Genomic DNA, 144,179 nt, shown 5'->3' with positions numbered 1-144,179 from the left:
CTTGGGAAGAGAGTGGGGTGGAGAAAGGAGGTACAAAGGTACAGAAAAAAAAGCTTGAGAAACATGAAAAAGGAATAATAAGATATGAAACAGTATCAATTAAACACAAAATACTTTCCTGATCAGGAAAACCAGGGCAGAATCCTGGCTATTAGAGTATCCAGAGAGAGAGAAGAAGCATCCTGGCATCACTGTGTCAGCGATGCCACCATTCCCTGGCACGTGCAGTGTGTGGTGTCTGTGTTAAGGCAGCTGCTCTCTGAACTGGGGCCTGTGCTGAGCCCTGCATCTCACAATGCTTCGAACATTCAACCACTCAGAACTGAGTTTGCTGCATGACAGAAGGAACCACAGATGGGGTAGCTATTAGGCTTTGTGTATTGATAAGTTTCTTTCTCTTCTTGGTCTTATTATTCCACTGCTTCCTGTTGTTTCATATGGCAACACTTCAATATTTATAAGCTATATTGATTGCTTGTATTTTTTCCTGCCATACATCAGAACCCACCACAGCTAGAACATTAATTTGCACTGTCAAAACAAATGCACACATAGAAAAATGAGATATTAATGAAACCAGCACCTCAGGCTGTATGTGCCTATACTCTTTGTTGGAAAATTCATTGTTTAAGTTGCTTGCAATTCTAGTTCTTCTTGTCTACAATTTTATATATTTTTTTGTTACAAAGCAATAGCAGCAAGGATTCTTCCTAATGCCTTTCATACCTCAATGTATTGTGTACATATATTATGAAAAAAATTAATACTGAAAGTACTGTGGGGCAGAGAGGGGTAACTAAACTTATCCTGTTTTAAATTAATTTCAAATATCTAAAGCTTCTAGCCTCTCTGTGTCTTCTCATAAACAGCCTCAAAAATAGCAAGGTGGTTAGGAAAACAATGGGAAAAGGGAACCTTAAAATCAGAAGAGGTGGTTAAGGGACCAAAATTTGTGATGATGAGGTTTTGCAATATGCAGAGTGCACCTGGTTGTCTGAGACTTCTGCTATGTATTCAGGGTAAACATTTTTAAATAAATCAACAAGATTTTCAGGTTTTTGGGAAAGATACAGGACTTGATTCCAGACTGAGATGTTTGTGTCAGGGCCTGATCTTAGCAGATCACCAAAAAATTCATATTCTCACAGTTGAGGTTCATTGCAGCAGTTTTAAGTCCTCAGCTGGAAGTTTACCTTGACATCACCTGCCTAAAGAACTTCCTCTTATTGAGTCAAACTCTTTCTTTACGTCTAATGACCTGTCAGATCCACTGAAAGCTGTTATTGCTTCTAAGGTCCTGCATGTAGAATATATGAAGTGGGCTGCATTTGGTCAATGCAAGTTTGTAATCAAACAGCAGAATAGTACAGTTCACTGCCACTGAGAAGCAAATACTTACTCACCATCCTGTTATACATTCTGGATAGGTAAGCTTAAATGCTTTCTAGAGAACATATTCAAAATGGGATTTTAATAGCCAAACTTTTACCATTGAAATATCTATTTTTCATAAGCCTTGACTTAAAAAGCAAAGTTTCTTAAGTCACCGTTGATTTGCCAGGAGATGACATGCATTTCACTTTGGCAAACAAGCTTCTTGGTTTTAGACATGTAAGTATAGATTTAAAAGGTATAAAGTGACACTAAAAATAAATGTAAAGTAGGGAGCTGACAGCCTTTTCAATCCTGGAGTATTATCTTTCCTGCAGTTTTGCTCTGAAGCACATGTCTTGACAAGGCCCTGGATAGGGCCCCGAGCAACTTGATCTGATGGGTAGCATCCCTGCCCATGGTGGAGCATTTGGAACTAAATGATGTCTAAGGTCCCTTCCAATTCAAATCATTCTGTGATTCTATCACAAAACATAACTGCCCTGAGAGTAGGGACTCAATACTTTTAACATCCTCCCACCACGTGGAGGCTCCAACAAGCAGGTAAGTCCTGTTGTCTGTGGTCCAGGTATGATGAAAGTACACTTGGGAATTGGAATATTCACTGTTGTCTTGCTCATTCTCCATTCCTCAATTAGTAGGTTTATCAGAGGAAAATAAGGAATGAACAAAGGTCCCCCACTGGCAGGTCAATGTTCTGCATAAAAAAGATTCTTCTCTCCAGATGTATTTAAAAGGGTAGAACAAGTCCTGTCCAGCAGTTTTTGAAAGAAAAGGTACCTTTTACATTTAAAATATACCTTGTATTTGTCTTTATAGGACTCTCACAGCAAATATGAAACAAGAGGAGGTACATACACTTCTACAGCACAGAGTAGAATCCCAATGCTTTCAGACATTCATTTCCTATTTTTGGAGTCATCATTAGGTAGTCTAAGTATTTTTCCATCTACTGTGCTGGGACCATCAGATCCTATTCCACAGCATCCAATTGTGCTTGTATGGCCCAAATCTCAGAGTCCAGGGATCTCCAGCATCTGGTTTGTCAGGCTGCATTTCAGCTCCAAACTGAGAGTTCAGCTGACTCCCTGGAATTCACCACCCTGCTGCGGAGCACAGATAGTCAACAGGAGGCAGAGACAGCCAACATCTTATCTCTACCAGAAGCAGATTGGTGTGAATTACTCCTTCCCAGCTCAAAGGTGGCTTGTGCTCATCCTGCTTGAGTTTAGTCCATCTCAGCCTACCAGTACAAAAATTACTTTCTAAGACCATTATTGTCACAGTACATCAAGTCCTAACTGTCACACTTTTTTCAGCCAGCTGGAGAGATAGCATAATCTTTCTAGCCAAAGAGCTAAAGGAGTGAGGAAAAAAGACTAATCTCTCTGCTGAAGAACTACCTTTTTTCCAGTCCTAAAGAGAATTTTCTTTACTATTCCTGCCCTCAATCAGGAGGTCAACATTACCATGACCCTGTGCATGCTGAGCTGTTCTCCTGCAGATTTAAATAAAACACCCCAAAGGAAATTCTGATGCGGAATCACAAGACCACAGGTGATTCTTCCTTTTTAAAGGTAGTATTTAGGTAAGTACTGCAGACTTTAATTGTGGGAAGGTGTGGGAATTGTGAGGTTTTGACATGAAATAGTGTCTATGGATTTAGGTTAACTTCAGTGACATGCCAGCGAAGGATTGAATATGCTAAAAATAGTAAAGAAAACCTCATTTTATAGAAGAATAATAAGAAGAGAATAAATTGGGATGCAATACTGAACTTGAATTTGGAATATGGTTCATTTTTTAAAAATCTGTGCAAAGGTGATAGAGCTGCTGTAGAACAGAAGTCTACCCTTTTGAAAATACAATTAAGTGATCTTAATCTGTCCTCTCAGTTGTAAAATCTTCATTTAAGCAAAGCACATCTAGGCAGCACACACAGTGAAATAAAAGTGTATAGGGAATAAATCTAGGTAGGAACACTGAATGTCTGCTGCATGTTTTGAAACATGGATTTTGTTCATAAATTGGGAAAGTTAATACAAAATTAGCTCCTGTTTTCAGAAAGAGTGCTATTAATTTTCATTGATAAACCTGACCCTATGTGATAACACATTAGTGATGGCTTTGGACTCAAGGATGCCGATTTTATCCACAGCCATCAGAATAAATATCCTACAGTGGAGGCCAGAAACCATAAAGCTGTTTAGTTAAAATATATGCTATTAACTTCTTGTTATTAATAATAATATTGGAAACAAGGGTTCTACTATAAACACTCAGCACTGTGTAAAACAGAAGAGATTATTTTATTGGATGGACTGAGTAGCAATAATGAAGGTGTCACAGAATTATTTGATGAGGATGTTAGCTGACCCTTTTTGAAAATGCCTTGTTTATCTTCTGTTAAAGAGCTCAGTTAGGAAAGGGTTTTCCCTCCAGGAACATGAGGTTAAAATTTGCATAATTATCCTTTTTTTTCAGCGGTTGTAATTATTAATCTTTTATACCTCAGTCACGATAAACAGGAAAAAAAATGGTAAAGCTGTTTGTAATGCAATGATGAACTATGTCCACTACAGGGAATAATGTTTGGTATTGCATCTGACCCTGTGGACCTTGTAGGATCCCAAAGTGGTCACGTACTGCTGAATCAACTAACATGTTAAAAAGCAGGAAAAAAAATGTTCCTTTCAAAAAGAATTTTGATGACAGTCATCACTGTAATTTCTGTCCAGCATGGATTTCTTTCTGGTACACAAAAAGCAGTGCTTTTGAAAGGGCAGTGTTTGAAAGTAAAACCAATGTCCAAGGATTATTTACCTAACTGTAAGCAGAACCAATTAACTCATTGCAGTAGGAAAGCATTGTTTGCTGGAAAAATGGTTTATGAGAGACAGAAAAAAGGACAGAACAAGGAAGCAGTGGAGAAAGAGTTTATAATAAGCGTGAGGAAATGGCAGGTAGAAAAGACAGTTGTTTAACATGCATCTTGGAGGCAGGGATAGGAAGCTGAAATCTTCAAAATTCCAGACGGAAAACATAACCAGAATCTCACTTTCTATCCACTGTTGGCTAAGGAACCTCATCTGCTTGCAATGTGCCATTAAACAGTATTCACAGAGATTTTTGTCTCTAGTTAACAGATGCTTACTGATTTACTTCTGCTAGTGCTGTATACTCTCTCCCTCCCAAAACAACTAAACTGTGAATCTCTAGGCTGATCCAAGGTGACTCCATTCTCTTCTAATATGGGCACTACCAAAAGCCCAAATGAATACTTTGCAGTTCAGAGCCCAAAGTTAATATAAGCTCTTTCCTGTTATTTAAGAAGTTGTGCAAGTTTTACAACTCTTTAATTCTATGTTTGAATCAGAAACCCTTCATTAAGTACCATTAAAAAATAAAATTTATCTACAGCTGAAAGAGCTGAGCCACAAAAACTCAGGACTAAAAATGACATGGGGTCAGCAGTAATTAATAGGTACCTGAGTCAGAAATTACTGTTTAGGAAGCCCTGTGGCAAAAAACCTTACCAACCTTTCATGTCATGAAATGTGCAGATATAATGAAAGCTTTCAAGACACCTGCAGTGCTTGACCTATGACTTGTCCATCCCAAAACAGGCACTACTTGCATAAGTCAGGCTGTACTGTGCCACTGCTGTTAAACTGGGAAAGTGAGGAGAGTTTGTTGAAAAACAGAAAATAATCATCTGCTTGTGCAAGAATTCTTCTCACTCTCTGTGAAGGGCAGAGAGGACTCAGCTGCTAAAAACAGAAGTTATACACCCCCTCATCCTTTGTATTTCCTGTTGCTCAGCTCCCCACGAGGATTTTGTTAGTGAGGCTGCATTTCCATAACTCTTAGTTCAGCCAGTTGACTGTTCTGGAGCCCATTTGAATCATCTACAGGAATGGTAATTGACGGCAAGCAAAGCACTGCACAGATTCTTGAACCAACGGAGACTGGGTCCAGAAAAGCCATACTACTACTTTCTTATCATAGGATCAGAGTGGTTTGAGTTGCTCCTTCTGCAAGGGGACATGGCTTTGTTAGCTTAGAGTTTAGTATCACAGTAATGCAGCTTCTGGTGCTATCCTAACTTCCCTACATAATGTCATTAAACTGTCCCACGTTAGGCTGTTGGTACCTCAGATATTTGTGCACCAGAACACATTTTACAGCCTCCACATACAGAATCTTTTAAAACACTGTGTGAAAAACCTGTATGCCTATTAAAGCATTCTGGGTTTCATTGTGAGGACCAGGCACTCAGAAGATTGATGGTCCAACGCACAGATTTTAGGAACCAAAGTATTTACTGGATTCAGGCCTAGGTAATTAATTGCATGGAAAGTTTAATATTAAACTAGTTTTTTAGCTATTGTATATACTCTTCATTCAAGTGTAAATCATTACCTTCACTGTACCTATTTTACAAAAGCAAAGAAAATATCTTATTCAAGCTTTAAGTGAAAATGCAAATTCAAGAACACCACTAAGAGTTCTTCCCAGCCTTAGGACTTGTTTGCTGCATAATGAACCACCACTTCTAATACAATATTTCATTTAGAAAACATGTAGCCATATTTTCTTATCTAAAATTATAAAATTTTTCATTTAAAATTTAAACCAAAACAAGAAGAGGCTTGACCAAAGTACTGTAGGAATGACAGGAAAGAATGTTAAAACACATTTTAAATGAAGCTTTGTGGACTTTGGGTTTCTTCTTCTGATTTAGTTGATATCTGTGCACCAATTTCACCATGAGAAAGCTACAATTATATATATTAAATATGCTGATTGTAAGACCAGCAAAATTATCTGAGCATTGGTCTTAGTTTCAACATTTTTTTAAAAGAAACCAGTACAGCGTTCATTTGTAAAGATGGCATGAATAGTTATTAAACTGTTAAATAGTTTGAGAAGTTAATTAGTGGAGTATGTAGAAAACTAAACCTCTCTAACAAGGAAAATGGAATAAGAACTTAAATCTCATTGGCACTTTGTTATGTCAGATTGACCAGAACTCTGTCTTGTTTTGTAGATTAGTTAAAACTACTTTTATTCAGAACAGGTGAAACCCTGATTCCATTAAACCAGGTGAGTGCACAAGATGTTTGCAGTGTGTTTCAGGATTTTACCCCTTTAAACTTTTCAATATCCAGAGTTTTTTTAAAAGTTGTATTGTATTTACTGCAAAACGTACTGATTTTTGGGTACGGGAAGCAATCTCATTTCCCACCTCCATGACTGCAACCTGGAATTGTCCAGGTGCCTGGAGAGTTGGTTGGAATATATATTGATTCCTTCACGTGTGGAAAAAGGTAAAAAGCTGGTGCACAGGTCATACCCCAAAGTCTGTAAGATTGTTTTTCAGTACTGCTATGGAACCTGTAAGATCCAGAGTTTTATGAAATAAAATTCTAAGTCAGTCCAAACTGACTTAGACAAACAAAATCCAACAAAAATTAGATGCATAATGAAGACAATATCGTGGAAATATAAAAGAGACAAGATCTTCTCTTGGCTGTGGCCTGAATAAAGACTCTTGCCTAAATTCAGGCTGGCATATGAAATGTTTTTGGGGGTCTGCAGGATGAGGTTCCTTTCAAGGAGTCCCTTAACATCAGGCTGGACAGAATATGTTTATGTAGAGGAAATCTGAGGGTTCATTCAACTACTATAAAACAAGGATTTTCCACTGACAATTTCATATTACCAACAGAGAAATCCAACAGCTTGTAACTGGTGTTTTCACAGCACACTTGCCCAGACATGATGTATCCAAGGAGATCAATCCATGGAGGGAAGCCAGCTTGTGAAGTTAACTGGGAACTTGAGAAACTAGATTCTAAGTTTCTAATTTAGCATTTTGGAAAACTTGATATTTTAACTTGTTAAGTTTCAATGGAATCTTGTTTCATTCCCTACTTTCATGGATCAAGTCACTTTATTCTCTTTTCCTGACCCTTCTCTCCTTTCTTCTCCTATTAAATATACACTTATATTTTGTCTCTAGAGGAAGGAATGATGTCCTGTGCATATGTAAAACAGAATTTATGTTTTCTATCTTTTAAAATAAGGAAGTCTGATTATGAGCAACAAAGTCTATTCACTACAGCAGAAAACTTTTTAAAATCTAAGACACATAAATCCCTCTAAAAATTCATGAGGGTAAAGACCACATCCAAAAGGTCTGAAGTAATAGTTCCTTTTTCCCTGTAGACACCTATAAACATTGCCCTGTATGACAATAAAAATACTTTAGGTAGCATATCTTGTACCAAACCCTGTGAGATTCCTTGAGACCCACAAGAGCACATAGGTCCAGACTAAAAAAAAATGAGCAAACAGGCAGGACAAAAAGCATGATTGAAAATTGATTCCCAGCTGATTTATGTACTTGTTTTCTATCCCAGCGAAGGATGGAGAAGTGAATGCCTTTCAGAAAGGTACTCTCACAGTGAACATGCTTAGAGGGACTCTTCCAGGGTGACTGAGGGCATGGTCTCCAGCTCATAGGGGGTGTGATGGGGTTTCTCCACCACAGGAACAGAAAGCAGAGTAATTAGAGACATCAGAAGTAGTCACTGTGACTGCCTTGTTGTTTTAGTATTGATTGGAGGGTCCTGGGAGAAAATTGCAAGCAAGCTCACAAGTATTGGCTATTCCTCATATAACATTTATAAGAAGTCCCATAAAAGAGGATACCCAAATGGAGAAAACAAGAATTTTAAATACTCTGTGCCAACTAGAAGAGAAATTAGCTGCAAAGATAATTTCAAGAAGAGGAAGTTAATAAACAGTGCATTCATGTTATCAGTCATAGTTAAGAGAGAATAGTGAGACATCACCAAAATACAGTTTTCAGCCTAGTTGTAACACCTCTTGTTTAAGAGTTCATGATCTGAAAGTCACAAGTTCAAAAGGTGTCCCAGAGAATTAAGACTTGGTGGGTCTCATTTTTACATGACTTGGAAGACATCTAAAGGAAAGGAAGAGCTTTATCAGTCAGGGGCATCCTATCTCTCATCTTCTCTATTGTTGTAGTCTTGGATATAACTACAAGAACCCTTTAGGAAAAAAGAAGGTTTTCTGCCCTTCTCACCTCTTCTTTCTTCAAACACTTGTGTAGATCTTAAAATATGAATAAAAACCTATGGGGCTGGTTTTTCAAAATGAAGAGGCTGACTTCCACCTCTTGACTTTGCTAAGTCAGAGTTCAACGAGACCCTTCTGAAGGCAAGTGAATCCTGTGCTCACCTGTGGGTCATGTGTATTACTGTGACCAGAGGCCTGTGCTCAGAACCCATCTCCCAAGAGGTGCTTTGTTCTGATTCTTTCACAACTGCAGAAAGTTAAACCTACCTCGTTTGTTGTACGATAATACTTGGTTTCAACGAGGAGCCACGTTTTGCACTGCCTGATCTGTACAAGTCTTTTCCTTAACCAGCTTTTGATTTGTGTATAAATAAATGTCATTTATGCCACTGATTTTACACCAGCGCTTGAGAGTAGGATGTATCTTCTAGATAAATTCTTCTACATCGTCACTTATAGTGAGATTAAGCCCTTGTTCATCCTGCTGAAGTTAGTGCTGGGGTTCCTCAAGCCTTGGAACCTTTGTATACTTAAAATTGGCCAACTGAGCCAGAACTCAAATTGCCATTGCACAAAACTCGTTAGTCAAATTCAATTCCCATTATTCCATTGAATTGTAGTTTTAACCAGATACTGATTTTGTGATACTGCAAATTAATTTTAACTCAAAGAAGTTGAAAATTTAAATACAAATCTAGGTTAATCTTAGGTTCCCTTCTGCTCAAACAGTAAGACACTGTTTTTCTTGTACTCATGCATTAAGATTAAGAATTTGGAACTCAATTTCCTAAATGAAAACAGGAAGCAGATCTATTAAATTTTACACGACTTCTGAAGAGTCTGCAAATGGAAGAGCAATTCTTAAAATGCTTGATTGCAAGCATCTTTTCCAGTATTTATTTATCTTCTGCAGGTACGTAGGAACATGCATATGAGGGCAACTTAAGATGTTATTAAAATAAGAATTACTCTCTCAAGGTCCTCTCCCTCTGCCACAGAGAAGTCAGCAATTTTTTATCTGGGAACTATGACTTACCTCAGTTACCTAAATGAATATTAATAATTCACAATTAGACTGTTCTCACTTATCAGAATTCCTGTACAATTTGAGGATAATCACAACTCCTGCTTTCCAAGTAATATATGCACAAATATTCATGTCCAAGTCATCCAAGTCTCTCTTCTTTTAAAGCACGTGTCATCTTTTTCTCCATCCTGTTTTATATCACTTAAATGTGATATTGTTATACAAATTATACAATACAAACCGCTATGCATTACAGATGCATAATTATATAAGTATTTTATATGTATCCTATGTATTATAGAAATCATTGCCAAAATGCTAAATGCTACACTCCTAATGATTAAAATTTTCCTGATCCTTCTCCATCTCACATTCAGCTTTCATTTCCAGTAGACTTGCAAGTACTTTCTTTTATTGATTGTAACTTTGTCTAAAAAAGAAACTAAAAAATAGGGACAAGTAACAAAAATGTTGCTACATGGAACAGTTAGTTGATAAACAGACCATTATTACTTTATTTTCCACTTTTGACTGCTAGTATTTTGGATATTCTTAGTATTTCAATGGAATAGGAGAGAAACTTCTTTTCCATGACAGACATCTCTCCCTGCTCTGCACAAAGAACTGACTGATCAACACACCCATTAATTGCCACAACCAGGCACTGCTTCCTAGGTGAAAAATTCCATGCTGGACAATGAAATTTTAGAGCAACTCACTAAAACAGAAAATGCAGTTAAACCCTAATGTTTATAGAAGATCTGACAGACCTGAAGAGAACTTGTGCTGTATCAGGAATCAACAGATAGCTGTACATCATTTACCACCCACAGTTCCTGACAAACATTTATTTATCCTTTAATACTGTATAAATCCTTATCCCTTATGATAAATTCTGTTAAGAGAAGAGAAGATTAACAACATGTGACTGATCAGGAAGAGGAAGGAGTGACAAGGGGGCATTGATCAGGAATTTAGACACTTAGATTATCTGTGAAACTGGTACTTGACCATCATGGATGATGAAGGAATTGAAGGCTACAACTTTCTGGAAACCTTAAAAAACACAGGGTTTCACTAAATCTGAAAATACAGTAGTAAATCTGTAATAGTTCTCTCATTACTTATTTATGCCCACTCTTCTCTAAGACAAAGAAAAGAGGTTTTCTCCCCCTTTACTGTGTATTCTGGCGAAGTTTCATTGAAGTCAGTGAAGGTTTTGGTTGGGTCAGCATAAAATAGCTACATCTCAGTTATGGAGGTAGATCTGGGTTGTGAGAAAGCACTGTTTGCAAATCCCTTTAACTTGATTTCTGGTAGCATTAAGAAATTTGGGTTTGAGAACTGGCACAGACCACTTTTCTCAGTGGAAAAAGAATTTTAAAGACTCCAGAATCTGATTTTGCAGCTCTCATCGCATCAGTATTTCAACAAGCTTCTCAAAGATTGCAAAAACCAAGTCATTATGAGAGACAACTATTGGATAGACGAAATATCTAAGTAAAACTATGTAGAAATTAATTTTGTGTGAATTAAGGTGGCCAAATTTTGCTGGTATTTGCACTCTTGACTGAATATAATATAATACTTGCCCATTCTCAGGGGAAATGGAAATGCTGACATCTGCATTGTCTGCAAATGTAATACAACAAAGCTCATAAATTGATTATGTGTCACTGGAGTCATTAGAGATCACACTTCAGCTGAGGCAGAGCCAGCAACTGTCCTAGTTCCTGATTTCTTAACTTTTTCTTCTGAAACTGTACTGTCCTTTTTCTGTTGTTTTTTTTTTTTTTCCTTTTTCATTTTCCCAAAAAGATGACTCTTCCCATTTCAGTGCAAGTCACCGGGTCAGATATTGTTCACATTGTTCTTTTTTCCATCCAACAACTGCAAAAAATGAAAGAGTTTTTCTGTTATTCCAACCTACTTTTTACCTGATCCAATTCAGTATCGCTTAATGTAGCACTAGCAAGAACCTCATTCCTGTATTAAAAGTAGAATTTTCCATAGTGGAACAATTTTATCCTAGGCCTGTAAGTTTGTGCAGCTTCACTGATGCAGGGAGCTTGGTCCATTATAATATCAGAGAGCTTGGCAGAATACATCAGATTAGAAGCAAAATATACAATGGCGAGGATTTGCCCTCATATAGAGTCTGTCATTTGAGAGCCTCAAGGTTAACCAACAACTTATGGTCTGTTAGTTCCAGGGACTGGTTTGAGATTCAGGATCAGTTTTGAAGTGCACCACAAATTTTTTCCTAGCGGAAAATGCCGAGGAAAGTGGAGGGAGAGTATGCAAACAAGAGAATTTACTGCTTTTTTTATCACCAGGTAAGAGAAGTCTCCTGATCAATACAGATAATTCAATACAAGCTCATTTAAAAAATGAACACAAGAATATTAATCAGCCCAAGGTCCTTGCTCTGCTCCTGAAGCCTGTGGCATAAGCCCAATTTTCATTCAGAGTGATTTAGCTTTCCCTTCAAATACATGGTAACAGCAACCATATTGTTTTTTGGGATCACTGTCTCCTGATGCTTCCCTGAGTATTATCCAGATGCCTTTGCATATTTTAAACTGCCAGAGTGAAAGTGAGATTTTTTTTTGTCTAATTCCAAGGAAAAGATTAAGTGGGGTGAATTAAATATTTTGTTGGCTTGATTTCTTCATTACTGTTCTAATTAATGAGTGCAATAGTCTCCTTGTTTTGTGGGTTAGAATGAGTTAACTCATCATTTGATCAATCACGATTGATGGCTTTGTTGTGGAATTAACTACTGAGAATCCTTTGGGGGATACAGTTACTTTTTTTTTTTTTCTCTTTTTGAAAATATTACATTTTAATCACAGTACTTGAAATTAAACTTTCATATGAGAGAGTAAAAAGCTGGGTGCTCAGATTTCAAAAGGAACTTTTATGTTGGTGGATTTATACTTTAATTTTTGGTTTCTGAATGTGATTAAAGATGCTCATTCTCATCCAATAACCTGAAATCAAGACTGTATGTCACACTAAGTGTTGGAATATAGATCCTCTCTCACCACCTCCAGCTACTGAGAATCTCTGCTGTGATCAGATTACACACACAACCTTGGCTTTAGCCTTGTGTCTTCACCTCTCTCTTCCTGTTATATTTGTCCCACATGGTCTGTATTATCTAATGCCCTACAATATCTGTTACAATAAAACTGAAGGGGAGGAGAGAAAGAGAGAGAAATGTTGGTAGCCCTTGGTATACTGTGGTAACATATAGTCATGTACGACAATATTTAACATAATCCATCCATCAGGAGTCACTGAGGTGTCATCCTTGGAGGAGGACCAAGGTCTAGATAAATTCTCAAGGCGTATTTTATTTCTAAGTGTTTTTATTTCCTGAAAATCAAAATTTTAATAGCTAGATGAATACATGCTTCTGACATCAAATCGTTCTAGCATCATATTCAAAGTATGGCTTCAGTTTGTATTCTCGCACAATTTCATAACTTCATTCAGTGTAGGATTTACCTACACTGAAAAAAGGCAGAGGTTTTTTCCTTACCTCTTTTTTATAGGTAATACTATCTAGTAGTTAGTAAAATTAATTCAATTTTTTTTGCGGTTGCCTAGTAAATTGTCTGTACTTCCTTCAATTTTTCTTACTTAACTTCCTTAACCTCCTGAACACAAGACATGAAATAATCAATATTTTAAAACTGTCATACTGGTGTGGAAGGTGGTATTTTCTTCTTGAAGTACTCTTGGACAGATTATTTGGCAGGCAAAATATAGTGTTTTCTCTTTTGTTTGCTTTTAAAACACATTATTTTCAAAGAAAAACACCCTGTTTAACTTTATATTACTTATAAAGGTGAGGCACATCTACTCTGTAACACAGTTTTCAGTATCACCAAGGAGATCTTGTGGTGAGTCTTCAAGGTAAGTTTACCTGCAGCTGACACAGAAATTCTTGAGGCTCTACATAATTGCCAACTTCAGAGATCAAATAATTAGCCCTTTGCTACATAATAAGGCAATTTACTTCCAAGTGTGAGTTTTGGGTTGTCATCATTGTCACTATACATTGTTCAAGAGGTATCTAGGAAGTCAATAAGAATGCTACAACATCCTGCAGCTGAGCTGATATTTGAGGCAACATGGATTTTTGGGTGGAAGATGACCTGCAGTAAATTCTAAGGTCATCATAGTAAATATTCCTGTTTATAAGGTAGCACAGCTGTGATTGAAACATTTTAATCAAAAGTTTTTTACTGGAATAAATTGAAAGTTGTTTAAAATTTTGAAATCAACATTAAATGTCCATTTCTAATAATGGTAAAAAAATGAAAGGGAAGATAAAAGAATAACAGGATGGTTTGAGAGTACAAAAAAGTAAAGAGAAAGCAAATAACTATTTTCTACTTTTCAAAAGTAGAGGAAAATTACATTTTCAATAAGAAAGAAAAATGGATTATACTTATCATTGGTTTTTAATCATAGGAGTAAATGAAATTATAAGTTTTTCCCCTGTAACTCAAGACTGTTTTTGGTGCTGCTTAAACTCCAATCCTTCTCACTTTCTTCATAGAGAACATAAACAATAAGTTCATTGTAGCACCACAAACATAGAGTTTTGTCATCACTCTCATGAATTACAGTGCTATAATCTGTGAGTTGAATCCTACCGGTTTTCTCTTGCTTTTCTAGAAGAGTCATGATTTACATCCCAGTGAGAGAAAAATTACACAAATCACACAACCAGCAAGAAATCAAAAGGAGAAAAAGATGGATGAAAGGAGAATCAAATTCATAAGATTTATGAACTTAATAGTGCAATTTGCACAATGTCTTTACCTCCTTGTTTTATTATTGCTTTATTTGTCTTTTTGTTCTCCAGTTAATTTTATATTCATTTGTCCCATAGCTGAATTCTGGATTATTAAAATATGAATTGGATCAGGGGACATGCTGTCTGATTCAAATAATATCGGGATACTACATGCTGATTTATACTGAGGCTAAAATCCAAATATTCAAGCATTATCCATCTACAGCATGTTTTAACAGCATAGCCTAAAACTACTAAATGCATTACAGGATTTAAAGGGTGGGGTTTTTTGCTAAAAGAGAACAGCAAATAATGAAGTAAATGATTTAACAAGCAGAGGATCTCTCAGGCTGTATCTTAATGTATCACCGGAGAGGCTCATGAACTTCTGTTCAGAAAGAGAGCCTCTTAAAAATGGTGTATATCAGAGAAATCAGAACTTTGGAAAGAGAATTGAATGTCTAAAACATTTTTTTAAAGTACAGATAAAGGAGATAACCTCTGTTGCTAGTGCAGTGCAATTTATGTGTTAGATTGTGATTAGGAAGCAATGCATTATATTTTTATTATCATGGTAAAATTAGTGCTTCATTCATTTCCCTAACGTAATAAATAAAGAAGATTCAGTAGTGATATGATGAAAATATTTCATTCTTCTCCCACTGCCATAACACATGGCCATGGGGAACCTGCTGGAATCAAGTTGGATTATGTCAGAAAGACTTATTTTTTCAAAAAATTCAGAGCAATCCAAATAGATTTCCATTTACTTAAAATTGCTGATTTCAGAACTGCAGGGAGCATTAAGAGAAGTGTATTTTCTTTTATAAGAGCTCATCTACTTCTTTCTGTGGATCACGAGCCACATCAACACTTGGGTTATAACTAAAGATTAGCTGACGCCACCCAGAGCTCAAAAACTGAACCTCAGGAGATCCAGCAGGATGTGTTATGATGGAAGCTGAGAGAGGAACCTGGTTTTAACCCATAATAACTTCAACTCTTCACTTATTCTCACTCCGAATTATATAAAGAATCGTATTACACTAGATATGTTATCTTAAAGCTTTGTTTACTTTTGGGAAGATCATGTTATTTCTCATAGTTATAGGGTGTGGTGTTTGATATAATTACAGAGTACCTTCTAAAGATGGAGAAATTACAATGGAAATTAGAGTCTTCAGTGAAGAAGGAATAATCCAATTAAGCCAGAAAGGGAGAAATGGGAAATTAAAACATGGGCCAGGTATGCAGCTTTATGCCCTTCAATACCCCCAAAATTACAAAAACAAAATCCCACAAATTGTGAAGCTGTTTATAAGTAATTATGTATCCTTGTCTTTCCCAAGGGAATGGTGAAAATTATATTGCTCATTAGGAAGCAGTCAGAAATTAATTTCTATGGTGTCCAGAGTCCTAAACCCTCACACACACCAGGAAGTGCATTCCAGGATGATTATGGAAATCACCATTGCTTGATTTGCAAAAGTGCACATTGCACAGTGACCTGTAATCATACAGAGCCATATATGTAATATTGCTTAATTTAATTATCCAATAAGTAGGTCACTCAATTGAGTAAATATCTCTCCTTTTGGGATCAGCTACATGAACTGGAATTGGAGGGACAAAAGGAGAAGAAGAAAAAAAAAGGCAAAAAAAAAAGGCATTAAAATTGAACCCTTTGAGTCATTTAAGCCCAAAAAGAACAAAAAGCTAAGGTGCTAGGGAAAAATCTCTATTCTCATTCTACACTTTCCACTCTTTAAAATACAGGTGTTCTGGTGACAGAGGAGTAATTTACAAGTATTTTATAAGTTTATGCAAGTAGTTCTTATGGTTCCAGGGAAATACCTCCAAGGTACTTGTTCATACTTGGCAAATCCAATGTGAGCAACAGCACCAAAACATTCTTCACATTCTGCTGGTGTTGAGACAGGACATTGATCCTGGTGTCTGTCTTAAAGCTACATTTGGTTTAAATAAGGTAGATAATGGTCCACGGAGAGTGGGATAACTCCATGATGTCCCAGTGGAGTTCACCAACACTGTGGCTCAAAGACCTTATCTCACACAGGCAGGTCTTGTTTTGCACTAAGGTGGACACACAACCTAAAAATCAGGATTTCCAAAACCAGAAAATTCTATTCTGTGTTAATGTCATGCTTTCCTTAAGTTAAGAATTTTTGGGGCCGGGAGAAAGATGTACTGCCTCCTTGTTTAGTAAACAGAAACATCACAGATACAGCCTGAATCTACTTTTAGTTCAAGAGAGAAAGTCCCATCAGTCCTAAATAAAATGGGCTTAGAATTTCATTAATATTTCTGCTTTGAAGGGAACATAGGTAATCACAAATAATACAAATAATTGCTCTTTTCAACAACCTTTTTATTGTTATAACTTCCTACCTCAATTAAGATATTAATTATAGACTTAATATTGCAAGTTTTCTTTTGTAATGTAATTAAAAGCTAGATGATTATTGTCTGAGAAAGCTTACATGTAATGTAATTTATTCAAAATTAGACATTGCAGAGCAATCTGTTACCATTTTATTAACCTTTCAGGCATCTAGATGTGTTAAAGTGTTTTGCTGGCATTTCAAAAACCATTTGGGTATCAATAAGAAAGTAGCTAAACTGTGCTAATTGACACTTTGGAAGTGGGTTGATTAGTAACTTGTAGCTGCTTTAAAATATCTCAGTTAAAGCCTAATCATCTCTTCAAGTAGAATGCACTTAAAATATTTTAATGGACATAATTAAAACTTAATTGTTTATGTTATTTTTTCATCATAATTGGCAGAGGAATTAGATATGGAGCTTCATATAACTGTTTAATAGGTGTTCTCGTTATCAGTTGACATTTAAAAAATGTTGCAATCAAGGTTCTTTCAAGTTTTTAAATCTAAATTGAGAAATAGTTCTTTGGAAAAGAAGGAATTAATATAATTGTGTATTATTTTGTGTAGCAGTGGAATTGCTATACTGGATTAGACCTCTGAACTGTCATCTTCCCTGATGTCTACAAGTACCAGATGTTGCAGAAGAATGCATAAATCCTCACATCCCCAGTCAACAGATGTGTAATCTGTCCCCATGAAGGTCTCATTATAATCCCAAAGGATCTGGATTAAACCATTAAGTACAGGGTTCATTTTATTTTCTTTCATAAATCTCTGGCAGTTTTAGCTAGCATAAGTCTGAATATTTCTTCTCCATATAAACACACAGTCTCTGTTAGAGCTTCTCTAATTCTGCTTGTTTCTTTAGTAAAGAGTACTAACTGATGGCAGAGTGCATCATAAAATGGTAAAAATCAAATGTTTGCAAAAAGTCCAACAAAACTCGTATCTGAAATTAAAAATGCAGGTCTCAAATCCAGATTTGCTCTATAATTTGTGTGAGGAACAGGGACACTAGAAAGAAAGGAACTAAAGGGAATTGTGCAGAAGTTCAGATCTGAAAATTCAATTAATTGAATTGAAAAAGACAAAGACCCCCTTTGAATCTGTTTTGCCCGTGATGGTGATCAGTAAGTGACCTCTCCCAGGTCTTAACTCATGAATCCTTCACTGTTTTATTTCTCTCCTTTGCCAGTTGCAGAGGGGAGTGAGAGAGTGGCTTTATCTTCCAGTATTCCAAAAAAACCCCAACAAATAAACTGAAGTGACAAGCACAGGTGACCAATATAAAGGAGGGAGAAAGCAACATACCTCATCAAAAAGACAAGAAAAAACACAGTAAAAAACCTCCATCACATGACCAGAGACTTGGAAAATGTTTTGGATATAACAACTGGGAAACACTGAATCCAGGTGTGAATATAAACTCATTCACTATATGCTTCCTGAGTCTAGAATCCATTATCTATTATGGATTTAAACATATATGTATTTTAAAAGAACTGAGAGGGGATTAAAGAGATTCAAGCTTCTATCTTCTTCCTTTCAGGGAAAAGTTCCTAATTAATGCCCTTCCACTGGTAGTAGATAAAAGGTACAAGAAAATCTTAACCTTGACTGTTAGAGATCTGATCTAGGAAAAAGGATTTCAGGTTTCATTCCCTGACCTATTTGGAAACTACACAGGACAAAAAGAAGGAATGAACCTTTCAGAGCAGGAAACACCACATCCATCTCCACCCTAAGCTTCCTGACCACCTGGGTGTGGAGGAAGGTCACACAAGTGTAAATATCCCTTCTACCTGTGTCCCCCAAATGGTTTGAGGGAGCTTAGGAAAAGATTGTAAAAACCAAGGAAAGCACTGACAGGCAGAAGAGAAGAGAAGTGAGGGTTAAGCTTGATTCTCCTTCTGACCCTGTGAGCCCTTCTGGCCTTTATACACAGTGACCCAGGGCTGACAAAAGGTACAGTTCTGTTGGAATAACTAGACACTTTTTTTTGAGGCATACATGAATATTCATGCCACAGAGATATATAATCTTCAAAGCCATCTTCCTTCTATCCATCCCTCCTGGTTCAATGCACAGTGAGCCCTATATTTAGTCTCCAGCTTCCCAGATTTAGCATTTAGAGCAGCAGCAAAGAGGGAGAAGAGAAATGGGCTGCACTGAAATTGTACAGGGATGTATTACACAGTAATTCATGAACCTGCTGTAGCTAATGCTGTTATCACAAATCTACTGCTATTTACGGTGCTGGGGTATGCACAGAAATGCTCAATTCAGTTTTACATATGTAAATTAAACATATAAAACTGCACATCTTTCCTTATTAGGCTGTGAAATGTTGTGACTCAAATGTGACAAATAAGTTATTCATAGGTACCCGTGGCCATCCATTTTATACTATTCCCTGCAGACCACAAATACCTTTATATCCTAATGAATTCCCTGACTCTCTGGCAGAATAAGCCAAATAGATTTTAAATATTTTAAAGCATTTCTGAATAAGATAGTAGGTAGTCCACTCTAGATCCTATTATATTCCCCAGTGAGTGAAAGACTTTTCCTTTTTTTTTCCTCTGGATTTATTTTGATTGCTCTTTGATACTTAAATAAAGAATTCATTAATTTTAACAGAGATAAAGAGTCATTTGAGTTAGAAACCACCTTGGTGCCTTTCACATTCCATCTTCCTACAATAACACAGAACTGAGACTGCCGAGTGTAAAGAAGTTTTGTATATTTTGTCAGTCAGTAACATGACATTTGAGAAGTCAAAGCTGAGTTGCCTGGCTTAATATAGATTTTACTTGTGACCTAAAGAGGTCCATTAATTTCCTTGTATCTCCTATTAACATGTAGAAATAACAGTCTATGTATATTTCACAGTATCTTTGGATGTATAAAATACATTTTTTAAAAAAAAAGGAAAAAGGGCTCTGACATGCAACCCCTGGAAATGTCCTTGGGGCCTGGGTAAGCTCAGGGGAAGGGAAAAAAATGGGAAACTGATGACACAGATCTGTCCCTCAATTCATGCTGCTCAGAAGAGCTGACAGAAGAGACACCAGGACCCCTCAAAGCTTTATGAAAGCAAACCCTGACTGCTTTTTGTAAGCCCAGCTTTTCCCATGTGTTCTTGTCTTGGGATGATTAGACAAGGGAGGTATAATTAACTGAAAGTTACTAAAAGAAACAGAGAAATGAGATACTCTTGTGCAGTCATCTCAGTCTAGTTGTAGGTATTTGCTTATGGCCACTGTCCCTAAGGGACTATTAAACTTGAAGAATCTTTATTTCAGCTGGGTATGGTCATTCTCTTAATCTTCTGACATGGAAGAAAAAGCCATTTTGCCCCACGAAGAACAAGTTTGAAATGTGTAATTCAGGACTATTAGAAAGTTTTCTCTTCTACAAAGCATTTGAGACATGAGATTGTGCTTCAGTGCTCCTTGCAATATGTTAGGTAGCATATGTTGAAACACATATTAAAATGCAATATGAAGCTAATTTTTTAATGAAATATAGAAATCAGCTTGATAGGACTTACAAGAGCATTGACAAGTATTTTGACAATGTTAAAACAGGATCTTTTAGCTCTTCTCCCCCATCAAATCATAGACTGCCTTGAAACACTCAGATTTTGATGAAACTTATTACCTGACAGTAAACTGTGCTGTGAACTCTGACCAAGACAATGCAGACCCTCAGTGAACCTGTGCCCATTGGCTGTACCACAGACACGATTTCAACATTTGGTGGGGAAATCTAATTAAATACTTTGATAGAGGCTGCCAAATCTAGCAGACAAAGAGATCTGAGGCTGATGCAGCTCTGTGTCCCCAGGTCCAGCTGTAGGGAAGCTGAGCATGAATTCCCAACAGGAACACACACATGCCCACAGGATAAATATCCACTGATGACACTCTTTATCTGCTCTCAACTTTCTTTCTGCATTTTATGTTAGGACACAGGCTTTTGCTTCAAGAGTGAAAATCAAACATCAAAATAAAATAAAGAAATATATGTAGGAAAAAATGTAGTTGTTAATACATCCCTTGAGCTTCTTTTTCATTTACTGATCATAGTTAATAGATTTCTTATGAGCTGCACGTCAGCTGACTTTTATGTAATCACTGAGCTTATCTCACATTGATTGAAATTCAGCTAAATTTTCTTGTACTTTATGAATTCATTGATCCTACACTACCCATCACCAACCTTTTGAAATGCCAGACCTGCTTGTTTTGGCCATCTCTTTCCATTATCCAATTAACAACCCATTTTCATTTGGCAAATTGATTGCAATCCATTTATTTCTGATGGTTCTTGCATTTTGTGGAACAGAGGGGCAGACCTTCAGCTTGTGTAAATGGGCACAGCTCAAGCAGACCTGAGGAATACGCTGATATCAATGGACTTAGACCTCTTTTTAGACAGGATAGAACCAAGGGAAGACAGCTATTTTTTTCACGAAAAATAACAAAGTTACACTAAAAAATCAGAATATATTGCTTTTTTTTCCCCTATATTTTTCTTATACTCCGTTTCCTGGAAATCTTTACTACCTCAGTGAATCCTGAATGTTACTACCATATATACAATCCATATTCCAGTTGGCTTTTGTACCAAATTCTCCTCTTTGTTGCACTGATTTAAATGATAAAATAAAAAAAATGATCAGAATAGTTTAATAAAACATTGGGGGAAAAAATAAAAATGAGTAAATGAGAATAATCGAATGACAAGATGGTGTCTGATGCCTGTTTGAAAACTATTGCTGTTTAAATTAGGCAGGTAGATCAGTCATCATGAGTTTACAGAGTGAAAACCAATAAAATTAAAACTGCAGAATTAAACAATTTTCCATATGATGAAAGACCAAAACAAAAATATTTGTACTTTAATATGTTTTTATAGAAGAAATGTGTTAAAGAAGCAACAGAGCCTCTTCAGGAATCATGAGAGCTCAGGAGAATGAGGGAGGTTCCTGGAGCACGTGCATTTTAAATGTGGTTTGTCTGTAATGATTTATTTGTGGCTTGTCTCTCTCACGTTTGATCTTCATGTCTCTGAGCTTTTTTTTCTGGTGTGCTTGAAGCTTTTTTTGTTCCTTGGATATTCCATGACATATCTGACCTTTAAAATAGTTCATTTATTTTGAAGGTTGCACTATATTTGTCATAATAAGTATGAAGCATTTAACATTTAAAATAAATTTTTAGTTTTGATGCCTGACATTAAAAAAAAAATGAAATTAATAAAACCCTCTGGTTGTGTTTGACACAGTTATTTTTTATTTCTAAATATGCCAAGTCTAGATGATGTAGAAAGAATGCCAGCATGCAGTTCTACTGATTTTAGTGGTGTCTCCAACAGACGTGTTTAAATTTATTTAAACCTTCTCATAAAAGTGTCTGTAGTCTTATGTGTTAATTCAGTTCTTCTGTATACTTCATATGGGACTCATCTCTTTCTGGATCCTGGTAAACTCTGACTTCTACTTCTAAAGCTTCTTTTTGGATCTGAAGAGCACTGAGAAACATGGGATAAAAATATGGTCTACTGCAAAGACCTACAGTCTAAGTATAAAAATGTTAATTCAGCCTGAACTCATTTTTACAGAAGAATACAAGATGGCAATGAAATGTGAGCTGGCAGTGGGAACTGATAATCTCTGCACCTTTTGCAAAGATCTGAAATAATTCTTTTCCTGCAGCCCAGTAACGAGGGAATCAGTTCATTGCAGAAATGAGCCATCACCCTCGACATCATGACACCTCCAAAAATCTCAACACCGATCTCAACAGCTTTACAGCTCAACACATCACTGAAATATTAATTGGCTTTTGAGGCCTTTTCTGAGGTTTCCTTTTCCAGACTGAATTCTAAGACTCATTCCACTCACAAAGATGTTAGTGAAAAGTAGAGGTCTGCCACCCCAAGGGCTCTCAGCTGGGAACCATCACGGAGTCCATCATTCTGGAACAACATAATGGAATAATTCTGATGCTCTTCTATTTCTTAGTTACTAATTGGGCTTGAAATGAGAAATTATAGTTCTTCACGGTCTCATGGAGTTTCCTGATTACAATAAACAAGGAAAGTCTGACTCAGCAGTTTTAGAGAGTGTGTTCAGAGCTGTTTATGACACTATCAACTGACTTCACTGCTCAGTCAACACTAGAGTATGTTTAGAATCAGTTTTAGGGGTTAGAATCAGTTTTAAGTGTTATCCACACCCTGTGCCTAAAACCAAGGAGGGTTTTTTTTCACTGCACATCTTGTCACAACTTTTGACTTGAAAGTGTGCACAGTGATGTATGCAAAGTTCTTGTCAGTAGCCACTTGGACAGCTTCCAAGGGCTGTAGAGGTGAAAATACTATATACTAAGAAACTTTGTCTATTAAGTACATTTCTGGACTAAATCTATACTTTTCATATTTATTAGAGCACTCCAAGGGAATATGTTGTCCCATTTTAAACCAATTCAGTTTTTTATATACTAGTACTGAAGATGTCAGCTTTAATCCATGGAAGCTTTTAATTTATAATGGTTTGCATACTCTGGTGACAACATAATTTTCCAGTTAGTACTGGAAGGTGATCTGAAAATAACAGAAAATTGTAGTCAGCAGCATGAAAAAGAAGGAAGAAAAACTTGATAATTTTGACACTGCAGTAGTGAAATCAATGTTGTAGGGTGAAACATTTTAAAAAATTATGCAATTCATAATTAAGTTATTTCATACTTTGTGTTGATGTCAAACTATAAACCTGGATGGCCCACTCCTCATATCCTGAAATATATTTCCTTTAGGAATTCATTAATACAACTCTCACTTGAATGTCTCTTCCTGTCTAGATGTAGTTACTTGTTAAGATTTTTGAAAACTATACCTTTACCTTTTCAAGTTTTGTATGTGTAAATAAATCCAACTCTGTTTCCTCAGGAGTATTTTTCTACTTCTACTAAGCTAGATGGGTCTTAGTAATATAATTTAATATTCTGTCAAGTTTAATGTAACATACACTCCAAAATCTGAAACTCTTAAATCCAAACCGTAGAATAGAAAATACATTGGAAACCATGAAAAGCAAACTAATACTTTGAGAACAAACAGAGTAAGGGTGTCCTTAGTTTTAAGCATGTTTATAATTTCACTATCAGTCAAGCATAAGAATAGGAAAAGACCTTTCATAAGCAACATCAAACAAACACTGTGTGCTTTGGTCTACTTTAATCCAGCTCTGCAAAATAGCCACATAACAGTAACTCTCTCCAAAAGGAGACAAAAGCAAAGCACTGACTGGATTTCTGAGTATAAAGAGAATTATAAGGCCATGTTATCAACTACGATAACCAAAATTAGAAGACACATGAAGGAATCTAATTGAGATTAGCTCAGCTTGTAAACCAACCTCAGGATCTGTCCAGAGAATGTTCACTAAAGGTCAGTGGCTCCTGGAAACATTAACTCAAAGGCAAAATGAGAGTTAAGAAAGTAACAAATTAAATAGCCAACATCAGGGAATACTTACTCTCAGAGCAATAAACATTTGGGAGAGCTTACTTCGTGACTTTCTTTTTTTTACAAATATTTTAGTGTTAACCAAATTCAGAAACATTTACTCCAGGGAGAACTACATATCGACCTCTACAATGGCTGAGCTCTCCAGGGCCTTTATTCATCTTCTGATATTATTCTTTTCTTATCTGGGTTTCTAAATCACATTTTCAGCCAAATAAAATCCTATCTAATCAAAGAAAACAAATCTCTTACAGATTTAGGTCCCAGTACCTAGTGGCTAAGCAAACAAAATTAATTTCTAGTCATGAAACGCATTTTGGTGTGCAACCACAAAATGGTGCATTCTGTGCACAGTAGTACTATGTTAAAAAAAGATGATATTATCTACCCCTAAACAACTGTTTGTTCACTCCCAGCAATATTATTTTTTGAAATTTCAGCAGTGTATATATTTATGATTGAGAAGGTGAAAAACGTGAGTGAAAATATGAGAGAATTTGAAACTGTAAATAAAAAATAAATGGACATTGCATGAAAAAGAATGCTTTTCAGTGTTACAACTGCATTAATCAGTAATGAAGAATATTTTTATATTAGCATATTTAATAATTCAGGATCTTGGTAACGATTAAGGGAAAGCAAATATTGCATGTGTTGTCATGGGGGGCCGTTCTAAAGCTAGAAAATCAAACTAAGAGCACAAAGTCATATCTTATGATATCATAGACCTTACAGATATTATCAGATCCTTATCTTGTAGGACTGTATCTAATTGGAAGATCTGCAATTGATATTTTTTTCTGAAACTTTCTTTATCCTCTGATCCTTCCATTTTTTCATCTTTGCTCCTTTTTTTTTTTTTTTGTCTGTAATTCTTGTTTTCCCCACAAACTCTGACAGCCACCATAGAAAACAGAGCTACTGTTTTCTGCTTTGCTGCAGGCCTCTGTCAAAGGTATTAAACGGGCTTCACAAGCACTATGTCACTCTCTCTGTGCTGTGGAAATGCATATAATGTTGGAGTTTAGGGAACATGGCACTGGGTTTTTAAAACAATGACCTACGAACATGGAATGTCATTCTAGTATAAGGGAAACACGGGAATTACAGCAAAACTACTGTACCGTGTTACAAATAGGTGCTTTTAAAGGGATTTACAGCTGGCAGAAAGGCTTTCAAATCTCTTCTCTCAGTTCCCTTATCTCCCAGGGTCCCTGAAGAATATACACATTCAAAACAAAGTCATCCTATTCTTGTTTTGAGAATCAGCCTTTTGGAATATTTCCTCTAACATATCCTGCAGGACCTAATTTAGTATCCAGTTCAACTAACAAGAAGATAAAACATCTTTTATTTGCTGATCTTGTTACTGGTCACTAGATCCTTGCCCTAAGAGACAATTATACCTACTGACTTAGGGAAGAGATCACAGCTCATGAATAACATCAGGATGTTAAAAATATGTGACTCATTCCAGTAAAGGAAGTGAGGATAGTGCTTCATGGGAAATTAGTGGTTCTGACAGAAAATAAATGAGATTAAATTTAATAGTACATACTGAAAATGCCCTTGGTAAAGCCTCAATGTTAAGGTGCAAACTCAGAGGTAACAGAGAAGGAGGGGGAACTAGAGACAAAGTGGTCACAGGATGTCTGAAGTCTTTGCTGTCATAAAATTTGAAGGTCTGGTAGGTGAGATACCTTCATCAGTGACAGGAAAGCACTAGTACTGTTTGTACTAGGCATTAGTACTACCTTGTTAGGATAATATACAGTACTAGCTACCTACATTCAAAAATGTAGGAATGGGGAATGAGTAATCTGGGTATTCATAGGACATAAAAACTTCATTTGGATTTATACCTTTAAAATAAAGAGCGAGAAAGAATAAAGTTGTTGGTAAGTTTTGAAGAAAGGAGAATTTGTAAAGCAGAACATCGCGATGAACTCAAATACTGTCTGTGAAGAGATTTAAAATAGACATTAGGTGAGATCAGAAGGGATCTCAAATATCTTTCCCTCAGGGATAATGAAGGCTGGAAAAAAAACCCTCCCCAACTCCCAAACCCTCCCAAAGTTTTAAGTCTATGAATTCCTGTCATCTGTATCAATAAAAAGCTTGAACCACTGATCTATTCTTTTGTGTGCTTGTTGCAGGGTAAAATATTCTGTAAGAAAATTCAGAAACTAATATCAAGCAGGAAAAGTACATTTTTAAATGATGAAAACTTTTGTCTGACCTGTCACGTGTAATGCTGTTTGCTTTGTAGCGAGCCAGCTGTGCATATCATGGATGCAATGCCATAGTTCTAGTAGATTGGAATTTTCTTATTTCATTGAAAAGTGAGAGGCAGATACTGGGAAATACTCATGCCTTAGAAGTAGAGAATTTTGAATTTTGTTTTATTTTAGGGCTTATCCACACCTGTGACTAGGCCATTGAGAAGCATAGACAGCCACAAAGTGACCATATTCCATTACACATAGGTCTGCATTAAGCATTATCCATATCTACAGAGAACGAAAACAGATTTTCTTTAAGGCAGGAAAAGCCCTTCTGAGTATAATTAACCTCATCAAATTGAATTTTTATCTATTTACTTCCACAGGATCTGCCCTGTGTGTATTTCCTGGCTTCTGTGCCTATATTCCACTTGTTCTGTTTTAAAGTAATATTGTTCATTTAAACTTTGTTACAAATTACAGCCCTTCAGGGGGATTAGTCAGGAGTCTTATGCAACGAACCTGTAAAGAAGTGGAGGGAATATCAGCCAGTGATTAATCACATACAGCTCTCGAAAAGAGGTTTTTTTTTTTTCCTTTTATCCACATCTCCTGTGAAGGCTCCAGCCTCCTGAGACAAAGCTGAGTTTATCTGTGGACTGACAATAACAACACACACTGTGGAGCTGAAGAGAAGATAAGCCAAGACTCTTTAGTAAACTGCTGCCAGCAAAACGAATGCCCCAAAGGGCTGGAATTAGCAGTTAACTCTAAGCTGTTTTCTTTAGAAGTACAAAAATAGCCTTTAAAGTTTTCCATGTTAAATCACTGCACTTAGAAAAGAGAGAGAACATTGTTTCAAAACTGGTGATGGAGAAATGTTTTCGGTCGCTGGGTTGTTCTTTCCCACCAACTGCAAGGTTTGTGCCCACAGTTTACTCAACAAATTTTGGAACAGTTCTAAGTTGGTTTTTGGGTTTCTTTAAGCCTCAGCCTTGGGATTCAAAATGAGCCAGTGTATATAGGCCAGGTTGGATGGGGCCCTGAGCAAGCTGGTCTAGTTGGTGGCATCCCTGCCCACGGCAGGGGGTTGGAATGGAATGATCTTTAAGGGCCCTTTCAACCCAAACCATTCTGTGATTTTATGATATACTTCCAGATTAGCACAGCCTCTTAAAACTAATTGGATAATTTTGGTAATCCAAAATTCTCCAAGAGATTCTCTAGGGGACTAAGTGACTAATTTTAAATTCTCACAATCTCAGGCTACATTTCACTATTGGCAGCCCACCATACAAGATCTGCCACTCAAACACCCCACCTGCACAATTGAAGGACTTAACTGATGTCTTTTCAAGCAGCGTGATGGGTCAGGGGTGAAGAAAGTACACACCAACCCCAGATGTTAAAGAAGATACATGAACTCTCTTTTTGGTTCCATAACAGGAACTTTGTTTTTATGAAATTGGTGTCGGAGTTTGGGCTGATCAGGTTCCCAGAGTCTGGAAATTACTTGACAGGAGAGGATACTCACAATGTCACCAAGCTGCTGCTGCAGAGATAAGGTTAAATTGTCACACAGGAACAGGAATGTGACCATATACCTCTGAAGCAGCAATTCACAGATAAATGCATTCCATCTCAAGGATTGCACCACCACATAATTGATGATTTCCATTTATAGCAAGTGGGAGATACTGAGTTTACAATTGTTAATGATCACCATGAAACTGAGGGTTTCAGCCAAATGGTGAATGTTTAGCAGAGTTCACTTGGAAGCCCACATGAAGATGTCAGCATGCCAACTTCAGTATCCAACTGCTTTATTCATAGGAGACATGTTGTTGGCCCAGCTTGCCATTGTAGAGATTCTACAAAATCACAGAATGATTTGGGTTGGAAGAGACCTTAATGACAATCCAGTTGCACCCCGTTGTCATAGGCAGGGACACCTTCCACTGTCCCAGGTTGCTCCAGGACCCATCCAATCTGGCCTTGAACACATCCAGGGATGGGACAGCCACAGCTTCTCTGGGCAACCTGTGCCAGGGCCTCATCACTCTCATAGTGAAGAATTTCTTACTTACTAAGATCTAATTTAAATCTGCACTATTTCAGTTTAAAACCATTATCCCTTGTCCTATGTCTACATGGCCTTGTAAAAAGTCCCTCTCTAGCTCTATTGTAGCCCTTTTAAGTACTGGAAGATGGTGAAAGGTCTCCGTGGAGTCTTCTCAAAGCTGAACATCCTCAGCTCTCTCAGCCTGTCTTCACATACAGCCCACAACATGGACGGGTGCCTGTCCCACTTCTTTCTTATACGTAAGAACACCATAAGGCCAATTCATATATTTAATTCTGATAATAAGGGCTGGACCAGACTAAGTTGTTATGTAGTATCCCATAGGTCAGAGAGCTAATGTTTGTTACTACTCAAACTACTGCAATAACCAATCAACCAGTACTCACTCATATCTTCTGCTCTGTACTTGACAGTAGGTGCTTATTTATGTTGCTTGTTGTCTAGACCATAGAATTAAAGTCCTTTGCAGCAAGCCATTAACAGTCTATCCCCTTCACAGGCAGAAGTCTGAAAGAGGTTGCAAAATGGAATTCTCTGCCTGGTGTCTTTCTCAGCTTCCTGTGCCAGGCAGGACACTTTGTTAGCAGGTGGGATTGGGTCTGGTTCTCACATGCTCTGAAGAAGCAATTGGGCTGCATCCAAGCACATACTTGAAAGTTTGGTGCCTATACAGGAGGTGTAGGAATGACAGAATTTCAGGTTTACTCTGCTGCAGAATGTAGACAGTGTTTCTTTGGGGGTTTGTGGTTTCTTTTTAGTACAGGGTCTCATTACCATGCCATTCTTGTTCCTTTTCTGGCCTCCTTGGAGTGGAGCTGAACAAACTAATTAAAAATGTTCAGGACTCACTATTACTCATTTATAAATTGGGAATGTTCCATTCATTTCTAACACAGGCATGTGCAGAGATTACTTGCTTGTTTTACAAGTGTTATGTAGCATACAGTTCCTTTGTTCCAGAAGTTAAGACCTCAGCTACAGACATATTGCTTTGGATTGAAAATTGGCATGCACTGCTTCCCTCAGAAACATAATTCTTTTGGCAAATTGCCCTTTCATACTTCAACAAGTCCTCCTTCTTGAACATGGATTTTTACTCTCTGCTTTTTTTTTTGCTTAAAAAGCCTTTTTTTAATATTTAATACGCTTGAACATATACTTTGTATCTCATAAAAAGGAAAGCAAGGCCTCTACTTCATTCTTGCTTAATGCATGGTCAAGGGAAAATGATTCTCCTCAGTTTTAGTCATTATCAAACTGTACAATGTTTTGTTCTTTCCATTTCTGATTGAAATATGTGTAGGTAAAACCCCCAGATACACATACATGTTTTATTCCCTCTGTGTCTCTGAATAAAAAAAATTAATATATAGCAAATTTTGTTAAGAGTCAAAATGTGTATGTCATTGGTGGATTGTATGTCAGACTGTTTTTATCCACAGAAGACAACAGACTCCAATAAATACATGGGCAGTAAGTAAATTTATTATTGTTGGGGATTCTTTATTACACAAGCTCAACTCATGGCGGTTCTAAGAGCATTTTGATGCTTTTTCAGCTAAAGAACACTGCATTGGAGAGTTTCTGTACTACACAAAATTGAGTGTTGCTGGTCCATTCCAGTAGTAATCATTCACATTTTAGTTAAAGCAGCTCACTAACATAAACATTCAAACAGCTACCAAGTCTCAGAAATAACATGCTCCCTCTACTTTGCAGGGAAAGAGTCTGGGGTAAGTAATTCTGGGAGATCAGCAGACTTGATGGGTTAAGGTGCCTTCCCATGACCTGTGAAATGAATGAGATGCTGTAGCCCTGCCCTGCTCTTCTGCACGTGAGGGCTGTGTGCAGGTTACAGCCAGAGCTGGAGACCATTTGAGACACCTCTCTACTAAACACCCAGGTTAGATTCATCCATTCATCCTGGGGAAAGTCTAAGCTGTTACTTGAACCCTGGGTCATGCACATGTGGTACAGACCACATGCGTAATATGGGAAATATTTAGTGTTTTGGAACAGACTGTGCCCTCTTGGGCTCCATGTTTCAGTTCCTAAAATCAGTTTCTGTTATCTTCAGCAACAGTAGAATTTTCTCTCCTCGCTGAGATGCTGAGAGGATAAACAAAATCAGGATTCTGGGGTAGACAGAAGTACCCAGGTGAGGTGGTTCGTGGAGCAGCCCAGGACAGAAGGATACAAACTAGGATATTTCCCTTAGCACAGCAGTCAATTCCTTTGCAGCCTTTATTGCACTTGTGGCAGTGTGATATCACAGAAGCATCCATGAACTGGGGAGCAGAAACACATATCAGGAAAGCAAGTAAAGCAAGTAATGGTGTGTCATTGCTTTTCTTTTTCTCCATCAACAAATACTTTTCTGCTCAGAGTCCACAGAATTATAATTACTCCGAGTTACCCAGAAACAGCTTGCAAAGGGTGAAGGGAAAAAATTGATCTAACCCAAAGTCATCTAAAAGTTAGATGTGTAAATCTTAACTGGTTAGCTGATATTTCCTTTGTAACCATTGGATAAAGAAATATAAAGAACCTTCAAAGGGAAATTCACCCAGTCTATGTAAAAGATCCGTGTTAGTATGTGATGGAGCATTAACTGGGAGAACCCTATTTCTAGAGTGCACTCATACTTTTAAACAACAATAGAGATGAAGCTTACCCTGAATTAAAGCTTGATTTCTCCCCCATCATTTTGCTGCCCAAGTGTATTTACACAACAGAATGAACAAATTGCCCTCTTAGCCTGTGTATGCTGCTTGACTTGTCAAAAGATGCTGTTTTCATTTTACACAAGGCTATCTGGTAAAATTTGATAATTTTTCATTGAGTGTGAAATTACTCATATAACTCTAGATTTTCTTGCTTTTCAATGCCATTTTTAACCAAATCACCTTTACATATTTATTAGTTTCCTCAGCTGGTTACAGGAATAAGAGAAGAGAAATCATTGCAGAACTGGGGACTCTTTTCACCAAATCCTTAGAGGAAGTTCATCCCAATCTCACTCTCTTAGTGTCCAAACAGTAAATCACTGTCTAAAGTAAGGGGACATGGAAAAACAGTCAGATATAGGTCTTTGCGTGCAGACATGAAATCTGTGAGAATGTTTAAATATATTTCTTTCAATACAGAAATTATTCAGCTTTCAGCCATCACCCAACAAAGCTGATGTCTTTCTTAAACTATTTCTTTAATTATCTATTCCCATTTATTTTACTTCTATTGCAGGCTGTAACTTCCTCTGCTATAGTTTTGCCACACATAAATTTACTTTTGTGTGCAAGGAGATAAGATCAGCACAGTAAAACATGCTCAGGGACACAAATATATGTCTGCATTATCATATATACTTCTTCCTGTGTGACTGTCTCTAACCAAATAAGACAGCTGTTATACAAGGCAAGAAGCCAGGTTGGGATTTAAAGGCAAAAGGAGACTTAACACTAAAATAATTCATTTAAACCAAAGCCACAACAGCTGTAATCACTAGCAAAACCTGAAGTTCAGTGTTCTTTCACTGAAGCATCACACTCCAGCGCTAGACTATTCAAGTAATGAAAGAAATCAATCTACACTGAGCATTATTTAATTAAAGTTGCTGAAAAGTAGTGTTACAAATGTCTAGAAGCTTTTGCATGTTAATTGTGTAGAAAGTTAATGACGTGTAAACTGCTTTTCAAACCTTATTTTGTTCTTTATATTTCAAACTCCTGTCTATCACCATTCAGAGAGTGACAGAATAGGATTTAAGCAACTGGTGCAGTTTGAGAAAATGTTATAAATGTATGAAACAGACACAAGGTGAGTTAAAGACATACAGTGTACTTGAGGACATGAAGGACCAAAGAAGACCATTGAAATTACACCAGAAATCAAAGTTGCCCCAACATAATAACTCCTCTCTCCTTTCTTCCTCTATGAGAAGAACAAGCATAATACAAAATATCTGTACTTTTAAAAAAATTCCCATAGAACCAAGGTATCAAACATGGAGATGAGTTTAATCAAGTTCTACCTGCTCTTCTTACTATTATTGTCGTTGATACCTCGAGGGGGTAAAAAAGGAAGGGGAAAAAAAAAAAAAAAAAAAAAAGGGAAAACCCCTGGAGTTTAAATGAAGAAATAGCAGTTGAGCATGAAAGGAGTCTGAGTTGAAATGGCTGAGGGAAGTGCCACAGATGCAAGATATATTTTGTAAATAACTTTGATAAGGTAAGATGTTGCACTAATCAGAAAGACATGAAATACTGCCTAGATCACCCCATCTTACTTGCTTTACTGCTTTGTACACCTTGAATTTCTGGTTCTTCAACATATATAGGACTGCTTTTCAGTAATTACTGACAGGTCTCCTGAGTCATGACTCCTCTCTGTAACAGTGGGATTTCAGCTTTAACCATGGCTGGCCCTGGTTAGAAAAGCTAAATGAAAAATAGTCAGATCTAAGGAGCTTGTCAGCAGAAAAACCAGAAAGAGTCGGACAGCCTCTAGCTCAGAACCGTGCTCAGAAATTACTCAAACACCTCATATATGGATTATTAAAATCCAAATCAGACGTGAATGGTTAGTGTGAAGAAATGGGGATGCAATTGATGTAAATTTTACCTGTCACATTTGTTTTGCCTGGTTTAAATTTTTATCTGCAAAATGGCATTATTTGAGATTTCAAAGCTGCTATTTCTTTTAGCCTGTTATTGAACAGATCAGGAGACTACATTTGGTTCACAAAATATTTATGAAAGCCACAACTTAGGATTTCTACTCAAAATGGCCTTTTGGAATCTGATTAGATCCCTGTGGAACTTGAATTAGTGTATAAAGTCAACTTTTCCTGAACTGGGATTAAAATAAGCTCTTATTTTCTGTTTGAGAAAGCTTCTATTAACAGGCAGTAACAGCCTCAGGAGATAAAAAGGAGCTGTCAGTCTCAAAAAACATTGGTCTGAAAGGAGGTTAATCTTGCTAAATCCTAGAATGATAGAGATCTTTCATGGATTCCCAGAGTTCAATACCCACCCAGATAAATAGAAATGGGCATTTCAAAATCTCTCAGAATTAGCCCCAAATATTCTGAAGTTTTAATCCAAAATCCTTTTATTGTTTATTTATTTATGTGGCTTTCTATCTGGAGGGAAACTATGCACATTGACATCATGAAACCAGCCAGTAAGATACAAGTCTATTCAAAATAGATGGTTTAATAAAGCAATAATTGACTTGTGCTTTTGACACAATTAAAACATATTGCCCCTCTGCAAGAAGGGCCAGTTTCAAAGGTTTTCCAGGTTGTGCAGTGAAATCTGCTTTCATTGTGATTTGTCCAGCCAGGTCTTTCATCCTCAGCATTTTCCTAGTTCCACTAGGGAAACACCAGACCCTGGTAGATGCCAATGTTTTAATCTCAGTGTCAGGTATTTTTCAAATAAGGTTTCAGAGGACTTAAACTCTGCTGGGCCCATTGATTTGACATGGTCTTCTTGCCCTGGGAAAGATTTGCAGGCACACCAAAGAGGGCAGGTGTACCAAAGTGTCCCTGCTACCTCAGCATGTGCTTGGTGACACATGAAAGGTGCATGGAGTAGGTGCAGCATAGGCAACATAGGTAGTTTAACATATTCAGGAGGAAAAAAAAACAACAAAAAAAGTGAATGGTTCAGAATGAAAACAGGTATATCAAGGAAATCAAACCAATTCACTGTTGGACATTTTTTTTGTTCGAGTTTTTTTAGGCTTTCTGGATTGGCAAACCATGAAGTTGGAATTGGATGTAGAGATTAGAAGGGAAACTAAACAAATCTAACAGGACTGCCAGGATTGTTAATGCCAAGACTCTTACTCCAGGCAGCTCTGCACATCCTTTGGCAACAATCGATTCCATTTGTGAAATGGGAGAGAGAGAAAAATGAACACTAAAGGACTGAGCCATTCAGTAATTACCAGCTGAGATTCAATTTATGGACCAGCTGAAAGAAGTGAGAGAAGGTCACACCAAATTAAGAGGCCAAAACTCAATGTTCCTGATCTTCTGAACACCTCTGAAGTGCTGTGTTGGGATGAAATTCCCCTTTCTTTTACTTAGACCCATTAATTTCAGTGGTACCTAAGATTTCTCTCTTGGAACAGCCGTTCCTAGTTTTGGTGACAAGAACCATAGGTAATGATGAAAACAGTTTGGCTACAATTAAGAAAACAGTTATAGTATTTCCAAGGAGAATGGAAAGCTACAGATCTGAATCATCCAAATTAACAAGCACTTTGGAACAAAGTTGAAAAAGAGGTTAGCCAAGCCCTTTGCTGCTAGAAAACATGGAGTTTATGGTTGTATATAGCCAGCTGTGTGTGTCTTTAGGCTTTTATTAGGTTGTCTGAAGCCAAGGCTTGATTTGCTGCAAATTTAAATACTAAGAAAGCAGATTTAAGATGAAGATAGTATTTTGTAGCGTTCCTGTTTACACTAGACCAAAAAAAAAAAAAGGCAATAAATTTCTTTAGCTTGCTACAGAGGTAACAGAACATTTATTCTTGGAATGGCAGAAGGTGGGAATGAGGGGGAAGAACAGAAATCAGAGCTGATAGGGAACAGTTCTTGTATGCAAAATTTACTGCAGAATAGGAAGTACTAAAGTGTGTGACTATTACATGCAAAACATGTGCCACATCTACTAAATCAGTGTTTCTCTGTGCCTGGTAAATATGATAACTAACCTCAGTGTTTAGGTATTCTGTCACTTGGACTTGTTAAAATAAACCATTCCTCCTTAGACTGTTTAAGGAAACTATATGGAGACCCTTGCCAAAGCTAAATCCTAGGTCAAACTTATATTTGTTGTTTCAGATGAATTAGTCTTTTTAATTGCCTTCTCTACCCCCCTTAGCTCATCCTGGTGCCCTTTACTTTAAATTGGAATCTGGAATCTTTCCAAAGACTAATAGAAATTTCGCTGAGACAACATCGTGAGCACTTGTTTGCTTATCTAAACAATTTCCCAGCTTCCTCCAAATAGGAAGACTCTTAAAAGGAAGGAATTCAAGAGCTGAACACATTTAGACTAGTGAAAGGCAGTTAAGAGGGTATTAAATCACAGTTTACAAGTACTTATGGGGGATTCAAGGCACTAAGCATCGCATTTTTATATTAAAAAATACATGGAGAATTTAATTTGTCAACTTACCTTCAGTCTGCCTGTGATGAAATACAGGATTAATGTCTACTCAGGCAGTCAGGAAGGGCAGGCCAGGGAAAGCTGCAGGGCTCATCACTATCAATTTTAAAGCTTTTCAGATGTTCACGAAATAAAACCTATAAGCAGATATTTGGATAGATAAAGTAGATAGCAGCAGATAGTGAAACCAGAATACACCTTTTGCCAGGGGAGCATTTTAGATTTAACACATCTAAGTCAATTCAAAAGAAAGAAAACAACTTACCCCAAACTGTTTTACTTTCAGTTTCAGGCCATTGGCACCGCATCGAGAAGCAGAATTTGGTGGCTGAGTTTAATGGGTTTGAAAAGCACCTGTTGTGTCCCTTTGACAATTAAAGACTGTTTTCACATACCATAAGTAAGTAAACAAACAAATCGTGAATAATTGTTCCTTTAAAGACACGGGGCAGCATTTCAGAAATTCTGTGAAGTCAAGAGTCTAAGTCAAATTTAGAAGTGGTGAAAGAGCTGAAAGCTGTGTAATTACGCTTGTGATCCTAAGCTGTTACATAAAACACCTGCTCAAACACCAAAGTAGTGTTCAGAGTGGTGTGTCCCTCCAACCTGCCCACCTTCTCTCATGCTTTGTAATCTCTGCTGCAGGATGGATTTACAGCAGTGTGTTTAACAGCTGCCACGAGAACTTCCTCCCACAAATGTGTCTGCTTTTGAACCCATTTATGTGTCTGACCTTCTGAAAATCCCATGGCTTTGAATTCTGCTGTGTAATCATAAACTGGGTGAAAAAAAGTGCTTAATTCTATTAGTTTCAGACCAGCTTATTTGGTTTTCTGTTTCTAAAAGAGAACAATGGAAGAATTTTCTCCAGACCATTCTTCATTCCTCATTCTTTTTCTCTATGGAGGTCATGATTTTGTGCATCTCTCTCATACTTTCCCTCACTTTTTTCAATTGAAAAGTCTCAAAATACTTGCTGGTTCTTTATAGGGAAAGCTTTTCATGATCTTGCTCTTCACTTTTTTTTTTTGACTCTATCTCGTTTTTGAGGTGGAGACATGAATTTTTATACAGGGACAGTATTCCTTTTAAATTGGCCTTAATGTTTTTCTTGTTTTATTCTCTACTGTTTTTAACAGCACTGGTCTATTTGCCTTTATAAAAGCTCTTTATTACTGAGTAGAATTTCTGAAGAAACTGGGGACAGTGACTCTTCAATCCTTTCCAGGTTGGAAAAAGCTAATTGAAAGATTGCCTCCCTTTATGTACAATGAGAATTTATCTCCTGTGTGCATTACTTTGCATTTAAAAATAATTACTTTAGAAGCCACAATAGCTTGTTAATTTTGTTTGTTTTTTTGGGGGGGAGAGTTGGTGGTTGGTTGTGGTTTTTTTTGTCCTTTTGAATGATGGAGGTGTGAGAAATAACTTCTGTCTCCAAGATCTTTTAAAACTCTTTTCCACTGTGTCATAGTTAAACACATGACTATTAGTTCTGTTATTTTAAATGCATTTTAACAATCTACCCTAATAATTAATAATTTAGCTTATTAGTCTAATATACAAGTCAGACCTACATATTCGTAGTTTTGTTAATATTTTTTCAGAGTTACTTTTCTCTGATGTACCTGTCCAGGGTGCTGTTTTTAACCTTTTCTTAATATTCAAAGACTTAATGCAAGACATGGCCTTGCATTCTATGGGTTTGACCTCCTATGGGTTGACCCCTATGACATGGGTCTAACTGGTTTCACAATAAAAAAAAGGATTTTTCTTCCTATTTCCCAGGATTCCATGACATGCTTTATTTTGCTTCTTCCCTTAATTGCCCTCTCATAACCCACTTGCTCTCTGAAATTATAATTATCTTCTCATTCCCTGGCTCAGCACCCCTCCTCCACCTGTCATAGTCTCCCTCTTTCTGGTTCACACTCTGGTGTTACATCTGTAACCACTGGCTCCGAATAAGAAATATGTGGTGGAGTGTCTTCCTCCCCCAAAGGGATAAGCTAATAAATGACAGGCTTGTCATTAAGTGGCAGGAGCAGCAGTTGATGGGAAGTTCCCAAGGAACTAAAGGAAGCCAGAAGGTGAGGCAGGAGGTTTTAGCTTTGTACCAGCTGCCCTCGGTACTGCCAGAGAAGGCTTCAAGCCCTCCTACTCTGCCCCTTCTGCTTTCCCTCTTTTACTAAGTGGAGCAAATCGAATGCATCATGCATTTAGTTACTCATTTTATATCCACAATGAACTAGGTTGCCTTCAACTGCATGAGGAATGGAAAGTGGTGTTGTGTTGGTTTTGCTTTTTGCGGCTTCCTCTCCTCTTTGTAGTTCCACAAGCTGTACATTTCCAAACTCTGCCATTTTCAGATCTGGGGTCCAAGGATCTTCGAAAAAAAAATTGCTCAGAAAAGGGCAAGTTTGTTTCTTTCCCAATGATAATAGAATCAATGAATCACAGCATCCTAGAATGGTTTGGGTTGGAAGAGACCTTAAAGATAATCTTTTTCCAACCTCCCTGTCTTAGGCAGGAACAACACCCACTTTACCAGGTTGCTTAATGTTTTTGTTTATCTGTGTTTTCTCCTGGTATAGATGGATGCATTTCCTTTCCAGCAGGGCATTCATGTTTCCCAAACTCTTCTTCTATGATTGTAACTACAATTTAACAGTCTCCTTGGAATGGGTAAAAAAGAGGCTATGTTACATGCTAGCTAGCCATTGTTCCCAACTGGTGGAAGTCCCAGAAATTTTATTGAAAACCTAATTGAAGAGGTAAGAATTACTTGAGTGAATAATGGAGTTTGAACCAGAGCCTCAATAATAGAAAAGAAAGGAAAATCCAGCCCACTATCAGTGAGTTAACAGAACAACTTTATTCATCTCTTTTCTTACTCCCACAAGAGAGGCGGTCTATGAAACACCTACTTCCTTTTTGATATCAATATATTCTATTTGATTGCATAGACTCAATTTTACTCTTTTCAAAATGTAGTCACAAGTTCATTCACTTATTGTAGTGTATTGTCTTCTTTTATTTGATATCTGCCAGATTTTGGAATGTTAGGAAAAATATCCTCATGCTGAGTAATATTATATTCCTCTAAGGAAAAAAGTGAACCCACATATTTTACTGACTAATCAGATCAGCATGAGAGGGGATCAGAATATATCCTGAATTATAAAGGACCAGAAAGCTACTGTTTAATCTAGAAATTAAGTCATCCTTCAGCAGCTGAAAATTCTAGAATATATTGTATGAAACAAGTTCACTTCAAGATTACTTCCTGATCTCTTAAAATATTTTGGTTCTGTTTAATTCTCTGAGTTAAGATAATATGGAGATAGTATGAGTGATGGCTCACTGGGGAGACTATTACTATGGAAATGTAAGAGACAAAGTTCATGAGACATGTCAAGAAGGGTTACTTCCTTTCAGTTTCAAAATGAAGACTCCTACTGGGATGAAAGATTCATAGGGGTTTTATTTTTAACTTCCCAATTAAAGACAAGGTTAATTGTCATGTTACTAAATGACAGGGTTACAGTAAACGTGGATCTTATATTTTACAAAAATCAATGAATGCAAAGAACAGCTGTAGGATCTTTCTCTTCAAGAAGTCTGGTACTCCTCAACTATACTTATTATTTGTTTCAACTACTGGGTATCTCAAAGAGCCATTTGCTTTCACTAAGAGTGAGTTTTGATTTGAAGCAGTAGCATAGTTTGCTTTCATGTTTACACGAGGTTATCACATTTTAAAATAGAGCAGTTATAATACACACCTGTTAGTGCACTAACAAACAGCACAGCACCACTGAGAGCCACATCAGGCTTCATCCACCTTTCCAAGTGACTGAACCAACAAGTTACAAATAAACTCACATTTGAATTGACTGATTGGTCCTCTCACTCCAAATTTGGTTGATGAGTAAATTAAATTATGTCGGGGGCAAGGTACAGATGTATTTAAGATAACTTAGAATCAGAAAGGCAAGATAGCTCTGGCACTTGACAAATGAAACTTCCACCATATAGCATATCTGAAGGAGTAAGTGAATATTAGACTAATTGAAATTAAGAATCTAATGAGTTGATCATTGGTGTGAGAAAAAATGAGATGTCCATTCCTGGGTCCTTCAGGGAGATACAAACAGAGAAGAGAAAAGTAAATCGTTATACATTTCAACATATTTGGGAAAACATGACCAAAATTTGGACAGATGTTATTAACATTTCCTGCTAAAATCAGATATTTAAGCACTTTTTTCTCATTCTGGAAAGATCTCCTAATGTGCTTGGTGCTCATCTCAAACGACACTGCTGTGAAAAGGAAAAACCTCAATTAAGCACCTTAACATAGTTTAGCTGAAGGAAGTTTAATATTGCACCTGATATAGCATTTCATTTCCCTATCAAAGCATTGTTTGCTTCCTTACCTGCATGCTTCCTTTCTTCCTTTCTCTATAAGAATTCTACTCTAGGTATCAAACATGAACCTTGAATATTTTATTTTTTTTTTAAAATATTGCTTTGGTTACTTTCTACAATAAGTACATAATGTTTCCAAGATGCTCATGCCCTTTTTAATATTTATTTAATAGTTATTATTTAACATATTTAGTAATGTTTAGGGTTTTTTCCCAAGGAGTAGACAAGTAGACATATGAGAACCCACAACATCATCTCATTTAACTTCCTGGGGTTTGCAATGAGGAAAGGAGAGTTTCTGTCATCAGAAAGACTAATCCCTGAACTGCTGGAATTTGAAATTTGCCATGTTACTCTTCCAAGTGTCATATCCTTGCACAAGAGGTAGCAAAGGTGCAGCTGCAGCCTGGCTGCAACATGAAGCAACCCCAGTGCTAAGCAGAAAGGCTGACACTTGAGTTCTACCTCCTCTTCCTTTCCCCAAATTGATTAATCTTTTCCTCTCTATCCACCTGTCCATCTCTATAATGTTTGTCAGTACTCAATTATCTACAAAACTTCTGCCCTTCTTTCAAGTTGATGAAATTGGTCGACAGATCAGATGTAAGTACCCAAGGACAGTCTGGCAAGTGAACAGCCAACACAGTCATGTCAGCAAAAGCTCCTTCAAGCAAGCAAGCCAGCAGCAGTAAAAACCTGCTAGCAACAGATTAATGGAAATAAATTTAGTCACCAAAATGGGAGGCTGTGACAAGTCTTCTTGCTGAAGCTGATCCAGTTTTAATGAAGGAATTAAAGATTCATCAGGCTACAGGGAAGGAGGAAAAAGAATCATGACTGTCTAGTGGTTGGGGCACATGCCTGGCAGAGGAAGGATGTGAGCTGTAATTGCTTTAAAAGCGTCAGTGCTCAGAAGATAAGTGATGAGAGTTGCTCTCACCGTATACTTTTCATACCTGGTTGGTTGCAGCATCCGTCTGTGATGTGTAGTTTGTCCCTACAGGTGAGGAGAAAACTAGATATTAATTTTTTGAATGCTTACTAAAGTTTTCCTCATGTAACTGTTGTTGCTGGAGCAGAGCCCGCTTGTGGACGAGGTTCTGTGTGTTGGGCATCCTCTGAGGCTATCTCCTGGGTCAGTCTCTGTAGGGGAGGGAGACAGCTGGGAGAGTCAGCAGGGCTGAAGCAGGATTCAAACTCAGGCATTTTCAGGCTTTTGCAGAAGGAAATAAACACACTACAACAAAAACATTTTTGGTTTTGTTGACTGTCATGGGAGCAATGACTTCAGAGTTCTTATCTGTAGCTGGAATGAAACCAAATTAAGTGACTTTACTCTTTTGTGACTCATAGAATGATAGAATGGTTAAGGTTGGAAGGGACCCTAAAGACCATCCAGTCTCAAACCCCAAGGGCAGGGACAACTTCCACTATCCCAGGTTGCTTCAAGCTCCTTCCAACCTGACCCTGAACACTTCCAGGGATGGGGCAGCCACAGCTTCTCTGGGCACCCTGTGCTGGGGCCTCACCACCCTCATAGTGAAGAATTTTTTCCTTATATCCAATCTAACAGTTCCCTCTTTCAGTTTAAAGCCATCCCATCTTGTCCTAATACACATTCCTAAGTTAAATGAGCTGTGGAAGGCCCCACCAGCTCTAGGACCACATACATTTCCCCTAGACAGTGTCCCACTGGACTGTTGTAGCAATCAAAAATAGCTATATGAGTACTAATTTCTAATTATATGTAGTTTAATAATGAATCTTTCTATCACTGCTTTGGATTGGTTCTGCACCAGAAGCAAACTAGAAATGACAATTTGTTACTTGCTCTCAGCAAAAGAAAAGAATTCCCTAGTGTAAAATTTGTAACCATTTGCATATTAATTATAGATGAAGCCTGTTTGATATATTGAAGTAACATTTTTAGCTAGAGATATACAGATGAAAAACATTTGTATGTATTTGAGTAAGACGGGGAAGACAATGTCTATATAATATCTAATTTAGGAATATATCTTCATGTGGTAGCTCGGAAATCACTATAACCTGTTAGCACAGAATTAATTACATACTTTTGGCGGGACAATGGGAGACTCAGCTGGATAACTTATAAATTTACCCTGTTAGTTGCACAAAGATGTAACACCACATGGATCTGTACTGTCACACAGGTAATTAAATTCACAAGGACAATGTCTTGGAACATTTGGTGTAACTTCACTTGGACTTTTTAGTCCTTTTAAGATTTAAGTGGGAATATAGTACTTTATGCATGTGGTTTAAGCAGAGTTCATCCCAGTAATCTGACAAACACAGGACATTGCCCTTTTAGTAGCTTTCACACCACTGCATATCACAGTAGCTGTGTCAAGATGATGGTGAGGGGTAGGCTAATAGAATTCAGAAGAGTCAGAGAGATTAAAACTGAGTGTTTAAGAGACAGCTTATGAAGTAATCAAATGAGCACAGTGTGGTATATGTAAAAAAAAAGAAAGAAAAAAATTAAACAGGAAATGGAAAAGGAGAAAGAAAGAAAAGGAAGGAAGGAAGAAAAAAAGGAAGAAAGGAAGAAAGAAAAAGAAAGAGAAAGAAAGAAAAGAAAGAAAGAGAAAAAGAAAGAAAGAAAGGAAAGAAGGATAGAAAGAAAGAAGGAAAGACGGAAAGAAGGAAGGAAAGAAAGAAAGAAAGAATGAAAGAAGGAAAAAGGAAGGAAAGAAGGAAAGAAAGAAAGAGAAAGAAAGAAAAGGAAAGAAAGAAAGAAAAAGAAAGAAAGAAAAAGAAAGAAAGAAAAAGAAAGAATAAAAAAAGAAAGAAAGAAAAAGAAAGAAAGAAAGTAAAGAAGGATAGAAAGAAAAAAGGAAGAGGGAAAGAAGGAAAGAAAGAAGGATAGAAAGAAAGAAGGAAGAGGGAAAGAAGGAAAGAAGGAAGGAAAGAAGGAAAGAAGGGAAGAAGGGAAGAAGGAAAGACAGAAAGAAAAAAAGAAAGAAAGAAAGGGAAAAAGAAAGAAAGAAAAAAAGAAGGAAAGAAGAAAAAGAAAAATAAAGAAAAGAGCTGTCCTGTCTTCAACACCGCCCAACTCAGGTGGCACATCAAGCTGGACATTTGGCAGGACATGTATGTTAGATGAAGCAAACCCCCTAAAAAGTTTTGCTTGAGCATCTACCTGTGTAATAAACTTTCAGCAAGGAGAAGAGTATGACCCTCTGATCCCTTTTTATCAAGGGCAACAGTTTTGCAAGGAGATGGCATTTCACGGGGAAAGCGATGTCAGCTTGTAAATCCGTTTCATTACCAACATGCCTGTGAGCTGCTGGAACAGAGCAGCCCAGCTTTGATCTGCAAGAAGCTGGCTAGAAACACTGGCTGCTCATCTCATTTTAATTTTGCAAAATTACAGCAGGTAACTCCAATTTCACACCCCACTTCCCTCACAGCATCTCTTCTCAGTGAAGGTCACAGCCTGCTCTGGTTGCACAGACTGGATTTTTTTCCCCAATCTTGCCATCAGCAGCAAAAGCAAGATGGTTTCTGTGAAAAGTCTGTCTGTCCAGTGCTCATGTGTGTGACTGGGTTTGGTAAGATGTCCAGGCTGGTTTTAAATTACTTGTCTTAAATCTCCAAAGTATTACAGACGGTGGATTGTGCAGTTGAGGTTACAAAACTCTCTTGCCACCCTTGACTTGCATTCAGGTGCTGACTTACACTGAGCTCCTGTTAGTTCCATGGCCATCACTGACAGAATTTGTCCTAAAGGGCTAGCAGGGGTTTGCAGGTGTATTCCTTCGGCTGTACCAAAATCAGAGGCCCATTATTTGTGCAAAGTCCAGCTCTACATTGCACAGATTCCCTAAAGTTACCCTGTCATGACTTTTCTCTTGTTTTTTTCCTTGTTAACCCACCATCTGGTGGTAGTGCTTTATCACCACTAGAAGCAAGAAGGTGGTCACATCTTGAAGTATTTTACCTTAGGATGGGACAAACTACTTTCTACACCTAATGGATTTTATTGATTAGGGATATGGAGTCAATAGCCTGGACATGGCACCATTTTAGGTTCTGTAGAGCATCCCACCTAATTGCTGCTTCAGCTGCTGCTCAGCAATGGCAATAGGTCAAGGTGTACTTTTAATTACAATTATATTAATTATTAAAATTTCACTACCTACCACAACAGTTTTCTTAAAAGACATTCACTGACAGAATTCCCTGCCTAATTCTCAAGGTCCCTAGCAGGAAGATAAGCCAATAAATTCTTAGGCAATAATTGAAAACAGCCACCATAACAGCCAATTCAATTATATTTGCTCTAAGGATGGAAGATTCAATTCATTGGATCAGTGGGTGAATTTTTCCAAGTACTTTTTGTGGTTTCAAGGTGCACATAAAGAGCAATATTTGCTGCTAATATTTTACAAACAAACCAGCGTGGGCAGATGAGCAGTCAGAGCTGTCCCTAACATCTATTTGCCACAGGTGGCAGAGTGTTCAGCTCAGTAAAGGGGATCTTATTAGGAAACCTTTAACATGGGCATAGTTCCTTTCAGGTGGTAAACACATCCTCAGTGTGATGAGGGAGGGAATAGTGAATTTAGAGGAAAGCAGGGTCATGAACTATAAGTGAGAGTTATTTAATGTAACAGAGTCTAAAGTGAGGTAACCACTACCATTGCTGTGAACACGAGAATGCTTTTCCCCATAAAAGCAAAACTTGTAAATTTACTCTCTGTGTGTGCTAAATTTACAATCTCAAAGAAGGAATCTCCAGGAAAATTACAAAGGGATGTAGAGTAAGACTTGATCTTAGAGTGCACAGATGAGACACTTTCAAACATCTACAAAAGGAGGTGGTTATCATCTTTGAAATATTCACAGTAACATCACCTGTGGGTAGAATCAGGCATCTTTCTATTAAAAAAAAAGATCACAGTGGGCATGTACTCTGAAGAGATTTCTCTGAAGTGTTCACTTAAAAAATATTTTAATAATATGATGGGAGGGGACCTGAAGTATTTGGACCATGAGGAGAAACTGAGGAAACTGGGCTTGTTAAGCCTGAAGAAGAGAAAAGATGTGGGGGGATTTGACAGCAGTTGAGTCAGTGAGAAGACACAATCAGACCCATCACAGCAGTGTAGGGTGGGTGGAAAAGAGAAAACAGGCATAAACTGCAACAAGAGAGATTCAGACCAGATATAAAGTTTTTTCACTGCGTGGACAATCATGTAGAGGTGCAGGTTGCCCAAGGAGCTTTTGCAATCTCCATCCTTCAAGGTTTTCCATCCTGACTAAATGAGGACCTAAGAAACTTGATCTGACCTCAAAGCTGACCCCACTTTGAGCAGGATGTTGAATTAGACACCTTTGAGGTCCTCTCCATCATAAATTACTTCATGCTCCATGATTATTTGTCAAAAACAAAATTTATGTTGTTTGTGTTGGTTCCTCCTCCAGGCAGATTGCCTACCAATTGTCCAGAACATGCTCCCAAATTTGAAAAATGGCTGGTGAAGTTAATGTGAAAATAAAAAGCACACAGAGTGTGAAACATGATAGACAAAGGACATCCTCAGGGTCAAGAGGAAACATTTTGAAACGATAAAAACTTTTGTACCCAATCTAACAGAATAATAGTGTTGTTTCAGTGATTAAAAATTAATGTGAACATAACACCATTGATTTATTTTTGCAGTGTTGCATAATAGTAAATTTTTTTAATCATATACAACACAAAAAGAGAAAAAAGAATGAAAAAAAGTCAAAACCCAAACTGTATAATTTCTAAGTAAAACCTTAAGTAATATTACTAAGTAACATCTTTTTTTTATTTTTGCAATAAATTTTGGAAATATGTTCTCATACTGAACTAAAACACTTGCTGACATTTTCTGTAAGTAGGTCATTTAGCATTGCAAACATATCTAAGAAGTACATATGGAAGAAAAAAGATTTTCTTAGTTGAATGATGTGTTCAGAAACCATGTTTGACTCAAATTGTGGCATCACTCTATAAGTTGCCAGCTACATATTACTAACTGCTTCTTTACCATAAGAATTCATCAGCCTATATATACATCAAAAAAAAAAAAGTTGATACAGGACTTCCATTCTCTTTGACAGTGTGATTAAGAATAAAATAAAATTCCCAAAGAAACATTGAAGAATATTTATTTTGTTTAAAGTAATCCTTAAATCCAGTATATTTTCAGATCTTTCAGGAAAAGTTTCCTTCTGGTATATATCCAGCTTTTGACTTTTTTTTAATACTCTGTTGAATAATACTTGCTGTAATTTACAAAACACACTTTAAATCTCTGGAACAATTGAATACACTGAACAAGAAAATGTTCTTATACTTCTTTCAGAAGTCAGTCAACTATTTTCAGTTTAATGGAATTAAAATTATTTTATGAGAAAACATTGTGTTCCAAACTTCTGATTAAATATTTATTTTTAAATAAATATTAATGATATTGTATATCTTTGGAAAAATTACTAAATTTCCACCTCTCAGTTTACATTTTCTTGCTTATACTCTGTTGTTATTGAAGACATTTTAATTTTTTTATGTGTTTATTTATTTTATCAGGAATGGTTCTGGATATCTGAGGCTCTTGCAGGTATCTCAATTTACCTGACTTGAAATCAATGATTGCATTCATTCACAACTGCTGAAAACATGTCACTTTAACCATAAAATTATTCTAACACTTTCTGCTTTAACAGTGAGATTAGCAGCTTGTGCATTCTGTCCTAAGCGAAGAATGAAAGACAATCCTTCCTGGAAAGGGGAAAACTGTGAATTCCTCCTACAACCATCTCAAATACTGTTGACATTTCACAATAATTAACAGGGAGTGACTCTTCATGGAACAGACAATTACCTTCTGAAAAAACAATGTGAGGATTTCTGCCAATAACAACAAAAGGAAAGAGAATTAATTCCACAACAGGAGTCCTTACAATATCCTCCAGTGGAAAAATTAAAATCAGGTGGACAGTGAGAAAAGATATCTGTGTTTCCCTTTTATCCTGATCATGTAGACAGGTTTGACTACATTTAGATTTTTCTCATGGAACACCTAGAAGATCCATAATGTGGTGAAGATGAATCCTAAAGCAGTTTTTCACTGCAGCATATTTTCATTACTTAGGAACTGAATCTATGGCATAAAATCAAAAATTACTAAAGTGGAGCCAGTTGCAGATTTAGCAGGTTTTTATGCTCAAGCTTCAAATCATTGTGATACAGTTTCTTGTATTCTTGATAGCCTTGGATAAGGCATTTATTTTTCTATTTATAGACATTCTGAACTGGCTTAACATTATTGAATAAAATATTACTCTTCCTTCCTCATAATAAACTGATAAAAAGTCAGATATCTGATGGGATTTTGCAGAAAATAATTCATTAATCTAGGAAAAATTGTCATTGATTGGGTAAATTTCACATTAAAAACCCTAAAGTTCACCCTTTTTTGTTTGTTTGTTTCTCCTGAAGGACACCCTGGAGTAGGATTCAGCTGCTCTCTAAAAATGCAGAGCAAGACTGAACAACTGTTGGGAAGAGGCATCAAGCAGAAACAGTACACATAGCTGACAGTGTAGTTAGGGTATAATTAATCATGCTGACTTTTTTGATGGAAAAAAGAGCAGAAATTAGTCTTTGAGAATGGTACAGGACTCTTAATAGCTGCAAATAACCAATATCTCGACTTTACATCTCAATGAAGCTCATGCTTGCATCAGTGTTGTACATACTGTGCAATATTGTTATAAAGAAAAAGAAAATTGAAAAAAAACAAGTCTGGAAACCAAACCAAAAGTATTAGTTATGCTTATAGCATGGATATCAGAGCACCCAGTTCCAAGTTCCTCTTCACACTTGTAATTTGTTGACTTTGGACAAGAAATCTCAATGCAAACATTTCCATTAGATATCTACTTCAGGAACACAGTTGTTCTAAGCACCATCTTTAGGGAAAAGCAGGGGTAAACATGTCAATATTATCACTTTTCATTGGGGTCCAAGAATCAAAACTCTGACTTTCATGAATCTCTGGTGATAACAGTGTGAAAAACTGCGGGACCCGATCAGTTCTCTGCTCTCCACGCAGGTGACTGGTAGATCAATTTTACCTGAATGCTAAGTTTCTGGGCATTTTCAGGCTTAGGAGTCCCATTCTAATGTATTTTTTACAAAAAATAATTCACCTTTATATCTGTTGGCTACATCCTCCTTGACGTCATGACACTATGTACTTTATGTGCTAAGGGTTGCAAAGATCAATCTTCAGGTCAGATCTCAGAAAAGGAATTGTGATGGTTCTTCACTCTGCTTTTTATTGGTGTCTTGTGGATTCTCAATGTAGGGATGGATTAAATGGAAAATAAACACTTATGTAAACATTTAAACAATTAGACTTCATCAGAAACATTCCTAAGGCATCAGGAACCACTTTAAAAGAGTTTTCATAGCCTATTCAGCAGACTGTTTTCCCCTTCAAAACAGGATAGGTGCACTCAACCTGACTGAGTGAACCCTGGACATTTCCTACATGCCAAACTCCTCATGGGAATTATTCCTGAAAAATGTCAGTTTAAAGAGGTTGAATTAATTCCAGGGAAGATCTTGGCAATGCCAGGGAAGAGTGTCACCAGGTGTGTTCAAATTTACTGCAATGGATGGGGGATCACAATCACCAGACAGTGACTGTAAGACAGATCTCCTGTGAGGTTCTCTTTGCCTTCTCTGTCTGGGCTGAAAACTCTCCAAGGTGGGACAGATAAAAACATTTCCTCTGCTAAACGTTTATTTAGAGATTATTGTTATTGGTTTCTAATCTCAACTGAGTCTCAGTGTCTGTGACTGTATATACTGTCAGTCACATAAAGCTACATATGGAACACTCAGTACAGTGAAGGTTTCATAATACACTGAACTCAGTGCATGTTCAGCATATTTTCCATTTGTGTGAAAGTTACATCCAGAAACATATTATTATTTTATTTTATTTTATTTTATTTTATTTTATTTTATTTTATTTGCCTTAAGAGATTTGCTACATTTTTACTGAAGTGCAAGTATTTCGCTAGATGACATAATATTTTTTTTTTGGTGTCTGAAACAAGTTTAAGCCTTGAACATGGCTTTTCTTTCATATACATATATTATTCTTTTGTCTACAGTCAGTTCTTAGGGGACTGACATTTTTAAATTCAGCATGCAATGGCCTGGCTTCTTAATACTACCATAAAGACTTCTTCTACATAAAAATGAGGACTTAAATTCTGCTGTCAGATATGCTGATGGAAGTCTGTTGACATCAGTGGGATGGCACCGGAAGGATCTGGCACTATTTCTGTTCCCTGAATTCGACAGCCCCTAGGAGTGTGCAGCTCTTTTTAAGATGAAGATGGCTTTCTCTGTCATATTCAATAATTCAGATGATTTGAACTTAAATGAACAGCATGTAGGGAATTTACTGTAGATGCTTAGACTACTGGAAAGAACCCTCTGGCACAAAGTTTTTTTTGCTGTACATTTTCTTAGCAGTCTGTAGTCTGGAGGAGAATTTTTTTGGTGTTTTTCTTTGCCAGCTACTCATGGACCCAAAGGTTCTTTATTGGGTCAACACAGTAAATGACTTTTTGCTGCCTTTGTTTTCTTATTTCATGACTGTGAAAACTTCCAGTCCAGGCAAAGAGCTGGACGAAGAACTAAACAATTCTCATTTTTTTTGGCACTGAAAACACCCTAAACAGTATTTCCCCCATTTTTACAATAGCAATACAAATAAAAATACTCATAGTGATGTTGTTTATACATTTGAAAAGGGTTGTGTGGACTGATAGTTGCAATCTTTCCTTAACTGTGGTCCTTCGATGCGTCTTCTGTTTGAGTTCATTTATGTCAGTCTCCAATAATTTTGCACAGGTACTGTAACATTGCTGCCTTTCCAGACTTTAGTTAACCCCATGACATGAGAAGCAAAGATCCTCTAGAAACTTAGAAGTTGAAGTGCTGTGTTGGTCCATAGCAGTAGAGAAACCTTTAAGAATTGGCAATAATATTTAAAATTTATCTTCTTCCAACTACTTCTTTAAGTCCAAGGCACACAATCCAATTTCCAGCCTGACAAAGGACGTACTGGGAGTTACAGTGCAGAAAATGGGGACCAATTACTCAGGCAGCCTTTTATTATTCAATTTGTGGCAGTGTGGAAAAGCCCTATTTTCCAGCCAGACCCCTGTTGTGCTTGGACTCTTTTCCTTATGAATAACAAACTAAAGACTGGGACAAGTGAACTACTAACCCAATTGCATGTGGAACAGCTGCTCCCAGAATTAACAAGAGATAGTTCATCCATCAAGCTAGCACATTTTAGGAGACTGCAATTCCTAATGTAAGGAATTGTTTTTATAACTGAACCCTAAGAACTTGTCTGCCTGTGTTTCAGGTTGATAACCCAAATGCCATTCAAAACCTAACAGCTTTAGCTTAATGCTGTGTCTAAATTTAATATACAGATGTCTAAATTTAATATACAGATAGGCTGAGAAACTCTTTGCCCCAAAGTATGGTGTCTGGTAATTGCTTACATAAGTTACAAAAAAAACCCCACCAATAGGAAAAATTAATGGAAGAAAAATCTATCAGAATTTGAAACATAGACTGCTGGAAAACAGAATGTTTAGGGGAAGTATCTCTGCACATTTACTTTTTTCTTATACCTGCCTTCAGATGTCTGCTGCTGGCCACTTTGTGAGATTGTGTTAAATAGAGGATGCCGTGTCAAAGAACCACAAAGAATCATTTAGGTTGTAAAAGACCTCCCAGATCATCCAGTCCAACCTTTGGCTGAACACCACCTTGTCAACTAGACCATAACACTGTCATGTCCAGTGATCTCTTGAACACCTCCAGGGATGGTGACTCCACCACCTCCCTGGGCAGTCTGTTCCCATGCTTGGCAACCCTTTCCATGAAGAAATTCTTCCTGATGTCCAACCTGAACCTCCCCTGGTAGAAGGATGTAGAAGGTGTCATAGTTTCACCCAAAAACGAGCTCTGAACTGGACCCCCTGAAATGTCTGAAAGCAGCACTGCTCCCTTTGTGCAGCACTAATATTTGACCAAAAAAGCTCTGTATCCCTGATGCCAAAGGGATCAGGTGGACACCAGTGCAGTGTCCCAGCAGCACTCTGCACCCAAGGGAAAGGGGAGGTCTCTCTTCACGATGCTCCCCAGTGCTCCTGGATGTGCGTGTAGCTCACAAGGGCAAACTCCCTGGTGTGAGGAACTGCCCCTCACAGCTTCCAGACCAGAAGGGATTTTCACATGACTGAAACAGAGCAAAGGTAAAAGACCATATACATGTCTTTAGAAACAGGTCTAAATGAGAGAAAACCAACTCTACAGATTCTTTCTGGACCCTGTTTTCACTCACATCCTGTTTCTTATAACCCATGATCTAATCTGTTCAAAGTTTAGGATTATACTTGTTCTGGGTACTTCATTTAGTTATGCTTTATCAAACTTAGAAATTAAATAGGCAGAATGAGCTTGTGTGCACCGTGCACTAACCCTGCACTTTTCTGATCTTTTTATTTTCATCTCCAAAATAGACTTTTTTCTTTCATTGTAAAGCAACTGCCACCATATCTGTTACTGTTATGGATGACTTCTCTTTAAAAACAAATTGAGTCCAAGAGTTCAAGCTGGAAAATTGTATTTTGGCTGAATGGGAGAGTCTCATTCTTTAGAGGCAGAACATTAAGACAGCAATTGTCTAGGGGATGTATCTGTAAAAGACATATTGATTTTTAATAAATATAATGTACCAGTAAGTTTGTAATAGCAAAGACACACACAACACAGTGCAGGACTTCTGGTCTTTATAAATACATTCATATATATTTACTGATACATATATGTTTATAAACCAATAAGAGTACTTTGCACAAAGGAAAAATGGCATGAGAAATATATATACACACAGAAATATATATATATATATATACATATATATGAAAGGTCCTCTTGCCTTTTCTTTTTTTCTCCCTGTTCTTTAAAACTACTTTCAAACACCTTGGTTTTTTTTCTTTCTGAGAGGGAGATGTTTTCAGGAGTATTTATATATTAGATATTTCAGCAGGTAGTACAACAAAAGGAGACTAAGTGTTGCAAAACTCTTAACAACTCTTATAACTTTTTCTATGCCTTATCTTTAACTTGCACAATCCAGGGTCACAGAATAAAATGACAATCTGAATGCAGAGCAATCATCCCCTAAACACCAAAAGCCAGTTTATGTATTTATTTCATTAGCAAGTCCACGTCCATGAATCCCTAAAAAGGGATTCTGGGAGCAAAATAGATTTTTAAGGACTGTACAGAGCACAGATCTGCATGTTAGGGAAGATTAGAAGTAATTCACATCATAAAATGCCTTACATTACTCAGAATGACATTCTAACTTAGAATAATATTTTAATGCAGATCTTGGTGCTACTGAAAGGAAGAAAGTAATTATATTAGTCTTGAAAATCAAAAGAAATGGTTGGATGCAGGGAAAGTGTGGCTGTTTTGGGCTTGTTTTCGACTTTACACATTATTGCTTGGGGAAAGGAAAATGCAGAGAGGGTAGTGAGGAGCTGCACACCACTGGAAGAGCCACTAGACAGCAGTAAGGCATCACTAACACATAATTGCTTCTGCAAATGTCTTGGGTTGAATGAACTGAACTTTTCCAGACCTTGGAAGCAAAGCATCCTGATCTTTTCTGATATTTGGACATTACATACTCTGGATATTTTCCAGGAACAAATCAGGGTTAGCTAAAAGCTCTTATTTGGGCCTGTGGTCTAAATGTCTTTTAGAAATAAAAGTAATAAACATTAGGAAGAAATGTGTCATGCTCAGCTATCATCTGACGTGCGGGCCATCAGCCCTCATGAGCCAATGAAAGTTAAATGGAGAAAGGAGGGAAGAGAAAGGGCTTTTCTCTGAGTTTTCAGTTTTGCTATGCAGCAGAAGGAATGATGTTAAAGTTGATGCAACTGCACTGCTCAGAGAAAGGAATTAGATCCAGTGGAAATGCACTTAAATGAAACTGAACATAGGAGGAAGTAGATACGTGTCTCACTCATTTTCTTTAAAACTTCCCTTTCCCAAAACACTGAGAATTAGGTGCAATTATTGGATGCAAATTAATGTGTCCCACCCCACAAGATGGAACAGATAGTCTGATGAAACAGTAACACAGTATTTTAAGCCTTCACGTAAATATTTGGTAAGACCCAAAAGGCTCTGATCCAGAAAGTCAGAGAAGGTATTTGGAAAGCCAGAAGTTTCCAGTGCAGTCAAAGAGGTGGCCAGAAGATCAGTCACCCTTTCGATATGTGAAATGGTAGAAGATGAAGATTCCATGAATATTGAAAAAAATAAAATATATTGGAGTATAAAATTAGTTTTACTTTCAACTAATCACACTCAAGTACTCAGGTAAGGTGTTTCTCCACTCTGCTCTGCAAATTGCTTTTAATATAAGCAGAAAAAATCAAATCTACCATTGCTGGGCATAAGTTAGTAAGCCCAGCTGGACTTTATTAACTCCATGTGGAGCCATCTTAAGTATATTTACTTTTATTACAGAGCTCCTTCACAAACTGAAGAGTCTCCCAATAAACAACTGCTAGCACTCCATTTCAGGAAAATTTTCAATCCTCTATAACCTACTAAATGAAAGAACAATTACAAATCAGTCTGTGTAAGTGTCTTCACTCAGTTGCACTAGTGAATAAAAGACAGTGGGTTTCTGTCTTTCAGCGATCTGTCAAGAGAAAAAGGTCACAGAACCACTGAGGTTGGAAAAGACCTTTAAGGAGTTCAGTTGATAACCCAGCACTGCCAAGTCCATACTAAAACCGTGTCCCCAAGTGTCACATCCACAGGTCTTTTAAACACCTCTTGTGACTGGCCACCAACTGGATGTGGCTCCATTCATTACAAATCCCTGGGCCAGGCCACCAGCCAGTTTTTCACCCAGTGAACAGTGCACCCTTCCAAGCCATGAGCAGCCAGTTTCTCCAGGAGAAAACAGTTTTCTGAGCTATTGTTTACTTCAATATGTGATAATCCTAGGGAATATACTTTGATTACTCCACACAACAAGCAATTATTACATCCCATAGGATGCCACAGTGATTCAGCATAGCTAATAATGCCAATATGTCTGCAATAAATAAGGTAAAGGTGGCATATCATTTACTAAGAGATTAGTATTCATTTTGCAAACTGCATTCTAAATGGAAAATAGTGTCACTTAAGATTAAGTACCTTTTTGTTTGGTATCATAACAGATGTTTCTAAAACCCATTAAAAAGAATCAGAGTGCTGTTTTGGTCTAATAGCAAAAAAAGAAAAAAATAATCAGTACCATAACACTACAAATTACCCTCAGAAACTTTCATTAAAAGTACCTTAAATCAACTTTCATATGACTCCAACTACTCTGGCTTTAATTTTTTTATAACTCGTAACTTCCATCCACAGATTATTTGGATTATTAATGTAATTGGTAACCGGTTTCCTTGACTGCTCTTACAAAGTGAGAATATCTTTGTATGTGGATTCTTGCGTTAAAGGAGCTGCTCCTCCCATAACACTTCTTTTGAGATGTGTGTCACTGTTCTCACTGCTGAGCTCTAGGAAAGCCCCAGAAAGTGGAAAGTCAATGGTTTTACATATGAGGGAGGATGTTAAAAATCTCAGGCAAACTTTCTTGAAGCTGTTAATTGTCAGACCAGTCACTTGTTCATTTAAGAGTGTGCACTGAGGATCTAGATCTGCAGAGATACTGGGTATCCACACATCTCTTAGAATGCCTTGGTCCTCCATTTTTGACATTGCTGAGACCATGAATATCCTGACAAGACCATGATAACCAGGAATCCCAAAAAGCTTCATGTTGATGATGGCAATCTATTCTCATAGTGAGACTCTCATAGACTGTGACCTTGTTGCAAGCTGAAGGTGTGGAAGGTCTCCACCTTGAATTTCTTGGCAAAAATAATCTGAATTCAGTTCTGTTCTATACAGCACCTGCACTGTACAGACCATGGGCTTCTGCACAGCTGACTTATCTAAGCATGCATGGAGAAGGGTTTTACAATGATTTGTACCTCATGTTACAATGATTTGAACATTGAATTACTTGGCCATATGGTTCTCCTGCCCCTCACACTTGTGTTCATCAGAGCTTTTGTAAGTACAATTCTCTATGTTTATTTGTCTAAATGAAAGCACGGATTTACCATCCCCTTATCAATATTCTTAGAATCTTTAGCCATCCTTAATGTCCTGCTAAATCTTCTTGAGGCTTATGATAGGTTATTTGACAAATAAGGAATGGATAAATGTTGGCTCAGGGTTCTAGGACTGTGATTTGAAAGACTGATTCACTGAAAAACAACTTTCTGGTTTGAGGGTTTTAAAAGTTTTTGAAGCTGTGGCTCTCAGAAGGAAGAAAAGCTTGAATTGTTTGATGTCAAAACACAGAGAAGTGGTTTGGGAAACTAAGAGAAACAAAAAACATTAGGATCACACATTCTGCTTTTTGTGAATTATTAGAGAAAACTTTTTAGAGGGAGGCATCAGTTGGAACAGAAATTTGGCTAAAAAGCATTCAATTTTTCACATCATCCTTCAATAACCTCAGTATTCAAAAAAAACCAAAACAAACAAAAAAAACCCCAAAACCAAAAACAAAATAAAAGGAGAGAAAATAAAAAGAGTGAAAAGAAAATCAGTGGTAGTGCTCTAATAAAGAGAGGTAGGGTTACATGAAAAAGACTTAATCCTTCAAATTGCTGAGCAGTCTGGCTATATTCCACTTAAATTTCCATTAAACCCTTGCACTCTGAATTAAAAGATTTAGCACAGAAGAGCCAAGGTACGTAGAACGCTTTGGGCATAAAAGGATCATATAAGAAGAAATATCAGGAACAGACAAATACTGTAACAGAAAACCATGCTTTGACTACAGCCTTCTGAACTCCATTTAGAAATAACTAAAGACTCATTAAAGTGTCATTAAAGCTTAGTCCAACTCTCAGAGATTTTCTGAACCGTGTTCCACAGTCTGAGGATCTAGTAGGAGCAGGGATGTATTGTGTTTTCCATCTGGAAAAAAGAAACTACTTCACTTTAGCTAAAGATTCTCTTTAGAACACCACTCACTTAGAAATCTCCTTTTGAGATCACAAAAGTGTACATCTGTGTATTTACTTACTAAGATTTTAAAGGATTAAGTTAAAAAAATAAATTATTTATGCTCCACTTGAAAAAAGAGGGAAAGAAAAAAAAAAGGAAAAATATTTGTTTGTAATCATACTTATTACAGGAATTTAAAACTTTTCTCCTGAATCCCAAATGAACTCTACCAGACTTTTGAACTTTCAAATGCCAGATGACAAAATTACAAACCTTCTGCACTTTGGAGCTGTGGAAATCCTTTCCAAAACCATTTTGTGCCAGCTGTCTCTCACCTGAACTTGTCACACTCCGCCTGCTGCTTAGATTGATGCCAAATGATCTGCAATTACAGTGTTTAACCTGTAATCTGCCATTAGCTCTGAGCTTTACACAAGGAGACGTTTAAGTCTGAGACTTTCACCCCAGAGGAGAATCATTGAAATGCAGAGGACCAAAACTCATTTAACCAATGCACTGACACCCATGCCCGTTTTCCCTTGTTCTGCACTTCACTGGCAGCATAAAAAAGGGCAGCCAATTGCTTTGTCCTGAGAGGAGACTGGGATCATCTCCTCCTATTGATGACTTGTGGGTGTCAGTTGTGTGCTCAAAATTCTCACTCAAAGCACAGGACAAAATTTGGATGCTTTGTGAGCCTTCAGAAACGTGCTGGGTGAAAAGCTGCATAAACAAGCCGGGAGTAAAATGTAGAGGAGAGAAAAGACTCTCTGCTGGACTGAATAGGCTAAACAAGGACAGACTCCCCATGGAATATGTCGATATTTTTCTATTCCAAAAGAAACTGTCACAGAATTTTTTTCTTTTCGGATGTTTCCCATTTATAAAATAGTTATTTGGTTTAGTCATGGTGCAAAGATAGAAATTTTTCATGATGAACTGGCATTACAGATGTAGCTCAAGATTACTGAAGTAATCTTCAGCACCAGAGACTTCCAGCAACAGCAGATCTGCAGACCTGTGGGTGTTCATATTTTGCAAAGTTTCCCCAGAAGGCTCAGCCTTTTCATCCTGCAGTGAAATTAATCTGATCGTCCTTTCTAGAGTGTTGCTTTTCTTTGGTTTTAACTGGCTCTTATTTGTGTTCAGAGGAATGAAGAATACTTGAAAAAAAAACCAAAAAAAGTAGCCACAATTTGCCAGGCTTAATTCTAAATCTAGGATAAATATGTGAATTTCAAGAAAAACCTTTCATATTGCTGTTTTGTTTGTTGTGTTTTTTGGGGTTTTTTTAAAGACTAAGGCAATAAAAGTCATCAAGTACTTGTGGGGTGGACCTTCACATTAATTTGCTCTGAAGAGAATAGAATACACGTGCATGGCATTGCTCTGATACCTGGGATGACTTCACAGGGAAATATTAAAGGATGGAAAACAAATGTTATTTTAACTGTCAAAGTGATCTTCTCAATAGCTGTAATTAATCACAGTTACTGCTATAAAGTCACTGAGAGCTCTCTCTTAAGCAGGTTATATGATAATGAAACAAAGTTATTTTTCTCTCATATTCCTTTCATAAATCGTCAGCAAATATACATGTGTATGAGTTGTCTTTCAGCTGAGCTTTTCAGGAGTTAATAAGCCATTTAAAACTATTCAGTACTGGCAAAGCAAAAACAAAAATGATATTTGAACCTCACAAGGACATTTTCTCTTTGAGAAATTTAGTCTTTGCTTAAGGATGGTTCAGAATTTTATGCACAGAACAACATTTCACCACCAAATGTCCTCTTAGATAAAAGTAGAATGACAGAATTAATCTCTTATCTTAATTTTTATTATTTGTACTGATTGTAGCAATAGATGTAACATGATACTACAAAAACTATAGGCAGAGAGCAGTATGACACATTAATAAAGGAGATTTTTATGAGTTGGTTGCTGGTAGAAATCCAATGTCATGACAAAGTTTTTAGTTCATGTAAAATAGCTTGGATGTGACAAAGCAATTCCAAGTAACTACTATAGTTCTAAAATATGAAGTGTGTCAACTTCTATCTGGCCTGAAGTATAGTTCAGAAACATTTTACTGTGTCTTCCAACGTGAACAAATGTTAGAATCAATAGAGCTGCTCATTTTGTTTTGAGCATTAAGGCCCAAATTCAGCATAATTATCTACAAATTATGGTTATACCCCAAAATACTCATCTATCAACCTAAATGCATTTGCATCTCACTGTTAACAGACTGTCAGAATGACACCAAGAAATCTCTAAGAGTTGGGATGAAGGGAATCTTCATATTGCTTCAGACTATGAAAAAAGAGCTCATAGAGGTTCAAGAAATACTGAAGTTATTTTTGCTCTTCCCTTTCTGTCTCTGGCAGGTAACTGAGCACTGGCTGCCTGAAATAATGACTATATTTCTTTAGGCATTGTCAGATGTACATTTCTGGACCCTTATTTGTATGGATACACACAGTCTTGATGTTGTAAAGTACTCTCTTTTTTTCCCTCCAGAACTGGCAAATATACTTTTTACCTTGATTTATCTCCCATTTAGAGAAAATTAACTGCTGTGAAAAGAAGCAGATGTAGCATTAAATAATAGACTGGACATAGCACTGAAAGATACCTTTCTCAGCCCTAAAAGTGCTGCACAACCACAGTTGATTGCTGCAATCACGAGGGAAAAGTCTTAGATATCGGTTTCTGAAGTTTTATTTAAAGGGTAGACTAAGGGGAATATTCTGTTTTCCTCAGAGTAAATATGTACTAATCTCTGAGCAACAGTGCCTCATCTTTTAATAATTCACTACTTGATTTCAGTAGTAATAGTAACCTAGGAGTTTGCCAGATCTTGTTTTTCCTTTGAAAATTTTTCATATCTCTTTTTCTGAACGTGCATAGAAATCATAGGCTGCCTCTTGCTGACAGTGCAATGCTACCTTTTCATTTTAAAAAACAAAGGTCATTGCTACATGTTTGTTACATTCAGATTGAATTTCTGTGCTGTATTCTGCTCTCTAAATTCCTGCTGTCAAAAGAAGAGGACAGGGTTTTCTTTCTGTGTTTGTGTGTGCTGAAAATCACCATATATATCTAGAATGACTCTTGCTGTGGAAGGTGACAAGATACAGAACTATATTTCTCTTCAAATCTGACAAGGCAAGCATTTCATAGATTTACAAGTACAAAAGTTTTTCTGAAAAAAAAGCAACCTGTAAAAAAACTATATAATAGAAGGAGTGAAGGAAACAGTATTGCACAGCTAGAAGTACTCAAAAATTGTAGTAAAAAATGTTTTTGACATACTACAAAAAGTACTGTTGACACATTGCAGAGTGATTTCTGTCATAAATGGTAAAGCTGATCAATGGCAGGTAGAGAATGTGTGGGTGAAAGTGTCAAATTATTTTTTTAAGCAAAGTCAGTCTCACATTTGTAGAATGTAAAACCCTGTTGTGACATTTACAGGTATAACTGTAGTAGCCAGCCAAGTTAGTATCTATATCCACATCTTCCATTTGGACTCTGGAATAGCATGTGCTGCATGTCATGAAATGCAGAAGAGCCTGCACACGCCTGTTATCCAGATTGGAGTTACAGTTACTGCCAATCTATCTCCATCTTCTTCCATCCAGCTTCATTCTGCAGTTGTAAAATGTGAGTCTCCATGAAATCCATAAAAATAAATCCAATATGTGGCTGTGGAGTTGGTGCCTGGAGAGTGAAGAATGATCAAGGCTTTTATATGGAGAGGAAAAGGACAATCATGTTCCTCCTTCAGTGCCTTCAACATTCAGCCTGTTTGTCGGGAGAGAAGGAACAGCTGGAATCACCATGAGTCCAATTTTAAACATTTTGAGCAGCATGTAGGGCTAATGAGGGAACTGTGGAGAGCAAGCAGCACTTCTCTGAAGGAAAGAGATTATGGTTTACACTACCCCTTCCCTTCATAATTTCTATGAGGTCTTTAGTTAGTGTTAAATAATGAGTTTTCACAGTTGTTATTATTATTATTATTATTATTATTATTATTATTATTATTTTAAATGCACTTTCAACTGAGTCCTTTTTCCAGGTCATTCAGCTCATGGGTCTGTCTAGAGGCCTGAAATCACAGCCAGAATGTAGTCTACCAGTAATCCAGGTGGGATTGCACTGGAATTATGTGTGGGATTCACTGGACAGTTATATGAAGTACAACCTGGTTGAAATAATTAATTTTCATTTCCTGAAAAAACTGTCTTTCATCTAAATATCTGCAACCTTTCAGGTTTTTCAGAGTGTCTGCAATGGGGGTCTCATTGACTGATACCTGGGTCTTAACTCCCTGGTTAGTCAAGTATGGATGTGTCTCTGTGTTCTTTTTTTGCCTCCACAAGCACTCAGCCTCCAGACCCAGGTGCTCACCTTCCATTGATCCATGTATATGTAGGAAAATGTTGTTTTGGTTTGGTTTGGTTGTTTTTGTTCTTTTTTTTTAAAACTTATTTTCTGGCATTTGACCCAGCCATGCAACTTTTAATGATAAAAATTCAAAGGCTTGATTCTCTGCTATCCCTGGGCAGTTATCAGCTTTTAGGCAAAGTGTTATATTCTGCTCTGGTACATTTTGCATTTACTTTTCGCTGAAGTGAATAGAAATTGAAAGCCTCTATATTTGATGTTTACAAACTGTTGATTATAGATTAGAGATATAAAGAAGGAAATCAGTCACCTAAGCAATGAAGCTCAGAGCACATCTAGTCGCATGTGAAAACAAAAAGCACATAAAGCTTGTAAGACCAACAATTGTTGCTTATCTTTCTCGTGCAATTAGCTAAGAAAACATTTCCAGTCAGATAATATGAATAGATGAGGGGACAAGCCTATCATCCCATGTTTAATTGTCCATGGTATAATGTAATAAATCTGTATTCCAAGGAAAGCTTTGGAATGAGATCACTGAGTATATTTCAGAGTTCTGAAATTATTATTGATTCAAGGATGTTTGTTACTGAATTGTACATATGCAAAGAACAGTTCACACTGGAAAGTGCCTGTGTGTAATATAATAATCTGCAGAATGCCATCAATAACAACCTCTAAGGCTGTGCTCCCATAATTGAAAAGATGTGTCACACTTACAGTGAGACTATTTATTATGCAGACATACATTCTGCTTCCCTTTTTTTAGTTGGATGAAGGGGACCTTCCCTTCCTGTTAGACATTTGGTGATAGATGCTGCAGTGATTTCATTCATTACATCTTGATGTCTCTGGAGTTTGTATGCCTCTGCCTTCACACAGAAGTATTAGAACAGGATCTGTCCCTTAAATATATAAAAATCAACTGGGATGGGTATTTCCTAAAGCAGGCACCAACCTGGACTGTCTTAGTTTCCTGCTGAGTTCCCCTTACAACCACATACCTCTATTTGTGGCACTTAACAGTATATGATGAGTATGTACAGTATATATGACTTACAGTCATAGATTCAAGACTCAAAATAATCACCATTATCCCTATAGATATTCAGAGTTCATGTTGCTTTTCCACTTCTTCCCCACTCTCTTTCTCCTGGTCTTCTTTCTCTGTCCACTGGGACTCTTTATTTCTTGTTTTAAGAAATACTCCTTAGTAATGATAGAGGATTTTACCACTGCCCACTATGTGTGAGATCAATCCCATCAACTCAATTCACACAGGCAATCAAACAACGATCCCATGGCAATACTTTTCATCACTGGTGACCCAAACTACACTACAGATGGTTATTTTGTGATGCTTCAGGACTTATTACTGACATCCTGAAATATTCAGCCTTGTTGAAACAGTCGTGTGCATGGCTGTGAAGGTAATTTCTTTGTCACTGCAGTTATATATGTCACAATTCCTTTAAAGAAAAGGTTACCTCTGGACCTAGCCAGAAATTATTTTAGAATGATGTGCACTGGAGAAGGAAATTTTCTATTTAAAGAGTTGACAACAGCTAAAAGTTTGGGGAAAATGTTACTTTAATCACAAGTATTATCAAAAAAACCCCCAAATATTTCATTGAGTTGAGGCTGTATTATATTGTGGCTGTGCTTTCTGGTAGATTCATCAAAGTACTTTAGTTTGACTTTATAGCACAGTTTATGTCACAAACTGACCTGGGAGCTCTTCATTTCACAAGATATGTAATATCTCCCACATTCTTAATTTGGTATATAATCTTAATTTGGTATATAAAGAACTGCAAAGTCTGCCCATAGAAATGAATTTTCAAGTTGAAACTATGTGGGACTACAGGGGGAAAAAACCCCAAACAAACAAACCACAAATGAAAACCAACCAACATTAATTGCTCCCAAAAGGAAATTAATCAAAAATCATCTTGTTTAATCCCACTGCAGATATGATTACCACAGCATCTTATTTGGTCTCCCTACATTGATATGCTTTTCTCAACTGCCCAAGGATTCCATGTCCTATAAGAAGTATTTGTTTAGTAAATCAAAAGTTGACTTTTTATTTATGCTTTTCTCAGCCAGAACACCTTCCAGTGACCCTTCCCTTCTCCATCTTCTACATTTCTCTATTTTTAAGTGTCATGAATAAATTTACATTGTAGAGGCAAATAGCACATCTGTAGTTTTAAGGGTGCTGCATAAACAACTATTTTGTGCTGAACATTTTGTGCTCTGACAAAAAGCATACAGTGTGTAATGCTAGATTTGTTTTGCAATATGATGAAGGGAAGGCAAAAAACTGAGTGTACATGAATCAAATAAACCAACCACTAACTTTTAATTAATACAACTATCATAGTTTTGCAAGGAATTGAATGTAACTAGTGTACATGAAAAGGTGTATAATTGTAGCAGTTGCTGTAAAATTATTTGGGCAGGATCAGTATTTCAGAATAAAACTCCAGTATAAATGTACAATGCAGAACTGCCACCAGCTAACTACAAAAATCCCATTTGTGCTTCATTGGTCTCAGATGCATTTGAAATGACAGGAATTGACTGCCTCCTGAGTTAACTAGCAAAGAACAAATTACATGCCAGCTCATTTTAAACAAGGGAAAGGGCATCTTTACCTTAAAGAGGGAGATTAAAAGTTTCCAAATACAAAATAGACAACCTCCTGCTGCCTGAAGGCAGAGTGAATGTATCTTGTTAAATGTTTTATATGTCATATTTGTCTGCCAGCAAAGACCAGTGGCACCAGCTCCGGATGTGTTATGTAGAGCAACTCCAGCTTCATGATCATTTATGTGAATGCAAGTCAGAGTTTGATGAACACAATCACCATTTTCTGAGCTTCTGTTTTCCAAACCAGCTAGTGTATGAGTATGCTTTGCTGGAATTTTCACTTTCTTGCCAAGTGATTTTAGATAAATGCTGAAGTTGACGTAAATCACGACAATTTGTCAAACACTCAACAAAGTTATCACTTGTAATATTGAAAAAAAAATTATGGAGAGTTTTTTTCTCTGCTGTAATAAGTCTATTTTGAACAGATCTTTTTCTAGAGAAATCAGTCAAGAGCTTGTGCATGAGTTGGATTTCCTATACAGGACTGGTAGGTATAGTCTACTGCATGCAACGTCTATGACCAAGGAAAACCGAGATGCCTCATGCCAGCAATGTCAAAAAAGAGTCAGGAAAGCAGAAATAAATTACTAACTTAGATAGTTTGATCTTTGTTCCTAACATGGATAATTTGATCTTCCCTAAGTTTCATTTTTCTTGAACCAGTCTCTCATCAGTAATGTAATGGAAATAATAGCAGTGTATATTTCTCTTAGAGCACATATATAGTGAGGCAGAAAATACAGGTACATTATGTTGCTGCAGGACTTTATCTTTCCATTTTTAAAATATTTATTTTTTTCACTGGGAAAGTATTTACATGATTTTTTAATCATCCACATTGTGTTCTTGAAAACAACTCTTACAATTTTTTTCTAATATTTTTTCTTACTAAACCAAACCTGACATAGTAGAAAAAAAAAGCCCAAGGAAAAACTTATGCTTAGGATATTTTCATTTATGTAATGAGAAAAAAGAAAGATGAGGGAAGCAATAAAGTTTTTCAACTTTTCATCATTTAGAAATGCAGTAAAAGTATTAGGTGGGTTATAGACAATTACCTAGATGTATAACTCATAAGGGTACATTTCCAAATTTCATTATATGTATTCTTTAATCTTTTCACAAAACCTAGAGCTCATTTATTCTAAAAGATGCAGAAGGCAGATTCTGATCCATGCTGTACTGCATCAGCTTCCTCAGTGGGACCTAGATTTATTAATTTACTTGGGAATATACCTTTAAATAGAATGATACAGTTTACATCTAATGATGTTTTGAATTTTGGTTTGGTTTGTTTTTCTTCTTTTATCAAAGATGATAAAAATTGTCCATGGATAGATATCAACAGACATGAACTTAAGGAAGTCATTGAAATGCTAGAGGCTATCATGACAAGCTTAAGTGCTTTGAGAGGACATAGGTAACTTGACAAAGAAATACTCTTTAATATGGAAGAGGGCAAAGAAAAGTGACCTTTAAAGTTTAACAGGTAGGTAGAGAGGACATCCTCCAGGGCTGACTAGTGATGGAAGCTGACTCCTTGGTTAATACTCACTCTGAATGAACAAGTAATTAAGTCAGCCAAATAAAATCCTTATATTTTGTGACAGTGTGCCTCCTGCATCAGATGTGGGACTCAATATAAGCACTCTGGGCTAGAATGAGGATGAGATCCTTTTTTCCTTTCTCTCCCTCTCTTCTGCCAAAGCACTTGTCAGATATTACACAAATTTCTGAATTACTTCTACCCTCTACTAAGAGGCTTATTCTACCTATCTCTGCGCTCAGTGGTCCACAAAAATGTTGGAAAGGTGGAATTCCCCTTGGTAATCAAACTGCACTTGGGCAGGAAGTAAAATGGGAAGGAACTAAGACAGAAAAAAACCCCTGCAGGATAACAGTGTGGCATCATGGACCCATCTCTTGTCCCGGGTGGTGGCCACGATTTAATTGACTACTGGATAAAGCAGCATCATTGGATTCTTACAGTTGGGTGAGAACATTGTACCACTCAAAAACAGGACAAAAAGACCTGACTGCAAAATGTGGATTCCTGGATCACAGGAAATATTACAAGAGTAAAAAACACAATGTCTGGTACTCCATCGATTTTTACATTTTAATGAATCGTTCTCCCAAGACATCTAGGAAGAACATCTGTGATTTTATCCTGTTGACATTAAGCACATTTCAATGATTTTTGACTGCAATCATTCAGTTTCCTTCCTAGACCCTTTTCTTTCAATGTCATGGCAATTTGTGACCATTTCCAATGCCTCAATTGCACTATCAACACTTCCTTTGATAATTAAAGTAGATAAATTTGTCTTAGGTTGTGTGCCTCCAATTATTAACATCTTTACGGAAACTGTACATAGAGAAATTTGAACTTGCCCTCTTGCAGTTCTTTTCATAACATTTAGAGCAATCTCAAAATTTTTTTATATTATCTTTTCATGCCTGATTCTAAGTTTTCCTTAATATATTAATCCTGTTGTAATATGACTCACTTGTTAAAAGAACAAATTACCTAAATTTCAGTACAGAGGAGACAAAGCCAAAGTGAACACACACATATGCTCTTTCAAATAAAACTATTGATTAATGCTTCCATGTGAAGAAGCTTAAATGACAGTTTCTGTCAGAGAAAAAATAACATGCTAACACCTGCATAAATACAAATGTGTTTGTTAATGACTTTTTACTCTTAATATTTCTATATGCTATCTAGAGATAACAAAATATGCTTCTGGTTAAAATATCTAATCAAAGAACAAATGTTACCACAACGATTTTCAGTGCTAATGCTTGACATTGGATTAATGGTACATCACTGAACCACCCTTCCTCAGTCCTTCTTGAAGAGCTGATCATCATTTCACAGCCTACACCACGTTAATTCAAAAGGGCTGTTGATAAGCATGTTTTGAAAGAGCATTATAAATTGTTCACAAGGGATTAATTCCACAGAAAAATAGGGATCAATCAAACATCAATTTCCCTACACTACATTTTCCTAACAGACGGTGACAAACAAACCCACCAGAGATCAGTGAATACCAACCTCTCCATTCCAGGTATTGATAAAGTTATTTATAACAGGTTCTTCACCAATAGGTTACATTGGGGAAATTAAAAGTATTCAATAGTGCTCTACCTCATGCTTTTACCACCGATAGTGAAAATGTGCTGGAGTGCAGTATAGTCATCAGGGGAAATTCAGTGTAGGATGCAAATTTTAGTTCTTGAGTGCCTTCTGCTCCCATGTATAGTCCTGCCTCAAAAACATGTATATAAATGTTTTTGGAGGTCATTTTGGCCCTAGGTCACCAGGGGTATGGACCCACCACATCAATCCAATGAATCCTTTCGATGAAACCTTCAAATGTAGAGCCCCGTTAAAAGAACTGGAATTAACACATTTTAGAGACAGAGATGATGCCGAATCCCCGGAGGAGTTCAAGGCCAGGTTGGGCAGGCCTTTGAGCAACTTGGTCTACTGGAAGGTTCCCTGCCCATGGCAGGGGGTTTGGGACGAGGTGATCTTAAGGTCCCTTCCAACCCAAACCATTATGTGGCTCTATGGTTAAGAGTTATTAGGAGAAATGTAGTATAAACAGTTTAGCTTTTTAGATTAACAAATCACTTCCATGGCCTTTTGTATTAAGTAGGTCAGGCAGAAGGTTTTAGAACTATTTACATATCTGGTTCTTCCACAGAAAATAAATAATTAAACAAATACTACTGATGTAAAATTGTAAGTTGCACTGTGCAACAAACTCATAGAAGAAAATACTAAACATGATGTATGTGTGTAACACATGATCATGTGAAAAACAGCCACAAGCCAGGATTGAAATTCACCTTCCCTGTGGTGAAAACCAGTCATCTTTAAGAGTGGTTGTCATGACTATTTCAAATTCCACAGACACAGGGAACAACCATGTCACCTGGGAACAAAATTCCCCATCGAAATCACAATAAAAGTATCAATGAGCACAGAGTAATTTTGAGGAACACCCAAAGCTGTCTTTTCATGGATCTCAGGTGTTTCACGTGATCATGGGACATAATGAAGTGGATATTTCTACCTTGAACTCCTTTGAAGATCCATTTTTTAATAAGAAAGAAGTGGCAACATATGTTAACACAAAATGATGGTTCTTAATCTTGTCTGAGGGGGACAGAGCGTTCTTCAGACAGCACTGACTCCTATGATTTGCTTCAAACATCTGCCCAAAATCTACAAGCCTTTCAGTGTTGGATGAGAGGAATAATGTCTCCCTACTGTACATCCTATGCAGAAGCAAAGTTGGTTAATTAACTCAGACAGACTCAGATCTCTGTGTTTTGGCCTGAAATGATGTGGTTGCTCAAAATACTTGTTTATTTTTAGACTGCTGCTTTATTCTAGTGCCTATTATTTAAAGAAACTAAGATAAATCAAAACTTATTTTTCTACTTCATATATAAAAAGCACTTTTAGCTGGTGGTTTTACATCCTTCCAAGACCTTCTCAGGGGATGGTGTAGAGTAAAACTTTTGAGAGAAGAATTCATTTCATCTAAAATCAAATTTTTTCAGGAGCAAATTTAACAGCCATGAAGCTGCATCACAGAGAGCCTGAGTTTGAGAACAATACTTCCAAACAGTTTAATTATATGCTACCAAAATATAGAATTCTTATAAAGGCATCATACAATCTTTTCTGAATAAGGATACTTTGGAGTAACCAGAGTACACCTTGTAACATGTTGACTGCATAATAAAGAAGAAGGTAAAAACCCTAGCACCAAAGAAAGCATGAAAAAGCCCATTAAAAATATACATTAATTCTTTTAAAGCAGAACTAATTCTGTACATATTTTGGAATTATGTTAAATGCTCATTTTGACAAAGTAACATTTTTTAATAACTGGGTTAAATTTGGAGTTATTTTATAGAAAAAGATAGCACTCCTGGCTTTCTCAGTTTAAAATGTGTGTTCAAATAGAAAAAGGTTTGCAAAAAAGCTTCTCTGTGTCATTGTTTTAACTTAACAAAATTATCTTTGAAGCCAAAATATTTCTTTTTATCAATCTAATAATTTTATTTAAATGGAAAGGAAAGTCTATTTTAACATGGTATAGTTGGAAGCAGATGCGCAATGGCAAGACAAGTAATTTTTTTATTATGTATCTATTTCCTTTACCATTCTGCATGAAATAAAGAGAAGCTGAAAAGGGAAACTGCAAGACAAAATAGTGACTTATAAAATCAATGTGGTACCTCATCAGGTCCTACATCACTTTTTTAGTCAGAAAAAATCTTTGCAGTCCATCCTTCTGCCTGCATCTCTCTTTTTTAAGACTACTTATTCATCCTCTTCTCCTAAGTACTTCTAACATGAAGAAAAGCAGTATTTTTTGTGAATTTTATTCTACTTTTTCCCCTTTGCATTCTCAAAGGTCCTGTTGAGTTAAAACTGGCTCAGGATTTCTCAGAGGTGCACACAAAAATCAATTTTGACCCCTCTCCAAGCAGGGAGGGTTTGGCACAAGGGGCAGCTGCCTCCAGGGGTTCAGCCATTCAGCCCCCCAAGCTGCAACCCCCTCTCTGCTTCCTCCTGTTTCCTCCACAGCAGCAGCTGCTCCAGCTTGGCTCTCCTCAGCTCTGGCATGGACAAAATGGGCAACAGGGACATGGTTCTTTTATTCTTCCCTACCCCAAGCAATCCTCTGCAGCTGCCAACTTAGCCCACGTCTGCAGCCAGCTTTGATTAGCCTAAATTTTCCCTGTATTTATCTCCAGAGCTAATGCTCAAAGTCAAAGAGGATTGCAGTGGGCTTTGGCTGAAGTCTATGTATTAAACTGGACTCTACAGCCCTGCACTGCTGAAATCCAAGGTTATACAAGGCCATGAGAGATCCCCCTCTCTGCAGAAAATAAGGGTATAGCATTTTCCCACCATCACAAATTTTCCCCTCCTTCCTCCTGGCCCAGGTGAGCTCCCAGGAAGAAAAGGATTAATTAGTATCAGCTTCACCTCTGGTATTCACCACTATCTCCCTTTTGGAAAGCAGCTTTGCTGGATCAAGTGCTGTATAACCCAATGACTGATTAGGGATTTGGAAGTCCTAGGTTGATTCTGTGTCTGTCTCACCTGTGAGGCAGTACTGCTATAATGTGTGTATCATTACAGGATGGGACAATACTCTTTTATCTCTCCAACCAACACTTTCTTTTGAAGTCTCGGAGTCATCCTCCAGATTTTTTTTCATATCAGCAATTTCTGTTTAACGTACCTTAAACAAAACCTTTAGTTTTCTAATTATATCAGCCATGAGCTGAGCTGTCCTTTGTTCCCTGTGCATGGGAAGGCAAATTGCTATTCCCAGGAAGGTCACTGACCATGCACACTTCCTCCCATGGTTTCTAAACACCTCATAATCAGACAACAACATTCCCGTGCTTTGCACAGTAGAAGGAGGCTGCAGCAGTGTGCCCAGGAATTACAGAGCAGTAGAAATCAGCTCTGCAGCAGAGACACCCAAGTTCTGCATGAAAACAAACCCAAGAGGATGCACATGCTCAATTAGCCTGATTCATCCTAATTCTTCTGTTCCATATGTGTTCCTTAACCTTCTACACTCATCAGTAATTTCTATATGTGTGCACAGCCTTTACATGTCCTAAAGAGGTTTCTACTTTCCATAAAAATCAGAACTGTGAACTCTTCCTTCCTCACTTTCTTTAACAGAAATATCCATTTGTTTGTGAAATGTGTGGAGAAACTTATTGCTGAACCTTAGCATTAGTGTGAATGTTTCCTTTCCCTGTGTCTCTGTTGCAGCACTAAAATCAGATTAGAGACTAGAGCTATTGATGTGAAAATGAGTTTTCATCCAGTTTAGCCATTTTTAAATTGATTATTTTCCCCCTTTGTAAATGATGTGTATGATTTCCTAACTTAATCACTGAACAGTGTTCCCTATGGTATTTGTTTTCTTCATTTTTTATACTTTTAACAGTTCTTATTTGGCAGAGTAGTGACTGTGTTAGTCAGGAGGATAGTTTGGCTCTAAATGTCCATCCTCATTGGCCAAAAGACATACAGTTCACTTTATCACCAGCACACTTGAATATGTTCCATGACTACAATATTGACTTTATACTAATAAGCAGTTGCCAGGGAAACAGCCCCTTTTCCCACTAATCAAGCTATGTTTAAAAAGCAATAACTTGCAGAGATTATAGTGGTTAAAAACTTGTCCTTGTAGATAGTAAACACTTTGTCAAGCCAGCTGCCTTATTTGATGCTCAGGTGAGGTACCTGGCTTCTTAAAGACCTCTGAAGGATTTGCCTTTTTCCCAAATGAATATTTAATCCATTATTCCCAATGGAAATTTTTTTTTAATTTATCCCTTTTTAAAATATCTTGCTTAATTACACTGTGCTTTGGTAATCAGGCAGTTCTTTTTGCAAAAGCTGGGTGACTTGACTGATGACCCTCACATCTCAAGGGCATATAACATTCACACTGTTTTGTTGTGGATTCTTTCATGGACAGAAAAAAAGCAAAAAGCTCCAAGTACCTACCTCAAGAAAAAAAATCTGAGAATAATAAAAAGGAAAAAGAAAATGTCTTTGCTGCTGAGGTGGCCAAGCTCAGCTCTTTCTTTGCATTTTCCTCATGACTAGTTCATAGAATTCACTGCTTAATTAACTCTATTATTATTATTATTATTACTGCTATTACTATAAATATTATTATTTATTATTATTAAAAAAGCGTTCCTTGCCTATGATAATTGACTCTACTTCCAAAGAGGACCCTCAGGGTCTCATTCAAGGCTGGGAATTCAGTAAAAATCTGGGCAGCCACCGTGATGTTCAGCAGTGAGCAAACTGAACACTTGTGACAATCCAGCTCTAATTGGAGCTGACAATGTTTATTTTCTAGAAAGAAACTTCAGATGACAAGGGTGACTCCATTTGTAACTCACTGGAGCCAGATCTTCCTCCTAGGCCTGTGTTTGCCCTGTGTGTTAAAATGCAATTGTCTCTTCCATTCCCTTCTCTTTGTGGAAGGATCAGCTGTCAGTAATAAGGAGATAGTTTAGACATGAAATGTTAAGATTCTTCATCTTAGTCTCTGTTTTCTGTAGTCCTTGTGCATTTGTTTTACATTCAGTTCTTATGAATATTCATGGTAAGTAAGAATACTCACATCACCGCTTGTACAGTCACACAGAATCATTTCTAGGAAGAGATTAATTCTTATTGACTTTCATCTATGTTTTGAGCTCATAAATTAGACAAAAATTAATTAAATTAATTTAACTAAGTGGCATGGAAAGAAAATAATGCATAATTGGATTAGTTCTCAGTTTTAGAAGGTTCTGATAAATCCACAGACTTTTCTTCCTCTTTTTTAAAGATTTGTAGGTTTACTTCATATTCAAGGTGGACTGAAGGGAATTAAAATTTTAAATTCTCTTAGTTTAATTACACGGAAAGAAAATACACCTGTTTTGGGCATGGAAGGATACTCTTGCTAAGAATTTGTTGAACCTTTTAGTTCTGAATAGATCTGATGGATTCAGAGATACAGTCTGCTAAATTTTAATAATTTAAAAAAGGGAAAAGGAGATTATGCCGACAGTCAGGATTTCTAACAATTAATCTGAAGTGAACGTGACAATCAAAAAGACCTGGAATTCCCTTTTCCTAGACAAAACAGGTTGCTACTGTATCAGAAGTATAGAGCCTGGATTTGACTCAGAAGTCACTGAAAATATCATTTTGTGTAAAACAGAGATAGTTAACAGCTGGAGACTGCCATATGTGAAACCCTGTGTCCTTACCAGCCCTTACTCAGCTATCTCAGAGGGTCCTGCTGTAGCAAAGCTGCAGCACCAACTTGAGCTGATGTGTTCATGCCCAGATGTATCTCTGTGCTCGCTCCAAGAGGGAGTGGGGAGCTCAGTCAGCTTGTTCTTAATGCAGCCATTAAGCCCTTCTCTTTGCAGAATTAGCCAGTCTTTAGCAAGCAGTTGGATAATTAAAAGCAAATCCTTTATATGCCACCACAGCAGGACTATCAAGGACACAGGAGTAGACTAAACATGCTAATTTCTAATGGGCTTCTCTGTTTGTCCAAGCCTCACAGGACCCATAAGAGTGATACCACTTGTGTAAATTATAATAAAAGTACTGCTATGTTGTCGGTATTAATAAGATTTATATTGCTTTTTATACTGCAAAATTCTGGCTCAAGTCTAGGAAGTACTTCAGGAGAGTTTAAATGAGGGCAAAGCTTGTAGCCGGGTCCGTAGCAGAGTGACTAACATTACATCCATCTACCCTCAAACTTGCTGACAAGGTGGTAATATATGTTTTTAATATTCTGCAACTTTTTAAAATGTGCTTCCATATAAATAAAGTTAATACTGTTAATAAAGTAATATTTAAATTAACATAATCATCAGATAAATGCATATGTATTGTTTTGAAACTTAAAAATCCAGAATAATATACACTTCTAAAAATAACTTTTTGTATTTTAGGTTTGGTTTTGAAACAGTCACACTTTTATTTACATATATAAAATTTCAGTTCATTGAAATGCCTTAGGACACACTAATGTACTTTCTCTGGTGCTCTAATAACACTACTAGGTTAACACAGCAGCCCTGTACTGTGGAAATGAGAACATTTTTGCAGTATGTTAGAAACTAAAGTGGCTTCCTGCTGTTGACAGAGGCAAAATCCCTGTGCTCAGTATTCAGAATTTTCCATAAGGCACCTCCAGGTTATTTAGCAGTTCTCTACAGTTCATTTCCTTCACTTACTTGTGCAGGAGGAGATTTGCCTCTCATTTTCGTAGAAACAGAAAATAAGATTAAATAAATATTTACAATGAATATTTGGGGGGGAAAACTTATATTTGCTTTTTGTTGCTCATTAAATGTTTATACCTTCAGTTTTATCCTGAATGGCAGATTTCTGGTTTCCCAAGAAGAGTCTTCCTGCTAGTTATAATTTACTTGGCAGTTAATATATACAATGTAGGTCAAAGCATGTAATTTTTTTATTATATCCCTGCGAGTAAGTTTATTCCTTACTGCTTTTTATGTGCATCTGACAGTTTTGATCACTGAATTCTAGTTTACATGTAACACATTCAGGTTCACTTAAAGTCTGTCAAAAAAAAGAAAATGCTAAGAAGTGTCGCATACGATATCCTTGCCATAGATCCTTGCCATATGAAAAGCAAACCAAAAAAGCTTCTCAAACCAATACTTAGCTAAAGTTTCAGGCAAAGTAATGGCCCCTGCATCCTCCTATCATACTTTAAAGACAAAGGGAACACCCAGGGTTTTTTGGACACAGAAAAGAAATAACAGGCAAAATTTAGGATGGGCAATTAAATGTATTCCCTAGGAAAATATTCCTTCACTAACTCTCTTTATTGAATTAGATCTTGAAAACAGTGAGAAAAATGTGCTCCTCTGGCTTCACTGAAGTTAACCCTCAAGGTTTTCACAGCAACATGAAGCTGCTTGGAACTGTTGCACCATCGATGGAGTAACCTGGTTAAATCCTGAGGGTGAAAAGAGCTGCATGTTCTCACCAGCAGTGATTATTACTCATTTTTTCTTGGACAAGCCATGCATCAAGTGGGCTTACAGCTCTGTGTGGCTTGCTTGTGTCTTAGTGATTGCCTTGAATGGTTAAAACAGGGGTTAAATGGCTGTTATCTTCAGAGACTGATGGTTGATGTATTTGAGCCTTTTAAGTAGGACCCACCATTGCTTATATTTTTATTGACAACAAATTACCAGTGTAAAATTTGGCTTTAGTTGAAAAGCCTTGAGTCTGTAGAGTCAGGATTGATACATGGCTGTAGGCATCAGAGCTAGAGAAGACAATTTAAACACTTTAATTTATGCAGCTAGGTTGCAATAAAGGACCTTAAAATACATTATGACACAAAGCCTCAAAATATGTCTGAGATCAAAATACTTATATTTTCAGAAACAGTGTACTGATATTGTTTTTGGTTTCTTAAAAGGGGGAGGATTAGGTGGGTATTGGTTAATAGTTCATTTGATGAATACTTGTGTTAATGGGACCATCTTCAGCACTCTTCGAACAATTTCTTATTGTGGATTAGGAAGTGCTCGAGTGCTTTTCAACAGATAATTGTGTTTTAAAATTTAAATACTTTTATGATGGATTTTTGAGGCAAGTAGTTGTCCTAGTTAGAGCACTCTCACCAAACGTTTTTCCTCCCCTTTTACTCTGGACTCAGGGGGACCAGGTGGGGCTCAGCACAGGGGCCAATGAACACCACTCTGTTCGTGCCTCAGGGCACTGGGTTATACGTCTGGGTTTTGTGGGTTAAAACCAATTGCTTGTCCGTATAATTGTATTTATCGTATTATTGTTATTAAATTGTAACTCTGATTTATAGTCTCTTTTGAATTGGGTTCATTTCTCCTGCCGGTTTACCTTCAAACCAGCACAGTAGTGGTTTGATTAAATTTTTAACAGCTCTGATTATGCAAAGAATGTGAGAAGTATTGCATATTTTTGTAAGTGATTTCTCACACAATCTCACAAAATCTAAACACAATTTTCTTTATGAAGAATGAGCTTTGACTTTGCGAGTAACTTCCATTTTTTTTTTTTGAGGTTTTGATTTGTTTATGTGTCTATTTACAACTATATCTATTTGTGAGTACCTATTTACAACTAATATTTGAAAATCATTTTTGTCTGAAAGCAAAATTTTGGAAATCTTGAAGAAATTTTTTGTTTGGTTGGTGATATGGGATTATAGTTTTTATGGTGTGTTGTTTTGTTGTTGTTGTTGTGTTTCTTTGGTAAATATGTGTTTTAATTATCCAGATTCTCTATATCTGTAGTAAACTTAATGTTATTCCAACAGTGTAGCAGAGCAAGAAACTCACATACTCAAATATCAGCAAGCCTGTTATACTGTAAATTATCATAAATTTAAATATCTCAGTGGAAAGATATAGTGAAAGAAACATCTCAGCCAGCTGCTTCATACAGAGTACTGAGCAGTGAACATCACCAAGCCCCAAAACCACCTTGGCACTATGGAAAGCTTGAGAGCAAGTTGTTGATCTGTTGATGGGCTGTGATTAACACACAAACTAGACATTATATTCCTAAATTTATTCTCTCTGTTCTTGTGAGATTTCACTTGTCATAAGCCATCCAGAGTCAACATTTACATAAGTGACAAAGGACCAGAGGTGGGATCCATGAGCCATTTAATAATTCAGTGACCAGTCAGAGCTTGTATTTTATATATCTCTTTACAGTAAATGAAAAAAAAAAGATAACTGAAAAATGTAGTTCCTCCCATCCCTTTATTGGTAAAATAGATATATGGAATACATTGTCATCTGGAGCTAGTAACTCTAGAGGGTGCCCCTGCAGCAACTACCTTTTGACACTGTGAGAACCCAGGTTTCTTTACACAGTGAAGGAGAAATAGAAGATTCCCAGAGAGGGATTATGTGGCTGAGACATCAAAAGTTGTGTTGATATATAAATTTCCTTGAATCAGCCAGATTGTTCTAGACCCAGAAAAATCCCTGTAGGGTGGTTAGGATAATGATCACACTGCACAATGGTGCTGACAGCTCTTAGTGATATGCTCGTGTCACTAAGACACCAATTATGAGGCAAAATGCAGACCCCTTTCCTAAAAACCCCTGTCTCTGCACGTGAACCTCCTTAGGCTTCTTACAAATGCGATAGAGACACCAGTCATGAAGCCAACCACTTGTTCATGGAGCTGCCTCACACAGCAAACGAATTTGCTCTGTAAAGGTTGCTAAGAGACTGGTTTCACAGTTACATACGTAGAGTACTCATCTCAGACCTGCGTGAATGAAATTCAGGTTCTAGTAAAGCCTGAGATGAAACAGCAGATGATAAATTGTTCTGACTCAGAACTCCACAAAGTGCATTTCCGAGCCCGAATCTCCAACACTCCTGGCAAGTGCACTGACATGATACACTGTGCTGAATGAGATAACTGCTGTAAGATTTACTTTTCCAGTCTATTTTGGTTATGCATTTTTTGCTGTTCATCTTGATATATCCACACTGGGCACATGATTCAAGCTGCTGGATGCATTAAACTGATCCAAGAAGCAGCTACAATGAGTTGTGTATCCTTACTTGTGTACAGGGTGAGCTACATACATCCTGGAAAATATCATGCATCAAGGTGACAGATATCCCAGTAATACACGTTACTTGGATGGCAATTCAGTGCCAAGAGAAGAGTCAGAGGGAAGGGCAAGACAATTTGTCACTGGGGTACAAGGAAAGAAAAAAACCACAAGACTGAAACAAAAATTTGCAAACCCAACCATTCTGACAACAGCCACACTATTCTAAGACAATTGGTAAAGCACTGAGATAAAATTGCCAAAGGTTAGAGAAGCCAAAAGGTGGACCAAAAAAGGTAACTAGCACAGCACAGTATCAACAACTTTAGAAACCAGACTAAACAACAAGTGTTAAATAGGAGGTGAAAGTATGGCTGCAAAGATGTAGAAGCAGCTCCCATGGGTGACAAATATTCCAGATAACTCCATTAAAAAAAACCCTCAAGAAAAAAAGTCCTTTTATTAAACTTTATTGCCTTTATTAACCAGTCTTGTATCATGAAAACTTGGTCTGCCTCTTTCTTTCTTTCTTTCTTTTTTTTTTTTTAACCCATAGATGTCTTTGGCGAATATGTTTTCTGTAGAATACAAAGTGTTAAACCTCTCAGCGAAATATTTTCCACTGCAGTACAAAATACATTTGGATTTATAAAATCCAATCAATACAGATATATTATTCACACAGATGCTTAACATACCCACAGAAAAATTGGTCAGAAGGAGTCTAGGTTGTAAAATATTCCATCCAGATACTATGAAATGTAGAAACAGTTTTGATCCAGCAACCAGAGATTGGCATCCTCATGTTTTTCCATTACAAAGTGCACCTTAATTATAAAATTGAATGCTAATTTTTTTTCTAACACAGTTCTGATTAATTTAGGACTGAATATCATAGAATCATAGACTGGTTTGAGACAGTGGGGGCCCTTAAAAGTCATCTAGTCCAGGGCCCTCTGCCATGGGCAGGGACATCTTTCACTAGACCAGGTTGCCCCAAGTTCTGTCCAATGAGGCCTTGCACTCTTCCAAAGATGGAGCATCAACAACTTCTGGAACAACTCACCTGTTCCAGTGGCTTTACCACCCTCATATTAAAGAATTTCTTCCTTAGGTCAAAACTAAATCTACCTTTTATAAGTTTAAAACCATTGCCACTTGTCCTATTTTCACAGACCCTGGTATAAAGTCCCTCTCCACCTTTTAAATTCTGTTTAGGTATCAAAAGACTACTCTAAGGTGTCCCTGGAACCTCCTCTTCTCCAGGTTGAGCAACTCCATCTGTCTCAACCTGTCTTCATAGCAGAGGTGCTTGAGCTCTCTCAGTATCTTTGTGGACCTGCTCTCACAGGGCCACGTTTTCCTTCTGTTGGGAGCCCCACAAGAGCAGAGTAGAGGGGGAGGAACAACTTCATTTCCCTGCTGGTCACACCTCTTTTGATGCAGTCCAGGACACTGTTGGCTTTCAGGGCTGCCAGTGTGCAGTGACAGCTCGTGTTCAATTTTCATCCACTATTATCCCCAAGTCCTTCTTGGCAGAGCTGCTCTCAACCCCTTCATCACCCAGCCTTCACTGACACTGGGGACTGTCCCACCCTGGCACTGGACCTTGCACTTGGCCTTGTTAAACTTCATGAGTTTCTCAACAAGCCCAGTTCTTGGACTGTGGAATGAAGATGACTTGCTGCATTCTTGTAACAGTCAACCAATACATATGTTTTTAATTGGATAACAGAAGTATCAATGCTTTATTTACTGGTGCTTCTCAAAAGCTGTTTTCCAAACAGAATTGTTTGTTTCTAGAGCTACATGTCAGGCTATCATTAGAATATTATTTTCTTGAGAAGTGTTATATTAAAGAAGCTTTTCCATGGGCAGCATTTTTATTGATGAGATTGAATCAATTTCAATGTAGGGCTTTTTTTTTGGTTCACTGATAATGTCACAAACAGCATAGAAATGGGAAATTTATTGCTTTTCAAGATCAGTTAACTGAATTTATCAGATTAGAGAACCCTCATATTTAGTAGGAGGTCTCTTAAAGACAATCAAAAGAAAGAGTGAAAGAAATAGGTTGGAATTGAACTCCTAGTCTTCTTTTGGTCACAAAACCTCTTCCAGAGAATTTTTTCCAAAGGTGGATGGCTTATGAAGCAGGTTGCATTTCAAAAGGCAAGATAAGAGCCCACAGGACTTGCTATAGTGATTAGGAAGAAATAGTTTGAACTACTTCCTTTGCCTGAATTAAGTAAATACTGTATTTCTTTCTATCAGACTGTTCACACAGCTCCCACAACTGCAGCTGTTGATCATATAGAGCAATAACAGCCTGCAACTGTGGTACTAGAGAAGAAAGAAGGACATATAAATCATAATCTCAACTGTTTTGATGCACACACCAGGACAGACCTGGAAGCATCTCTGTAAATAGAGAGAATATCATCTCTGTGGCACAGACTTGACCTTCTGGGATTGCCTGACTTCATTGGAAATATAAAAATTGTCACTCTTTAAGACCAAACTCATTCCCCAATTGGAGCCAACGTTATCAGGAAAAGCAACAAATATCTCAGTGACTCCCAAGTGCTATATTGTAAAGTTTGAAGTCTCTTCACTAGACATACAGGTAACAAAGATAATAAATCTTTAGTGATACAGGTTATCTTTGTGTTCAAAGATGACACAGACATCCCTACAGGGTGATTCCTCTCAAACTATTTGATGTTAGATGACTCACCTTTTAGGGGTGCCTAACTTGAGATGAGAAATTACATTGAACACTGTGAAAGTGTAAAGCATCTTCCCCTTTTCCAACTGAATCAAATGTATATTTAAAACTCTCTTTCAGCAAGGAAAACCCAAGGAATGAAACAAAAGGCAGATACATCGTGTGGGAAAAAAGAGCACAAAAGCCTCTTCGGCCAAATTTATTAATGTTGGATGTTACAACTGATAAAAAAAACCCCTCTTGTAATGTGAAATGCCAGAGAAACTTAATAACAAACAGTGGCATCATCCTGGAATTCTGAATTTGCCATTTGATCGGCAGATGGTGGTGATATAACTGCCAGCAGCATAGAAAAGAGAGCAAAACTTCACAAGAATTTACAAACTGCAGACTTCAGTACATGTTCAGGTGCTTTTTTCATCCATCAAAAAGTAGGGTTGCAATATTTCTGAAATATGCATTACAAGATTGTAGTGGAAGTCTGCTGAATATTTCATTTTCAATCATCTGAAATAGTAAAGTTACAAAAGAATGCCTTTAAGCTGTAAAATGTAGTTTTACAAGCAGAACAGCCCATTTTGGGAAATGACCAATGCTTTTCTTCCATTTTTGCTTTTCCAAGTGGACACTTTTAACAGCTGGCTTTGAAGTTTTTATTTTTTAATGTTCTGTAAGACCCCGCTTGCTGAATAATGCTGCCAGTTACTGGTCACCTCACCTGAAGAGTATATATTTTAATGCTGAGTGGCAGAATAGTTTTTCTTACAGAATTTCTGACTGCAGACATCTTTACTGCTACTTTGGAAGCAACTATAGAAGGTCAGGTGTGTAATGAACTAATTTCAAAGCTGAATAAGGCTGAAAAAATTGGCTAATGGTGATATCTAGGAAAAGCAGCTATCATGGCATTCAGGCCAGAATATAACTCAAACACACCTTCTTTTATCTAAGTCTCAGCCACTGTTAAGAGGTTTAAATGTTTTCCTCTGGAGATGCCTCTTACCACTGACCACAGAGGGGAATTCAGATACCTGGCTTCAAATGGAAAATTCTAGAAAGTTCCGGACAAAAATGAAACCAGGTGAGATGAATCCCACACTAGATACAAAGATCATCAATGGCATAATCACTTTGGCTTGGATTAAAAAGTGCAGTTTTCTGACCAATGTGACACTTATTAAGTCCTTTCTCTTGGTGGAGAACTGGTGACACACCGCAAGTGCTGATGTAGACAAAGTATCACACCTAGAAAGCCTCGGAACTTTTAAGAAATCAGATGCAAGAAGACAACAGTGAGGTTTTTTGTCTGTTTTATCTCATTCAAGCACAGTCCTGAGGCTAGTAACTTTTTACGGCAAGATTCTCAGCCACAGTCTCTTGAGGTACATTGACTCCCAGCTCTTGCAGAGAAAGGTCCTGGCAAATGGGAACTCCATGACTGGGATAAACAAATCCTAATACAGACTTTAAAACTTAACCTCACTTAAATTGAAATGTGCTTGTTGCCCAGATATTTTTGTGAGCCTGAATTTTGGCAAATCCCAATAGTTGCAATACTTACCTTTTGCAACTGTAGGTGTTGCCTTTAGCAAAGAATCAGACTTTTTTTTGGTAAATCCACAATTCTAAGGCTTGTTCCTCCATTAAGTATCATATCAATGAGCTCAGCAGTGTAATTATGTCATCTACAAGAACTTCCATTCATTTTTTTTGATTTCTTACTGATTTCATATGTTTACACATAACCTTGTGCTTCATTGGAAGAAAAAGTGACCAAGGACTTCTTAATTTACCTTCTCTGTGACATTCATTATCCTGTATGGTTCTGTAACATCCTGTATTAATCACCTCAAAACTGAACATTCTTCCCATGTCTTCAAGAACTTCATCAAGCTTCTTTGGATCCCTTCCATTTCTGCTATATATTTTTGAGGTGAGATAATGGAGAAGGAACAGTGTTACATAAGGCTAAACCAGGAAATTATGTGATGATACTATTATAGTTTCAAGTTTGGTTTCTAGACCCTCTTTAAATGTCTTTATGTTTTGTTTGTTTAATTGCAGCTACACAAAGAATTATCTGTAAAGCATTCAAGGACCTTTTTCTGTAACAATTTGAGGTGCCTCTAACGAGGTCCCGGAGTATGTTTTCTTCTATATTCAGGTTTCTTATCTTTGTCTCCACAGTTGTATGTTCATCTGCTGCTATGTCACATTTAGCTTAAGTACATCTAAAACTCTATTTTAGTTCAACCATAAATTAATAGAGTTAATGTGAGTAAAGAATCTTTTCTGCATGGTCTGCAGAAAAGAAACCTGAACAAATATGAGGGCCTCACTAAAAGTCAGCTCCCTCCACCAAACAGCATCAACTGGACCTAAATCACCACTGACAAAAGTTTTTTCTGAATGTTTTTTAAAACTCCAGTTAAGAATACTGTAACATTTTTGCACAGGCTTTCCCAGTGTTTAAACTCTGTTAATACCAAGGCACAAGCTGAAGATCACTGGTATTTACTTTGATACGGTGAGTAGATATTTCTATTGCTCTTTATGACAAACACTCATGGAGCACCTGAGGACTGTATTCCTTCAGTCTGTTCTTTTTCTTGAAAAAGACAACAGTATTCTCTCAACCTTTCATCACAGAAAAACATGGTCATTAATCACAGTGGTCCTGGTGATCTTGAAAATCCTAATCAGTAAATTTATGAGATCTCTCTGAAAGATCTCACACACCTACCTGGTCTTTATTGACTCAAAAAGTTTCTGTGCTGTTGAAAATGTTCCTGCTTCATGCATAACATGGACAACTTGCAGCCACAGCACTTCAAAATAAACACACCCACAAATGTTTATGCCGTAAGCAAATAGAGAACAAGGTTTTTAAATGCATGTCATACTCGGGATATGCTCTTATTCACACTCTTATTATTCATTCTTATTCTTGGGATATGCTTTTATTCACACTTATTCTTGGGATATGCTAGATTCACAAAATTCAGTTGCCTGATCCTGTTTTTCCCTCCTTAATACAGAACACGAGATTTTGAGGGAGAAATTGCATTGTCTGAAAATCTAGGAACCTTCAAAACTTAGGGAATACCTCTGAATTCTGAGCTTATTCTGACTAACTCACAAACAGAAAAGCCTAAAGGAACAACAATTTTGTTGCTGCTTTTCTCGATTTCCTGTGATGTGAAAAAAATTTCCTTGGTTTAAGAAAAAGTGAATGTTCTTGCTGCTTTGAGAACTCAGTTGTGAAGCTGAATACTGAAACAACAAATAGATGATAAGATGAGAAAATACCTCCAATCATTGCCTTCAGGATTTCATTGCAGGGAAAAGAAAGGTTCCCTAAGTTTCTAAGGAAGTCAGAGAAAGATGAAGTCAGAAAAATATGATAAAAAATTACATATATGAGACAATCACAATAGTGGTCTAAAAGACACAGCAGTCTGAAATACCATTTTGATATTCAGGACTCTCAGTGCTTCTGCTGATTAAGGGTGACAGATCTGTACTTATTTGCGGTTACATAAGAAAAAGTACATTGACTTCCAGAAGCTCAATTACTAATCCAAACTTTATGCTTTTTTATGTCTCACAATTAAAGGAAAAGGCAAATATTCACAATGACAAAAGATAGGAAATAAGACTCTAATTAGTTTTATTCAGGCTGATCATACTAGCTAAAATATTTTCTTATACACAAGGAAAAACTGAGCATCAGAAAAGATAGATTCTACAGTGGGTTTAATATTCTTAATGGTGATATCATCTCAGTGTAGAGACTATCTTGCTTTGCCTGCTATTCATTTAAAAGTACAAAAAAAGGCAAAATGATCTCTATTTTCTCTAGTGGAAATTTAATATTCCATATGCTGGAATAAAAGCCAACATCTTTCTATTTAATCTTAGGCTGCTCTTTGGTAGAGAAGAGGAAATATATAGAGATAACATGTGAAATATAACTCATTTTAACACTTGTGAATGAAAGGAAACTAAGGCTGCCTTCAGATGACTGCACAAAAGAAATCATGGACGTCACACCATAAGAAAGAGATTTATATAATTATGTGTTACTATAGGAAAAATCAGTGTGTGTGCTAGATAGAAAGAGACCTGGAATAGTATATGTTCTGTAATGGGAAATACAGTAAGGAGATCGGAAAAATTGTCAGCTTCCCATGTGTTATTGTCCTTTCCACTCATTGTGAAAACACGGCTGGTACTGTAAAGTAAGTTTATAATAGTGTAAAGATTAGGTATATGAGCTGAGTCTAGAAGTAAAAGAGGCTGATGCCTCCATTTCCACTCAAGGAAGGACCCTAGATAGTGAGTCCCACATCTCAGTTCTCTCTGATGCTCACAGGCTTTTGACCAGCATCAGGATTTGGTACTTTGAGCTGATCCCTAATTCAAATCCTACCCCCGAGAGTCTGTGAGCTCAGCATGTGCCCAGTTTCCCGAGATAAAACACAAGCCCTTGGTTTCTACTAAACTATTCATACACTATATGAGCAGGCAGAAAAGTTCATACTCAGGTTATGGGGCTCTTGGCACACCTCTGCTTCACAGGGCAGGAGTTCCTGAAGCAAGGGATCCATTTTAGCATAGTTTTGAAGAAGGGGATGAGCAAATTTATGCAGTTTCCTTCTGCTGCCATAAAGTGTGAGGAAGATTTGCCCCAACAGGAACATCCTGTCAATAATGTTTAGACTGATTCTTTTTTTACTGCACATTAAAGCTTTATCTAAAGGCTTCACCTGAGATGGGGACCCCTGTGTAGAAACTGTACATATAGAACAGATGAACAAAGCTCTCCTGCTGATGGAGACAGCAGCACAGGATCATGGCTTCTGCATGGAATGGAATACATATTGACCTGAGGTCATGATAATCTCAGGCTTATCTGTCACCTTTTATACACCCTGAAAATCCACTCTTGCAAAGGAAAAATTGCTTCCCCACCGCCCAATAACTGAGATTTTATAAAAGTAGTAGTACCATGACGTTAACTTTACAGACAGCAAACTGGAACAGAGGAATATTTATTAATTTGCCTAATGATGCAGAATGAGTGTATGGCAAAGGAGCACAATTCCTGGAGTGAATTTACAGTAGTAAATGATATAGGACTAACCCCATTCTCTGGCCCTATGGTAGGAAGCACACAAAGTTTAATGATGGCTGAGCTCTCTTCTCCCAGAGAACAGGGCCCAAAGCTGAACACAGGATTCAAGGTACAGACACATCAGAGCTCAGCACAGGGGGAGAATCACTGCCCTGGTCCTGCTGGTCACACTATTGCTGATACAGGCCAGGAAGTCATTGACCTTCTTGGCCACCTGGGCACACCAGGGCTTATGTTCAGCCACTGTTGACCAGCACTCCTGGGTCTTTTGCCGCTGAGCTCTCATGGGGTAGCTGTGGCCAAAGTGCAGGACCTGGCACCTGGCTTTGTTGAACCTCATCCTGTTGGTCTCAGCCCATCTCTCCAGCCTGTCCAGATCCCTTTCAGAGCCTTCCTGCCCTCCAGCAGATTGGCACTGCCACCTAGCTGGGTGTCATCTGCAAACTGACTGAGGGTGCCCTTGATCGCCTCGTCCAGATCATCAATAAAGATATTAAACAGGGCAGGTCCCAAAGCTGAGCCCTGGGTAACACCACTGGTGACCAGCTGAATGTAACTCCATTCCCCACCACTCTCTGGGCCCAGACACAGCCAGTTTCTCACCCAGCAAACAGTGCACCCATCCAAGCCATGGGCAGCCAGTTTGTCCAGGAGAATGGTGGGAAACAGTGCCAAAGGCTTTACTAAAGCCTAAGTAGATCAGATCCACAGACTTTCCCTCAATTCACCAAGTGAAGCACCCTGTCAGAGGAGGAGATCAGGTTGGGCAGGCAGGACCTGCCTGTCACAAACCCAGACTGGCTGGCCCTGATCCCCTTCTTGTCCTATATGTGTTGTGTGATGGCACTCAAGGTGATGTGCTCCATGACCTTCCTAGGGAATGGCCTGCTACTGCACCTTTAGAATTTCCCTCTTGAAGGATGTCCAGCCTTCCTGGATTTCTTTGCCCTTCAGTACTCCACTGAAGGACTCTGCCCCTGTGGGATTCTCTCTAAACAGGTCAAATCCTGCCCTCTGGAAGTCCAGGGCAGAAGTTCTCCTGGCACTCCTCCTTATGTCTACAGGAATCCAAAACTCTATCATTGTGTGATCACTGTACCCAGCATGGCCCCACATACAAGTCCTTCTCTGGTCACTAACGGCAGGCCAGGAATTTTTCTTCCACACACTCCAGGAACCCCCCAGACTGTTTCCTTTCTACTGCGTTGCATTTCCAGAGCAGACATCTGGAGCTGAAGTGTCCTATGGGAAAAAGAAAATGCTCAGGAGAAATCCTAAGCATGTCATCTCCATTTGTTATCCAGTAGCATGTTATACTGCTAGACTGTGAAAACTTAATTTGAACTGTAACTCTCATTTAGTCAAATTTCTTATCTGAGGAATGTAACAAAACTTGGAAGGGGCACTTGCACGTTCAAACCCCACAGAAGTACCATAAAGTCTTAGCTGACAAAACATGAAGCTAATGAATTGATTAATGCTGTTATCAGAGTGGGCTTACCCTTAGAAAATTCAACTGATCAGGGCTCTAATTTTATGTCTTTTCTGCTAAATGAGGTGTGCAAGCTGTTAAAAATTCCCCCATCACACAGAGTTCTGTATCAGCCAGAAACAGATGGGCTTGTAGAATACTTTAATCAAACACTTAAGCAGATGCTAAGAAAATTCATCAGCAGTGAACCAAAACATTGGGATAAATTGTTACCTTTTGTTTAGTTTGTCTATTGGGAGGTCTCTTAATCATCAATTGGATGCTTCCCATACCTCTCCAAAACTGCTCAAGAGGCAGACACTGAATTTGTGTTGTTAGCAAATTATCCAACATTTGGCAGCATCACATTTTCACCCAGATAACATCCTTTATAATTATATTGTTCAGATATGTAAATCAAGGCCCTGATCCTGCAGCTAGATCGACTCAACTGGAGGGATATAACATGAACACGAATTACAGCAATAGTCAGGATTCAAAACTGGCAATCTTTATGAAATATTGAGGCTGTAAATGGATGAAGCTGAACAATTCCAAAACAAAAGCAGTGACATTGAGACAAAGGTAATTATTAGTCTGGTTTATGCTCCTCTTAATTGACAACCCATTCCTTGCACAATTTAGAGCAGTGTTAGGACAGGGGGAAATGGATTTACACCTGCAGCAGCATCATGTGAGTTCATTTCCCAGATCTGAAAGTTTTTCAGCAGATCTGGCGTAAGTTATTTATGGCTAACTCAACAGACAATAAGACATTTTTATGTTCAGGGTTGCTGGTTTAGGATTAAGCATATGGATCTGATCTGACCTCACAGAGACACGCTCAGACTGCAATGGTCCTGGAAACATAAAGTCTTGTGACCCAACATTTTTGGTGCCTCTGGGTTTTTCTTCCACCACTGTGTATCTGGAATGTCAGTTCATTGACCTACAATATTAAGCAGAGAACTAGTGCTACTGTGCTGTGATGGCAAACAAGAGGGGAAATATAACTAAATCTTTCAATTCAGCTAATTAATTTTCAGTAATACACTATATCTGACTACCCAGGAATCTACCCAGACACTGTGAGAAAATTTAGCTGATGATTAAAATGTCTGTAGAAGTACTAATGCAACAGTGTCAAGAAATATGGTCCTTAAGAGCCCCAGTTCTGTTGAAAATTATGGGAATGTACAAAAGTGTGAAATTTGGCTCTGTGAATTCTCCAAGTATATATTACTTATATTAATACTAAAAATGTTGGTCACAATCAAAATATCCTAAGGATATTTTGTGACCATAAGCAGAAAATTTGTTCTATGTTGGTCTAGGGTAAACCTTTCAACTTCCACTCCCTGTCCAAAGAGTAAACCAGGCAACTTTTTCTTTTTACAAACATCACATTTTTTTTAGAATTTACATCTAGTTAAGTTTGGTTACAAAATGTCACATAGATATTAGAAGAATTAAGAAGTTCCTCTCTGTTCTATGGTGGTAAAATGCTACAAGAGACAGGGAACCAAATGACAGAAAAGAAAGAGGAAAAACTGCTCATTAAGCAAATATTCATGAACGAACACTTCAGGTTACCATGAAATTGTGGGTTTGGGTACCCAAATAAAAATAAATGGAAACTAAAAGCAAAGAAAATATCATGAAAAACAGTGTTCATCAGGCTAATAAATCTAAAGCCAAGTTTTTGGAGGAAATTTGGTACCCTTCAAGGCACACTGGTAATAATAGACTTAAAAAAAAAAAAAGAGAAAAATTAAATTTAAGTACCTTTCAGAAAATTTAAAAGCCAACATCCATCAGATTGAAATTCAAATATTTTTTTCCCCTCCTATTTTGTAGTTCTGTGAAAGACATATACTGAATTGAGAATATCTATTCTCTTTATTCCTCTTTCTGTATGTTTCCTTTCTTGAGGTTTCCTCTCCTCAGTATTTTAAAATGCAAGATTTCTCAGACTTTAGAATCTAAATATTTTAACTCATTTTAAAAGATCGCAGGAGCTTCTTTTTTCATTCTCTCCTTACTTCATTCTATTATTTAGTGTTATCAGGTTGAATGGAATTTTGGGGTGTTTTTTCATAGTCAAGAAGAAAAAGTGGATGCAGGAAAAAAATAAATAAAATTAAATAAAATTAAAAAAACCCTCTTGTATTTAACACAACTGTGCCCACTTCAGAACGGTTGCATAAGAACCTGTAAGAAATATTATCTTTGCTTCTTACTAAGGAATAAAATGACTCAGAGGACTTTTGAGCAGCTCTACATCCTACTGCGAAGAGCTTAATGCAGCTCTTAGCAGTGCAGCCCAGAGAGGTGGTAATATTCTGCTCTGAGCAGGAGCTTCACAGCCTAATTCACTTCTCCTTCTCTCTAAGCCAGGAAAAGTCAGCAGAACTGTAGCTCTCCATCTCCCTGGAGGTGATGTGGAAATGGATTCTGAACGCTGCTGTGCAGTGCCTCAGGATGGTTCTTCTGCAACATACACGTGAGCTGTCTGTGAAAATGGATGTGTTTAAACTGTCCAATCTTGCTGATCAATCCAGAAAACTTCAAAGAAACACAGGAGAAAATGACCTTTCACCAGACAAATTTAGTTCTTTCAACTACATGCAAATCACTTGTCAAAACAAGTTCTTTCATGCTCTTGTTAAAGTCATTCAGAGATATAATGTTGGTGAAAAAGATGGGACATGAAGGTGTCTCAGGAAATATTTGTTGTGACCTAAACATGTTTTTTTAATCTGGAAGCAATTGTTTGGCTACATCAGCTGAACTAAATGTTAACCACACAGAAGAACAGTGACCTCACCCTCTTTTTGCCATCAGAATGGTTTGTTTGCTTGGTCCTGGGTGTCAGCCTTTTTTTTTTATTTTTTTTATTTTATGCAAAAAATATCTTTGTATGAAAGTTTGAGTATAAGGAACCCTGTCCACCAATATTAAGCTGTCATAGAACTGAAAAACATAAGAGATATCATTTTTATAACAGTGCTCAGTCCAACACAGGGAATGAGAAACAAGACTTAACTTGATGCCCAGCACTTCTTAACAGCTTTCCAAATTTTCTATCACCCAGGGCTAATCCAGCTATTTCCACATGGCATGAATTAGGGCACAGGATAGGAGGTAGTTGTAAACTCATCCATCCATCCATCCATCCATCCATCCCTGTCTCACTGTTTTCTTATATCATGATTAGATCATGAGGGAGGCAGAGGGAGTTCTTCATACATCTTTTAAAATGGGATTATATTCTGTATTATATTATCAGGGAGAGATCAGAAGTGTTCCCTGACTATATGTGAGCTGCATTGGGAAACCAGATACATACAATCCAGAAGTTATTTCTACTCTTTAATAGGGGAGATAAAAAAACATCCATCAGCACAACTTAACTCAGGTTCAGGACTGCTTCTCTATGCCAATTATTGTCACACAGGTGATTTTCTGAATTAAATTCTAGACACTGTTGTTCAAAGACAGTTTTTTTATTTCTCTGGCCAATGTTGTTCAGTAGCTGAGAGAATGAACTCATCCATCTGTCCATGCAAGAGTCCCTTATATGAACCTGTTCAGTTCATCCAGGAAAATGCAGCCATCAGATCCACTGAAAAGGTTGGATTTGGATGTAAGTAAAACCACAAATTTACTTTTTAAATTTTTGTCCTCTTTATCTCTTCCCTCCTTTTATGGGTGAATGCTGTGTTCAGCATAGCTGGGTTTATTACTCCTTCTCCATACCGTATACTTGTTTACCTAAGAGCCTATTCCCTTCATGCAGAATTATCCAGTTGGACTTCTCAGGAAACCTACTCTCACAATGGTTAACTTTCAAATTGCACAACTCAGCAAGCAAGGACAAAACCAGAAAGAAAACCCTAAGTACTTGACTCCTTGCTTTAATTGCACATCAGAGGCTCTAATTTTAAATACCTGGAAAAGTCATCTTTACTGTTCAGCTTAAGTGTTGCTTCCAGATTAATACCTAATTTAAGAGCAGCTATCACTTTCCCTTTGTTGAAATTATTTTTCATAGTAACAGCCTTCAAAGTAGCTAAAAATATCTTTGTGACACAGTGCAATAAATGTTGGCAGATATGAATCCCATTATAGTTTATGGCGATTAAAACATGAAATAAGACTTGGTATTTGATCTTTGAAACTTTTGCTGTAATTTGAAACAGGCAGATCTGCCAGCAAATAATTATATTTGTGTCCCTTTTACCTCAGGGCTTTAAAGTGTGGTGGGGATAGTTATTTCATATTTTTGAAAAGATACTTAGTACATATCAGATGTTAGGTTTGCTGTTATCCTCTTTATCTCTAGTGTGTGTTTCACTAACTAACCTCACCAACACACTAGAAAAGAAGGGGTTGATAGCCAGAGGTTGCTGGTGTGTTTTCAAGAGAAGAGAAAATATGAGGGCATCTGTCCTTCACTGGTTATCTATATTATTATTTTTCCCTGCAGCAGCATATATACAAAAATATTAGTTGTACTGGTTAAATTATAAAGACTGCAGCAAGTGCCAGCCTCCTATAAATAATTTCTTGGTTTGGTTTGGGGTTTTTTGGTTGGTTGGTTTGGGGGTTTTTTGTGGGTTTTTTTGGGGATTTTTTTTGTTTGTTTGTTTTGTTGTGGTTTTGGTTTGGAGTTCTTTCTGTTTTGTTTTAAGGAACAAAAACTTATATGAATACCTTAAAGAAGAATCCAAAGGATGTATGTCAGGCTGTGTTCTCAGGAGAACCTTGAAGCATGCCCAACAATCTGTATCTGTGCCAGGCTGTAATCAGCTATAAACTACACTATGCAGGGAAGATATTTCTCTCTCTAAGCCGTTCTTAAACACTCACACAGAAGCCTAATCAAAAGCGAACACAGTTTTCTTCCAAAATGTTCTGAGATATAAAGGGATTTCATTATTCATCTCTGCAGCTTTTACTTTGTACTGAGATGAACTATAAAATCTTGTGCAACAATTAAATGTGATTATCCTAAAATTCTTGATTAATGCATTTCGGATTTATCATTTGACTGTGATTATGGAAATTTGTGTCTTGGTTAACAGATCCATATTTGCTATTCAAAGAAACAAACCATAATTTCAGGCATAGGCGTTCAGTTGTTTTGTCAGGTAGATGTACCTGAACATATCTGACTATTCCAAGCTCTTCTGTCCTTTTCCACCACGCTGGTGATAAGTGGATATGGGCTTTATGGAGAGGAATTAAAAGAAAAAAAACAAAACAAACCAACCAACCAACCAAACAAAAAAAAACCCACGAAAAGAGAACCTTCATAGCTGCACAGTCACCACATGGAGCAGCTCCTTGCACAGTGGGATACATGCCATGAATCCAACTCACTTGAATGGTGGGAGTTTTTCAGCCACTGCCAGACAGCGTTGGCATGGGCACAAAAGCCCACACTTGTGGTATTTAAAAATACTTTGAACAAGCAGAGGATTACAGCAAGAGCTTTTTTAGGCTCAGACCAACTGACTTAAGCTGTGATAAGGGAGTCAGTTATTTCCTCCATCCAAATACATGAGCTCAGGAAAAAGAGAGAAAAACACAGGAATGTTGAAGTGGGAAAGTTTTAGTCGTCCATAAAACACTTTGCATTGTCTCATGGAGAATTCCAACAGTAGCACCTACCTGTGCCTCTCCCACTTATTTTTATCATTACATAAAACTGATACCAACACTTTTATATAATGTTCAACCATAAGTTAAAGTTATTGACCATTTAAATATAAATAGGTTAAACTAAAGGGAATGAGTTTAAATATTTTTTTTTAAATGAAGCTAACATGATTTTGGAATAATTTACAATAATGCTGAATTTCTTGAAAAAGTATATTATCATCAAATATTTCAACCTCAATGAAATTGCTTTTTCCAAGAGACAGTTGTGCACCTAAAGGAAATCAAACAAAACATTACCATCTTAAAGATGAACATGTGTGGCTTTAGGGACATGGTTCAGTTGTGGACTTGGCAATTCTGGGTTAATGGTTGGACTTGATGATTTAAAAGAGCTATTCCAACCTAAATGACTCTATGCTATCTTTGGACAAGTAAGATACTCCAATGAGATAACATAGAGTATTACAGTCTATTTCTTCCAAATGCTTTGCTCTTGGAAATTTGTTAATGTGTTCTTCAGCTTTATTCCTCTCACCCTTCTCTTCCTCAAGGTTTTCTCAAAGGTTATAAAATCGCATTGACAATAGTGTTTACTGCAGTGGACACCCACAAAGAACAAAACTGGTTCTCTGCAGTATAGCTTATCAGTAGGTTTAAAATGACTAGAGGAAATGGCCTCTATAAGCAAAAGGAAAAATTCTCATTCATTTAAGTGTCTCTGCTTATCATGATAGCAACAAAAATAGCTACATCAGCTTTAAAGACACAGTCACTAGAAACAGGTGAACTACATTTTGATGGATGGATTTATTTTAGGGTAACTAGCCAAGAATTTAAAATGTTGCAAGATCAAGTTGATTTTTTATGTGTCAATTTGGCTGCAGAACATCAACATCTGAAAAGTTTTATATGGGGTTTGTTGGGTCTTTCTTCCTCTCAAGAGGACCTCTTGCAACTGAAATGTGGTTTGGGAGACAGTCTAAATTATTTTTAAAGCATAAATAACTCATACTTGTTGTCTTTGTTGGCTCTTATTTCTGATAACCTTTTATCTAAGCAACTGCAGCAGACAGTGATCAATAGGCATGATGATTATAACAACTGCAGTTGGTGTTACCAGGTCATATCTTGTCCTATAAAAAAGATCCATGAAAGTCTAACATGAGAATAAGCAAGATATTTTGGTAAGGTAGATTCACTCCACTCCCACAGAAACAACTGAATTTTGCTATAAACTAATTAGTTCAAGTCTGAGATGCGTTGAATTATTTTAGGATGCATCGCTCTGGGGTTCATTGTACTATCTGATCCTTTGTGAAAAAGGCTGTGTGTAGGCAGAAACTACTCCAGGATGAAGCAGAATTTTTGTTATAAAACTTGTAAGGATTAAGCTAGTGAATATATCTGTCATTTACTACCTCACTGACATGTTGAAGAGAATATCTGAAAAAGCTGAGCTTAACAATATTTCAGTTTATGCTGCTGGCTCATTCAAACCTTACCATATTCAATACTGCAGTTTTAGAAGTTCAGGGTGCCAGAAGCAGACAAACAAACTCCACATTGAACCTATGCACCCTTGTTTATTGGCTTACAAACAAAAGCCTATTATCAAAGGCAGAGCTAGTATCAATACCAAAAGTGAAAGTGAATTATCTGAGATGGAGAAGAAAAAGAATTCTGAAAGTTCGAGTTTCTATGGCAACGCTGACTTGGACAACCTGCTACAAAAATGCACAACTTTCCTATCTCTTTGTGGTGGTAAGTACAGGTAGGGAGAATACTGGTTGGAATAGACATGGACAAACACCCACAGCTGAGCTGATCAAATATGCTTTGATATCATACACAGGTCTGTCAAGCCCAGGTGTTTGAGCATGCTGAGAAAAGGTGTGAATAAGAAGGCCACAACTAAGTGCATTACAGATTCTATGCATTACCCTCTCAGGGGCTATAAATCAGTTTATAAACACACATGCCATCCAGTTTAGTACATTTAGTTATCATGCAATTCCTACAGTGTTTTTACTCCAATTTTAAGAGATCCTCCTGCAATTAGATATAAAATTTGTTCTGTTCTTTTGGTCTCGTTTACTTCATTCCTCAGGAGGATTCTTTCCTGGAAATCAGCACCAAGAAAGTACTTAAGAGGGGATTACCTGCATGTAATTAATTACTTCCTGTATCTGAGGTGGGTTGCAGTGTAAAACAACAATAAAAACCTCTTTATCAAGTATTTTAGTCAAGACCTGGCAGCACTAATTTATCTCCAGCAAGAAAACTGTCTCCACAGTCCCAAAATTCTGCTAATGTTCCTAGAGAGAATTCAGTATGCACAGTGTAAGACAGGCATGAAAATATTTAAGAAGTGTGATAAAAAGCATCTGAATACTAAAAATTCTACAACTGTAATTTTGAGGCACTCTTATGTAAGTCTTGTCACCTGTACACCTTTGCTTAAATCTTCCCTCAGAAGATTCTGTATACATGTCATCAGGAGACTTCCAGAATTATACTTTTAAAACATCCTCTTGGAATAAACTAGTGAGAAACTATGTAATCCAGCAGTAAAATGAGGGCCTTCAAGTTGTGAAACATCATACCTGGGACTGTTACACCTCCTTTAAAAGATTATTTCTACAGGATTAAACTAAGTCTACTGAAGTACAGCCATACTGAAGTTTGAGCTTTTTGCATCCTTTCTCTGAAGCTTTCCCTCTCCTTCCCAGAAGTATCATCTGAAACCACATGATAATTCCAAGACCATCATTGACTTGTCAGCAGATGAGCAATAGCCCAGCACTGTGACTCCTGCCAGTGACTGCTGAGAAGAGTAATTTTTCCTGCAAATGTTTTCTTGTATTTTAGTAATTCCTAAGAGCTATGGCAGGCTGACCTTCAGTGTCTACAAAAACTGTCCCTCCATGGATGGAAGAACTACGTTTACCTTCATGGTATTGTTGGGTGTGACAGAGTCAGTCAGTTCAAGAGCAAATTAGGCACCCATGTTTCACCGCTGTCTGCAATGACCCTTGCAGTCTCTTCTAGAGCAGTCTCTTCTACATCATGGGATTTGCCAAGAAGGGGGAAAATACATAAAAATTTTACAAGTGGAATGCTTTTGAGAGCATTCTCAGTAGACAGAACCTTTTTTCAATAGGTCACAAAGCATCCTGACACAAGCATAGGGGATCTGGAACAGCTTGAACCCAAACAGTTTGAACTGCATATAGGGAAAGGGTTGGATGGACAGGGCTTTAAAGTTGTTCCCAGAACCAGCCTACACCACAAACACTGTTTCCAAAGTACCACTTCAGGAGAAAAGCAAATGATATATCTCTTTTCAAATGTCTTTCTTGCATAGAAGAGTCCATTTCCCTTTTTCTAAAGGATTACAGTCTGCAAGGCAAAGTTTACAAAGAAAATCCTCAAAAACACCACATGGTTTATGGTTTAGCTTGAGAGAATCAATACATGAAATAAAAATCAAGGAAGCAGGAAAGCACGTCCTTCTCGATGTGGCGAGGTGTTTTATGAAATGCAAATAAAAAATTTCAAAGTGTTTTATTGTCTGAAGTGTCTTTTATACTTTTAAAGTGGCAAACTTTCCCACCACTCCTTGAAATGTCAGAGGTACTAAGCATTAGATATACAGATCACATCACATATACAGATTTAGCTGCCTTACTCTTAGAACAGTGTCAGATATCGAAACAGCTTTAGACTTTAATATGTTAATATTCTTCAGCAATCTGAGCATGGATATAAACACACTTTCCTTTACAACTTTCATCTCCTCCTGTACTATACTAGCTTCATGCATTTTGGGAGGAGAATGTAATACCAATGATCATCTCAAAGAAAACCTCTATGGTCACTTCCAGCTGGTGCAGATGTGGTTTGAGGTACAACGTGCAGCTTCAAAAGCAATATTGTGCTGTAGGACAAGACCTTTTTTGGATATCTGTAGACTCACTCCTGTTTGGAATTGCCCTGCAATGTCATTTAGCTTCTCAGTACCTTTCCAAGTCCTTGTAGAAATACAAGGATGATCAAAGGTTCACGATGGTATCAGCATGAAGAGTGTATAATAGACTAATGCTTTTCAGCTTGGAAAAAGAGATGAGTGAAGAGGTACATGATAGATGCCAACAGTGGCACACAAAAGATAAAAAGATAACAAGTCATTCATTGTCTCTTTCAATAGAATGAAATATAAAACAGGCAGATTCCAAATAAGCATGTATTTTCAAAGTGTGGAGTTAAAAGAGTTCTCCTTGCCATAGGCAGTTGTGCATCAAACTTTTAGAAGTATTCAAAAGGCATTTGATGATGTTGAATACATTAATAATACAAATAAATTCACTGTGGGCTATTAAGTAATTGCATTTCTGCTGGTTAGTAGGACTCTGAACAGAAGTTTCATCAAACTGGGGGAAAACACTCCAGAAAAAAACCTCAGTTTTATTTCTCTCAATCCTATATTTTATTTCACTTATCAAATACTGGCCGTGTTGTGTGAAAAAATACAAGGCTAGATGCACATTTCATCTGATGCACTACAGCCATTCCCTTAGTGCAACTGTGTGGGAAAGTATCTTATCCTACCCAGAAAACATATGGTAAAAACAACCATATTTTCATGTCAGGGACAGACTTTTCTGAATGCTTTGCAGACTCATTTGAAGTAGGCAATAGTACTAAAGCATACGTATGGATAAACAAGTACACACTTGTTTTTTTTTTTTGTTCTCTGTCCTTATATAGCTTCTGTATGAAGTAATCTGACCAGAGACTTTGTGCATTTAAAGCATGATTGTTTAAGAACTGAAAATATAGTCTCTTAATCCAGGGAAGAGAGGGATTTCGAAATCTTGGAGATAGGTTAGTTGTAACCTAGTTAGAATTTCTTTTCCATTACAATATATAATGCCTAATTCCAGGAGATGGCAGAACCAACACAAGCTTTCTAATTTCTACCTTTAAAACAGATGGTTGTTATTACTGTATGAGCCAGGGACCACCAACAAAGGGATCCATCAGATATTACCACAACATTCAGCAGCTTTGTTGTCATGCACTAGCTGAGGGCTGGTGTCACTCAGCAACGAGAAGAGCAGATTGAGGGAATACTTTTGGTCCTGCCATTCATTCTTCCTTAAGAAAATTTGCAAAGGAACTCCTGAAATATGACTGAAGATGTAGTCTAGTTTGTGGTAAAAGCTCAAAGGACAGAATGCAACACCATCCTAGTTACCCCAGTATGTCACTATTTTCAAATGAGAGAGAATACATTTAGAAATTCACCTAGAATTTTCTAAAATTAAACAAAGTTATAGTTAACTGAGATCAAGTAAATCTCATGCCTCATTTAAAAGAACCCAAAATCATGTATTTCTCCTTTATATTTGAGGCCAAATTTCTTTTTAACCACAGTAGGTCAGATCTACCTGGGGACTCAAAACTACATGAGGTGAGAAGTACAAGGCAATCCCATTATCTATTGCTTCTTTCTGCCATTTTTTCTTGTTCTTTTCTGCAGTTCTCTAAGTGGCTTTGTCTAAAGTATGTCAACAGTGGGTCAGATTACACATAAATCAATTTCTTTTTTTAATTTTGTCAAATAATTTCTTATTCATATTTCCTGGCCCAGCAACTGTCCATGTTATTTTGTTGCCTGCAAGGCAGGTGGAATTTGAATAATGGCTAAGTTGAAGGCAGAGTCACTGCATAGTAATACAATTGTTTCTTGTGCATATAAGTTAAATAACCTGTAACATACTCTGCTAGAAGATCCATTACTCAGTGATGGAACTGGACATCTTTCAAGTGGTTAATCTTTACCTAAAATAAGTTCTTCATCATTCAAAACACAACTGGTAGAACTGTACTCATCTTGTTGTAAAAAAAATTGGGTCACAAGACATACTATCCCTTATGTCTTAAAAAAATCCTCTACTTATGTGGTAACTGCTCACAGACTAGATTTATGTTACTATAAAAAGGATACCAGGACCCTGGAAATCCTGGCAGTTTTAGCTCAAGGATTCTGTTATTACAGGATACAGCAGTGCTGATACCAGTTCTTAATATGTCTTATTTTTATATGACAACATCAGAGGAAAATTTTGTCCCATCTGGGACAAAAAAAAACAAACCAACCAAACAACATAACTCCATTGTTCTATTGAGTTGTTCAAGTAGGTGCCCAGCTACAGAAAGTGCCAGCAAATTACGTAGTAAATTGCTGTGAATGTGCATCTGAGGTGTTCTCAATGTCACATACTCAGAACATGCACCAGTAAGTGATAAAATTATTGGACCTAATAAAGAAGCATTAGTTGAGTTCCCATGAGCCAAACTGCACAGGCAGATAAATCATCATGAGGCACCCTTTGGCTCAAAGAATGTCTTTAAATTTATGAACTGTCCAGCTACCAACTCAAAGCTGGCTCTTCGGGCTCCCATAAATTGGGCATTGGAAATTATAGACCTGCTCTTTAAAAATGACTGTGTTTGCAAGAGACTGACTTAAAGAACCTCAAAGAATTCTGATGAGAAGGAGGGAGTTTATTCTACTAAATACCTTTCATAATAAAGAGAGATCTTAGGGCCAAATGGCTGCCTACAACATTTTTCAGCATTACAGTAATGACAGAAACTATCAGAATCTAACTTATCTGTGTTTCTACTATGAAGACCAAATACTTTAGAGTCCTTGGAATAATTTCTTCTATCCCCCATCCCTCTTCTCTCTCACTTTTCTTGCAATTTTCCCTCTTGCTCTTTTAATGAATCTTTAATAGTTTCAAAGCAAGGAGAGCCCCATTCAAAGTTTAAGTTTATGGTTAAAAATGTCATAAGACCCTCTCTGTGCTTCCTGAAAAAAAAGCCCAAAATAACCAACTTTAAACTTCTGTGTCCCTGGATAAAAGCTTGATCTTTCATGTTCATACAGTCTCATTTATTAGAGGAGAGGTAGATACTTGTGTTAAAGTTGAAGTGACAAATAACCCCCTTGACATTCATAGCAATGGATTAAGCTGACAATATAATTCCTGTTTATATAATGCCTTACTGCAGAGGATGTATTTACACTTATAACCAAGTCACAATCTAAAGCATCAGTTAATGTGAAAATTATGCATTTAGATTTGTTTAACAAATGCTAGATAGGTGGAGTAGAAAAGTCCACTTAGCTTTTTCAGTACAGTTTCTAAAGGGAGTTTAACATTTTTAGTTTACAACTATGCTATTAATAATTATTTGTGCTTTTATTATAGAAATAGTTACACCAAGCAATTTTACTCTTTGAATACAATGAACAATTCCACCTGTGCTCCATTCTTTGCTTTTATTGCAAAAGATTGTGCTTTTATTGGAAGACTATTTAACACAAACAGCCTTGCTATAACATCCTGTATTAGTATCTTTGCTACGTATAACCAAGGATGTCCATGTCACTGTGCTCATCACCAGTCCCTGGTTGTCTGAAAGTCTTTCCAAGAGGAAGTATTTCTCTGTGTATGGAAATTATAAATATAGTACGGCCTTGAAAGAAAGACAAAAAAAAAATATTCCTCTGGGTTGACTTGCCTCATCACAGGATCCAAAAAATATTCCAGTTGAGCAGTTATAGTATTTTTCTCCTGATCTTAAAACATAACTGGTTTTAGGAATTTATCTATAGGAGATTTTTCAGGGAGTGGGGCTTAAATAGTTCTTGTGACTAATATTGTCAGCTATAGAAGTACAAGTGAATGAGTCAAGGTGGCACATTACCAGGTTTGGAGGCTGCTAATGAAACCTGTGGGATTCCCATGATTCAGGTGACTATCTGCACAGATAGCCATGATTGTGTTGCAGTTTCTGTTACTCATTAAGATCTGTGCCCAAAGGAAAGAAGATGCTGACATCTAAACCAGTCCATAAACAGAAGTTTAAAATGGAGACTGTGTGAATATTTCTGAAAGAAAAATAAGCTACAGTAGAAGTGTCTCTTGCAGGCTTAATAGTACAGAAGAGTCTATTTGACATGATTGAAGCTGCAACAGGAACGAAAAGGTTTCTAGAAAGGAAGAAACAAATAAGGAGCATGCTGGCTAATGCGCCAAGATGAAAGGTTGGTGGTAGCTAATCTGAAGTCTGTGTCAGTCTCAGTCATTATGCCAACTGGTCATTAGCAGAGTAAGATTGTTCTGCTTTTAAAATCAGTCTTAGTTTTCTTATGCTGAATGATTTTTTTACCAATGTATCAGAATATTTTTGTATAGAAAGTCTCGGTCTTTCACCATTATTCCCTCTGATGAACACATCCCTTTAGGGACCCTATGATAACCTGCTGCTGCTACCACTAGGTTTCCTCTCTTGTTTACCTTCAAACAGAAGTAAAAGTAGGTTTGGGTTATTTAGGCAGAAAATCATGATTGTGTAATCTAAGTGCTAGATTTCTCAGCTAGAGGGGAAGGTCTTCAGAAGTCAATCCTCTACCAGCATGATTTACTTGATGACTAGTTCATGGCTCATGGATATTTACAAAAGAGCCCTTATTATAAAAACTAGAAAAAAAAAATCTGAGCCAGCTACCATCCTAACTTCTAAATCATATGAATTTGACTTCAATGTATGCAAATGAATATTTTTTGCAATATGTTTGCAAACACATATGCATGTGCATCCTCAATATAAATGTAAGTGAATGTTTTATTTATTTATCTATTTTATATAATCCCACAACTTTTATTTTCAGTTGATGGATAGCAGATACCCATGTTTTTGGACTCACACTAGTGCATAAATACACAAACACAAAATAGTTTCTACATAGAATTCTATTTCCTGGAGAATTGAAGAATTCCCTTCACAAATAACTTTGATTTCAAGGCAATTGAAGTTAACCTAGGGTTATGAAACATGCATTATTTATTTTCCTTATGACTCCTAAATTTAATTGCACATGTTTATAATAAAACAGGGTTTTCAATTTTATTTACCCTTTTGTTAACAAAGATCCTTGTGTGCAGAATGTTTTACCTTGAAATTATCACCTTTGCCTCTCAAGCAGTATCCAGAGAGAGAGAGAAACTCTCTTCAGAGTTAACCACAGTCATATTTCATTTATTGTTGGGCTTTCTAATCATATTTTCTACCCGTTATTAAGTTGTAATTAAGAAGCAATGAGCAAAAATTATTGCAAGGTTTCATTTCTGCCCCAATTAACATTTTGGATTTTGCTTTGGGGTCTTCATTACAAATAAGTTGTCAAACTAAATGATGTGGCAAGTTATCTATATTTAGCAACCTATAATTTTAGCTTGTGTTTTACTGGTTGAAAACATGAGCAACTGACATCACCGCAGACAACAAGAAAGAAGAATGAACTAATATAAAAATCCCCAATAGCATGCATTAATCTTCTGTGACGGCCTTTCTTTGAAAAAGATTTTCAAACTGATTAAACCTAGAGGCAAGGCTGTTTTGCATGTATCTTGCAAAAAACCCAAAACTACCCTAAACTTTAGTCTTAAATTCAGCCATGGTCAAATTCTTCTGAGATACAATCGTGTGCCAGCTTGGAATTCTTCCAATTTTATTTCATATTGTTTAAATTGAATAAACTTAGAGTCTGGTTTTTACAAAACAGAAAGTATGTTTGCATTTACTTGATTTCATCAGATATTCTGAAAGGGTTCTTGAAAACATGATTCTGTCTACACTACTGAGTTCATGGAGTTTTGCTGTTAGAAATAAGTCATGGTGTGTCTACTCTGAGCAGACAATGTACACGTGTTACACGGGAGAGCACAGGCAGCACCCTGGAAAAACTGTAATCAGCTCTTAGCTTTCTGAGCAATGCAACTGAGTTCTACCATATTTCTCACTTATTTCAGTAATAGAACCAGGGGAATTGGCTTTAAGCTGAAGGAGGGCAAATTTAAATTGGATATTAGGAATAAATTCCTCCCTGTGAGGAGGGTGGTGAGGCCCTGGCACAGGTTGCCCAGAGAGGTTGTGGGGTTATGGATAACCCATCCCTGAAGTGTCCAAGGCCAAACTGGATGGGGCTTTGAGACAACCTGGTCTAGTAAAAAGATGTCCCTGCCCATGGCAGGGGGTTGGAACTAGTTGATCTTTAAGGTCCCTTCCAACCCAACTGATTCTAAGAGTCAAGAAAAGATGATCTGAACATTCAAATATTCCAATATTCTAACTTTCTATAGAGGGTCTGCATATTCTAACATTCTAATATTCTATGAAAGGGGGTCTGAATGTTCTACAATTCTATCAAAGAGGGTCTTAATATGCTGAAACTCAAACTTCCTCAAATTCTCTGAAAGAGGGCCTGAATATTACATCATTCTAACATTCTGAAGTTCTATGAAAGAAGCTCTTAACATTCTACATTCCAAAAAAGAGGGTCATAAAATTCTAAAACTCTGCGAAAGGGGGTCTTAACATTTTATCAATCAACAATTCTAACATTAATTGGCTATTCATTAAGCTTAACTTTGCCATCAATTAAGCTTAATTTTAACTGGGTATCATCCAATGTATTCGAAAATGCAAACCACATCTCTCATGGCTTTAGACGTCTTTCCTACAACTTCCAAAAAAAGAAGAGATCACAAGAATGACACAATGAATAAATGCAAAAATAAGTCAGAACAAGGGTATGGTAGGTAAAATGTAGGCAGAAACATAAACAGAGAAACTTTGGTGCCCAAGAAGCTCAAAAACCTGTGTAGTGGTTAAAAGCAACTGTTTAGATCTAGAGAAGCCATTATGAGTCTGATTCATCCAAAGTCACTGCAGGGTCCACTCCTGCCTTCAGTATCACAGCTACTGAATAAAAGACTACATTGGTACTCAATATTTTTCCAAGCTGCTGAAAGGATTTAGATGGTCAATGTAATTCCCGTCATAATTTTCCTTCAAAACTAACTCAATTTAGAAGGTAGTTGAAAGCCTCATTTTTGAGAACAGGGGCCATACTTTAGGCCAAGTGTTACACTATTGTTATTCCAAATAGGAAGAAATAATTCCATTTAAGCTACTAATGAGAGCCAGAAATCTTCATTGGCTCAATAGCAGGAAGTAGCACTATTCAGTGTGGCTTTCTGAACACAAAAGTCTTACTATGAAGTGACTGATTAGCATAAAAAAGTAATTAAAATTCTTACTGGGATATTTTTGAGGTAGAATCTGACTTCTCTGTCACTCTGTTTGCAGACAGATGATATCCACCCATGATATCAAAGAGTATGATAAAAAAAGGCTGTTAAACATAGGATTAACATTGCAAGGGTTTTATATATTATTACTTCCAACTAGTGTAAGTTGACAGGTGCCTGGGAGTTCTGTGGTGTTTTTCCAAATACTAATTTTAATACTTTGTAATAAAATTGTTTATGTGTGATGTTGGCATAATTGCTTGCAGATACAAATTAAGAAGTAATTTCCTAAGCTGTGCAGAACTGAAATCTTATGGCAGAAAAGTAGGAGTAAATAAATACGGCAATATATTTTGTGGAGCATTTTAATGCACCGTGTATCCCATAAATCAGAAGAAATGCACTTCTTCCCTTGCTTTCCTGGATTAACTCCCAGAGAAGATAGGGTTACCTAAGCCACAATCCTGTCCTGAAATCAATCCTTTATATTTTATCTCTATAGGTCTCACCAAATGTATGAAATAAGACATGGATAATATTGGTGATCATGGAAAAAAATAAAAAGCTTAACAGCTACAAGTGGATACAGTCAAGTCAAGCCAATGAGCACTATAAAATCTTCTTGAAGTCAAAGTGCCTTTGCCAACCCATTTTGCCAAATGCCAGATAATACTCTGAAGATTCCAAGTGGAATCCTTAGGCATATGTACAAAATATTTTCTGTAAAATTTTTTTCTCTTTACACAGATAAAGTTTAGCTCTCTTAATCAACCAAGCTGCAAGGATCTTAATGTATCTTCATAGCGGGTTAGTGAGACTTTCATGAGTGTGGGATTATATTACTGAGTGGTTGTTCCTCCAAGATTCCCATTGCCCCTGAAGAACCCTTTTCAAAAAGCCAGGTCTTTGGCTCTACTGAATAGTTGGACATTTACACTTAATAACAGACATTTTGCAAAGCAACATAAAATTCTGAATAAATCAGACCAGAGTGGTTGTTCAGCCTTGAATCAAAGTGCCACAGCAGAGCTTCTGTCCACGTGCCCAAACTCTTTTTTCCTCAGAGCTGTCCGAATATATCCCAATTGTCTGTGAAAACAGCATGTTCCACATGTTAGGTCTTGGACTGAGCACAAGCATCATTTGGGAGAGTTGTGTGTTAGCTGGCACAGGCCAGGACAGCACCACAATGGACTAAACATCTCAGATTACCACAGGCCAGTGCAGCAACCCAGGGCCCATTTCATTTACTAGTGGATATTTAGCCTAAAAAAATCCAAGAAATCCCACTATGAGACATTTTCTCTGGATATCTAAGCAGTCCACAGTTTACAAAGACATGGAAACAACTTTCATGTACAAGGAAAAAAAGCAAAAGCCCAAATCCCAGGTGGCTCAATACCCAATGGCTGCACAACTAGACGGTGGTTGCAAGGCACACTTATTCTTAACATGCCTCTTTTTGGAAGCAATATCCCTCATATCTGTTGGAGTGAGGAGTTTTTCTCCTTTGAACCATTCATGGTGCTTGGCAGTAGCTCTAAGCTGCCATTCTGCACTTACCACTAAGTCTCTCTAGGAAGCCTTTTTTTTGAGCTACAGAATGAGCTGTTCAATTAATTCTTCTGTAATAAAGATACTTTTGAACTCTTTCTGTAGATACAAAAGCAGAAGGGAAACGCTGGTGGTCTCATCAGAAGCTTCAGAACTGTGATGCTAGAATTTCTAGCAACTCTGCAATGTCCAACTCATATCAACCATCAGAGTTAAAGTCTACATACCTTATATTTCCAACTTTTGGACCATGAACTTGGCTTGTCACAGACCTCAAGATAACCAGAAATAAGTTGCATCCCTATTATCCAAGTGACCTTCTTCAAGTGTGACACGTGTTTATGAACTCCTCATAAAACTTCATGAAGTAATGTCTTCATAAAGAAAACTGCTGCCCAGACCTGCTGCAAATTTAAAAGAGATTATAAAAATACTGAAATATCTATTATCTTCTCCTTAGTAAAACCAAAAATCAGGGATAATTTACCTACCACCTGCTGTAGCCACGTGCTAGAAAAGCAAGGAGATACAAAGCTTGAGGTCCAACTTCCACTCAGAGCATTGTCCATCAAGATAGCAGGAGAGTTGGGTTTTCTCATTTTTATAGTTCTCATTATGCCCAAACCAGGCTAAACCAAATAAAATAATTGCTATGAATTGAAAAACAAACAAAAAAAATCCTATTTTATGAAAGAATTAATGTCACCTATCACTGTGTTTGAACTCCACTTTAGTAGCCCATATCAAGTTTTGGAAGTGGTCTGGGCTTTTTCTGTCCTAGTCATAGAGCCCACCAACTGGTGATTCACACTTGGCAAATGCTAAGAAAGATGCAAACTGTACAGTAAAATTTTAGAGGAGGTAATGATACTAGCCTTAGGGTTAATCTACAAAAAAAAAGTTAAATAAGAAAAATTACTATATCCAAACATGAAATTTAATATCGTAATGCACGCAAACATGCTCGTAGACCATAACGTCATTATAAATTTTGCTTTACCCTGGACATCATTTTACAGAGAAAATTAGTACATTCCACATATTCAACAATATCACATGCAATTCCAGATTTTTGATGTTGGTTGCCTGAACTAACAACTCAAATAAGTTATTTATGGTAATAAGCTGTACCTAAATTAGGTTTCTGTAGTTATTTGATGTTTTCTAATAAAGGTATTAATTCAGGACAAAAAAACCCCAAAGGATTAATCAAATACATTATCTTGTACAGGTTATTTTACTCAGATAAAAAAATTGAACAAATTGCCATGAATTAAACATTAGATGCACTTTCCCCTTTTGATTATGCATCTGCAAGTCAACTTGATAAGACAGGAATCATCAGATACAAAGGTGTTAGAAGAAAAACAATTATAATTAAGTTTAACATAGCCAGAAGCCAACCCTTCATTACAGCACTGAAGAAATTTCATGTTAATGAGAAGGCACATCATCTCACACAGGCAGTTTCACAGCTTTAGAAAATGAGAACTCCTTTTCCTTCTAGGCAAACAAACAACAATGACAAAGTAATTTTCCAAGTTCTGAGGTCCTGCCAGGACCTACCTACAACTCCTATATTTGAATTCCTCTGCTTTCTAAACATGACTACCAGACCACTTTTCTAGCTTTGAGACCAGGATTTCAGATTTATTTTGCTTGTAGGCACCATATTAAGAATCTTATTATTCCAAATGATAGTTGCCACTTCACTTCGCAGTTTTATTTCTTATTCGGATATTACTTTGAAGACATTTGTAAACTAGGAATAAATATATTATGCTTTGGACTATTACTATATGTTATGTATCCACAATCATCAGTCTCTACACAGTTCTTTGAAGGTATAATTTATAAATCATACTGCTTTATATGAATTCTTGTTTTCATAATATTCCCACTATTCCCACATTCAGGTACAGTGTGTTGTTACTCAAAATGCATATGAAAGTCTCTTAATTTTGTTTGTTTGTGGCTTTGTTGTGGTTTTGGTTTTTTTGTGTTTTGTTTTCTTTTTGTTTGGTTGGTTATTTTAGATTATAGACAAAAAGGATCTTATGGAAAACCACACCAAAAATTTGCTGAAGTCAAGGTAAATGACATCCAAAACCCCACCGAAACACAAACCCAAAATGCTGAGTCACAGTTTACCCTTAAATTCACACTTCTCATTGACAGTCACCTTCCTTTAGCTCATGTACCCGATTTTGGCTTTCAAGAACACTTATTATATAGGAACTGACATTTAGGAGATTTGTTTCCCTTCATGTTCTTTTCTGACACCCCTCTTTTCTTTCCTCCAACCTTTAACAAGGTAGAAACAAGAACTGCCATTTTTCAGTCATTAAAACCTTGCTCATCTCTGTTGGTTCCTAACATTATTAAACACTGGGAAACAAATTCACAGCACAACTCTGAAGGAATTAAGTTTCATATAGAAGCATCTTTCCCATTAGAAGATTTCCTTCAGAGCTGATGTCACTCCACCTATCTGGTCTCCAATTAGACCAGATAATACTGTTAAAAATTCTTATTTGTAGAATTACAAATGGTGGGGGTTGGAAAGGACCTTAAAGATCATCTTGTTCCAACCTCCTGACATGGGCAGGGACACCTTCCACTGGACCAGGTTGCTCAAAGCCCCATCCAACCTGGCCCTGAACACTTTCAGGTATTCACAACCTTACCCTGCTCAGTAATGCAGCCTTTTCTACACACCATCCTATATAAACAAAGTTTATGCAATGATGAGGAACAGCTGGACCTCAGTGAGTTTGTTCTTTCTAAATACAAGTGCAGAACTCAAGGCACAAGTACCACATTGCTGTTCCTAGACAGGGAATACTTCTGCTGTTATTACTCAGAAAAGCAGCTAATTATTCTGTGGTGAAAATCAAAAGGCTAAATAAGCAGGTGAGATTTTCCTAGTTAGTTTGCCTTATCCTTTTTCATACCACTCATAAAGAGAATTCAGAGCAGCAGGAAATACCACTTAGCTTCCTATTAAGATCTCAAATATAAAAGAGATTAGGCTTAAGCAAAGGAAGATTTTTTTTATATTTTGTAAGGAGGTGCAGATCACAGATATCCAGGCAACACAGAAATATCTCAGCACTAGGAGAAAGCTACCATCATTTTTAGTTATTGCACACTCACACACAACCCTAAAAAAAATTCCATGGCATTTCATTACAAATTACAACTTCCTGAAAAAACAGTGTAGGAAATAAAGAAATAAGAACAGGGTAAAAAAAAATAAATCTCATAAAGTTCAGCAAATAATAGATTTAGGCAGCTAGATTTCTATATCTGACATCTTCAACCTGTTTCTACTAAAGTAACAGGTATTTCTAAGCAAATACAGAGCTTCGGAAAGAAAACACCTATAGAAATACTTAAGCACTTCTAAATTTCATCACTTTTCTTCTCCCCTCTACTAGTATAAAAAAATACTTCTGTGAGCTGCTCTGTATTATATAGGGACATTGACTTCTCCCACTTCCAGCAGGCTTTACTTACTAATTAGCCCTTAATTAAAATGAGCTGCAGCTGGTTTGAGACACTCCCCTCTCCCCAACCTCAGTGCCCTGTTTCTAATTTCAGAACTAATAAAAATTAGCACAAGCCAATCTGGTCTGGATTCTGTTCTTGAGAGAGTGTGTTCAGCATTTCTTTAGTGCTCTTTCCCCTCCCTCTCCTCTGTTGGTCTTCTAAGTACATAATTTTAAGAATAGCTTTTTCCTTTTTTGTGTTTTTTTTTTTTTTCTTTTTCTTTTTTTTTCCCCTCCTCCCAGTGTTTCTTTGCTGTTTAGGAAGTATTGCTGCAGTAAATTATATTTTTTTTTTTCTTTTTACTAGCTTTGAAACTTATTTCAGTTGTTGATTTGATGAGGCTTTAGTTTTGAATAGACTACAGGTCTGATAGTAAAGGCTTGCTAAAGGCCAGTGCAGATGTCTCATATGCTTCCCAGATACTGCTGCCAAAACATTTTAACAGAGGCTTGTGATGTCTGTTGTTCCTGCCTTTCCACTCAATTGAATTAAATTCCATTTGGTTTTTGTGACGAGGACAAACATCCACGACGGATGAAACTAAAGCTTGCAAACTCAGTTTGACCTTCCCTGGATTTCCATATGCCTGGAAGGATGAAAAGGCTGGCCAGCCTCTTAAGTGTCTGTGTGACTCTGTCTCACCATGTTGCTAAATAAATATCACTGAACAAACCCCATTTCGGCTTCCTCGTTTTGTTCCTGACTCATCCTTCTGAAAGTTAATCTGATATAAGCAAAGAGACACGTTAAGCTCTCCAGGCAATGCTTTAAATGGTTACTGTACCAGATAAATAGAGCTCTGAGCAGAGTTTTGATTAAAAAAAAAAAATCTGAAAGGAAAAATGGGGGAAAAAAGAAGTGTATGGGTACATTCACTTACTTCTGAGACAGCAACTTGAAGATGTGGCTTATTTATTCCATTAAAAAAATATTTTCCACTTAAGTATAACCACTAACAGATTTCAGTCACTGAGCAGGAGAGGCAAAAGAGGAAGAGGCAGAGAGTGGCTGCAGTTTCTCATTCTGCCCAGAGGAGTAGAACTTAGGTGTCAAGTAATACTGAAAGTTCTCCTCTGTTTGTGTATTGGTAACACAACTGACTCAGCTGTTTTGGGTCTGAAGAGATGATTCCAGACTGTGGAGCAAAGGGCACTTACAAACATGTTTTTGTTAGCACCATTTTGCATGAGCTGTGGTCTGGGCAGAATCCCTGTCTTCATGAGGAGAACTAGAAACCTCTCCATTTTAGCCTGAGAGCTTAAAAATAAAACCTAATAAGAGAGTCTATACCCTGTAAAACTCTTGCCAGATATAACAGCAATGAAGTCATTGCTGTGCATTGGTCTCAAGCTGCTCCTGTCAATAATGCTATGCAAAAAGGATAACCACTGATGAGGCATCTGATTCACTGTTTTCCTAACTTACACTGAGGTATCACATTCCTTGACTTAACTTTTTGGCTACTGAAAATATGTAGTTTTTTGCATCCTTGCCAGACAGGACTTTACATTGCGATAACCACTCCACCTTTGGCAAACTCTACATACAGTGTATGACAACTGCAGTTTAACTCAGTAGACTTCCTCCTGTTTCAGTAAGTTCCAGAAGGGTTTTATCTCAACCCTTGGAGCATCTGGGTCCAGATTATAATTTTATCTCTTTATTATATTTATTTTCTGTCTTGCAACCATGTATAGGTTTCTCTCACAGTCAATAGTCAGAGGTTTGGGTTTGGTTTCCTCCTTGCCCTCCCCATGTGAACTAAAAGTCAAAATAAACTATTCATTAGACTATTTTGGAAAGATTTTGAAACATTTGGCATCAAACTCATTTGTTCAAATTAGATTTTAGGATGAAGATGTCATTACATCATTTCAAGGGGGGGGAAGACAAAACTTCCTTCTGAAAATGCAAGAATGTAAAAAAATATCAGCTTTTAATTCAAAATCACTTAGTAAAAATAGCAGCTTTTTCTAAAAATTTGCACATATAGCAAAAATTATGAAACCTGTAAGATCTTTAAGTGCATTTTTCACTCATTCTCATTTTTCTCATAAATACATCCATCATTTTATCTCTTCTATTCACGTTAATTTACTCAAGTCTCCTTCCTTTACCACTCCATCTCCACCTCTTCTAGAAAGAAATTCTGAGATGGCTTGGGATTTTTAAGTGTTAATATTTTTAGGAAATTTCAGTGTGGTGACCCTTCTCCATAAATCTTTCTGAGTAGATCATATAGAGAAATTAAAATACTACCATAACTATTATGGTACCAAGGAGTTACCTGTTTTCTACCCGTGGTACTGGGAGAAATGGAGTCCAACATATGCATATGCCATATATTTATCCCTGAGGTGTGAATGTCAAAACTAAGGCTCTTTCTGAAAGTATATGATGTAAAAGATATTGTACAATGACAATGATGCCTTCTCAATACATGATTTTTCAAATACCTGCACAGTGCTTTGGTCATTAGAATTTCTTTGATGAGGAAGGAAATTTGAATGGCTTAAGCATAAATATACACAGTATTAGGCCTTGATAAATACTTGTTTCAAAGTGTGGGTTTCCATCTGTGAATTTCCTATGAGTTAAAAAAATCAAAATAAAAATCCTAAATAATAAAACTTGCTTAAAATGTGTTTGTGAAAAGGAACTTAACTTTGAAAAATCTGCAGATGGAGGGATGCATTCAGGTCATGTTTAACTTGTAGAAAAGTTTCATGAGGCAACACCAACAGCTGCTTTGTTTCCAGTTAGCTTTCTAAGTAAATGCAGTGCATTTTTGCATTTGTCATGTAGAGAACATTTTTCATCTGCTTTTAATCCTCAAAAATCCCAGGTTTTACTCTTGGTGATGATCATCAACTGTGGTGACTTATAGCAAATATTCCCATATCTCCTGAGTTTTACTTTGAGTCTGAAGTGAAAAAAACCTTTAAAGTTTCATCTGGATATAGTTTGGTTTTGCCAGTTGTAGTTATAATGCAGTTTTCCCCCTATCAGGATATATTCAAATGCTATTTCAATTTAAAAGGTCCTCACGAATGGAAATCCCAGATCTTTCTGTTTAGGGATGTGCTCTGGATGTGCCAAACCTTATGAAGTTTTGTGCTGCCTTTTCACTGTAATATTTTTCCCCTTTTGTAGCAACTGATATTTGTGATAAATTCCCTCAGACACTTCTAATAGTGTCCTCCAAAGATACTTCTGTCAGATGATATTGAAGACTTGGTGTGTAGTTGACGAAACCCAATCAATGGTTGGTTGCACTCCGTGCCTCAAGTCTAAATATCAGTCAGGTTGAGGAATGTGATTTGCTCCTTTTTACTCACAAAGGCTTTTCTTTACAAACACAGTCCACAGAATGACAGATCCTGAATAGCTGCAGTTAAAAGTCTTACTGGAAATTCAGTAGACCTCGTCAAGCAAAGACAGTGCTTTCTGCTTCTTCCAAAAGACTATTTCCAAATGCTAATCCTAAATTTTATGATGTTAAAGATAACTCTTCCAGAGGAAGTTGATGGGTTTTTTCATGTTCTGTCCGTCTGAAGGAAATGATAGAAAAAAAAAAGATACATATGAATTTAGCTCCTTACTGGAAACACAGAAGAAGAACTTTGAACAGAAAAACTTTGTGCTTTTTTTAAAAACTACAATGTGCAAGAAGCAGAAATGTCTCATCCAGCAGATGATTAAACATCCTATTGCAAGGGAATTAAGAAAGATGTTATAATCAATTTTAGGATTTGCTGTTAGCATACAACTGAAAGAAAAATGTGTAATGGGAAAAGAATAAAATCTTTCTTTCTTTCTTTCCCCAGCACTCTGTGTTTCAGGCAGCGAGCTAGAAAACACAAGAAGATGTAAGACTGCCCTGCAGCTCCAGTAAGTTTAGTCTCATGTTGCTTTCCTATAAATGTCCCTGAAGGCAAAAGGCAGTGAGTAATCAGTTCAGAAAATTACTATACTCACTTCGTGTGGCCAGAGGTGAATACTTTTTTAAAAGACAGTGAGAAATAAGGAGCGTAATGAGATCCTATGCTCATATTTCAGCCATACATATGAAGATAAAACGTAAGTATGATGTGAAAGAAATATAGAAAGAAAATCACAGTAAATATCTAATACAAAAAGTAACTTGGGTGAGCTGATTTATATCCAAGGGCAGTCATTGTAAAATCCATGGAATAAGTCATTCTAAAATCCATGGAAAACATCAATTTTTAATGTATAGGCAGCGCAGTCATTAATTTTTGTCTTACTTGTGCGTGGCATACCTTGTGTACTATTTACATACCTTTTACAGAAAAGTGAGATTTGGAAGTGAGTTAAAAAATAATATTCTGTCTACAAGCACCTGGCATTTTTCAATATATTAACAAATGCTGAATATCTCTTTAATGGAACCAAGGGGGTGTTTTGGCCTTGTTTATAGAGTGAAGTTAGTTATTAAGCAGTAAAGAAAATAAAACATTAGGAAAGAAACTTCTTGACTTGTTGGACTTAAATAATAATTTATTTCTAGAGGGTCAGCATTGTGCAGTAATGTGGTATCACAGGGAAGGCAATATAAGGAGGTTTGAGGTTTGAGTGCTTTTAGGTTTGTTCTTGTCTCAGATTTGGGGATCAAAATGCATTTCACATGTTGGATCCGAAGATGTGATGCAACACATTTCCTTTGGAGCACAGTTGCAGCACAGTGTGTGAAATACAGTCTCTTTTTCCAGTCTGTAGCACTTTGGAGAAAGACAAACATGTATCACTACATCTTCAAATTGATACCACATGAAAATGTGGCACAGTCTTTAATTGACTCAGTTAAGTTTCCAGTGAGTTAAAAATGGTACTTTTTTAATATGGGTTCAAAACAATATAAAATAAAGTTGTAATATTTTATTTCCCGAAGAAAATATAGTGTCATTTTAAGGAAATGGTATGGACAAGGCTAAGCAATCTTTTCTGCAGTTATGAGTGGGTTTGTTTGGGGAGATTTTTTTGGTTTTTTTGTTTGTTTTTTTTTTTTACCCAAGTTTTTCTTCTTTACCTACATTAGGTCCAAAATCATTATTCCAAAAATATTTTTCTAAAATGTCCATTTCTCAATTGAAACAGAGGTTTCTGTGCAATATAGCACTTCAATAAATGTTAGAAAAAAGATTCATCCTCCTGGAAGCTGATAACTGGGTACACTCCTTGTGTGTTCCTCCGTGATTGGTCACTCTGCAACAATTTTCCAGTTGAAAAACTGGAAATTGGAAGGTTTCTCTTTCTTAAAAGAATGTCATTAGACAAGTCCCTTTAGTATTTTTTAGGTACTCAGATGAACTCAGCTACTCATTTGGAGCCTGCTGTATTTCCAGGTGCAGTATTTGTGCAGTTAACTACAGAGTTTACATGGAAATCACCCACCATTTGGTGTAGAAAAGATACTAAATGAGAAAGCAATCTCTGATGATTTCTGAGTCAGGTCACACCAAACCTATTCAGATATTAGGAAAAAAAAGTCGGTGTTTCCACTTAAATAGATCAGAGGTATTATTATCCAGGTCTGAGTCATAATACTTAATTTTTTTTCTCCCTCTACTGGGTGTGTAGAAAGAACACAGAGAAAGATGGGAGGGACAGGTAAAGATGGTGGCATTTAACAAATGGATTTTAAGGCAGAAAGAGACATCTCTTTTCAAGCCCATGGTTATATTTATGACAAAAATGTCTAGATGGGCCTAGAAAAAAAAGAGAATTTGAAGAAGAGTTGGCTTGATACGTCCCCTTTCATACCTCTTAGTAGTATAATCAGGCTAAGAAAACAATTAATCCCAAGGTATAAGCACTTCTGGAAAGACCATGGCTGTACCAGGACCCAGATGTCACAAAAATCCTACTTGAACTGAGAAAGCAAGAACAACAAAAGAAAGTGGTACAAGAGCACACACAGTCATAAGTCAAGGCTGGATGGAATAGTCAATTTGAAATTCTAGGATTCTCTTTACTTTCTTTTTTTATGACGGCTAAGGCATTGATTAATCTGGAAATGTTTTAATTTCTGAGGCATTTTGGAGAAATAAAAAACATTGAGCAGCTGGCAGCCAAAGTCATGACACGGAAAGAAAGTGCAGACTTGGCTACAGAAACAAGCAAAAGTTCTCCCTATGATTAACCACAGACCCATTACAATTTTATTGTGGTAAGAAGAAGTAAAAAAAGTGTAAATATAAGAGATTCCATAAGGAAAGGAACAGATTCTAGTGAAAACACCATGTATTTAAGGAGGAAAGATTCCTTTTTTTAGAAACTGTGCAAACATGACTCCAGTGAGTAGGTTCATCTCTCTAAATTATTTACCTCTTGTGATGTTTTGTTTCTCTTTTAATAAATATTTAAAAACTCAGATTTGCAAAAGATTTTTCCAGTCAACTTTAATTATTAAGTGAAGTAAGGTAAACTAATAAAGGAGAAACAATAAACTTCATATAGAATAATCATCACAGAAAATGCACATGGATTTTTTTCTTACTATGTGGTTCTAATAAACACCTGTTTCTTTACATTTTTTCTCCTTGAATTATGTATGCATCAGCTGCAGAGTCTATAAACATAAAGAAAACTCACTTCCTAAAATATTTAAGCCGTGTCTAAAATATTTATAATGACAGGAACTAATTCAAATGAAAAATAAATATATTTACAGTATATTCATTTTTGTGATCCTGAACTGATTGAATTGAGACATTGCATTTATTGAGAAAAACATGGTCCTCATTATAATTGCTATACAGAACTTCCATATACTGATTTTAAACCATATTTAAAAATAATAACAATGTTATCACATGTTACAGAAAGCGTGAATGATTGTGAAAGCTTAAATATATCTGAGTGAAATTGATCTCTTTATATTTGGTGTTAATTCATAATCTTGACAGAGTAACCAGGTAGAGAAGAAATAAAATTATAGAGTTTGGTAAAAAGCACTCATACCGATATATACATATATATATGTGTGTGTGTGTGTGTGTGCGCGTGTGTATTTAAAATATTCCAGGGATGTACCATTCCTGGAAGTGTTCAAGGCCAGGCTGGAAGAGGTTTTGAGTAACCTGGCCTAGTGGAAGGTGTTCCTGCCCATGGCAGGGTGTTTAAAGGAGGTGATCTTTAAGGTCCCTTCCAAAACACTCTGTGAATCTATGTTAGAAGATATTCAAGTGGACGTTTCAAATAATTAGCATTGTTTCTAATACAGTATAAATTTGTTAAAAATTATGTAGAATGTGTTATAAATTATTATAAATGTATTATAAATTTTCGACATAACTGTTGAAAAAGAAGAGAAAAAATGCTGTAAGGCAGCAGCAGGGAATAAAAATCATTATTGGTCTTTAGAAGTCATTAATCTCTACATAAGAAAGAAAAGTATATTTCTGTCTTCTTTTTATGAAGGTTGCATGTATTGTTCAACAAACATTCAGGGGACTTTTAATTCAAATTATAGAAAAAATTACATAGAAACAAGTAGCGAATGACCAGAAAGTTCCTGTAAATATTTAAATGGATTAGAAAAGGTTTCTGCAAATTCATGTAAAATTATTCCATCCTTTTGACTGTTAAACCCAATCTCATGCATAAACTGGCATTCAGAAAGCCCATAAACTGCTGATTGCAGAGAGAATGTCCCCAGAGAAGAATCTGCCTGCATAATGCCTATTTCTTTTATAATCCAAGTATCCTGTTGTCAAGTGGGATATTGGATTAGGAAGAAACAGTAGCCTACCTCAGTATGGCTATTTTTTGGTTGTTACTGGGAGAAAGCAAGATTTAAGTACCTCAGCAGTTAATTATGTCTGAAAATATGTCCCAGACTTAAGGCTGAGCACGCAATTAATTTGTTTGCTGATTTGGTTCTTTTGGATTTCATTCTGCAAATAATTGATTGCAGAGCTCTAACAGGTTCCAGTGATCACAGCACAGACAGTTCATAGGAGCACACCCTTGTTTTGCCCTGTTCCACCACTTCTGACAGGTGAACTTTCAGATCTTTGAAATAAGAAATAGCTGTGCAAATCTTCTGAGGGGAAATGCAAAGAGTGGTGAGATCACATCCAATTAAAAAATAATTCCCCAACAATGTTAACTTACGGGTCACTCATCTTTTTAAGAAGACATAAATAATTTATTCATTACTAATTAGATGCATCTACTTTAGCATCATACCTCCCATTTAATGAGCAATATGAGAGCAGTATGGCAATTTAAAACTATATGACTTGTCGAAAAGGAGTCAATTAAAGGGATTCTCTTCGGGAGGCTCTAACACCATTCAGGACAGGATTAGATCAGAAACAAGCTGAACTTTCTGTCCTGTGAGTATTTCTGAGACTTCAAACTTCTTCTGTCCCAAACTGAAACAATTAGAGTGAATCTGTTTATTTGTAAGAAAGGCAAAGGCACGTCAGTCTGAATCAGTCACTCTGTGTGTCCTGATTGGTTATATTTCCCCCATGTCCTGCAGAGTGCTGTCAGGGAAGAGGCTTCAGTGTAGCAATTCTTAGGATGTTGGAAGAGAAAATTAGATATTTTTTTTCAGAAGAGTTTTGAAGGGTGAAAGATACTCCCCGTGGTCCCATCGTGTGACTCCTGCTGGTCTGGGGGCATGAGCAGTGGAGAATGGTTGGAACATGGCCATGGGCAGACTTTTAGCCCTTCCCCTAAGCGCTTGGGCAAGGCAGGAGCTTCCTTATTTTCCATATGAAAAGACAACTCCAGGGGTGCATTAAAAACTTGAACTTAGCCAGGGTAAGGGCAAGATTCATCTCACATAATCTTAGCTAATTGGATTTGGTCAGAGGTGTTGACCATAGCAGGGGTGTGGGCAGAGAGCTCATACAGAGAACTCTGCACTGGAGGTTTCTGAAGGAAAGCAATATGACTCCTACCAAAAAAGCTTTGAGCTATTCATCATAAATAAGCTTTTGTTACCTCTCACTCCTTCAGGATTGAAGATATAACTTTTTATTTTAATTCCTCAGGACTTCTTACAAACTTTGTACTTATTTACAAAATTAGGACCACAATTTCCACATACTAAGAACATAGAAATTATCTCTCTCTCTCTCTCTGTATATATATATATATATGTATGTATGTATATGCTCATAAAAACAAGATATTATACATCTTATCAGTTAAACTAGTTGATCACGTCACCAAGCTTTAGATTTCTAAAACAAGGCTCCTAATTTAAGGTAAAAGATTAAATCTTATCTACAGTCAACAGTAAAAAAAGGGAAAACTCCAGAACCCAAAGCAGTTAGTTTGGAAACCTAATTTAGGATATCCGCTGGAGAAACCCATCTTTCTGGAGACACTAGGCTTGTACAAACATGTATATTTTGGACAGGGAAACTGAGCTGTTAACATGAGAGCTATTCTGACCCATATAAGTCAGAATGCAGGAGTGGGAAATGAGGGAGAGCTCAAAGATTTAAAAAGATCATAGGGTGCCACCTTGACTTGTTTAATGGTTACTTTAAATTTTCATGGCAATTTAACATGGATTAGCTTAAATTCTCAAATGGTCTGACCGAAAAAACAATACTCTCATCTTTAATGAAAAGATAAGTATAAGGAATTTAGAGTGCAAGGGGCAAGCTTAGAAGAGCAGAGAAATAGTCTAGTGTTATTTAGGAGGTTTTAATTTTCATTATTTTACATTGAAATTCTTTCTGTTACTCAAACAAAGCATTTCACATCTGAGGCATTCGAAGACGATGTGTATCTTTGCACCACGAGCACTCAGGGCTGGACTTGCAAGAGATTAGATGGAAACCTCCTGAGTTTTAGACCCCATTTATCTTCAAGTCTCCAGATATTTGACTTTGTTTCAGTTCATGGTTAATTAATTGACTGTGAAGCTCTTAGCACAGCTTTTCCTTAAGCATGTCTTGGTTCTAACACACCTCCGGAGCTTTTGGCTGGATAGAGAGCTGTGCTCTCTCCGAGCCCATCTGCAGCATTCACTGATGTCAGTGGGAGCTGTAACCCTGAAACCAGGGCAGAAAACACCATTATGTGACATTTTAAAAGGTTTGTCTTTGAGTAGGTTCTGAAAGTTGCTTTGTTATTGCTTTTTCTCTAGAATTTCTCTGTAATCTACGCATAACATAGTATTGTCAGGATCAATAAAACCATATACAATTCTGAATGCTCTGAATGAATTTTCATCACAAACAGAACTATTTCCAGCAGTGCTCAGGTTTGTTTATTTCTGACTTGAAACACTCTGTAAATATTAATAAGAGATTAAAACAGGACCTTGATGATTTTAAAAGAACTGTGATACCACACAACTCTTCCAGGCTATTATCTGTCCAGGAATGTACCTTGGCAGATAAATCAGTTCTGATCTGTGGCCCATGTTGTATTTGTCCTAGTTCCTCACAAACAGTTCTACAGTTCTATCATTATGTCCTGCATACTTAATAATTTCATATAAATTTAAAAAAAAAAAAAAGTACATATACCTTTAAATAGAGATCTTAATTTTTTTAATTTTTTTTTTTTATAAAAAAGGGCACATAAAATGATGAACCCATCTTAGAGTCCCACTGCTCTTGGAAGAAAATACAAAGTGCAAAGTCACCATGCAGTAGCATGAATGCTTATTCTGAAAAGAAATAGTCATTTATTCATATTGTCAACATAAGTGGCATTCTACAAATTCACACTAATACATGTACATCTGGATCCTTCTGTCACTGTGGGACAGAGTTAAGATTGTTTTAAAGCTTTAATACTATTTTTTTTCCTTTGAATCATAGATGTTCAATCTTTTCCAATTTGAGTTTCCCTAATTTTTTTTAAGTTGTGACTCATCATGTAACAGATTTTAGGTGTCACACATTAGACTTGTTCTTGTTACCTGCTTCTTGCAGAGTCCTTCAGAGTAAACCACTAATTTTTAAAGGTGATTAGGTGTTAGGCTAAAAATCACTTTAGATAATAGGATTTCATTATCTTTAGCCTTAACTCTGAATTTCCTGTTTTATCTATTTCCTGGTTCATCTTATCTATAAAGAAAATACTCTGTGACATTATCTCCAGAAGAACAATTTTTTTCAATGTCTGCTGAAGAAGTTTTCATTTATGAAAAATAATGTAGGTAGAAATGTCTATCAATCCTAAAAGCCCATTTTTCCATCATAGCTTATGATCCAGATACAAGCAAGTTGAAGGCCTGAATGTACAGCACAGACAATAAAAATGTCATAAGATCTGTAGAGTTAAGATCATAATTTGAATGGAGAACTATTTAAAAAGTTAGAAAAAGAAATAAATAGAAAAAAATAAAAAAAAAGACCTCTGAAAAAACACCTCATATTGGTGGTGGATAAAGTTTCCAAGGAAATAAATCTTTAATGATAATAACGTGAGCGTAGCCATGGAGGTGTGAAGGCCTATTTGTTTTTTGACCTGATTCTAAAGGAGCTAAAAATAGAAGACCATAAGCACAGACCAAACAGATTGACACCACTGACAACATGTGCTTAAAAAAATCCCAAATCCAAACATTTCATCAAAATGTAAAAAACCCACCATGTGTAGGTATCGTCAGGTTTTTAAATTTTCTCAGATGCTCTTTCTTTCTTTTCCTCAAATTATTTTTGGAGAATTCAACAATTTCTGATTTATTTTGATTTCACTGGTATATGGTTCTACTGACATTTGTGTCAGTTTTAAAAGGAAAGCCATCCATTGCTCCATGCTGTGGATAAGGAGATGACACTAGAAAAGTGACTTGTCCCCAGTCTCACCCAGAGAGGTGTGTGAGCTGAGAACAGAGCAGAGAACCTCTTAAGATCTCATCTGGTGCCAGTGACTCAGCTTTCTTCAGCACAAACCTTCTTCACTGCTGTGACACTTCACTGCAACTCTGGTTGTTCATTTGGGTGCATTATCCAGCCTTCAGTTCTTCCACCAGTGATTTTTCCATGTTCTTAACTGTGCTGAAGTGGTTGAAGTGATATATCACTCATGGCATTCCCTTACCTTTCAGACTGAGATTTATGATGCTTTTATCTACATGACACTGGTAACTAGCATTTGATGTATTCTCTGGTTTTACAGCTCCATGCACGATTTGGTGTGTATCTCCACAACATGAAAGTGGTACTGAACAGCTGATCTATATTTTCACTAGTTCACTGAAAAATTCATCGTGGGTTAGAGCTAAGCCTTACCACTCTGTGAACCTCATGTCCTTCTTAAAAAATCTGATTTCTAAGTCTGTATCATAATGCCACTATGTGAGTTGTGTTCTCCTCTGGGACTTCTGTGTTAAAGGTTACGCTGCCTCTCCAAAGATTTCATAAATTTTGAAGTAAATTGATGAATTATGATAAATCTTCAGAATCATACTAAAAAATTTAAAAAAAAGGAAAAAGCTAGAATAACAATCATAGCCATCCTTGTCATGTTCCTTGTAACCAAACTCATATTTGTCATGACTATGCATAATACCTTGTAAGTTATTGACCTTTCACAATCCAATGTGGAGAACTGGGAATGAGGCTGACACAAAGAAGATAACTAAATGCATTTTTGTTTGAGCGTAGAATCATTTGGTCCATCTATTCCCAGAAATTGCACACAGTGCTCAATTTGTTCTCAGCATTGATCTCAGGCACTGTCAAAACTTGATTATCTCACAGAGTGTAGGGTTTATGATTGCTTTTGATTTTCCACAGAGAATTTTCTGAAAAAAATCTGTGTTTATAATCAGAATATACCAAATGAGAAAAATAAAGTGTCTGTCAAGAAATAACAAAAGAAAAATGAAAGAATTAAGACTATTATAGAAGGGAGTACAGAATGAACACACAATATGCATGTGTTGGTGTTAAATGCACACGAATGTGAAAATCTGTTTATTTGTATTCTCAATTGTACGTGTGCAGCTTTACACAGCTACACGTACACAAAAGTTTGCAACGAATTTGAGAGAACAAAACTATTAATACTACATACTTCATTCTTTTGAGGATGAAATGTTTTTCTTCAGAACACCAATTTTGTGCTTTTATCTGGGCTGCAATTTTTGTTTCTGGCTTCTTATAATAACAATTTTGATACCAACATATTCCACCTGCAATTTATACCAACATCAGACATCTTCAATAGCTCTCAAACTGCAAATTATTTTGATAGGGAAACATCTGTACATATTGCTATTCTGATTGTAAAGTCTGTGAAAACATTTTTCTCCCATAGCTCTTTGCTTTTTTTTAATATTGGAATAAAAGTAGCTTAGCTACATTGAAAAAATACTTGATCAACCCGTAGAGAAAAAACAAACACGACTGTGCAACGTTATCAACCAGAAGTGGAATTGGTAAGATAGTTGTCAAAATCCCACTAACATTCTTAAAGAAGTTTTTACTCTCCATTTGCTGGCAACTTCTGGCTTTGATGAATTATGATTTTGAGCTGTTACCACATTTCACAATAGGTGTCTGGATATAGTTTGTGGAAGAGAGGAAACTTATCTCTGATGAGAGCAGTTGTTCCACAGCACAGGACTGCTTTTGGCTATGGTGGCTATTTATTAAGTACTAAGCAAAAAGTGAATGTGTTTAGATTTATAATGTTATCTGAGTAATCTGAGATCACTTGAAACAAAAACTTTCTTCCTTCTCTTAGATATTCATCACTTGCCCAAATGTAAGATTTTAGATGTGACAATAATCATTGTAACAGCTCTTGTAACAGCTCTGAGTTGCCTCCAAAGTCCTGTTCATACCACCATTCTTAATTTAAAAAAAAAATCAGTACCTCTTGTTTCTTCTCCTTTTGTAACCTCTGTTAAAATGTGAAGCTGACAGAGTAGACCTCAGTCTCTCAACACTCAGAAAAAAGAAATCCCAAATAACCACACTTTAAGCTGCCAGTAGAACAAAATGAAGGATCAGCAAATTCATTAAGTGGCACCATTTCCCCATATCTGTAAATCTTTTGAGCACATTTTGAGAATTAAGTATTCTCAAAGGCCTGACCAGGATAAGATGATAAATTAAATTAATTGGATAATTAACATCAGATTGGATATTAGGAAAAAGTCCTTCACTAAGAGTGTAGTGAAGAACTGGAACAAGCTTCCCAGGGAAATGGTCATGGCCTCAAGCCTGTTAGTGTTCAAGAAGCTTTTGGACAAAACTCTTAGATGTATAGTTTAAATTTAGGTTGCCCTGTGTAGAGTCAGGAGTTGCACTTTGATGATCCTCATGGGTCCTTTCCAACTCAGGATATTCTATGATTCTGTGATTCAGGAAATGTCATTTCCAATGTCTTCAAAGGAGACATTTGTTTCCAGAGTTCAAAACAAGTGTAGGCCAGCACAGATTAAGTGTTTAATTGCCTGATCTTTCTGCCTGAAAGACTTTATTCCTGCACCAATCTTTACAGTCCCCATTGTCAGGTTTCAGAGAAGATTTTTGAGATCTCTTCAGGAAGATGTTCCTGGATACTAAAATACAGTGAAGTTTGTAGTGAAATGCAAACCTAAAACATGCTTGGAAAGACTTTGCTCATGTCCAGTAATAGATATGTGTTACTAAAGGGAATATGAACTATTTGGCTGAACATCTTAACTAAAAAGCACGTTACACTGCTCAGAATCATAATCTAATGTAGGCTGGAAGGGATCTCTGGATATAAGTGAGTTTAATCTCTGCTCAGTCCCTAAATTCAAAGTTAGATAAAGCCACTTGGGACCTTACCCATCAAAATCTGAAAATTTTTACAGATGGTGATTTGACCACTTTTCCAGGTAAGATGGCCCCAGCTGAAACAACTTTCTTCAGAACTTTATTCCTTTATACCTGATCAGAATCTCCCTTATTGCAGCTTTCTGCTCTGCACCCCTGGCATGAGTCTGGTTCCCACTTCTCTCAAATTCAGTGTAAATAAAGGACAATTGCAATTAGAACCTTTTCTTCACCTTCTCTTCTCCGAGCTGAGAAAAAAACCCAGCATACTTGGTTTCTCCTTTTGTGTCATGTGGTTGAGTTCTCTAAATATTTTAGCGTCACTTCACTGGACTCGATCCAGTGCTTGAAAGACTAAAACATGACTCCAAACTCCAGGTGCATCCTTAAAAGTGACTTGTATTAGACTGGTGATATTTTGGGATAAAACTCTCATGCTGCTCCATCTGGAAATTTGTAGAGGAAACCTAGTTTATTGTACTAAAAACTGTTATCTCTATAGATAATCTGATGTTTCTGGAAAGGTCTGAACTTCCAGTTGGCTAAAATTTATTTAAATACTCTATAGAAGTAATAAAGTTGACTTTACTACATGATTATTTTTCAGCAACAAATATTCTAATTCTTTCTAATGGGTTCATAGAGTCCTGCCTCCTAAATTACAATATATAAGTTGTTATATCGTCACCCCTTTGATAAGAAAGTGTCATGAAAATGCTCCACAGATTTATAATTTAATTTTTAGCACCATGTTGCTAAGGTCAAGAGTAATTTCGCCATAAATAAGCATGTCATTTCATCCACAGAGAGCAGTCAGTTTAAATTATAGCTAGAGTAAAAGATTATGAATATTGTCTCTGTGAAAATTAGTGCCTTATTTACTATTGATTGACTAGCATTCATATAAGTTATTATTATTTGACTAAATAAACACTTGCTTAAAAGGAGATCTGCTATGAAGGATTATTTCAAAGGAAAAGACAACCAGCATTAGATGGAGAGGGTAATTCTTGGCTTAATTAAAAAATACTACCAAAAATGTTTGCTCTAAACTACACTCCCAATCTCACAGAGATAATTATATAAAAAAAAATTGCACATAATTCCATATTTACATAATTCCATATTTAATTACTTATGTATGTGTCGTAGTACCCTTTTTAGGGACCATTTTACTGTTAATTCCAAATTAACTCCCCCACACTGTTTTGTAAACATACATTTTTCAGCTGTGAGCCTTTCTTTTAGTTTTTCAGGTCTGTACAATAGATAAAACTTAATTTGCATTGTCTTTTCTGAGAATTCAATTTTCCTGAGTTAGAGGCTACTAACACAGCCTTTTCATTGCAATTTATCACATTTGATTTCACATATTGTTTTGGTTTTCTGGGGTCCTGATATTGCTTTCACCTTAAATAAACCTCATGTTCCTAAGGTACTGATATCAGGAATGAGAGAGAGGAAAAAAAGAAACATTTCACAATAGCAGAAAATTGGCTGAAGGAGCCAGTAATAATTTCTGTCTATCAACTCTACTCTGTCTGCTGTATTAAATGCAGTAGAACATTGTATTATTGTGACTATCCCTAGTGTTCCAGTGAATAATGGTGACTGCAAGAAACCTCTACGTTTTAAAGGAGAGTTTTATAAAATCAGAAGCAGGACTATCTGTGGTCTAAGGATTACCTTCACCTTCCTAGAATTGGCTTTCCTTTTTCCAATTTTTCAATTAAAAGCATCTGCAGGAAATATAAATCTTTGGACAAATCTCATCTTCTTTCCACCTGTTTCTGTTTAAAAGCCACCAAGCTGAGCTGAAGCAGTTGCAATGTTGGTACCTCATAAAAAAGTTCTTCTAAACAAGGTTCTCACTGAACTATCCATCCCACAGTTCACTCCAGTCTCACCTCTAAGTTCATGAAAATGATTTATCATGGCAGCCAGATGTCTATAATCCATGATAACAGAAGTCAGCCCGAAGGTCTTTGGCTAGAGAAGCAAAAGTTCACACCTCAGCCTCAGTACAAGTCTTGTGGGAGACCAGAGAGAAATCTGAGGACCAGAATATTCTAGTTTTCACTGTGATCAAGGCAATAAATTTCCAGTCCCACATTTTAAAGACACTAGATGCACAAATAGCCCCAAAAATATTTTTTCACCCAAAGTCCAAAATTTTTTTTACTAGAAATTCTTAATTACCCAGCCCACAATTAAGAAAAAAATACAGCGTAACTCACAAACAAAGAAAAATTCAACCTCAATATGTTATTATGCAGTGTGGATCATAATTTTTATTCAAGAAGAATATATGTAAGACTCCTAAAAGTCAGCAGGAGTTTCATTCATCCATTATTTCTGAAAATCAAAACCTAGAAATACATCAGAGAACAGCAACAATCCAAAACAAAACCATGTATTCTCAGTCACCTTTCTCAGCATTTGCGTGGATTTTACAGGCATCTGAAAACATGGGAATAGAAGAACAGCCATAATCCTATCCACATATTCAGTGCTGAAGTGAAATGCAATTTCTCTTAAAAAACTTTGAAAGGGCTGAATTTCTAAAAAAAACCCCAACAGTGCATTTTTGATCCCCTGTAAACAACCATAAGAAACAGCAGGACCAAATTCCACAGTTCAAGATGCAAGGAAGATGAAGATAAATAACTTCTCACATCTGAACTTCCTACTTCCACATTTTATTTGATGCCCTTGTTGTTGTTCCAGAAAAGTTAATTAATAGTTTTTATTTATTCCCTTTGTCCAAGACTCCCATGATACCTCTGTTGTATGTCAGGTCATCCTCTTTACCTCCATCATCCATATATCATATCTTTACCAAATCTCATGTCCTTTCCTGAGCTGAAAAGTCCCAATCTGTCCAGGTGAGCTACATGTCGGACCGGTCTTGAAGAAGTGTCACAGAACTGCATCTTTCACATATTACAGACCTTTATTTCTAGAAATTATACTCCAGAAATAACATTCTGTTAATCTCAATGAAGATACATTTACAGAACCTATATGTTTACAATCTCTCGTGCTTACAACCTTAAATTAATCTGTGATGACTGTAGTCTCTGCTGTGCTTACAAATTTCTTATCAAAGAGGTGCTCTTTTATGCAGTGTAAGGCTCCTCATGTGAAGTTTCATCTCAGACTAAGGTGTGGAAATCTTTGGTCTACCCCTTCTTGTGCTGGCTGGGAATATTTTTCTGTGTGGGAGTTAATTTTGAATAAGCAACAAGATGTGTGGCCATATAGACTGGTGCTGTAGTTCCACAGGCAGCATGAGACAAAAGTATCAATGAAAAAACATTGTTTGTCTCCAAAAAAACTCACCTGGGTCAAAATGAACACCTCCTTTTTCCCTGATAAAAGTTAATTCTAACCAGGAGTCTTGCACTGATTGCAGAAGGTGTCTCTATCACACAAACCAGGGGACATAATTTGAAGAATTATCTGAAAATCTATTAATAAATTCAATACTGAAATGTGACTCCTGTCTGGTTCATAGATTTTGTTCACTCATTTTATCCTCAGACAGGGCTGTTTACATCCTTCAGCCATTCCCATGCAAATGCTTTGCTGGGTGGGTGGATTCCTCTTCAGGGAGTAAAAAGTGGTTTTATATCACTTCCATGTCTGGCTGCACACCACAGTTAGGAAATCCATGCATTCTATGTGCCATCAAACACAAAGAAATAATTGTTATTACTAGTTATTATTCTGAGAAGTGTTACTATTTTTGCCACACTGGGTACTAGGAAAAAAATCCATAAAAACAAGTGTTATAAAATAGCTATCTGAAAGTTAAAAAAAAAATAAATAAATTGAGAAGCCCACCACCAACAACACCAGAAGACAAATGTCAGAGAGTAAAATAAACTAATTACTCAGATTTTCAGTTTGTCCCTTCTAATGTTGAAAATCCATAACTGTTGATTTGATATGAAAATTCATTTGAAATTCAAGGTTACATCTACAAACTCAGACACAGTATTCAAAAATGAGAGAGGTTTAAATTCTGACACTACAGAAATCAGTGGATGTTCTGAAGTCGATGACAAAATTCTCCTGAATTAAATTAACTTAATATTTTAAATTAAGAAAATCCAAAAGGCCAGGAATTCCCTTCTGGGGTTCATGCTTCTCTTCAGAGTATTGGGAAGCAGTGGAAATGTGAAGTGTCCCATTTTCTAGTGATCTGGATGTTTCAAGAGCTGGCAGAGCACAAAATACTGTCATGAGAGAATGATGTGGAATTTTAGTGTATACTACCTTAAATTCTGTATGCTGGACAAGTACTGAAAAAGTTAATTTTCCACCATGGGCTCAGTAAAGGAAGGATCATATAAATCACAGAGTTTTTCCACTCTGTATATTTGGACTAGACAATAATGTGCCCCCTTAAATAAGATCACTAAAATAATACACAAGTCCAAGTCTTGGGTATTACTCTAACCAGAGTTAGTACAAACTGGGCTGAAAAAAAAATGCAGTAACAAAGATCTTGTGTGGATTTGAAAGTTTCTATTCTACATTGTTTGTCAATAACATTATCTGCAGGAAAAAATAAGGTCTGTAGAAAACAAAAATTAGTGTATAAACAAAAATGTGTTTTGGGGGGTCATAGTTAATTACAGTTTGTTTTGTTATAACTACTTTTCCATGAATATACATAAGCCTAAATATCCCATTATGGTTTAATTATTCAGCCATTAGAAGAAGAAAATTACTAATGAATGCAGCTATGAAAAATATATATCATTTACAAAACCACACATAATATACTACAGATATTTTCAAACATCACAGGAAAAAGAAGACTCTGAGCATTTCAGCATTGCATTTAATTGCTTTTATAAATTATCAAACCTTTAATTAGGCAGAATTATGGGGGAGCTGGAAATGAAAACACATTTGGGTGCCATTTTAAATCATACATTTAGCCTATTATGAGATATGAGGTGGGTTCATTCCTTCACCTGAGCTCTTAGTTTACCATCTGGACTTTTTAGTCACAAACTTCAAAAAAATTCAGTAAGATATGACATTAACTTTTAGCACAAGGTTTTCACATTTTAGTCTTGTAACTTTGCAATATTGGCAAGCTGCATTATTGTCTTTAGCTTTTCCTTGTCAGCAACATTTCATGTAATGACTGTTTGCCACCTGCAATAGATCAACTAGATCTTTTTTGCATGAAATGAATAAAGCTATAAAATAAGGAAAACATATGTTACTAGTACAAGTCCAGGCTCTGCTAGCAGACATATATTCCCAAATTATCTATTTTTGGGGAAAAAAAAAAAAAAAAGGGGTAAGGTTTTTTCTGCATTTTACCTTTTGGTTGTCAGTTTATTTATTTGATGAAGAAATCATTTATCTACTAGCAAATCAAAGAATTTATAGACTATAGCAATTTTTTCCAATTGTATTGAAAGTTATCAACACAGGCAAGGATTTTTTGTAGACATGATATTTGTATCATGATTCCTCGTTCCATGATGCAAAGTCTTGTTTGAGTTGAGGATTTGTCTTTCTTGCAGTGTCTATCAGCAGTTGTTGGGCAGACTGAGAAGGCAAAAAAAGGTAAGTTCATCCTGAATTACAGCAAATGTCTCTCTTGAATCCCAGTTGAGCTGTATGTATAGAATTACAACTGATCATGACTTTTCCTACCTCAGTAGTTGGGCACATCCAATTGCCTATTTCACAGCCATGTCTGTGTAAATCCAAAGCACTGGCAAAACTTCAACACACTGGAAATGAGGGGTTAAACCCTTACATGGTCCTTGCATAAAAATGATGGCTTCATGCAGAAGAAAAGTGCTGCATGTTTCAAGTTGTTCCTTTATCCAGCTGACTGATAAACCAGGATATGCAGGACTGTGCTAGAGTGCATTTGACTCTCAGTATAGCATGATTTAATAGCAAACTCCTTCCAAAAGGAATGTCTTGGTTCTTTGTGATCCTTTCCCCAAGCAACCCGATTTAGTGATGACCCTGCCCATGGCAGGATGATCTTTAAGGTCCCTTCCAATCCAAGCCTTTCTGTGATTCTGTGGTTCTAAGATTCCTCCTAAATATCAAGATGTAAGAAGTCTTCCCTACGTCAGAAAAACCAACAGGTCAGTTTTGTCATACTTGTTAAAATAAAGAAGTTGACATTAGTCACACAGTTTGGGTAGAGGTGGGATTGAAAATAAAGTTTTCTGTCTGCCAGAAGGGAATTGCAGATGCCCACTAGAAAGAGAAGCATCTTCTCCAGATGTGTTTCTGAGACAAAGAGGCAATGTCCACTGCATGTGAAGTTGAACTGGAGAGTGTTCCATATAACACTGACATGAATCTTTGAGGTGGAAGGGTAGGAAAAGACAGTTGAGTAAGAACTACAAGTAATTGTCCAATGTTCTTTTGTAAGTCTGAAGAAGAAAAAAACATTTAAAAGAGCAGAACATTGTATTTTAATAGACATAAAGGAAAATATTATACTGATTTTAATTATGCTGTAGCATAAAAAAATCCTGATACAGTTCACAATAAGTTGTGGAGCAGAGGTGACACAATGTTATGTCTGGTTCTCTGTTTTGCATAGGCATCCATATAAAATAAGCAATCAGCCAAGACAAAAATAATTATTTTTCATTTCATAATGAAGCATAGGCAGTGTATGAATTTACTTTCTCCCCAAATATTTTTGCTGATTGCTAGTTGAAAGTTTATAGCATTACTAATTTCCACTGGGCAGCTACAGTGAACAATAATAAAACCTCTGACAGGGAGCTGTAAAACAGGGACCATGAACTAGGCTGCCTATAAATACTGAATTACCCATCAGCCTTTAGTGTATTCTGATTAATCATTACCCTAGAACATAAGCAACTGTTTTAAAGTGGTCTGAGAAAGGGATTCCAGAGATCAAAAATGAAATGGTCATGTTTAAAATCAGTCTTTTCTTCTTCCTCGACCTTACTGGTGACTCAGGAATACAATGTGAATATCAAACTAATTACGTTCACTGTAGAAGGTGTTTATTTGATTTATTCCACATTAACTTCCATCAGCCCAGTAAAATGTGTGCTTACCTTTAAGATTGTTTTAAGTTACATTAAAAGGGGAATTTTTACATAAAACTCAGAGTTTTCCACTCAAATTCATACCAAGGAGCCAATTATTTCAATTTACCTAATAAATCTTTGTCTTTTTTAACATAAGGAATTGCCAAGAAATAAATATGCTCATATACATATGTGTAAATTTTTACATAAATTCCAAATATATCAAGTCCTGCACCCTGAGGCATGCCTACAGAAAAGAAAGAAAATAATTGAAACAATAATTGTTAGTAGAAAAAAATTTCAAATTACATCTTTTCTATGATGCACAAAAGTCTTGAAAGCATTTCAAGATAAAGTGAGTTATCTGTCTAGAACAGGATATAACATCTCATGAATTAAAGCACATGAAGATCACAAACAGCATTTCCAGACTTAGTGCACTGTGCAGAGAAAATTCATGCTCAGACTTGTGGCATGTTACACTACAGCTAGATATGATTTCCCACCCTTTCAGAAGTCCTGCTTTGGCAAATGAGTTTTCTAAGCAGGACAAATATCAGCTTTCACCTATTTCTGCTGTCAGGACTATTGGCACTGGCCTTCCCCAGTCTTCCAGCTGGTCTCAAATGCTTACTTAAATTTTTGAATGTTTCTTGCAGTCCAAATTTTCTTTCACTTTTTCTGTACATGCTCCATCAACTTTAATTAAAATCTTAATTGGTGCATTTAGCTGTAAAGTGGTACAACAGTTTTATTTACATGCATAGTATTCAAACTCTTCAGAAAGGTTATATCAGCCTTTCCTCCCTCCTATACTTTTTTTTTTCATGTTCTACTGGTTTGTCTCTGGGTTTGCCTGAGTTCAGCTCATGAAGTGTGTGGCAATTCCACTACGAGTAATTCTGGGTTTTTTGCTGTGTGAGTGGATCCATGGTTACAAGTAAAGACACTGAGGATGAGCTGTGCACTCATTTGTTCTGCCTTCTTTTGGTTAAAAAAAAAAACCTTTAACTGAAATTTCTCCTACAGGTACAGAAATTTTGTTATTCCCACTGCATATCCAGACTGTCATCTGAGGTCTTCTGTTGGCAATGATGGCAATGTCCTCTTCCCACCAACCAGGACCTTGATCTCTTAGGTTACAAAATCAGTTTTAAAACATAACCCTCATCTTTTTGGCCAAAGGAACTTTACTGAACTATAGACCAGTGTAAAGCTCATAGATCATTCTTTAATCAATGTACTGCATCATCGATGTGTTAATCACAGACTTTGCCAGTGGACTTTGTATGCTCTGAGCAATTTTCTGATGAGGATGCTATTCTCATTATTATTTACAAAGCTGAAAGTAAAGAGAGAACAAGCTGACTTGTGATTGCTCTGGTTTAAAACCTGCTGTTGATATGTAATTATCCAAGCTCATTAGCATCCTGTTATACTAAAAGTCTTGTTATGGCCAAAACAGAGCATGCCATACATATGCAGTTATTGTCAGTACAGTTGAAGTTTTAACAGTCTATTTAATTCAAACTGTGTAATTACATACATAATTACAGGAAAGGCTAATTAATAATACAGCTAAAATTGTTGTACAAATACCTTCTGGATCTATACTGCCCCTTTACTCTGGCGTTGTGCTCAGTTTCCTGATGTTACTTGTAATTGTTATAATTGCAAACTAAAGCTGAACTAAAGCATAGTTGCTCGCTGAACACCTTAGGGCTTGATAATTGTTACTAAAGAGAAACCACCACAAATCAGAGCAAGCCAAGGTGAGCTCAGACAAGTTCTGAGACCCTGCACAGTCAGCTAAAGACTTCAAAGCTTGAGGTCTTTTAACACTAACAGTGAAGTGTTTATTGGTCTATGATCCACATCAGCTTTCTATTTTTATTGATGTCAGGCTTATATGACAAGTCACCTCATACTTGCCTTCTGCATTTTGGGGATGATCACCAGTTGAAATCTGCATTAATTTGCACTGGCTGTGTTCAGGCGTGCTCCCACTAACACCAGGAGGTGAGGACAGTTTACCAGACATTTCTAAGCTCCTTGAACAGCTAAGATAAACATGTTCCTATATCCCATTGGCTTCATATAGACACAGACAACAGAACAACACACAATGGTCCAAGGATTGTATGGATATATATGTGACATCACTGCAAATATTGCTCACAGGCACTCAGTGATGCTCAGTGTGTGTCACAGTGACATTGACTAAATTTAAAATTCTTAAATAGCTCAGATGATGCCTCTAAAAATACCTGTGTCTCTCACATGACAATATAGAGAACTGAATAGCTCAGCTGTAGACATCCACATTGTGGAGAAGGGACCTAAAACATGATGAGTCCCTCCCTAAACCTCTAATTCCAGCCTTTTGCTGGAGCTTATACTCTACTCCTGATTACAGTTTAATATCTCTCAACAACATGCTGCTACACAAAGAAACAGACGACTGACTACGGGCAAACAAGTAACTCCTTGTATTTCTCTGATTGCTGCCAAAAATCCCTCTGTCTGCAAGGAAAAAAAAATAATAACAATAATAATAAAATCCCTGAGCTTACCCAAAAGCAGCAAAGGCTTAGTGGAAAATCAAAGCAGAACTCTACTTTTTCCCATGCACAGCAAGTGAATATGCTGTCGTTGCTGGTTGTTTACAGAGCTGGTTGTTTGCAATATTCATCCCTGGATGCAGTTTTAATTTTCCTGGGAGACAGCTGATTGTGCATTCACGCACATCCATGCACAGAGACAGAGCACCCATAAAGTATTTTCCACCCATGGTATCATTTATCTTAATAGTTGTTAGTGCCGCAGTTTCCACTTTAACAGTAATCATGACACATTTGTTACTTGATTTATTTGAATAGCACTGTCAAACACTGCATAAACAATACTGTTCTGGGACCTGGCCAGAAATTTCAAATTGCATTTTAATATTTATGTGCCTTCAGACTCCATGAGGAAAAATACTGATGGTAGCTTGCGATTTGAACTGCTGTAGCAACAGAGCCAGAATAAGTCTGCTTTTTCCTATAACTTGTGTAATCTATCATGATATTTCTTTAGCTGATCACAAGTAAAAAGAACATTAGTTTATATTTTCAACAACCGGCAGTTACTGAAATAATATTTAGGTGGAATTAAAGGATGCTTGCAGCTTCCTGGATTGGCTTTCTAAATAGCTGCCAGCCATCTCTATGATTTGATGGCAATGAATATCACTGCTGTTGCTTAAGAACAACAGGAAAAGAGAGAACATGACTTTTGGAGTTTGCTTTCTGAAATGTAATACCTCTCTGTGAGTCTTTACTTCATGTTTTCCATTTAGTACCATCCATTAATAGCAAAATGTTTGTTATAACCATAAGCTGATCATAATTTATCATTAGGATCACTATATTTGTTAGTGGTACATTTTTGATCAGCTGTCTCTAAGGGCAACATTTGGGTTTTTGCAGTTAATAAGTCCCACCATCAGAATTATAATCATTGTAGGATAAATGCTCTGGCAGGGCTCTGCCTATGGGCTTCCTGCTGCTAATGACAAAGATGTTCACAGTGTTTTGTTCCTCTTTCCATTGCTCCATGAGCATCCAGAAATCAGCCACTTAAATCACATCTTCACGTAGGTGAGATGGGGCTTTTCCTGGCTGCATTTAAAACCCTGTCTTTATCACTGACCATCTGGATGTGAATGTGTTATGTTCTATTGTATGTTAAATTATATCACTGTGTCTATCCTACCACTTAGTGTGGGTTGCTTTATGTGACAAAATAGCAACAGTAATTACTCCTTATCCTTTGGAATAACAATGATATGTATATGAAGAGAATGTATAGGGCTTGGTTCCATTGTCTCTTAGGCAAAATTGCCAGCTATGAGATTGTGGAGTTCATACAGAAATGGATCCTCTTTGCTGCATGTCCTGCTCTCTCCTTGAGGACAGGGGGATGGACCCTGGCTACCTTAATGGACCAAGGAGCCCCTGAAGTCCCCAGCATCTTGCCCACAGGGAGCCCCCAGCCCTCCTGAAAATTATTTCCTTTCCTTTTCCCAAAATCTTTATTTTCCTTAATATTTCACAGGATAGGAAATAGAGAAAAAATTTATACCCTTCTCTTTCTTTTTCAAGTAGCTGTCATGAAAACTGATAGTGCCAAGGAGTTCAGGGAAAGCCTAAGGAAAACACAATCAGAAGAACATCATTGAGCTTGAGGAATAGACAGACAGTAACATCATGAAGTTCATTTAAAAAAGAGAAAATCCTGGGACTGACGTCAACCAGTGCAGACTCACAGGCTCGGAACTGACTGACCATGAACAGTTTTGCAGGAGAGGATGTTGATTTTCAGAGATCTACTAGGTAAGGTCCTGAGTAAATTATCCAACTTGAAGTTAACCCTTCTTGACCAGAAGGTCAGATTAATGACCTCCTGAGGTCCCTGAAAATAACTCAGAATTTACAATTGCACCTATCATCAAGAGCACACATACTTAATAGCAGAGGAAATTAATTGATTTACTCAAAACCAGATGAGGTAAAATATAGTGAATGAAAGGTCAAGGAATTGGGATTTGGGAGCAAAACAGGAAGCAAAGTCATTCAGTTTAGTGACACATTTGGATAAACACTTGGAGTCTACACCCCAAAGTGGAGCTATGTGTCTTACAGGTACATTAGTCAGAAAAGGAAAACAAAATAATTGTACACCTACCTCAATAAATGAGACAGAGGATCTGGTGACCACTGGAGTGGTGACATGGAAAAGGCTGAGGTGCTCAACAACTATTTTGCTTCAGTTTTCGATGGCAATTTCTCTTCCTACATCTCTCAAATCCCTGAATCTCAGTGCAGGCACTAAGGGAAGCAAGTGCCACCCATCATAGGAGAAGATCAGGCTCAAGTCCACCTGAGGAACCTGAATGTATATAATTCCATGGAACCAGATGAAATGAATTCCAGGGTTCTGAGGGAACTGGCCAATGTAGTCACTATGTCATGGCAGTTGGCCAAAGTTGTTGGCGACCAGAAAAAGGAAATCATAGAATCTAGACTCATTAAAGTTTGAAAAGAACTCTAAGATAGAAAAGTCCAACTGTTAATCCAGGACCATCACATTCACCACCAAACCATATTCCCAAATGCCACGTACACATGCCTTTTAAACACTTCCAGGGATGGTGATCCCTCCACTTTCATAGGCAGCCTGTTCCAATGACTGATCATATATCTCACCCATTTTAAAAAAGGGTAAAAAGAAGGACTCTGGGAACTATTAACAGTCAGCCTGACCTCTGTGCCCAGTAAGATCATGGAATGGATGCTCCTGGAAGATATATCAAAGCATATGGAAGGCAGGGAGGTGATTAGAGGCAACCAACATAGTTTCACAAAGGGCAAATCATGTCTGACTAACCTGATGGCCTTTTGTGATGGAGTAATTGCATTGGTGATAAGGGCACCTACCTTGACTGCTGTAAGCCCTTTGACACAGTCCTCCACAAATTTCTTGCTCTAAATTGGAGAGATGTGGATTTGATGGATAGGTTGTTGGATACCTAAGGAATTATCTGGGTGGCTGCATCCAAAGAGTTACAGCCAAAAGCTCAATGTCCAAACGGAGATCAGTAACAAATGGTGTCCCCCATGGATCCATATCAGGACCAGCATTGTTCAAAATCTCTATTAATGCCACAGACAGTAGGATTAATTGCACCCTCATCAAGTTTGCAGATGACATGTCGTTCAGTGGTGCAGTTGATGCACACCAGGGAGACTGACACAGGCTCCCCAGAGAAGCTGTCTGGAGGCATGTCTGGAATTGTTCAATGCCAGGTTAGACAGGGCTTTGAGCAACCTCGTTTAGTGGAAGGTGTCTCTGCCCAGAGCACAGGGGTTGGACTAGGTGATCTTTGAAGGTCTCTTCTAACCCAAACCATTATGTGGTTGCATTCTATATTTTATGAAAAACAAGTGAGTTCACATTGATCTACAGACACCACCCATCCTGCCTTGAAGGAGCTCACTCTGTTCATCCCAGAAATCCTAGCTCAGTTTCCTCTCATTGAATTTGTGTGAGTAAAGAGTAAAATGGGATTTCAGGGGTCTATTCCACGAACTATTTTTGTGTTTCTGTATTCAACTGAGTTGAATACAGAGGTGTCAGAGGGACTTTTGTGATTCAGACAGGTAGGTCAGTGAAAGCAACACTAATGGTACATCTCATGTACAGATGAGGATTTGTACTTTACTTTCTGCAGCCTTAGTATTGCAGATGAGCTGATATATTATTCTAGTTGCTAATTTGCCATGAGAGGCTTTATTACCACTTTTGTCACCTTGAGTGCCTTATACAGTCAGATTGCTCACTGCTGGGAGAAAATACCTTATTTCCTGTGATATACAGCTCTTGTTGTAATACAAAAATTCTCTCTACCCTTTGTTTTCTGTAAATGTTCATTTCATGAATTCTCCACCATCTTCAGCTTATTTCACAAGTTGTGAAACTGTTACTTAAGTGAAATGAAACCTCATTTCTTCCCTTCCTATCTCCACTAAATCATATGAATTTGTGGAGGGAAAGCATATCCATTTTTAAGGTTGCTGTGTTTTGTGATTTTTATTGTGATTCTGACAATTAAGAGTCATAGCTTCAGGAGTCATGTCATTAAGCAGTTCTAAGAAAACCTTGAAACTGTTATCCTTTAGAGCTCAAGAAACCAGAAAACAAACTAAAAAAAAAAAGACTACAGTTTCCTTTTTAAGCTTCACACATTTTTTTTTTCAGGATCTGCCTCCTGAGTGAAATAGCAATATTTCAGTTATATATCTCCTTTCTTCATCAGTTCCAATGAATGCAAAAAAACAATGTAGTCCATAAATCAGAGTAGAAATGCCACAGATAATGGAAAAAACTGATTCAAGAAGTAGTTATCAGGAGAATGAGCAGAGCATATACATGGCTAATCAAACAGTATACTTTACAGAGCTAAAGGTTGAAGTTTAACTAGGGTATTCCATGGCTGCTACTTTTGTTCTAAACCTCTCTCAGGAGAATGATATATTTGAGCCTGAATTATCTCATAATAAATTACACAGAGAAAAACCAATTCTTGATGATATTCTCTTAACAAAATTTTAAAGAGTGGGTCAAATGATTCATTCTTAGAATTGCTGGATTTGCAGAAAAATCTCTAGAAAACAACCCTTTCTCCACAGTTCTAGGGATCTCACCTTGCAGTTGTGTTTAGGAGGGAATGCAGCAAAGACAATGATGTAACAATCTTCGTGTTAACTCCAAAAAGGAGTGATGGCAGGATGTGGTGGGGTATATACCTTGCTTTAGCTGTGAATTTTGATTTTCCTTGCTGCTTTACCTCTCTGTCTGTCCCTGAATGTCCCTTCAATGTGCTTCCTTCTCCAGATGAGCTCATTCATTGAATAATTTCATAGGTGAAGCCTGGGAGAAATTAATGAGTATTTTTCTCCAAAATTTCCCTCTCTGGAAGCTTTCTGTAACGTTATCTCCACTTACTTTCATCTTTATAGACTGTTATAATGTAAAAAAACTCCCCCACTTCCCAGGGAAGTTGTTTTTTGAATAGGTCATAATCTATGGAAACTCTTTTCTCATCTTTTTCTAAAAGATGTAGAGAGAGAGTGTGCTTGGATGACCCTCTTTCTATAATTAATTACTCTCTGAGCTGTGATTGCTCTTTAGGGTCATTGTAAAATTGATTTCATGTTTCTTTCTGTGTTAAGGGACAACATGTTTTGTTCAATATTCTTGGTATTACAGACTTGGAATAGAGTTGACATTTTCTGTTCACAGAAGTTAATCCACCTATGAGTATGCACATCTAATCCTTTTAAAGATTTTCCCTTTGGAAATGCTAATCTGTGCATGTCCTTATGGAAATCAACTAATTTTTCATTCCATTGTAATTAAAGAAAAAAATTGGTTATATTATATAATTGACTTATTATATTTTCTCATAATTTTTCATTTATCATATAATCTATCATTAACTTTACCATATGACCTATCATTATCTCATATCTTTTCATCCTTCTGTTTTTACTGGCATATTTCAGGCAGCATGTAGTTAAAAAAAAAATAATCAAAAAGGACTTTCATACAATACAAAGATTTGTACCGACCTGGCTCTTAAAGTTTTGTGGTAGCATTTTATTTGTTTGTATTTTGGATTCTAAACATTACACTCAAGTAATGCATTTACATTTGGGGATAAGTTCAGAGTTAGAAAAAAATAAATTGATCTTTATATCTGCAGAAAGTTCTTGGCAACAGAAGACAACATAAGCCAATTAAAATGTATGTGTTGAAGACCTGAAGTCTTAGGAGTCAAGACTCATATACAGAATCCCCCTAGCGCCATTTGATTTCTTTCATAAATAGTGTTTCATCTAAGTAAGGCTGCTTTTTTGAGTAGAAAAAACAGCTTATCTGCAGACAATTCAAAAACATCTTTAATGACACAACAGGTTTATAAATACTGTGCAGTGGCTGGTGGGGAACATTGCAAATGTACTACCCAGAAAAAGTGAAAATCGACCTGAGGCAATTCTCATGAGCTGCTTAATCCTATTATTCTTAACATTAGTTGACTTTTGCATGGCTGTGGAATCTAAAAAATTCAGGGACATCACGGGGCTTTGTTTCATAAACCAGTCTGTTGCTTATTGGTAAGGAAACTCTATGGGAATCTCACAGGGTTTAACAAGACCAAGTGCAAAGTCCTGCAGCTGGGTAGGGACAATGCTGAATATCAGCCCAGGCTGGGGGGTGAACAGATTGAGAGCAGCCCTGGGGAGAAGGGCTTGGAGGTGCTGAATGAGGGACTGGACATGGCCCAGCAATGTGCCCTTGCAGCCCAGACAGCCAATTTTATCCTGGGCTGCATCCCCAGTAGTGTGAGCTGCAGGTCAGGGAGGTGATTCTGTTCCCCTGTCCTGCTCAGGTGAGACCCCACCTGCAGAGCTGCCTCCAGGTCTGGGCTCCCTACAACAGGAGCGACTCCAGAGGGGCCACCAAGTTGATCAGAGGGATGGAGCAGCTCTGCTGTGAGAAAAGGCTGAGAGAATTAGGATTGTTCAGCCTGGAGAAGTGAAGGCTTCGAGCTGACCTGTATATATGTGGAGAGAGTTTTTACAAGAGGATGTAGTGATAGGAGAAGAAGGAACAGCTTTAAACTGAGAGAGAATAGGTTTAAACTAGATATTAGGAAAAAAAATCTTTACTGTGAGGATGATGAGGCCCTGGCACAGATTACCCTGAGAAGTTGTGGATACTTCATCCCTGGAAGTGTTCAAGGCCAGGCTCGATGGGGCTCTGAGCAACCTGTTTTAGTGGAAGGTGTCCCTGCCCATGTCAGGGGTGTTGCACCTAAATGATCTTTAAGATCCCTTCCCACCTAAGCCATTCTATAATTTTATTATTCTATGATTCTGTAGAGGAAGGATAAACTCACCTTAACTTTCCTCCTTCTTTGTCTTCAGTCCATGTCTCTGGTCAGCCTCTGGTGCTGACCATGTATCCCCAACCTAGTTCTCTGTTTGACCTCACACCAACACACCAGGTCCATGACTTCCACTCCTCCACCCTCTTTAGAACCAGCAGATTCCTTCAGACAAGGAACAAGGATTCAAAAGCTATACCTGAGGCAACTCCAGTGTTTATACACCTGAAATAACCTTTTACTACATGTTGCAAAAACAATCACTTAAGCTGGACACTTTACACAATGTATTGGTCTCTAGCATTTGCTTGCACAGTTTGCTGTAGATAGAAGAAATCTGTAAACAAAAAATGGAATAATTTCCACTTCATTTGTGGCACATCACGTCATTCAGATATGGAAATGTCAGGTGAAAAATCAGAGTAAGCTGTTTTATAAAAGCCTATTATACCAAATGCCAAAATTATACTTTTTTTTTTTTTTTAATCAGCCATTTATTGCTCAGGGCTAATTACATCTTAATTTTCATAAATTATGAAGATTGAGGTCACTGTGTAAGTTACTGTTCTCATTCAAAATGGTCAAGATTTGTTTGATCTGTCACTAAAGGACATGTTTACAGCTTTAAGATTTAAAGGTTTTGGTCTTCAGCTCTGCTGAAAATGTCATAAGAAAGACAATTTTTCATCATTTTGGACATCCCCCTGCAATCCACAAAAAGACAGACTTTTGTACTCAATCTGTGTTTTATTTCCTAATGTAATTACAGCAGAATATTTTCTGATGTAAAAAGAAGGAGTAAAAAGATACAGAAGAAAATACACTGCAAGAGATAAAGTCTGTGAAAACCTTAATCAAATAGATCACAAAATAAGGACAGGTGTAGTATCCTTAAGGGTTATTGGAAGATCTGAGGAATTTATCATTGTAAAACATCAGCAAGAGAGAAATACAGTAAGAATATATATTACAGACGAGAATCAGGAGAAACAAACAACAAGTTACTGTCTGGAAACTTATTTGTACATAATCATTATTTTAATAATTACTACCTATTGTAAATTATAAATCTGGCCTTGCAAACTTTGCTTACCCATAAATTGCTTTCGTAGATTTTCAAAGAGATGCAGCCAGGAATAAGCTGAAGTTAATGGAGAAATTGTAATCTGAGTTGAAAATATTCAGAAAAAGTACTTCATTCTCAAATATTAAAATTATTTTTTGGATCACAATTTGCTGGCCAGATGAAGCCCATTGTGACTAGAGCTGCTTGGAAAATTGTGTGGTTATGCATAGATGCATGTACTGTACATTTTCATACACACTAAAATATTAAGTAGTGAAGATTACAGTATTTTATCAGACCACAGAAATAATAGCCAGTCTTCTTTAGAGATTAAGAATAGAAATAAAAATAAATAAAGTATTCATCCCAGAAATTTCACTGTACCAGCCACTCTGTAATGATGATTAAACTTCTAGTGCAAGGTTGCACAATGCTCTCAAGAAAGACAAAACACTTAACACAAAAATGTTTTCCTGTGGAGTTTTTAGCCCCTTTCATTGCCTGCAAAGAAAGTCAAGAGCGATTAGATGATCACGTCACGAGCTTGGAGTTAAGTGGGATTAATTCAGAGCACAGTTGTGAAAACTTCTGCTGTTTTCTCCTAAATGAGCAAACAGATCTATGAGGATTTTTAGAGACTCTTGAATTTTAAGGTACGAATAGACTGCGGGGGAACTCTCTGACCTGACATCCTGCAGAGCTTCGACCAGGTGAATGGGATAAACTGACAGTAGATAGAAAAATGCATATAAGAGTGGAAGGGCAGCTCGTGGCAGATATATTATAGATGTGTGAGTACTCAATGCTTGACAAGTATTTTTAAAACCCACACCTGCAATCCGTCAGCAGAGAAAATGAGCTTAACATAACAGCCTCTCCCCACCTCCGTGTCCCCAGCAGACACCAGGTGAAATGCCTGTGAACACTTGACAAATACAAATTTCTGTAAACTCTGGTCCTTGTTTGTTTCCATTATCTCAGGGAGAAGCAACTACAGTCCCAAGTTAAGGGCTGACGGTTACCCTGGAGAAAGAATAGCAATTAACTCTGCTTCCAGCCAGCACCGGAGAGGAAGAAAATAATTGTGAAGTTTCTGGTATTTTTCTCATGAGCCTGGGCAATGTGCCAGTAGCTGGACTGTACAAGGAAGGGTTTGCAGCCCCAGTTTACTTCTACACCTGAAACAGGGGAGTTGCACGGCTTGTAGGTGGCTTAAAAATTTAAAATAAAAAATAATCCCAATTTCAGTGCATCTTCAATTGTATATGAAAGGAAAACTAATCTCTCTCCTTGTAGCACATGCCATCATTTGTACTGCACCCTTCCAAGCTACATTAATGATAGATATGATTAGGAAGGACTTGAGGGTTTTCCTTTGCCCCTACTCTGTAACTATGATCTGGAAGGTGAGGACAGAGGTTATACCCTGAACAAAGAGTGTCTGAGGTTTGAATGACCTGGACCACACATACCTTTCTCTTCTTTATATCATATACCTGAATTCCAGATACATGAGATATGTAATCTAAATTAATGTGCACTTAAAGAAGGAGGATCGGTTTGAACCACAACATTGTTGCTCTGTGAAAAACTTTTCATGGAGACAACTGCTCTGAGCAGGCAGGTGAGGAGGTTAAGAAAAATTGCTTATCAGGGGTTATAACCCAAAGCCTGTCTCCCATCTTTTACTCCATAGCAATTTAGAAAATATCATTGCTTGGCAAAAATTCTGTTCATGAAGTTAATGACCTGACATCCAAGACCTGCTCTTGATCAAAGAGACCAAAAACCAAAGTACTGTGCTGATGTAGTATTTTAATTGAATTTGATAGCAAAAACTAAAAAGATATACTTCAACTTAAACCAAAATGGCATTACAGAAAGTGATTTGTAATGTTTTCTAATACACAAAAGCACACTGGAAAAGTCTAAAAATATACATTCCAAAGGTGGTATTTTTCTCTTTTTTCAATTTTTGGGTATTTTTACCTTTCTCAAGATAAGGCAAATTTAATCAAATGTAGCCTGCAAAACAGTCACACAGAAAAAAAGGCAAATCCTTTAGTGTAAAAAAGTTGGAATAAAATATTCTGCCTTTACTTTCCTCCTCCCCGCTGCTGAAAACAATATTTAATGAATCAGATATTGACTTATAGATTGCTTTGGATTCTTCTTTCCCACAGATGCATATTTATAGAATAAAGTGTACGAAAAGTCTCTCTGAGTTCCAGTTTATCATCATCATGTGCAGATTAAAAACTGTGAGAGAACTCTTTAATATCTGACCTTACACATAGGTCCTGTCTTTCTCTTCAGTGGGTTCTCTAAGTCTTCCAATTTTGTTTTGGTTGAACCTGTCGAGTTCAATATTTTTATTACAGAATATATACTTGCACACACCCATATAATAATATGTATAAAGAGCACCCATGACCCAGGCTTTCCAAACATACACCTGCTACTATCACTGAATGTTACTGTGCCATTTTAAACTTTAATTTCTGTTTCAGCTTCTTACAGATTTCAAAAACCTTTTCAAAGGTTTTTGATGTTTTGACACATTTCCCTGTTAAGATGTTTAAAAGATTTAGTTTATGGGTTTTGGCTTTCAGTGGAAACAGGAAAAGGGAAACAAAAGAGATATTAGCATAAAAATGCACAAGGGGATGTAAATGGCCTTTGAAGAATAACTTTAGTGAGTCTTTATTTTTCTTAGTCTTAGATCTGTTCTTTTACAATCATATCCCCTGAAGAAAGATGGTATGAAATGAATAAAGAAGTTGCTTCAATTAGTTTATTCATTCATTAAGAATACACTTCTGGGCCAGCAGGACTACTAAAACAGGAGTTTCAAAGAGGAAGGATGCTTTTGTACCATAACCCATATTCTGGAATAATTTTTCTCATTATACAATGCTTTATGACCAGATTATTAGAGGGAAATATGAAACAGTGCAGAAAAGTATAATATTATGTATAGATTAATCAAGGTGATGTACACTTTTAATTAGCTTCTTAGCTTACTGAGAATAATCTTTATGAGCTTTAGCCTTTAAATGTGACTAGTTTCAAAATATCAATCAAAAACATACTGATAAATTTTCCTGGCTGAGACAGATGGATTTTCATTTAAAACAGTAAAAAAAAATTCTGATTTCACTAGATTCCACAAGCGCTGAAGAATAATGATTATATGTTAATTATAATGAAGCTAATAACGATTACACAATATTACCAAAAATATTTTTGTGTTCCCTCGCCTCTCCATAACATCATAAGTGGTATATAAAATACAGGTCAAAACCAAAAGCCTGATTTAAGTCTTGATCCAATGGAGCACTGGAAGTTTAAATTATAAGAAAAAGCAGCTATAAAAAAGAAGCATAAAAAATATAATCAAAAACAGAAGCACCAAACATTTCCAGAAAGTCATTTGAGAGAAAAAGGATATTTCTTACCTGTTTAAATTGAAACTTACTAAAATTCTTAAAAATAACTGTTTGTTAGTTATTAATCAACTTCTTTTACATCTAGTCAAAGTTGCTTAATTCTGGTTACCATGAAGAAATTGTAAAACTCCCAATAATTCTATGGGATCATTTTTAGAGAAGTTCATCCCAAATAAATGTGGGATATTGAGGGGTTTTTGAGCATTACAAAAAAAAAAAAAACCAAGGGAAAAGTTCCAGATATAAAAGAGTAATTATGTTTCCTTGGAGAAAAAGCTTTCCTTTATTTTTGTCTATGGTGAGATGTTGTTAACCATGAAAAAAAAAAGAAAAAGAAAGGAAAACAAAAAAAATCCCCCCAAACCCAACAATAATTTTCAACTA

This window comes from Neopelma chrysocephalum, unplaced genomic scaffold (genome assembly GCF_003984885.1).
Source record: "Neopelma chrysocephalum unplaced genomic scaffold, ASM398488v2 Primary Assembly neopelma1_83, whole genome shotgun sequence".
Classification (NCBI taxonomy): Eukaryota; Metazoa; Chordata; class Aves; order Passeriformes; family Pipridae; genus Neopelma; species Neopelma chrysocephalum.
Note: the sequence above shows the minus strand (reverse complement) of the source record.